The sequence below is a fragment of the Numenius arquata genome, chromosome 3 (assembly GCF_964106895.1).
Source record: "Numenius arquata chromosome 3, bNumArq3.hap1.1, whole genome shotgun sequence".
NCBI lineage: Eukaryota > Metazoa > Chordata > Aves > Charadriiformes > Scolopacidae > Numenius > Numenius arquata.
In genome coordinates, this window is record NC_133578.1 from 23847490 (window position 1) to 23991668 (window position 144179).

General features: G+C 43.1%; 2 protein-coding genes across 3 annotated transcripts; both read left to right on the top strand.

Annotated features, from left to right (window-relative positions):
* The first annotated feature begins 1751 nt into the window (after positions 1 to 1751).
* On the top strand, positions 1752 to 96281 carry MAP3K20 (mitogen-activated protein kinase kinase kinase 20). 2 transcript variants are annotated; one of them, XM_074145813.1, is made up of 20 exons: positions 1752 to 1913; positions 8265 to 8454; positions 34707 to 34794; positions 39189 to 39290; positions 39901 to 39966; positions 40954 to 40982; positions 41098 to 41235; positions 46909 to 46995; positions 50594 to 50668; positions 56086 to 56192; positions 61918 to 62053; positions 73484 to 73528; positions 74473 to 74503; positions 74625 to 74764; positions 75935 to 75997; positions 77011 to 77103; positions 88120 to 88236; positions 89743 to 89817; positions 90883 to 91033; positions 95303 to 96281. In XM_074145813.1, exons 2-20 carry the CDS (start codon positions 8296 to 8298, stop codon positions 95980 to 95982), a joined length of 2382 nt encoding a protein of 793 aa, XP_074001914.1. In that variant the 5' UTR covers positions 1752 to 1913; positions 8265 to 8295; the 3' UTR covers positions 95983 to 96281. The 2 variants fall into 2 exon arrangements, with proteins under 2 accessions (XP_074001914.1, XP_074001915.1); XM_074145814.1 differs by lacking the exons at positions 73484 to 73528; positions 74473 to 74503; positions 74625 to 74764; ... (4 more) ...; positions 90883 to 91033; positions 95303 to 96281 and adding an exon at positions 66414 to 71461.
* Positions 96282 to 110099: 13818 nt separating this feature from the next.
* Positions 110100 to 119761, top strand: CDCA7 (cell division cycle associated 7). The gene is made up of 10 exons (XM_074145413.1): positions 110100 to 110167; positions 111745 to 111870; positions 112273 to 112383; positions 113867 to 114118; positions 114509 to 114586; positions 115325 to 115513; positions 115910 to 116050; positions 116405 to 116554; positions 117148 to 117284; positions 117600 to 119761. The coding sequence occupies exons 1-10, from the start codon at positions 110147 to 110149 to the stop codon at positions 117628 to 117630; spliced, it is 1236 nt and encodes a 411-aa protein (XP_074001514.1). The 5' UTR covers positions 110100 to 110146; the 3' UTR covers positions 117631 to 119761.
* Positions 119762 to 144179: the final 24418 nt, after the last annotated feature.

The window sequence follows — 144179 nt, forward strand, 5'->3', positions numbered from 1 at the left end:
GACACCTGTAGATGGGCATCGAATCTTGCATGATACTGATCCAAAAAATGTACTGTCACAGCCACGTGATGCGTTTGCCTCAGTAGAAAAATTGTTTGCCCCTGAGTCTTTTGAGTCACTTCCTTTAAGCGTGACTGCTTATTTTCAACTTGCAAAAAGTTTTCTGCAATAGCATAGTACCTCACTGCCATTAAAACATCTGGATAAGGAAGGATCTGTGTGGCTTCAGAGGGTGGAAGTGCATCGTCTGTTTTCTTTCTGACCTGACGTGACCATTCTGAGGGCAGCTGGGGAATATGGACAGGGGACCCAGGGGCACTTGCCAGTCAAACCACAGAATCACAGAATGGTCGGGTTTGGAAGGGACCTTCAGAGATCATCTAGTCCAATGCCCCTGCCAAAGCAGGTTCACCTAGAGCAGGCTGGACAGGAACGCATCCAGGTGGGTTTTGAGTATCTCCAGAGAAGGAGACTCCACCACATATCTGGGCAGCCTGTTCCAGTGCTCTGCCACCCTCAAAGTAAAGAAGTTTCTCCTCATGTTGAGATGGAATTTCCTGTGTTCCAGCCTGTGCCCGTTGCCCCTTGTCCTGTCACCAGGCACCACTGAGAAGAGCCTGACCCCATCCTTTTGACACCCACCCTTTAGGTATTTATAAGCATTGATGAGGTCCCCTCTCAGTCTTCTCCAGGCTAAACAGACCCAGGTCTCTCAGCCTTTCCTCATAAGAATGATGGTCCATTCCCTTGATCATCTTTGCAGCTCTCTGCTGGCCTCTGACTTGAACTGGGGACCCCAGAACTGGACACAGTACTCCAGATGTGGCCTCACCAGGGCAGAGTAGAGGGGGAGAATGACATCCCTTGGCCTGCTGGCCATGCTCTTTTTAATGCACCCCAGGAGACCACTGGGCTTCTTGGCCACAAGGCCCAAGTCCTCCTCCTCTTCCACATTCCTAAAAGGAGGACTGGCTATAGCAGCACAACCTTCCCCCTTCCTCCTCCCGGGGAACTCCAGACCCTTACTGACCCACACCACCAGCAGCCAGGCAATCCCAGGTGTCACTTGTGGGCTCCTAGGCCCCTCACGGTCACACCATCCCAGCTCTGGTGGCACAAGAACAATGAAGCAGATTTTTAAAAAATTACTATCACCGGGTCATTTTGGTAATAATTTTAGATAAAATTTAGCTATGTTGCCTGTCACTGAAGAGGCAACCCTGGAAGGAAGGAACTTGTGCTTCCAAAGCGGTGGCCCTGCCAGCGCAGCACCGTGCCAGGACTCTGTCCATCCGCAACTGCAGGGCCGCGCCGGTCAGCCGAAAACACCGGAGCTGGCAGGCCCTGCTCGGTCCAGAAAGCTCTTCCAAAATTTGGCTTCCTGCCCCAGTCGGAGCCCATCCTCTCTGTCCGGCCCGAGCTGACCGCGGAGCGAATGCCCCATCCAGCTCACCCCACGCCAGCCCCACGGTGTGCAGCCCGCCGGGGGCCGGGTACCCCCTTTCTCCTCAACGCGTTGGGGAGCAGGGCGGCGGGCACAGGGCCTTGCTCGCCCACCCTCGGGCGGCAAAGCAGTGCTGTCGCGGGGCCGCGCTCCCGCAGGCCTGAGGCCTGACCGCCCCACACGCCGCCCACCCAGCCCCGGCACCTCGCCCCCTACAGGCGGGGCGGCCGCGCTGCCCGCTCCCCTCAGGCGGCGGCAGCGGCCTCGCCTCCCCCGCGGGGCTCGGCGCAGGGCGCGGGGTGGCGCCGCTGCGAGGCGGCGCGGGGGCGGCGGCGGCTCCGGCTCCTCGGCACCAACCGGAAGCGCGGGGGACGGAGCGGGAGACGCGGTCGCGCCGGTTCCAGCCTCCCTCGGCGGCTGCGGGATCGGCGCCGCTCGGGTCCCGCCAGCCCGGAGTCCTTCGGGGAAGGTGAGGAGGGGCAGGCGCCCGGGCAGGGGGCAGCGCGGGGGGCGCCGGCGCCGTCGGTGCGCGTTTGTCTGGGCGGCCGGCGGGAGAGCGGGGCCGGGCCGTGGGTGTCTCCGCCGGGTTTGACGTTTTCCACCCGCTGAAGCAACTTTGAAAGTCCTTGGGTTTGGGGGGGGGAGAGGCGTTTGGCCGCCCCGGCGGCGCGGCCTGACCTTGCGTCGCCCCGGGGAGCAGCTACCGGCTGGGCCAAATTGCCCCGGGAGGCAGCGGTGGGGCGGGGGTCCCGCCGGGGCAGGGCCGTACCGGGCACGGTGGCGTCCGCCGAGCGGCAGCCGGGACGGTGCGGGGACGGCCCAGGCGGGAAGGGTGCTCTTGCCGGGGGGGTGGCCGGGGGCCGGGGACCCTCGCCCGCTCCTCCGCTCCTCTCACGGCGTTTCGAGCGTGTTCGCTGCGCCTGCACCTGCTGCGTTTTCCTGTTGTTTTGGGCATAAAATCCCAAAGGTTGGGCTTCGAGGTGTGACTTTCCTTCCCCTCCGTTTTTTCCCTTTCCTCCTCGTCTTTTAAGTGAGCTGGCATTCTTTTTCTTTTGCTATGTTCGCTCAAGTTAGTTCCTTTCCACCAGTATTCCTTTTTTTTTTTTTTTTTTTAGCGTGCGTGTGCCATCCCATTACCGCTCTATTCGGTGTGCTTTGCTTTGAGTTTTAGTGATAGAGCCATCGGGAAAGCCGTGGATCATTACTTTTTCTAAATTCCAGAAGCAGAAATAATTTGAAAGCACTGGATTAACTGGGTCACTGCCTGAAAACATCATAGCTTTCCGCTGGAGGCATGCGGTTAGATGTTTTCAGGACTTTGCCCTGAAATTGTAAGTCCTCAGAAGCCTACTTGTTTTATCTAGCAGTAATGTGCTTTGCATACCGGTGGCAGCGTGTGAATGATGGTAACCCTGGAGAGCCCGGCTCACTGACGACAGAGGAGATGACAGAAACGGTGACAAAACCAAGGCCCGGATCCCGCTGTCATCCCTGTGCGGGGACCGAGTAGCTCTGCGGGCCAGGGTGCAGGTGTAGCTGCCTTCTCCTTCGTGTGTGGTGTTGTGTGCGTGCTCCTGGCAGACATCACCGATGAGGTATAAGGTGTAATGTAAGCAAAATGAGCAGTTTAGGGTTTCTCCAAGATAAAATGTTTTCTATTTAAAGTGAAGACTTTAAACCCTTCAGTCCCAGCCATTGACACAGCTCAGGTCAAAAATAGTTCTTTTCCTGATGTACTCAAACTGTTTAGGCTGAGTTGAGCTCTTTTTCCGTAGCATTGATGGTTATATAAATTCAAATAAAATTAGAAATGTTATTAATAGAAGGTATGCAGAATTCTTAGGTTCTGACAAAGGACAGGCTGAAATGTTGTTGCTTCTGTAGCTAAGGTAGGCAGAGCCCTGCCTCCAGCCTCACCGTCTGCAGGGCTGCTGCTTAGTCTGATTATGAAAGTTTAGGAAATTGTAGGGGTTGTTGACTTTATTTTAAGTTACTGGGAGATTAGAAGATTAGGATATATTTAATTTGGAGGTGTGCTTGGAGTTTGTTTGCATCTTATCCATCAGCAGTTCGTGATATGATTAGAGGATCTTTAATTTATAAAAACTAATTTCCACGGTATCTCTCGTAGCTCAGTATCATTGTAACTCTTCATCTGTTTTCTGTTTAGACGAGACAGCGGTTAACCATGTTTTGGGGTTTCAATGGTTTTTTTTGCTGTTGCTTTTTTTTTCTAAAAATGCTAGATAAATATGGTGCTGCAAAAATCCAGGTTGATATGCTCAAGGACTGTAGGCCATGTTGGATACAAAGGATGATTTGGGTCTAAAAATGGATGGTCAAAGATCCTGAAAGCAAATGGGCTGTTTTGCCAAATAAGGAAACTTGGCACATTCTGCTGTGTATTTTAAGATAGCACAAGTGTAGTGTGCTACTACTTTATTGGCAATATGTTGGCAGCATGCCTTCCTGAAAGAAGCACTGGATCCTGCTTCGTGGAACCACACAGTGAAGTGAGGGCAGCGAGTTGCGTGGTTGTTCCCTTCAATAAAGTACAAAGGGTTTTCCTGAAGTCATCAAATATTTAAGCAGCGTCAGGTGCCACCTGCAAGATGAGGGATGCAGTTTTCAGTTCTGCAGCCACACACTAAGCAAAATATGAGTTGTAGTTACTGTGCAGTTTGTGCTAAATGCTTTCCTGCCTCCTGTCTCTAACTTGCAAGTCCCTGAGTGGAAGCTCTCTATACTCTGGGAGCAGCAGCTGAATGACCAGTAGTAGGATTTTCTGGCTTGCACATGGAGTAAAGCAGAGAGTTGGGCGAGGCAGCACTTCCCCTGTGGCGCAGGCTGTTTTGGGGGGAGCTGGGATGTAGGAGTGAACGTGTCGGGTTCTTCCAGTGTCACCGTGCCGGGATGCAGGGCAGGGCAGCCTGCAGCGGGTTCGGTTTGCACCTCGGGGATTCCCTCCTCTTAAGAGGGTTTGGGGGGAGCAGCAGGCGTGGGACCCCCGCAGGGTCCTGGGGAGGGACCCCCCCACTGGTTACTCCCACAATGCTGGAATCACAACAAGCCAGTGATGGTGGATGGTTTCCTACACTGAGCACTTATTACTGTACTTGTTACTTGTGGCTTAAGAGCTTGCTGCAAAGTGACTCTGCATAATAGAGACCTGACATGTAGTACTAATGTTAAATAATATTAAATAGTAACCCAAAATGTAAAATACTGCCAATTGGGGCTCAGATTTGTTTTTTCAGTGTGAAATGAACAGCTTTTCATATCATGCTCAAATAAGTTATTATGAAGAAAAAAAACCCCACACAGAAGAAGAAGTTCTTGCATGATTACAAGCTCATATTAATCCTTAAGTAAAACAGAAGAAGGAGAAAGTTCCCCCGCCCCAAGATCCCATAGGAATAATTGAAACATCCAGCAGTTGAATTATTTTTTCAAATACCTGTCATTCACTGTTTCTGAACTGTCACATTGTCATTTCACGGACAAGAAGCAACAAAGTCAGTCGATGTAGTGTTGCCCGCTCCTACACGATGATAATGGTTAAACACTCACAACTGTTAGTGGGGAAGGAGGGTGCTGAAGCCAAACCTTCATTATGCCGCGTGGGGGGAATTGCTGTAATGCCTCTGGCCCCTGGCTGGAGACCCTGTTGCAGAGGACTGCTCCCTTGGCCGCAGAAGCCTACCATGTGAAGAGGTGCCACACATTGTTGGAATGATGCACTTGTTTCAGATGCACATGTAATGCCATGGAGTTTAATGAAATATCTGATTATTTTTTTTCTCCCCTTAACCAATGGTGTAAACTCAGATTGTTGAGTATCTTTTAAAACAGGCTGACAAGTTAATAACTGTGTGTGGATTTGTCACATGCAGTTGTTACTCTAAACAGTTGTTTTCGCAAACATAACAAAGGGATTGATCTGTCTAATTGAGGATTAACTACCTTGCATCCGAAAACATACAGTAATATTTAAACAGGTCTGTTCTTTCATCTAGAAGGAGAAAACTGTATACCTAACTTAGGCTGTCATTAATTACAGATCTCTAAATAAAGAGTGCCCCATGTAAATCTCTTCTGTTTTCTCTGGGAAAAAACATCTGGAAGAACCTGATACAAACCAATGAATCATTCTTTAAATTATATTACTTTATTGTAGGCTGGTGCCTATAGCATCTGCAGCTGATTGATGTATATAAATCTGAAATTAGGAAAGTGTTAAAAGAATGAACAGTAGCTTCTGCAAATACTTGTGTGCTGGGCACTGCATTGATATTGTGTAAATGTTTAGGTAAAATTTTAACCAGCAAGGAGGACACATCAGAAGAGTACTCACTTGTTACCACGTGTCTGGTGTGCATGTTATACCATCTTGAGGTATGTTTTCTGTGGAATCTTGGAATAACATCTTGTTCTATGTTAGCGTAACTTTCAGAAGTCAAATAATTTACTTGTTTATATGGATGATTTGGTTCTTCTGGGTGAGCAATAGTTTAAAACAGTTTGACAGCTCTTCAGAACTATTGAATTCAGATAGTGAAGGCCAGAGATGTTTGTTTCTTCTGTTGTATTTCTCTTTTTGCTCGGTTCCTTCTGCCATCCCAAATGCAACCATCGGTTATCAGCTTTCATGTTTTCCTGTTAAATTTATGGTCCAGTCGGTGCATATGCTTTTGCCTATGAGTAACATTATTCTTCTGAATAATTCTTTTGTCAGTAACGAGATTATTCACCGGAGCATAATTATCCATGTGCATAAATGTGTGCAGGGCCATGGCTTTCAGTTGTGAAGTCTCTGGGCTGGGAAACTGACCTGTATTATTTGTCTACGAAATGTCACATAAGCTTGAGACTCTGTGTACACAGCATTAACTTGGAGCAACTGCTGGAGTAAATGAGGCAAATGAGCTTTTGTGTCCGAAGACCTGCTAATTAAGCAGCACTGGCAGAGAAGCAAAAAGTTAAAAGTGCCTTCGCTACGCTCCTGATTTGCCCGAGTAGCCAATGTCCTTTCACTTGAGCTTTCTCTAAAGAAAATGCGTGCAGGGCAGAGCAAAAGATGATTCTGAGATGGCAGGAAACCTAACGACAACAGCGACAAGGTTAAAACAAGAACAAAAAGTCAGCGGAAGAGTTCAGGGACTCGTATCACGGAAGGAGCCGGCAGGGTACTGGATGAATGGACTTTATTTTGCGTCCCACGGGTAACTCCTGCTCTGACTCGCAGAGCTGGGGAAAGAGCATTCATGTTCTCTCACCGAGAGCTTTGCAGGCTGGCTGTGAGCGAAAGGTGTGCTTGAAGCCTGCTCCCTCCTAAACAGGTTGCCTTCTGTAAACATAATAAAGTTGTCATGGTCTGGTCAGTGCTTGCCTATACTCTTATGGGTGGTGAAGTGATGTAAAATGAAGCAGGCAGTTTCAGAAAAGGTTGCATGTTATCTTGCATACTATGTAGGGAAAAGTGTTGGTATCTTCATCTCTCAGTTGGAGAGTAGCTGCAACCAAATAGTGCCAGAAATTTCTGGTCAAATGATACCTCTAAATTTTAATCAGATTAGCTGCATGATCAGGAGAGCTGGGGGGGGAATTACATCTTTGTGTCTGTTACAGGAGGGACTGGGGTGAAGGGAGGTTGGCAGTGCTAGGTGTATTACAGGTGTGTTTCCCAGCCCTGGACAGCACATGATGTGTGGATTCCATCTCAAAAACCCCTATGGATTGGAGGCTCCCAGAAGACACAGAATGTTTTGGTACTATAGTTTGATCAGTATAACTGGAGGTGTGATTTTAACCAGCAACCCAAAATCTCTGTGTCTTTTTTTTGGCTTGTTTTATTCAAACCCATCTCTTTCACTTTATGCTGTTAAGTTTACTTTCATTAATTGCAAGTATAGTAACTTTTGCTGGTAATTAAAACTACTTTGTCTAAACTGATGCCTCTGAACCGATCCTGCAGCAGGCTTGCCAATGGTTCTGGAGGATGCCATGTGCTGCAGTCCCTCCTGCTAGGGACCTGAGGCTTCTGGATCTTACACCATTAAAAAAAGAAACCTAAAATTAGCCATTGTTCGTGCATTTAGGTGATAATGTTTCTTGAAATTCACTATGGGCATAAGCTTTATCGCTGTGAAATCTCGGAGAAGGACGTTCTGTTCCCCTGGCAGCCGACGTGGGATCATCTCTTGAAACTGCCGACACCAACCCTGGCACAGGCTGCAGAATTTCACGTATTGTGGCCCAGATGAATTACCCTGTCCTTGTGTTTTGTTACAACATGCGAACAGAACTGAGTCACTCGGGCAGAGACGTTGGCTGTGGCCAGGTTTTCCCACATCCTTGCGCCGAGGACTCCTGCCTCCTCGCCCCGAGCACCGGCGGCCGGCGCGGTGCGTGCCGGGGGGCGGCGGTGGTGGCGGCAGAGCCGGCGGCATGCCTGGCGTGCCTCAGCTCCCAGGCGAGCTCCGAGCGGAGAATGCGCTTCGCTCGCCTCGGGGAAGGCAGCGGCGTGCCTGCCTTTCGCAGAGCCGCTTCCAAGGTGTTCAGGGAAACGTCAGTATTGCTCTGAGGAATATTTTTAGTCGTTTCTGTCTCTCAGCTGCTCCTAATAGCTCGTGCAAATTATGCAAACATTTGCACAGCCTGTTGGAGTGCGAGTTCCCAGGCTCTTCTCCTCCTGTGCCCTGCGGATTTTATTGTAGTGTGTTTATAGCAACTGGTTCTAGTCTTGGGGTGTCTGAGTGTGGGTAAGAAAGTCTGTAAGTCCGCAGAGCATAAGTGTTAATGAAAGCTTTTCTCTTCACAGGTTTTGCTGGGGTATATTTTGTCATTATGAGATGTCGTCTACCAGTGCTTCATTTGTGCAAATTAGATTTGATGACTTGCAGTTTTTCGAGAACTGCGGTGGAGGGAGTTTCGGGAGTGTCTACCGAGCCCGATGGATTTCTCAGGACAAGGAGGTGGCTGTAAAGAAGCTGCTCAAAATAGAAAAAGAGGTAAGAGTTTACTTTTCTTTCACTTTGCTGTGGAAACAAAGAAATTCTTTTGTGGTGTCTTCTATCCTCCAGCTAATTGAGGCAAACTACTTTGAGCTTTTTGTTCGTTTAATTGCAAAGCGCGTAACTGGATGATGTTACAGTAAAGATGCACTGAGAGGGCCCCAGCCAAGGATGTCTCTGATTTAAAGCATCATTGTTTTACTGTTTACTGTCCTCTCCCACTTCTCTTGTTTAGCAGCTCCTCTCTGCCCTGGCCCTGAGGAGGAGGAGGAGAGCTAGCTGCACCTGTGGAGCTAGTAATTTCCCTTTGATACCACTGGGCATGTGGCTAGTTAGGAAGAGGTGGTGTTCACTGTCTTTGCCTGGTTCTGTTTTCTCCTCTTTACATCTGGTCTCTTAAGCGCTATGGTTTGCGTCTGTATGTTCGCTATAGGCGTAGCATATGTTGGCAGGCATTGTCTCTTCCCTGCCTGCTGCGGGTTTTGATCCTCCGCTCCACTAGCTCTGAGTTAGTCACAGCCACACTTTAGATTGGTCTCATCTTGCAGGGAGGTTTAAGCCTAACGAGTCACCTTCCCTCATGGCATCCTGTGCACCTGGAAAGGCAGACAGGTCCTTGGTAGTGGGAAAAAGCAGAATTGACGTACTGCACCTTTACCAACAAATCCTTTTGATCCTCAGCTCTGTACACTCCCAGCAGAGAGAGCATGTATGTGGTCGTCGCAGCGCTCCAGTCTGCCTGCTGGTCACTCCTTGCTGCTGCCTGAGTGGTGCACACTAGTGTAGGTATGGACAGCACAGTTATTGGACTGCTGTTGCAGCACAGCTATGTCTAACTTGTATACGGTATCGTTAGAGTATTTTAGGAAGATGGTTATAAGCTGGAGGACAGTAGAGCAGTGCTGGGGATCATACACTTGGTAAACAGTCAGGCACCAAAGTTCATCCACTGCTGCAGCAACCGAGTTAGCATCATGACATCATGCTTAGTGATGTGATAAGCATGTTTGATCATGATTAAGCAAGTTGCTACCTAAAATAATGTGGATCTCCTGATTTTTTCATGATGGTGGGAGATGTGCACTTTCTGTCCAATGTCAGTTTGTACTGTTCTCTTTATTTCTACTATTTGTTAATATCAAAAGATATACAAAGACAAGTAAAATGGGCGCTATGTGGTATCAGTAGTACGCTCCTTAAAAATCAGCTGGTTGGTGGTTCTCAGTAGTGGTCAGTGAAGTATCTATTGAATAGGTGTGTTTCTGGTGGGTTTACACAGGAGTCTGTGCCAGACCTGTTGCTGGGTACTTCAAGCATTTTTGAAAGAAAATTTAAAAACAATATTACTGTATGATGTGATGGCGTAAACCTTAGTGGAATGGGAAATGATGGAGAAAGTAAGACAGTCATATGTATTGCTTGGCACACTTGGACCATTTGACAAAAATATTTTTTTTTTAAACTAGCCAAATACAATGTTCAGCTTATAGTAACAAGGAACAGAGGTTGCACCCTAGGAAAAGGAAACTGTGTGCTGGAAAAAAAATTTAGTATGATTTAAGGGTTTATTTAGGGATTAATGAGGACTTGCAACTCATTAAGAGCTCGTATCATGGTGTTGTTTGGCAAATTAAGTTAATGCTCTTGCATATCCAAATGAGGATCAAGTCATTTGTAAGAACCAGGTGTGCTTTATCTTGGTATGTGGCACTGGGGAAATGGGTGTTAGGCAGTAGGTGCAGACCTGGTTCTGTTGTGCTTGAAAGAATGTAAACAAACTGGCGGGGCAGCCCAAGGGGGACTGCAAAACACACTCAAAGAGTGAAAGGTAGGGGGACTGTGGCAGACTGTGTGTCAGAAGGGGGTGATGGACACCATCCATCAGGATGAGTTGAAAGAAGGGGAGGAGGTGCCTTCCAGCACAAAATTGTTTATTTTCCTTCAGACTGGTCATCATTTGCAGCTTAAACTAACAAGATGGGTTATAGTTGGGAGCAGCTTGGTGTGGGCACCTTCTCTTGAAAGTTTTCTGGGGAGGCAGCAGAGAGGCAAATGGTGATGCCTTAAATAAGTTTAGTGAGTTTTGCCATAACTTGTTTGTCAAAAACCCTAGAGAATTAAAAAATGAGAGCTTGTTTACAAAAAGTGCATTTTCATGTGGAGAAAATGCTGGGCTCGTTTAATCTATTGCAAAAAGTTATTACAAGAACTAATGGTTGCGATCTGAAACCAGACAAATTAGAATGGGAAATAAAGCACAAATTATAAGGAGTGAGGATGAGTAACACTTGGAGCAGACTACAAAGGGAAGGAGCAAAGATGGAGAATCCTTTCCATCTCCTCATGACTTCACATTGAGATGTCTTTGTGGACAATTGTTTTTGTCAAGTTGTTAAGCTCAACACAAGAGCAGCTTGCTGATGTATAGTAGTGGCCTGCAATGTACTGGAGGCCAGCCTTGGTGGCCTAAAGGTCTCTCCTGACCCTAAAGGCTGTCAGTCTGTTTACATACATAGTATGCAGCATGTTTGTCTGCAGTGATGACAATAATGAACATCTGTGACTAAACTGTGCTGAAAGTCAATGGTGGGTCAATGACTTCTCTGATAGCAATAGAAAAATAGCTTGCCGTAAGTGTAATGTATCTGTGTAGTAGGTGTTTGGATGGTTTGCGTTTAGTCCACAAAACTAATTGTTACCCTTTCTGGTTTGTTTGAAAGGAAGTGTCCTTTTAACTTCATGACTGATTGTCTTGTATTTCTGTTAACTGCTGCCAGTAATCCATAACAACTGATTAAAAAGAAAACAGAGGAGAGTTGGGAAAAGCTTGCTCAGAGGAATTTCGTGCTAGCCGAATCCAAGGGCGCAAGCCAAGTCAATAGAGCTGTGGTATCATTCTGCAAATATGTTGTATCTGTGTTTCATTTTATTAAACAAGCCAATCAAAACCAAGCAAAGATCTTGAAGGCTTTGTATTAGCCAACTGGCTAACAAGTTCTAACGTGTGAAACAAAGCAATTTTTGTTCCAGTATATAGCAGCGTATCGTACTAAAATATGTCCTTAGAAAAACTTACAAGTGCATGGAACGGTGTTGCTCAGGCAGATTTCTTCAAAATTCTTTAAAATTTGAGAAGTGGGAAGACCTCCACAAGACATTAACTTGTTACAGACAGGCAGTAAAATGTGACTGTACAAGAAGAGGTGTGTGTTTATTTGAATAAAATGTGGCTAAATACAGCTAAATAGGTGTGCTGAGGAAAATAAATATGTTGCAAGGCCTTGATTAGAGTATCAATTTTAAAACTCTGGACAAGACTTCTGCTGATTAAGTAAACCATAGGAGCGTGTCTCGGGTGATTAAGTAACAGCAAAAACAAAATTAAATTGCCATTTTACTATCTAGACCAAGCACTTCAGCAGTTCTAGTTTTTAAGCAAGGAGTTCCTTGTGAATTGTTTTATGGAAAATCAAACTATCAGCGTGATGTTTACGACGCACATGGGGGAGTAGAGATGCCTGCTGCAGTAGGATGTGCTCTTGCTCCTTTTGCCCTAAGTGGTAATTATGTGCAGTCATTGAAGAAAGTCAGTTATTTGATATTTTTATGAATGATTTATATGAATTGTTGGATAAACCCATAATTTGGCTCCCACTGAAATGGATGGGAGAGATCAGGCCCAAAGGCCTTATTCTGCAAATTGCTAGCAGTTCTTTGGATTCCTTTGTCTTGAGCAGGTAACTGCTGGAGAGAAATGTTACAACCTGTTGTTTTATTCCTTGCCACATTAGCTTTTCATGCAATAGCACTCGCCTCCTTTGGTTGTCTTGTGTATCTCTGACATTCCCCTGTTATTTGTCACTGCTTTTGAAGGCTGTGCTTTTGGTGGCTGGTTTTGGGTAGTTGGCATCTGATCTGGAGTATGGTTCTGCACCGGGAGTTTTATTACTGCTGAAATTTTACCTGAAATTTGAATTTAATTTTAATGTCAGTGTTCTTTGGAAGTACTCCGCGGTCCATGAACTTGTCACTGTGCTATTGAGGGACAGCAGTATTGTATCTGATTTGCTTGCTTCAGCTGTTGCAACCACCGTACTTAGGTACAAGATTGTTTGGTTTCATGCTGTACAGCTGTTCCCTGGATTCCTTCAAAATGCTGGCCCTGGTCGGTGCAAACTGCAGCAGAGTGATGGAAAAAAACCCGAGCAAAATGTAACTGTAATCTTATTGGGAAATACTTCTGGTGAGCTAACAGAGCTAAGTTGTGGATAAAAGATGTTAAATTGAGTGGGATTAACTGTGCATGCTTTGTTCAGTCATGTCTGTGCAATGCATTTGAGTTTTATGAGGCTCAAAAATAAAAACATGTTTTTACTAGTTTCGATGCTGTATTGCTGGAATTCTGACTACCATGGAAATCAATTTTGTATGGTCGGGTTTTCTTGTATGTAATACATGTGCAATAAGCTTTAGGGGATCTTCTAATGCTCCGTAAAACTTTTCATATGGAATATAATGCAGCTTGTTCACTTTTTTGATTTTTATTACCCACTTCTGGAAGGGACTGTCCAAAAACATGGTTTGTGCCTGTAGCTTCTGAAGGGGATGAGTTAAGTATAACCACATGCGTGTCACTGGACTTACCTCACTCATGTTTGTAGTCCTAAAGAGAACATGTGGTAATTTTAATGTGGGTCATGAGAGTAAGGACTGGGAATGACTTTAAAGAGTAACAAGAGAAAAACAACAGAGTTAAATAGAGTAAAACAAACCAAACCAAACCGAAATTGATACTTAGCCGTGACAGGACTAAAAATAGTAGATGTACTTTTTGCTTGCAGTTTATAGCTGTTATGGGTGCTTGGGTGCCAGCCTTGAATGACTCTCCACGCTGGGACCTGGCTGAAATGAAGGGCAATTTTGAATGCTTTTTTATTATTTTGTTAGCTCTTTCTAGGAGCTCCTACTCCTTTATCCCTCTCATGTCTGAGTCAGCAAGTATTGAGAGTGATTCAAGGTAACATCTGCCAGGAAAAGTCTGGATTTACCTGGTTCCAACTCAGAGCAGGGACAAACCCCGTGTTTCCAACCCATGGTCCTTTGGTGCACGTGCTATTGCTAATGAAGGGTGGGAGTGTGTGCTGTATAAAGGTACGTAAGGTGTAGGAGTCAAACATATGAACTTTCCAGAGATATCTGTGCCTGTACTGGAAAATTACAGACTTCACAAAAAAAACCAAAGGTGGTATATCCCTGGAGTAAGTGACCTCATGGGATCCCTTCCAGCCCCATATTCATTTAAAGAAATAATGCTGTTACCTTATTAACAGATAAAAGGAAATAAAACTGTACTTATTATACCAGAAGGGTGTCTTAAAATATCTTTGTGTTTTACCGAGTGGTTATTTTGCTGGGTTTTCTGGGTTTTTTTATATTTTGATATAGGAAATGGCTTAGAGCACTCCTCTTGGTGCTGACTAGGGTATTCCCAAAAGGTATCAAGAAGATACTTGGTACCCTTTCTAGAATGTGCAGTTTTTCACATGGGTTCAGATGCTCCAGCTGTTGTATATTCTGTATCTTGCAGAATAAATCAGTTTGGATAGGAGGGACTTCTGCAATAAATCTGACTGCTTGAGTTTGCCCGACTCTTGACTTTCATTCAAGGGATATTTTCTGGGGGACTTTATTTTGTAAATGAATATCATGTTTTCAGGTGTAAAGAAAGTCACTGCATTAGATTTTCTTGGTGGGTGCTTTGGATAGGACTGTATCTTAAGTGTCGAGTGGCATATGTGTTGCAACCAAAGTGATACCAAGATCCCATTGGTATTTGGGAGATAACAGTATAATGAAAGATGATGTAGCATTGCCAGAATACCATTATTCTTGGGAAGAATAGGCTTTGGTTTCATTTTGCCTATCTTAGGAAGAAACTTCATTCCTTTTCCTTTCAGCTCCCCAAAACCATCTCAAAAATGTAGCAACCCAGGCAAAGAAACATATTTGTATTTTGCTACATTTTATTGTAGTAGATTTTTTAAATTTTGTATTTAAACTTTTTTATACCAAGTTTTTCATTAGATGAGTAACGACTTTCAGAGTTGCTTCATGTAAATAATGATTATTTGTAATACAAGTTGCGTGGCTTGCTGGTGTTTTTTGACCCAGCTTAATTTGAGCTTTCCCCTTACACAGGCTTGTGTACACACTCTTAATTCTTTTAAATCAAGCCAATTATGGCTTAATTTGATTTAGACATCAGTTTCAATGAAACTGGCACGTCAGGGCCCACACTGGTAATCTGTGGCTTTAGAAGTTATTTTGGGTCTGTTGAGACATAGTGACTGTCAGCGTTGTCATCTTAGCTTGCCCTGAATGAAGAGCAATTTCACAAGTGCTGGGAATCTTGCTGTAGCCATATTTAAGAAGTTACCCTGTCCATTTTTTACCAGCTAAACCACCAGATTTTGTACTGAAATTATAAAGGGTTAAGTGCCCCTGTCCTTCTGTTGACTGGTGGGCAGCTTTGAACAGTTACTACATAAACAAAATTGATTTGCCTGTTACTTCCTTTCACTTGACCCTCTTGAATTGCCCTAAACTTTGTCAGTGTGGAGCAAAATTACCTTGCATGTGCTGCTGGTCAAGAATATGTGTGCAGTTGCCATAGCTTGGTTGAGGCACAGGAGCTTACCATGTGCCTGATCCCTGGGTTAGGAACATCTCTGTGAGGTTTGGTCCCTTTTACCTCAATTATCTTTAATTTTGTTTTTTTAGAAGGTGCAACATCTACAGGTGAACAAGTTTTTATGCTAGTTTCCTACAAATGATGAATAAATGTTGTTTAGAATAGGGAGAAAATCTGTCTCTGGTTATTTAGAAAGTGCTCTTTCTTATCCTTTTTGCTATCCACAATATGCAGCCTGTTAGCATATTATTAAATATTCTTCAGTTTCATAATTAATTTAATTCCATTTTATATTGTCTTAAAAATTATTCTGTCAATCTGCTGCAAATTTTTGTTTGATGGTGGGTTGCCCAGGTTGCCAGTAGACACTTGGCTGCAATTCAGGGTATTTTTCCTCATTTTATTTTTTTTTATTTTGCTCTCTTAGGTTTCTCTCTTTTCCATTTTCTTTTTGCAAAGGCTCAGTTATTATTTATAGTTTGGAGTAGAGGTTGTGTTGCTTATTTCTCCGTGCTGGCAACCCTTGACATCAAATGGCAGCTCTTTTGTTTCCCCTCCCACGACATTCTCTGACCCCGAGCTTCTGTTGAAGTGATCAACTGCAAAATGGTATTTTTGGATGTCTAAGCTGTCCTGAAGCTTTGCAGTAGGAATCTCATGGATACGGAAGAGTTCCTTTTCTTTCGAGGTGGTGTTTTAGGCTGTTGCAGGCTCAAGCAATCGAGTGTTGGTTTAAGTTAGTCTTATCTCTACATTTATCTAACTATATAGTGTTCTTAAAACATGGTTACTGTACAAAATCACATGGCAGGTGAGATCTAGTGGTAACTTTAGCGTGCAATGATTAAATGTTTGAGTCTCAAATGCTTTGAGGGACAGCTGTCAATTTAAATGTCTGTGACCGGCATTGTGGTCTGTTGGTGTTGCAGTCTCTGGGGACTCTAATTAAATAATTTACACTCACTGCAGCATACGGAATGACAAATTATTGTTTCTGGTAATACCAAAGATGCTGTTGAGGTGTATGGAGGTACTGTTTGACTCCAGCGCACTTTCTGGCGTGTTGTATGCCTGTGTGATGGTTCAGATGAAGTCAGGGATCTGTGCTGGAGTTGATGTGATCTGAATCTGGGACCATCAGTGTCCTGGAGGCTGTTTTTCACAGTTGTATTCAAATCTGAGCACAGGGACCACAGTCTTTGGTTGGGGACCCCAAACTACCTGCCGCACATGTGGTAGCAATGGAATTTTGAACATGTTTTGTCCTGCTAAGAGGGCAGGAAAACACTCTATAGACTAGGCATGCCCTCCTTCACTTGCCTTGGTTTTTTTTTTTTTTTCTCAATTTTTGACTGGCTGCACATGAGTTGTATAGGGGCCTGGGGCACAAGATTTCATTGAAAACAAAGTTGAAGAAAAAAAAATATATAAAAATATATCCAAACTTTAAGGGAAGCATCAAAATCAATCTTTTAAATTGTAACGATGCAACTAAGACTGCAGAAGTTATTTCACATTTACCTATTGCCACTTACTAAGGTGCTGATAGAGAAAGCTTCCTTTTTAAGAGAACAATATAAACAATCAGGAGGAAACATTCAGACCTGTTTATGTTAGCTGGAGGCTGCAGAGGGGCCCAGAGAACAGCTTCAGCGTTAACTCTTACTCTCAAGCTCAATTGTGCTGACATGCTGGGGAGACCAGTAAGGGCAGATTCGGAGCTGCTCTTCTGATCTAGCTTTCTCCAAACTACCCTTTTCAAATGTGTTTCATCTGTTACAATTCAGCTGCAGGGGAAGAATCCTATTTGCAAATACATGTTCGTTTATTAGATTAATGTTCAGTCAATCTGCATTCTGCGTAATTTCTGTTTAAGACAGCCAGCTCCACTGGGAAGCTGGGTGACTCTGCTCACTTACTTTACTCCAAATCTTCTGAAAATTGAGGTTCTTTATGGCTAAACCTCGTAAGCATGGGAGAGAGTAAATCATGTCATGATATACACCTGACCAAACAGCTATGGGGTTTGTCCATCAGGCATGTGAGTTCCCAGTAGCTGCATCAGAAATAAGCATGGTTTGTAAAAACCCTTGAGCTGCTGTAGGAGAAGTGAGGAAGCTCTTGGTAGGCACAAGAAGACAGCATGCAGTTGCTTCGTACAAATTCATCTTTGGAAGATATAAAAGCGGAAAGGCAGGCAGGCCGGCTGGGCGGGTGTCGGCTTTTCATTGAAAGCTGAGGCTCTCTACAAATTTTTGTCTGGCATAGGCAGAATAGGAAAGGCGAGTAGGCTGTTGTTCTGGAAACTTGTTAAAAGAATGTAATTGCTGCACCCTTGAGTGAGTGAGTGACATTTTCCAAGAGGGTATCTTTTCCTCTTCCTTGGATGAAGTGCAGAGCAGAGAAAATGCAGCACATGCCCATATGCAGCTAGAAGAGGAAAAGCACAGAAATCACTTTTTGCCTAATCATATAATAACCTTAATTTTAGTCATATGCATTTGAAGCAGCCCTGTCGATCATGGCTTTTAAGCAGTGATTGGTGGTTTTCCTTTTTGGTGAACATCGTACTTTCAATCTCTTAAATTGACAAAAAGACATCTTCCTTTGACCTCTGTGATGTGTCTGTGTATTCTGAGGTGCTGCCTGTGATCTAAGTATGTAGCAACAGACGGGTAAAATTCAGGGCTGTTGAATTGCTCCTCCTTTTGGAAGTTGCCTTGCTAGTACCCCCTGTAAGAGTTTGCAAGGGCCCTAAAGGCAAGTACAAGATCCAGAACCCCACTTGTTAGGACCATACATTTTGGAGTTCTGCTCTTAACTTTTGCTTGTTCAGTTGTTTATGTATTAGTACCAAAGTCATCTTTGGCAAAGCCATCTCTCCAAGCCAGTGGCTCATCTGTCCTGTGCAGAAGTTGGCAGTAATGTGGTTTCTGGCGCTGTGTTCCAAGTGGTTTGCTCTGTTCCCATTGCAAACCACTTCCCTGTTAGCGCCACAGTTCTGGAAGGAGTCCTGCGATTTTTCACCCACTGGGAATAAAGCTCGGTCCTCCCAGGGTAAACAAGCGTTCTGTTATTACTTAATAAATTTGAAATCTGCAGTACGAAACCTCCTGCCTTTTCATTACTGTGTTTCTGTGCTATACTGTGAGAAGGGAGAGATTCCCTGCTCGTTATGGCTGTTACCAAGATGAATATGGAGCAACAGCACTGATGGGGTGCCTGGCTCAAGAAATTCAGGGCAAGTGACACTTGATTCTGTAATGACACTGGCATCGGCTGTTAGCTCTAGTGACATGGTTGTTGCCTTGAAACTGTGACCTGAGTTCCCTTTTTGGGAAAGAAAAAACCCGCAGCCCCATTTCAAAGACCAGGGCAGCTGCTTTGTTTGTCTTTTAAAATCTGTATGTCTGCCTTTTTGCTTGGTCAATGTTTAGAACCATTAAAAAAGTAAACGTGACATGGGGACTGAGATCCTGCAGCTAGAGCTCCTTTATAATTACATATGCAGCTACAACTGTACAAAGGAAAATGAGAGTCCCTTTTCCTTTATGTACCATATTTCAGTTTTCCCTTAGGTTTAAATTGGCATTTTGGACTATGTTCGCTGGAGCCACTGAAGAGCTTATCAGAAAAGGAAGGAAACAGAGGGAGGGAAAGAAAGATAGATTTCCAAATGGCAACCTTTTGAATAGTCCAAGTTCAATCCCTAAAACAAAAAGTGGAATCTTTTTTTTTTCTAAATAATGTGCTCTACAGTCTCACCTCTCATCTTGAGAAACATGAAAGAGCAAGTAAAAGAGATGACCCAAATCACAGAGTTCCTTTGAAAGAAGAAATTCAGCTGTTTTGAACACTTACAATCAAAGGAAGTGGTTTCCCTAATTACATGAACTATGTGAAAGCTCTCAGAATAGCTCTTCCACCCCAGGATTCCTTGCACTTTAGAAGTTTGCATAAAAGCTCACATGGAGAATCAGATGCAAAGTGTTTGATTCAAATTTTATTAGGCAGAAGTGAGCATACATTCGTATCTCTAGGTTTGACAGCTGGTTGGGTTTGGACCACAATCCTGGGTTTGATGGATTTCAGTCCTATACTTTAAAATCTTTCACTCTTCAGGTTCTCTGGTGAGACACCCCTTTCAAGAGAAAAGTGGAAATGAAAAAATGCAGAAGGTATAGAGGGGTCCCTTTGTGAGCTTTCAGTTAAGGATTCTTCACCCCGATTAGGCTGTTCATCGCTGTGAAAATCCATCGCTATACATGGCTTTTAAAAGAATGAGGAATTTTACTTCCTCTCATTTTAAAGAAGCTATTGGGGTCTGAATTCTACAATTTCAGTATTATTCTAGTGCTACCGTATACTTCAACCCATCAAAATTCTGAATTCAGTAGAGGCTTTGGACAAAAAAAAAGGCAACAGTTTCAGAAGGCTGTTACACCTTGTGCTTTCTTTTTGTACATACACAATAATCATGGAATCATGGAATTGTCAGAGTTGGAAGGGACCTCCAGAGATCACCTAGTCCAACTTCCCTGCTACAGCAGGTTTGCCTATAGCACATTACTCAGGACTGCATCCAGGTGGGTCTTGAAATCTCCAGAGCAGGGGACTCCACGACCTCCCTGGGCAGCCTGTTCCAGTGCTCTGTCACCCTCACCGTAAAGAAGTTTCTCCTCGTATTTGAATGGAACTTCCTATGTTCCAGCTTGTGCCCGTTGCCCCTCGTCCTATCACTGGGAACCGCTGAAAAGAGTCCAGCTCTATCATCCTTCAACCCACCCTTTAGGTGCTTGTAAACATAGATAAGGTCTCCCCTCAGCCTTCTCTTCTCCAGGCTAAAGAGCCCCAGCTCTTTGAACCTTTCCTCGTAAGGGAGGTGCTCTAATCCCTTAATCATCTTAGTTGCCCTATGTTGGACTCTCTCCAGTAGTTCCCTGTCTCTCTTGAACTGGGGAGCCCAGAACTAGACACAGTATGCCAGTCATGGCCTCACCAGTGCAGAGTAGAGGGGGAGAATGACCTCCCTTGACCTACTGGCCACACTCGTCCCTATGCAGCCCAGGATTCCATTGGCCCTCTTGGCAACAAGGGCGCATTGCTGGCTCATGGAAAGTTTGCTATCTACCAGGACTCCCAGATCCTTCTCCTCAGTAGTGCTTTCCAGAAGATCCACCCCTAACCTATATTGGTGCCTGGGGTTCTTCCTCCCCAGGTGCAGGACCCTGCACTTGCCCTTGTTGAACCTCTTCTCTGTTGTTCTTCTCTGCCCAGCTCTCCAGCCTGTCCAGGTCACGCTGGATGGCAACACAGCCTTCTGGAGCGTCGGCCAGCCCTCCCAGTTTGGTATCATCAGCAAACTTGCTGAGGATACACTCTGTCCCCTCGTCCAGGTCATTGATGAATATGTTGAACAGGACTGGGCCGAGTATTGACCCTTGGGGGACACTGCTGGTTACAGGCTGCCAACTTGACCCTGCTCCATTAATTACAACCCTCTGAGTTCTGTCACACAGCCAGCTCTCAATCCACCTCACTGCCCTCTCATCTAGCCCACACTTCCTTAATTTTCTCATGAGGATGTTATGGGAGACAGTGTCAAAAGCCTTGCTGAAGTCAAGGTAGGTGACATCTGCTGCTCTCCCCTCATCCAGCCATCCAGTTATAATGTCAGAGAAGGCTATCAGATTGGTCAAGTATGATTTACCCTTGGTAAATCTGTGTTGACCACTTCCAATAACTTTTTGATCTTCACTGTGTTTGGAGATGACATCCAGAATGAGTCTCTCCATTATTTTCCCAGGGACAGAGGTGAGGCTAATTGGCTTGTAGTTCCCTGGGTCCTCCTTCTTGCCCTTTTTGTAGACTGGTGTGATATTTGCCTTCCTCCAGTCCTCAGGCACTTCTCCAGTTCTCCAAGACCTCTCAAAAATGATGGAGAGTGGCTCAGCAATAACACCTGCCAGTTCTCTCAGCACTCATGGGTGCATCCCATCAGGGCCTATGGACTTATGGATGTCTCGTTTCGCCAAGTGGTCTCTAACCCAGTCCTCCCCAAGAGAGGGAAAGTCTTCCTCTCTCCAGACCTTCCCCCTTGTCTCCAGGATCTGGGATTCATGAGGGGCAGCTTTGGCAGTGAAGACCGAAGCAAAGGTGGCATTCAGCAACTCTGAATAATAAATGTGTGTTAATCTAAACTAAACAATGAGGACATAGGAAAAGATACAGGTCACTTCTAAAGGCTTAAGATCTCTGTTCCTCAAGGTTTCCTTTTCCAAAAAAAAAGTTTTGCTTTTTTTGGTGTTTGGGAGTAATGGGAGCAAGCAATGGAGAACTTGAAGCAATATCATTTTCAAATGTAGGCACCTAAAGTTAGGTGCATCATTGACCCAATGAAATGCCCAGTTTTCTCCAAATTTTGGCAGAGTGTAATTTTATTTTTGATCTGTAGGAACTGTCTTTATTTCTTAAACAGTTTATTAGCTAAAAATGTAGTTAGATTTTTAGCAAGAGTTATGAGCATTCATCACTGATGTGTCTGTCAGACATCATGTCTGTCCCAAAAGTGCTAAAGATAGTCTTTACGAGCTAAAATTAAAAATTACTTTTCCTTTCCAAACCATTTCTGAAGCTAAAACCAAGGTGCTTTCACTGATGATACAATATGGTTGAAATATTAATAAATAATATTTACAAGATTTGCTATCATATGCAAGACCATCACACTTGCTCTGCACAAGAGTGATCTCCAAGTTGTCTATTGTTCTCCACTCAGAGCCAACTACAGTAATTATATCCAGATTTGATAAAAACAGAGATAGTCGATTAAATTGGCCTTGAGGAGAAGTCTTGAAGCCCTCCAAACTCCAACAATTCAAACTTAAGAAGGAAAAAAGGCATAAGACTGCCTTCTGGGTATATAGGATCAGGCAACCCCTCTTGGGAGTTAATGCTGAATACTAATAACAAGGTATCGCTAACTCTACTTGAAGAGAAGAAGAAGTGTTTCTCTGGGTTCTTTTTTCCTGCTAATACCGCATCTTTCTTATAAGAGTTAGCCTTCCGAAGCTCCATTTCTTTTTTTTCCAGGCAGAAGGACTTTCCCTGGAGTCAGGGAGTTGTCTCCTAGAAGTGAACACCCTCAGTCAGTGGTGTGGCAAGTAAAGTGCACAGCAGCAGCACAGGAGGGAAGGGAGAGGAAATGTCATGTAGCTGTACAGCACTCCGACAGGGTGGAAAAGAGATCTGGCTGTGCCCTCCAGAGAGATGTGTCTCAGGCAGTGAAGCTTTGTGATCAGTGCTGCTAGAGGACAGTTTTGCCTGGATGAAGAATGCTTAAAGTCATCCCAACCTTGCTTGACCTGAAGGTGGCATGGAAAATTACATTTGCTCGTCTCTGATCCTTGATGGGAGTTAATATCTCCCTATATGTAAATTAGAATAGTCCTCAGATGAGTTTTTGCATACCTCTGGCATTGGAAACTGTATGTGGTGATGCTGTTACTCTTTCACACCAAAGGAGACGTTGCAGTTTTCATTGTGCTCTGTGCCATCAAAACAGCACGGAGCTGCTGGGCCCTGGATCCAGCTTGTGAGCTCATTGTGAATTCATTGTAGCAAACTTCACCAATTTAATACTTGTCGTGCTTGGAGCAGAAACCAAACAGTTAGTAATCATGCGAGGGCTATGGGCATTGCTAGAACAGGAAGAGAAATGCCAATTCTTCTTGCTGTGCTCAGTCTCAGTTTCAGACTGGAATTGTCGTTTGCATGTTGCCTTCTCTCCGGCTTTTCAGGTACAGGCCGTGGGAAAGAGGTTTCCCTGGTACGCTGCACAATGTGACCCCGGTCCTGAAGTCCTGTGGGCTCATATGATGCAGCGTTCCTGCTTCCTCTTTGCTGTTCCGCTTATTGCAGGTCCTCGGGAAGCAGAGTGGAGGGTGATGGAGGAAGTAGTGCAAGTAGTGCAATTTTGTAATCACAAAACAGACTATATCCATTTTCTAACTGGCGTTTTAAACGTTCTTAATCCCCCGTTGGGGTATATATGTGGTATTCCTCTCATACTGATTTTTGATGTGTCTGGAATTTTTCTAATAAAATGATGAAAGAGAAAATTCAAATGAATTCTGAAGGTCCAGATTACTGGTGTGAAAGTAGAAACTCTCAAATGGAGAAATGCCAAAGCTGAATGTGGTTGCAAGATGTTCTTTCCCTTTACATATTTACCCTAAAATATACTGTGGTTACATTGTGGAGTATTATTGCAGTACTGTTATTTTTGCACTCAACTGTCTTCTATTTACTACTTTTTTCTACATCTGTATTCTTTTAGAAATTTTGGTCTGTTCATGTGTGTGTTAGAGCAGTTCTCAGAAACATTTTGTACATGTTAGAGAATGAGAATTAATGGCACAGCTGATGCTGTGGTTTTTCCACATTTCCAACTCTCCTTAGAGGAAATGCTCCTGCCTTGCATGTGCTTTGTTCCACCAAACCATCCCAAGGGAGTTGGACCAAGTCTCCGGCTTCATGTTCTCAGTTTGGCTTATTGTTCAGTTTTGCTCTTTGTGGTGGGTTCAAACTGCAGAGCTGAGGTTGCGGCAGAGACACGCGTAGAGGTTACGGTGCCTCTGGTCGTTCTGTCGTAACTTTGGGGAAGGAACTGGCTCGGGATATTGCTGTTTGCTTGAAGAAGAGCAATGAGAAAGTCAGACTTTAAGCTTAATTTGGTATTCTGTGGTGGTACAAAGACTCTGTGAATTCTCTGCATCTTCTAAGTCTGCTGTTCATGAAACTCACAGGATACCAGGTCACTCTGTAATTAGTCTCTACCACTCTTCTACGTAGGTTGTTCTAGATTTTCACTTTCTACAGAGTTTAGACGTACTGGTATTCAGGCTATTGCCTTTTTAAACAATTTATATCTTATATAGTTATGATGTTAACATAGTTTAAAAAAAGGGTTTTCTTTTCTGAAAACAGTTTTCTTATGAGAAGGATTAGAAATAAAATAGTTGTTATTGACATATCTATGTAAGCTGATAGCTATAAAGAAGTCTAGGTAAGGACTTAGGTGTACAAGAAATTAATCAAAGGGGAGTAGAGGAAAATCCAAAGTTATATGTTAGAAATATAGAGTACAGTAATACTAATAACTGTGGGTTTATGACACTAAACCCAAATTTTAAATATTGCTAGTTTTCCTGTAAGGTTTTTATCTTTGGCATTGTTTTATTCGAAAAGTTTTAGTCTTACTGGAAAAAAGATTGAGCTACGAATCCCAAGAAGAAATAAACAGTGGATCTACTTTGCATGAAGGTAAAAGCTTGAAATTTCAGGAGTTTTGTCTAGTTTCATTTTTTGACCATTGCTACCCAGTAGGGGTAGCATTCGAGCCAAGTTTCTAAGTAAAATACAGTTTTCAATCCTACGCAAAGAAGAGTAACATTTCTGAAAAGCAGGTAAGGAATTTAAGTCTGGAAACTTCAGTTTTGTTGGGAATGGAGAGTCTGATCCAGAATGGTCTAGGTGGTAGTGCGGACACAGCCAGAGAGCTGCTGTGAAGTATGCTGTTCTGGCTGTTGTTTGGTGGCACGGTCCTGGCTGAAGGGCAGTCATACTTAGTTGGAGAAGGTACAAGTCAGATTTTGGTGGTGTTGGGAGTCCTGTGTTCCCAGAGGCTGTTTTTGCTTATGTTCTTATCAATCTCAGTAAGGTTAAACGGAGATGTGGCTGTAACCTGGGGAAGGATGCTTACTGCTTAAGTCATGGTAAAGAGAAAGAAGACTTGGTAAGTCTCAGAGACAGTTCGCTGCTCTGGATTCATGAAGGAAGGTAATCAGTTGCTAATTGATGGTAAAGCCAAAACTGGAAGCAGATTCACCATGGAAGCAGAAGATACTTATTTCTGATAATAAATAAGAAGATTCACTGGAAGCAGAAGTCTTCACCGCGATTCATGGTGGATTATTTGTACAGTTGCACATAAAACCATGATGTGTGTCATTCAGATAATGCACAGCAGTCAGAGGTTCAGATATGGTGACAACTCATTTTCTTGAAAACCCCCATATTTTGTGAGCTTGTGTTACGGCATAAGTAAATGTAGCATGAAAAATGTTTCTTGTCCATGGAGGATTCTCAGACACTTCAGCAGAAAAACATCTGTAGTTGGCAACTACTTTATCTCCTTTCTCTTACAGCAGCTAGTCACAGCCAGAATTTCTGTGCTGAATGTTTTGTGTCTTTTTAAAGTAGGTGATCTCTGGGTAGGGAGCGATTCTTTGCTTTTCTGCAGGAGCAGGTAATTTTTGAGTGATAACAGAGGAGAGCCTTCTACACAGCTCTGGTAGCTCATGTGGAAAGCAAACCCCCATATGGTTCCCCAGCAGTTGCTGTTAACCTATAACAGGGAGGTAGCGCATCTTGTGATGTGCTGTTTTCATGAGGGGAGGCTCAGTCTGTCTGGTTGAGGAACATTTATTGGAATCCCAGTGATTGTTATAATTCCAGAAAGAGGGATCAAGTGCTGTCTATCATTAGCTGCAGTGGGTTGGGTTTATCTATTCTAAGACAGGTTTAAAGTGAGTTCTCATCAAGAACATGATATTTTTTTTCTTTCGTTAAATTACAGTTTTCATGATCAAGTTTGAGAAAATACTTTAGTGGAAAGGTCAAAGCTGCTTTAGAGGGGAGGATCAGGATCCATGAGCACAGCTGCTGTCTCTGTTGGAGTCTGTGCTAATTGTTCAGCAGAAGCCACTGTATAAAGAGATTAGACTTGTTCTTCTAAGTTATCTTATCCAGATTCCTTATTAATACTCTGCAGACCTCAGAAGAATCACTGCTCTAGCTGGATATGTATGGACATGCCCTTTCTCCAGATACCATTTCTTTGTCATTATTTTCCTCTTCTGTTGCTCCTAAACACTAGAAGAGACTCCTTCAGAGGGGATTGGGTTTGCCCATTACTGTCGTATCAGAACATCTTTCCACCAAGGCACTCATGAGACCTATAGTGACTTTGATCTCAGAAGGAATTTCCTTGGATATTTTTCCATTTGTTGGGTTTGGAAAGATTCAGGTGTTGCATATTAGCGATGATACCTCCTCCCTGTGGAGTGAGCAGGGAGACAGAAAGTTTCACATTTTGTTATTCCCTCGTATTTTAGAGATGCCATGGGTTTTGTTGCTGTACTCTATAGTCAAAGCAGTTTTGTGTTCAAAATGATTGCGGGTAAATGGGAAAATTTCCCAACATTGAGAAAATAAATGATGATTGCTGAAAACTGCTCTATGGGAGCTCAGGTATTTCAAACCCGTTGTTTAGTCCCCTCGTCTGTTGTTTCTGTTCAGTTGCTGGTATTGCTTTGCAGCTGGAGGCAGCTTCTTACTCTAAATCTGCCTGATTGAAATACTTATAATATTGCAGGACATTGCTCATTTCTAAACTCTCACACCATTACAAATACATAGTTTATGCATGTTTTGAAGGGTTTTACTACCTGTGAATAACACTAGTGAAATCCAAACTACTCTTCATGTTCTTGGCAGATCTCCCTTTATCAGGTACCTTAATATTAAATGCTGGTAAAATCTCAAGGTGTATGCTGCAAAATGTAACGCTCTTGTGGGATATGTTTGGATGTTGTGGATTTCTAACTGAAATCTGTGTGAAAATGAGTTACTTGTCTGTGATATTTGTGCTTTTTTGTTGTTGGTTTTGGTAAATGGCAGTGTAGCTGTAACTCAAAAGGTCATTTTCAAGCTTACTAAACCTTCTATAACAATTTTCTGCAGAAAGTGCCCTTGCTTAGTTTCATCCTGAATGTGGCAGCTCCTGTCACCAGCCTCTTCTCTCACTGATAGCAAGTTTTTAGCCCCCATCGTGAGGAAGACCGACACCATGATCCTGCAATTGCTCGGTTACCGCTGGGTGGGCTCCATGTGGGTGTCGTGCTGGGCTGATGTACCTCAGCAGCGGGATCTTGGTCTGACTCCTTTCTGCATAAGGCAGGAGGTCCACTGCCCCATCGCAAGGACAGATCTCCCTGTGATTTTTGGAGGGACCAACCTACTTTCCATGAGCTGAGCAAACCTTTGCAGTGTTTTGACAAGGATGTTCAGAATTCACTGGATAGCACACCTAATCCCATAGCCTTCAAATTATCCTTAAAACTGCCAAGTTATGCACAAAGGTTGCTGTAAAAAGTTATAGGAGATTATAAAACTCAGTTTTCTTTTCAAATGGTCAATATATATATTTTACTACTATCATGTCCTACGGTGTTCCTTGCCTTCAAAAATGCTCATATGCATTCGCTAATGGTGCAAATGAAATATTTTAAAATACATTACATATGATGGGGTGAACATGTAGCAGCACATAATAAATTTATGTCCCTATTCCTTCAGCGCAGTACATTATGACAGTTTAATACCTCAGAATTGAGGTATTTTGGTAATGTGATTTTTTTTTTCTCAAGATTGCAATATAAAAGTCACTACAAGGTATTTCTGTGTTTTTACCACAGTATTTCCAAAAATGAGAATTGTGTGGTGATATAAAATAATGGATTTAAAATAATGATAAGATGATTATATAGCAATGGGAATTTATCATTATCCTTTATATTTCCACTTTTAATCTCTGGGATTTATAACGCTGTAGGACATAATTTTGGATGCAAATTTGATGCTTTGAAACATTTGCTCAATCAAAATGCTTTTAAATAAATGTTTTGTATGTCATTGTAGATATACTCCCGAGAATTAAGTTCTGTTGTTTACAGAAGTGCTGGAGGCACCTCTCTGAGAATGTAATTTAACCCTTCTTTTCTGTGTGGTTTGTGAAACTGTATCCCTATAGCACGGAATATGGCTGTCTTCTAAAACATAACAAACGCTGACAGAGTTTTAACTTGTTAATGGGCTATAGAAAATAGGTTTATTTTGGATAAGTTATCCTCTGAATGAATTCTAAAAAAGAACCCCAAACTCACACAGCTTTAAGTGGTATGCAACTATAGTTTTAAGAACTGTGACTGCCTTTTGGAAGGGTTGGTAATGCATTTGTGTTGGGAGGGTGCCCACAGCACTCATCAAAGCATGTGGTAACTCCACTTAGTTGCAGTTAAAAATCTCACTGAGGATTCTTCAGCTTTGCCATGTTCGCATGGTTTTTCTCTTTCTTTGTTAATATCAAAAACAGTTTAATAGGTTTAACAAACATACTCTTAACTGTATAATCAGTGCGCTTTGCTTATTAGTAGCTTTCTTCTTGGAGACCCTAAAGCACAAAACCTTCATATATTTTTTTTCTTACAAAAATTTATGAGAACAGACAAAACATTAGGGAAAGTCCTAAATTTTTGTTTTGTATCTGCTTGATTTCCTTTTTAATGTTAAAAACTGTAGTAATTGCATAACATCCCTGCTGTAAAATTCTTCTTAGTAGTTTCATATTTCTAAAATTCTTTATGTATCCCTTTATTTTTTGCATATTGAAAGGAACATTTGTGAGCAATGATGGAACATTAGTTGTCTAAGACTATGGCATGATAATAATCCAGAAAGAGCTAAATTGCATTAACTGTTTCTATATCCTGCTCTTTAAGAATTGTATACTTAACTTTGTTAGGACAGCTTAACTTTCAAACGGACAGAAACAATGAAGTAATAAAAATTATCTGCTGTGGGTAATTTCTGGCTTCTATCAAAACCTTAACGTGATTTAAAAAGAATCATCATGAGGCTGTATAATATGTATGTTCAAACATATAAAACAGAAATCTCTTGTGAAAAAGTATGCAATTTTTTTTTGGCTTAATGAATTATCAGCATTACATTAAAAAAAAAGTCATAAGCCTCTAAGATTCTAAGATGCATATTTGATTAGTGTTTTGTAGCTGAACTGTAGCTTTAGATGCTGATTGTCTTAGTATTGAGTCTGTAAAATGATGTTTTGGGCTTATTCACGCAGAGAAACTAGTGTATTATAATAGACAACATCCTATACTAGACATCAGTGAATTTACAGGAGAGCATTTTTGAGATACTGGAAATGGACAAAGACTGAATGTATTTTTGAGCAGGAATCTGGAAATAAAGGTTTGGGATTGATTTGTGTTAGCATTTCATATCTTTTTTTGTATGTGGTTGTCAGTAAATGGAACAATTTTAGTAAAACATCAGCTGGCCTCTTCCAGCTGCCCTTTTATTGGACTGTAAAACCCCCTGAGAGTGGCTAAGATGCAACTCTCCCAAGCACACGACAAAGGTCAAAGCCTTTAAAATGCTGCAGGACTTAGGAAAAAATATCTTTTCAAAGCTGCTTTAAGTGTGTCTAAATATCTCCTTAATAAACACAGCAAATATTTATTTGGAAAAGTAAATAACCAAATATTAGAAGGCAGTTAAGGAAGTTGTATTAATCAGATTCCTTAAGCAGCTAACTGTGTCTAACCCTGTAGTTCTGCGTGTAGCGAAGGTGCCTCTTGCTGTGCCATTAACTGGTTTATTGACAGGAGAGTTGGTTGGCTGTGGCTGACGGGATGGTCTCGCACGGGGCTGCAGCAATTTCCTGTGTTAATAGTCAACCAGCCTGCTCGGACCAGGGTGGGAGGATGCTGTACTTTGCCCTCTCCGGCCAGCAGCTCCAAAGGGATCTGGAAGAAATGGTGATTAAGTTGCAGTGGGCCCAGTTTGCCCAGACCCAAGCAAAAAAGCCTTTTTTGATACTGAAAAAACTCTGTGGACAGATGTTCTTTTGCAGATCCAGCTGTGCTGCTGGAATAGGCTGCTAGCCCAAACCATTGATTGCTTCTCTTGACTACAAGTGTGAGTGCAACAATTTTCTAATATATTTCCAAGGAGGACCAGAGTGACTAAAATACGCTGAGTCGACTGGTTTTTGCTAACTTTAGCTGCCTTGGGATAGGGAGCTCTAACAAGAGCAGCTGGGGCTGGTACGAGTAGCTGGCAGGCGACAGCCCAGCTGTACGCAAAGTGCCTCCGTCCACATCCTTACTGCCTTTGCGGCGGCAATTAAAGACCTGACGATAGGGCCTTGTCTGCGTTCTCCACTAATGCCAGCTCAGCATCAGGTGGCCGCTGCCCACATCTGTGGTCGGCGCCGACCTTGAAGATCTCGTCCGAGCTAAGCTGTGTTTGCTGCTCTTGCTGCTCTGGCACTGGGCAGAGCAGAAGCAAGGTAGGACTTGTGTCATCCCAGTGAGCTCAGGCTTGTGCTGCCCGTAACGAGACCGTGCTGCCCAGGTAGCTTGCTTTGTCCCCTCATCTGCTGCTGGCCACACTCAAAATCTTACATTGATAGTTTCTGTTCAGCAGTTGCTGACCACAAACAAGACCTAAAGGAGGACCCTGTTCTTGCCTGCTGAAAATACTGAGGATATGAGTATTCATGCGTAGTGGTTTGTACTAGAAGGTTAAGAGCAGAACTAGCAGGTCTGGAGGCAGCTGTAGGGTGATGTCAGTCATAGGTGATGTAATATGTCAATAAGCAGAGATTTAACCAGCATAAAAATAAATTAGTCGTTAAGCACTGTGATCTAGACCATGGTTCATAGGACACAATTAGTTTGTACACTGAGGGATTACCTGAGTTCCTAAGTCTTATAGTGTAATTGTCTTGAGAATTGGGTTTGATTTACAGTAGCACTACAGGAGCCAGTGGGAATTAAATGAAAATGTTTTTAGTGTAATTTGCTCTGACCTTGGATTTCATGATAGTGGTTGAATTACATAAACAGTGGATTAGGTTTGTTTAGATTTCTGAATCCCTCTGCCTTCAGGAAATGGCATCTAGTCTGTAATTCCCTTCAGCAGGACTCAAGAGAGGGACGTAATTTCACCTATACCTGTGGTGTAAGTACAGGGTGAATGGTTTTAGCGTTGTTTGATGATCAGTACTGGGCTGTGACTAAGCTTATCATGGGACTAAGCGTAATATTTGATTCCATTGCAGTCACCTTGCGTGTCTGACTGTCTGTATGTTATATCCAAGGCGTTTGTATTTATGTGTTTGAGTTGAGCCTTTCCTTCGGCTGAGCTCCTTCTAGTTCTGCTTCGATCCATCATTTAAAACAAAACAAATATGAATCTGTCTTTTACACAAAAAAAAGTAATGCAATCAAATAACTGAAGACTTGTTACTTATAATCACCACGGCTTTAGGAAGGAAATCGATGTTCATTCAAGTTGGGTAAGATAGCAGCTTTACCGAGGGAAGTGAGTGTGTCATGCCTAAACCAGTGAGGGCTGGCCGCTTCAGTGGCCTTTAGGCAGACAGATGCATGGCAGGATTTTCTTCCAAGCATTCAGGAATTTTGGATTTGAGTATGAGTTTGATACTTAAAGGTGATTCTAAATATTCTTATAAGTGCCTAAGAGACCTTTGAAATATCGGTCTTTAACCACTGCTTTCTAATTTGCTGAATCTAATCTGAAAGTCAGTCTTTCATTGAAATATGGCACCTTCTTGTCAAAAAAAGTACAAAAGCTTCAAAGGCGTGGATTGACTTGCATCTGGTTCTCACTGTAAGGAATAAGTGTCTTTAAATTGGCTAATAGAGTTCATAGCTGACCTACAGCAACTGAAAAGAACAAAACATGAAAGGAATAGTCTAGAATTGCTAGTGCTAACAACAGCAGAGTGATTAAAAGTGTTTGGAAAGGATTTCTTTCAGAAGTAATGGGCCTTAGAAGGTCTTGGCAATCCTCCCCCCCTCCAGTTCTTAATTTGGGATATCTGTGGGAAATTAGTAGGTGCCTTTCCTTGTTCCTAGGTGGAAGCTTGCTTTGGTGTCTGTTAAATCCAAGGTTTAGAATGTGAACATCAATGTGAAGATTATGGTATTAGCCATGGTCGACACAGCATATCTTCATGCTCCTGGAAGATGATCTTAGTGTGTAATATACTGTAAATAGGATAATCTTACAAAATAATTGTTTTTGAATCTCCAAATAATAGAAGCACTGTGTGTCAGTATGCCTGCAGCAGTGAAGGACTCATCCTCTTAGCCAAGTGCTCCTGTCTTGCTTGTTGTCCATTTCATGGTAGCACTGGGCGATTGGTAGGCCTGGGATTTGCTGGTGGTGTGGCTGAAGTGCAGCCCCTCCTGTTGTCCAGTGACTCTGGTGGGCTTTTACTGGATCCAGCAGCATCTTGTTCAAGTCAGAGGACAGTCACTGCGTTCTGCACGTTGCTGCGATGGAATAGGGAGCTATGGCCCCATTATGTGGCATTTTTAATCATTCTCTAGGAATATTCATCTAGTACTACTTCTGTAGCCAGAATCTAAATACATTATGTCATGGGAAAGTTAAATGCAAGACCAGTCGATTTAATTCTAATGACCTATTGAGGTATATGTATTGTAAACACCAGCAGGTGGTGTGCACAGTGCTTTGAAGACATGGATTTTTAAGTACTGTACAATAAGGTAGTTTTATTCCTCTTTTCTTGACCAAGATGTTCAGGAAAATATGGTCTAGATAGTTTGTGTAATGTTGTTTGTGGCCTGTGTTTCTGTCTCATTTCTAACAATATTCAGTTAGGCAGTCAAGGAGTATTAGATCTCCTGGTTATCCGTTAGTAACGCTGATAGGAATTAGAGGACATTTCCCAATGTAATATTTCCTAAAGAAGATAAAAACATCATGCAAAAGTTTTTGAAGTATAGGGGTCATGCATTTGCTAGCCCATGGAGATGGAGTTTTGAATGACTAGGCTATCATCTGCATCCTCCAGGCTACTGAAGGAGGTTGGAGATACAGCTTGTGGAACAGGCAGTGCTGCTGGCTGGAGTCCCCTGCCCTGGGAGGCTGGTGGGGCTGCAGCTGGAGGGCAGAGCTCCTTCTGCCAACAGATCCCTTGCTGATCTGACAGATCCCTTCTTGTATCCATTGACTGGCTGGAGGAGTGACGCTGTTAACCTGCAGGTGAGTCTTTCCATATTTGCTTAGATAGCTGCCAGTGAAATTATTTTGTGGACTTGTAGGTGAGTCAGTCTGCAGTATGATTTTCTGAAAAGAGCATACATTTTAAAAATTACTTTTCCGGTATTGCAAAAAAATATGACTCACTTCACAGTAACACTGTTTCCCTTGCTGAGCAGGCTAAGCAGCATGATGAACTGGTTGCAACCCAAGTTAAATTCAAAGCTATAGTTAAAGATTTAATTGAATATGTATAAATGTCGGTGCGTTAGCTAGAGATAAAGGTCTTAATTCACAACGGTGTTGAAGTTACTCAGAAAAGTCTTTAAACAACAACAGTGAAAAATTGAACCATCTGATGCCTTTATCTGTAATCATGCACATGTACCATGGTACAAGCTATAAAACATAGGCCAAAAAAATACTGGTTTGCTATGTCTATACATTTATTACAGTAGCACTAGCTGGTGTACCATGGTTTTCTGCATCAAAGTAGCTATAGTCTTCATGTTTTCAGTGACTCTACAAGGCCACAGAGTAATTTAATTGGCAGCTATCTAAGCCAATGTGGGAAGGCTCACCTGCAGGTAAACAGCAACACTACTATAGCCAGTCAATGGATTTGAGAAGGGATCTGTCAGATCAGATACTTCTGGTAAGTTCAGAGGAATTAATTGTGATTTTGTGCTTGTTAGAAGCTCTTGACTGGTATAGAATTAACATAATCTCAAAGTACTGCATTACTATAGAGAAAATAATAGTATATATCTGTATTTGAATAATACATACATTTATGTAAAAACTTGTGTCTAAAATCTCTTGAGTATTTATTTTAATATACTACGGAGGCAAAACTGTTGAGAGACCTTGAAGGAGACATCTGGCCTTCTTTTCTCTCAAAACCCACAAGGCCTTTATGTCTTAATTTCTGTGGATACGTTCTTACTCTCTTGCAGTCTCTTTCTCTAACCTTAGAAGCATTGTTCAAGTGGAATCTGAAGGTTTTGTATATTTATCCAGAATTTCCAAACATCTGCAGCCTGCTCTGAGGAGCAGTTTCAGTTGCACTGCTGGCTATCTGGCAATCTCAAGCGTGCTTGCTGGGAGTATTCAATCAGACTGTACAGCGCATGCCTGGAAACTCCATGTTTCCAGTAAACATTGGATGGAGCTGTGTGTGCATGGTATGCTCTAACAGCCTGAAGCGCTGGACTCGCTGAACCCGTAGTACTTTGTGCATAAACACAAATTCTGGATAGGACTGCTGCAACTCTGCCAAAAATCCCAGATCTTTCTTTGAACAAAGTTTTCCAAGGCCTTCAGTTTTTCCAAGGACTTAGCTTCTACATCTGTGCCTTGGCCGTGGAAGAATAGTCTGAAAATTTTATTTTTTTTCCCCAAGCATACTAAGCATTCATCTGCCAAACTCCATCATGAGGTTTTCAAATGCCAAGCATTTTTGGACTGTCTTTCCTAGATACCTGTGTGTTTATATATATGTGTGTATACCCGCTTGGGTATAAAATGACCTATTATAGCCCATGCCCCATTTTTAGTTGTTGAACTCTTCTGTTTGTTTGTTTATTTTCAACAGGCAGAAATACTCAGCATGCTCAGTCACAAAAACATCATTCAGTTCTACGGAGCTGTCATTGAACCTCCAAATTATGGCATAGTTACAGGTAAGGATTTTTTTTTTCTGACCTTTGTCTTGATTCTGTAAAACTCCAGTGTTATAAGGTATTAACTTTACCCAATTTCAGTGTTTTTCTAATTGTTCTGGCCGCCTTTGAATGTTAGAGTGCTCGGCACCACCTGCCTCAACCTAAATGGGAGTACTAGAGGTAGGAACAAGGCTGGGAGCGTGGCTGGGAGCAGCACAGAGGCAGTTGGAGCCTGAGGCATTCTTAATGCACAAACTTAGCACTCCTTTAAATAGAAACTTTCATTCTGTTCTGTGAATTGCTTTTCCATTTTAACAGACGTGTGACAGAAGCAGAGGTTTTCATAATATGAAATTCTGGCAAGTTCTGTGAAAAGGGAAGGCTGAGAGTCTGCACCATGAATCGTGCCTGTATTGAAAATAGGAGAATCTGCATTGGGAAATTCCCAGCCGTGGGAAAAGCTTGAAATAGAGTCAAGGGTTTATTAGACACCATAAGACAACTCCCTTTATTCAGTGGAACCTATGTTTCATTCCTTCTGGCATTCCTAGAATTATGCAGAGGTTGGGTTTTGTGTTGATTTTTTTTTTTCCATCATCACTTTAAGCTTCCTTCCTTCATCTTGGGAGTTGGTCCAGATATAAAATTACAGTAATGTCTCCCATTCCTGTATGGGAGCAACTAGGTAAGATAGCAGTAGAAAACAAACTCAAAGCAAAGAAATCTACAGTCTGCTGAAACAATGTCTGGAGAGCTAAAAACCATGAAAGCGTGGATTAGGAGGCATGTTTTGGCATATCTGTAATGCTTCAAAGAGTTTGAGGCAAAGAGTAGTCTTGCATGTGGCACAGTCTAATACCAGTTTGAAACACTGCCATTCAGGTTTTTATTGGTTCTCAGATGGTGGGCAAAACCTGTGAAAATTCAGTTATTTCTACCTGTCTCTTAGACATCCGATTATCACAGTAGATGGCAGTGTAATCTGGTGGGAGCACATCTGATATACAGCACTGTTCAGAGCATGGGGAGCTTTATTACAGGAGTATCAGCCTACTGGAGGTCACGGTGTTGCAACCAGTACTCCAGAGGTGCGTGGGGGTGACCACAGTCTACGCTACTCAGAAGATGCTCTGACCATAGCATTAGGAACTAGACAGGAACTTGAATACCTTCTGGAAGCAATAAAAATATTAGAAAGCTAATAAATCAAGTAATGTAATTTTAGTATAATTTATAACATAAGCATAGTAAGTGTAAACCAGCAAGTGGAGTAACAAAGGAGATGTGTAACCAACAGCTCAGGATGATGTTTGGATCAGAGAGTCCTCGGTTTGATCTCACAAAAGGTCAGCGTTCGAAGGACATTTGACCTGCTTGCCAGTCACAGGACAGACAGCAGCTGAAGTAGTTCATTATGTCATTGGGAATGGGTACTCTTTAACCATCTGTGAGAAAGAGACTGTGCTCTGTAGTCCAACCACTTTGTTACTTGGGGAGCTCCGATTCCACCCTGGCTAAAGAAAAAAAGCTTTTTTTAACAAATGGCATTGGTTCTCCCTGCAGCTTCCAATGAGACTGGAGTCCTGTGGGTTGAAAGGGAAGCAAGGCTCTATTTCCCCACACCATTTTCAAATGAGAGAATGGCTACTGAGAAAAGAAATGTTAATTGCACTTGAAATATCTCTTAGAGGGATTTTCACTCTGTGATCTTCTGGATGGCCTTCAGTGTTGCAGACTTAATCCTGTCTTTAGTCAGAGTTCCATTTCTTATGAGGGAAAATCCCAAACAAGAAGAAATTCTGAGAAACTAACGTTTCTTCAGAGTGATGGAGATGAGGGCATTCAGCCAACCATTGGCATGTTGGGAGCATTAGCTGCACTTAACATTTTATGTGGGATTGTCAAAGAGTTCTCTGAGAAAGGCTACATCTGCAGGCAAAACACGTTTCCCTGCTGGGATGTTTGTCAGTGTTGTAACTGATCATCCTGCCCGGCAAGCTGCTAACATGGATCACATCATTCTAGATGTCACTGGCTGTCTCTGTCAACAGCGGTCTCTACGCCTAGCTTTCAGATCTGGTTTTTGGCCACAGCTGCCTCCTTCCAAAAAGTTCTCAGAGCTTGTGCCCCTTGGCTGCACAAAAATATGGTGTATCCCGCAGCCCATCACAGGGTCCATCCAGTCAGGCATCCAGTGTTTTTCTTTCTAAACAGATACCTCTTTTCCATTATTGACAGAAAATGATCCTTGCGATATGATTTCCAAATCCATAAGCTCCTGGTAAAAACCTGTGGCACAATAAATATGTAGAAGAAATACTAAAGGATCGAGCCTTGTTGGTTGATGCTTGCTTGCCTCCATTCACACAGAGCGGCAAAGGGCTCGGGGAGCTGAGTTGTCCCTGACCCTGGTGGATCAAATTATGCATTGTAAAGGCATGCAAAGCGTGCAGCCAACCTATTCCTGAAGAATCCATTTATAAGACAGATGATGACATCACGGGTAAAAAAAGCTTATGTTTTAATTGAGGAAATGTGCAGGTCAGCAGCTTATTCCTCTTTCGGTGACATCAGAAGCAATGCTTCTGTCTCCAGCAGAGGCTCCTTTCAGCAGGAGGTCCTGCAGTAATGATCCAAAAGTAACTTGCCATTGGAGTGTTTACTTTCAAGGGACTTCCTATTTTCTCCCTCTTTCCTTTCATTTAGCCCTGGAATCTTTTCATATGGCTATCACGTTCTAGGCTGCAGATTCAGTCTCATCTCAGAGTTTCCTTCCCCACTCAGCAATCTCCCTGTGGTTTTGATTTACTTGATGAGGAGCAGTGTTTACTTTTTATGCATTTAGCCTATCATGAATCATTCGCTAATTAATATTATTATTAACAACAATTCAGATATATTTGATGTAGTCTTAGAGGGAATGATTTTGTGGCTGCCTTGACATGGCTGAAATTAAGCATTTCAGTTGCGTACCAGCTGGTTTGCCACCTTAAGTATGGAGATTTTGGGCGTCTTGTAAGTACGTTTTAAATTCTGCCCGAAAAGCACACTGAATAGCCTTGGGAGAGAGGGATAGAAGGCTTGAAGTTGCTGCTTGCATCCCTCTGGTCTTTGTGCTACTTGGGCTACACTAGGTGGCATGTGCCCACTCTGTCCTGGCAACCAGATAGAAGAAAATGTATCAGCTGCTTCAACTCACGAACCTCCTGTTGTGTTTTTGGTGAAGTATGAATGAGTACAAAATAAGCATAAAACTTATTTAATAAATACTTAGCAGAGGAGCTGCAGCCTTTAGACTGCTGAACGTGACCTGCAGCACATGGAAATCTGGCCTGCTTACCTTAGGGTTAGACCTCTAGTTTCGTCCTTCCATTTTTTCATGAACAAATGATTTGATCTGCTACTAGAAAATTTTCATTTCCCTTTCTACTTGCAAACCCTTTCTTTCTAACAGAACATTTTATATTTAACATCTGGTTTTACTTTAAAAAAATTTAAAATAAATATCCTTTGTTACTGGGCAACGTGTTCTGGTGGTGAGACACTGGAACAGGTTGCCCAGAGAAGCTGTGGATGCTCCTTCCCTGGAAGCGTTGAAGGCCAGGCTGGATGGGGCTTTGAGCAACCTGGTCTAGTGGGAGGTGTCCCTGCCCATGGCAGGGGGGTTGGAACTCAATGAGCTTTAAGGTCACTTCCAACTCTAACCATTCTATGATTCTATGATCATTTATACTAAGTACTGCTCACTAGTGGGGAATATCCTCTGTCTTTGGAAACAGTACCACCAAACTCATCTGTTAACTGCTCTTCTGATCAGGAGCGTCAAATTCACTGTTTAAATATGTAAGAATTACAAGTTATATAAAAACGGCACTGTGGAGGTTTCAGTTGTCTCCAGTTTCACACCTAAATGTGTGTTGGTGTAACTAACTTGTTATTCCAGCTCTCAGCCCCGTGAGCTCTGACAGTCGGACTGGATTCCATCTGCCACACTTGCAAACACCAGCGGGCCAAAAAAGTTCATGTTTGTATCTGTATAATCCTGCTGTGGATTTCTGCAGGTGTAGTTGGGAGAAGTTAAGAAAAAGGTCTGTTGATCCTGAATAAGGAGCATCCAGAATCTTTTGCTCTGGAATTTGAACTACTTTGCCTGAGCTTTCTTGATACCAGACCTTTCTAATGTCTTTCCATTTTAATGCCTGTTGTTATGTTTGATTTTACTTACAGATTGAACTACCATTCTTCTACTACACTACTAATAATATTAGCTGCTGAACCCAAATTCTTTGTCATTAAGCCAGAGGCTGCATGCTTTCTGGAACTGGCAGAGTTTCCACATTCAAATGTTCTTTCAGTTTAGGTGCAGTGTTCAAAAATGTCATATGAGTGAGTTTGTTGTTGTTTTTTAACAGAGTATGCTTCTGCTGGCTCACTGTTTGATTACATTAATAGTAACAAAAGTGAAGAGATGGATATGGATCATATCATGACCTGGGCAACTGACATAGCTAAAGGTAAGCAAGACGAGTGGTGCATTAGTATCCTACACAGCCAGCAAAGTGTACAGCTGGAAATGCTTTCCCTATGAAGTCAGGAAAGCCTTCCTATACTTCCTTATTCAAATTGTGAACACCACCCCCACCCCACCCCAAAAACCCAAACAAAAACTCCCAAACATAAAAAAAAAGTAAACCCCATTCACTGTGCTTTTTAATAGGTTCCTTGCTTGTTATGAATCCAAAATAATTTCTGGAGTGAAAATGGCTTCTGTGAGCCAGTTTTACTTTGGGTTTGCCCCTAAGTCCCCAGAAAATAATTTTGCTGATGTAGAGTAATTATGAGGTAAAGTGCATAATTATCCTTACATTTGATTTGAATTGGGACATTTAAGGAAGCTAAGGGCTTATTCTCAGCAAACATACTGAAATTCTTCATATAATAATGCAGAACAATCTGTTTTGTCCTCTGTGTTCTCTGTAACCACACAAGAATAGTATAAACTAATGAATGAACAGTATGCCAGCTCATAATGAGGACAATTAATGGGAACGAGAAAACATGACTGCTGATAGGCGATGATCATGCTCAGCCTGCCTAACTAGATTGTTCCCTTGTTTTGTGTAGGAATGCACTATTTACACATGGAAGCTCCAGTCAAAGTAATCCACAGGGATCTGAAATCCAGGAATGGTAAAGTAGCAAAACACTGAAATGCTCTGCATTTGCTGTTACCTGTTAATTTAGCCTTTAAATCTGTACTTGAGCTTTGTGAACGCGCAGAACTAACCGACACCTTGGCTGTCATCAAGCTGTGCTAGGAGCTGTTGAAGCACAGAAGAGCCTGTTCCCTCCTCCCCATCCTGAGCCTGTCTGAGCTTTGTTACGGCCCCTGGCACCATTTAGAGCACTGTGAAGCTCTCTTTCAAGTTGTGTCTTGCTAACCATGACTGTACCCATCTTATCGTGTCAGACGTTGCCTGGACACTCCTCGCTTCCTTTTTCTGTTTGGAAAGGTTGAGTACCAGGAAAGGCTGGCAGACACCAGACACAATAGACTGGATGAGGCCTATTATTTCTTATCTGAAAATCTTGTCTTTACTGTGGCCTGTTTTGAGGTTTGACAGATATTCATGCTTTTGAGTAATGTGCACTCAGTATTGAGCTGCACTGGTTCGTCTGTGCTTGGTAGTTGACGACGATTTACAAAATTTGCTGAACATTGCCTTTTAACTGGAACTTTTACTACTAGTAGTGGGATAGGAGGGACACAGATTTTAATAATGTGCACAGGGAGATAATAGTCAAGAAAAGTCTAGATGTCACCACAGTTGTAAGTTTTCTCTTTTTTTTTTAATGAATCTTTCAGAGGACTTCTTGTTAAGCCTAACTACATTGGGGAGAATGGAGTTTATCTGTATTTTAGCTATAGTTGTGTTGCTGTCTTTGAACTCAGTAAGGCCTGAAAGGTTTTGCATTTGTTCAGAGGCTTGTAGGTATTCAACAGATGTTCTCTAAAGCTTCACAAAGAAACCAGGACAATCGTGCGTGTATGCATGTTCAGGCGCTGGCTCACTGTAGGATCATTTTTCTTGATAAAATGCAAAGCCTTTTGCTGTGAAAATGTATTGTGTTTATTTTTAATAGCATTCTTGTAACCTATTGCTTTTTCATTTTCAGTTGTTATAGCTGCTGATGGTGTGTTAAAGGTATGAACACTTTTATTATTTGTAGAGAGCTGCTGCTGCTTGAGTTGATGTTTTGATGCCTAATGAATGAGGCTGATAGTCTAAAATCTGTTTATTTTTTATTTATTTTTGTCAGATCTGTGATTTTGGTGCCTCAAGGTTTCACTCCCATACAACACACATGTCATTAGTGGGCACTTTTCCATGGATGGCCCCAGAAGTTATCCAGAGTCTCCCAGTGTCTGAAACATGTGACACGTACTCATACGGAGTGGTGAGTGCCTCTCATTTCCCTATGTGTAGTAGCAGATCTCTAGTGTGACAGAACTCACGTGATGAAAGAACAATTCTAAATAAGGACAACAAAAAAATCACACTTTATTTCAAGACTGACCCATAATTTATAATTACATGCTTGAAAATGGTAGGAAGAACAGTGTCTTGCATGTTTAGTAAGATCCTTATCTGATTAGATTAGCAGCATGCCAGTGTGGGAAGTGCATGCTTTACCACAAGTATTCAGTGTATGTCCAAAGGCTTGCAGGAGCCACTGAACAATCTGCCTCATGAATCTCTGCTTGTGTTTTTTAGCAGAACAGAAGAGAAAAAGGTTGCGTTACAATAGGTGTGTAACAGGATGAATTAATTAGGATTCCACTTTCCATAAAATGGAGTGTCACTGATTATATATTAAAAAGTAAGCCACTTCTCCATCCTTAATTGTTTCAAAGACGCTGCTATCGTTAGCTGTGAGAACAGAGACTGTACCTCTTGTGGTGGTAGAGCCCCCATCTGAAAATATAGCAAAGGCCAGTATGGTTTTTCCGTTTTTCTGAAGGGGGAGCAATGAATTATAGTTCATCACAATGTCAGGTTTGCAGGTACCATGATGTGAATTATTTCATTCTGTCCACATTTAAACTCTACTTTGGTTTTGCTCTTCAGTACAGAATAGGCTAGAAATAGCTAATTGTCTGCCTAGCCCCGTAGCCTTTCTCTGACAGAGAACAGTAATTGAATACTTTGGGGGAAAAAGGAAAGGAAGTGGGGTTGTAGTTTCCATGCATATCTGTGTATTAATAATTTTTGGTTTTGAATTCAATGGTGGGTGGCAGAATGAGGAATTTCTTCAGTATCTGTCAAGTACTGCCTCTTTCTCTTTGAGGGATGGGAAGAGATAGGTGTGAGGAAGGCACTGTGGTTTTAAGCTAGCACCTATGGCAATACTAAGCTGATGTCCCAGTGGAAGATGACTTAAACTTTTTGCCAAACAGTTGTTTATAGTGGAAATAATATATGAGATGATGTGGCGTCGCTTACAAATTAAAGGTTGAAGTTTTGCAAGGAGGGAAAAAAGCCTATATTGGCAGACTCAAAATCCTTGCTTGCTTAACTGAACTAGGTCACAAACAGTAAGAGAACATAAGCTAACAAATGTAAATGTTAATGTAAACTGTTACTGGAAGGAATCACATATTATCCACTGAAGGGAAACATTCCAGTTTCAAAACAAAGAAAAAATGTCAGAGGAGAAATTCCAAACATGGTCTTATAGCTCAAACTGCTCACATAGTCATCTTGGTGTGAATTGACTTAAGTAATGTTCTAGAAGTGGGAGAAGGTAAGAAATTACTTAATATCTTATGTCAACTATTACCAGAGCCTTGGGAACAGCATGTCACATGTAGTTTATTTTTCCTCGTCCAAAAAGTAAAGCTCCTTTGACAGTTTGTGTTTGGAGGTAAAACTCTACCCTCTGAATGAAAAGAGGTCAGTGTTACTAGAATATTTAATGTGGTTACGGGTGTATACTGCTACTTTAGTATGCCTAAGAATATTTGATCCACATTTTTTAATATATATTTTTTGAACTAATGTGTCCTACTATGGGTAGAAGCTTATGAATTCATAAGCACTTAGGAATGAATCTGTCTTTTTTGTAACTCCGGTCTTGGAAAACCATCATTTTCAGAGGAGATGCAGGGGTAGAAATGAAGAATGGCAGTGGCCCAAGTTATCTGTTGATGAAATTACTGACATAATGGGGTTATACCAGCAAGAAATTGTCCGAATATAACATTGAAGGTTGGAGTCCCCGTGTAATAAGTGTTAGACTATCAGAGAATTAGCTAGGAGGCTGAAAACAAAAAATCTTAGAAAGGGTATTTTTGTCTTTTCAAATGATTATCATCTATAAAAACAAAATTTGAAGAATCCCTTTTCAAAGTGTAACACTTGCCAGCAGCTTTTGTGCTAGAGAGGCAAATCTGCTTTTCTTCAGTTAAAGTCCTGTTAACAAAGAACAGAATCCTTTCAAATGTAAACTAGCAAGATGCTAGGAATAGATATTGTTTGATTCTGTTTGCAATATTTGTCGTCTTCCCCATGGTTTTCTTTAATTTCTTTTATGCTATTTTTTTTCTGCCAACCAGTCTGTGATTTTAAATATTCTGCTTAAGGTGTGCGAGAGCTTTTTTTTCGACAAAGTGTCAAAGTCTTTTTGCAACCTTACAGGTCTGAGCTGCTCCTCAGCTGAAATGAATTTTCCTCTTTGTGACCAGTTGCATGCATGTAAAGCTAACGTTCAGATCAGTTTGTCCTGCTCTTCGTGGATGGTTAAACAGATCTGTATATATTCTTTGAGATATATGGTAAATAATTTATAATACTGCCATGAAATGCCAAAGCTAAATGTTCCAGGAGACTTATTAAAACACAAAGACAGATCTTGCACTTTCCTTCATCCATGCTGTGATTCTCTTTTCTAATCCATTTCCAAATCTATACTCTAAAAAAACAGATACCAAGTTACAAGTGATCAACCCAGAAATTGACTTGTATGTCATAGTGTGTATTGCTCAAAAATGATTCCTTGCTTCTCTTCCAGCTATGATAGTGTATGTGGAATGACAATGTTCAGTCTAAAAGCTGTTTTGAAGTCATGAAGATATATGCTTGGAATATCTTATCATGTCTGTAGTGCACTGCAGTGCGTGTGTATCAGTATAAATGTTTTCAATTGTACAAAGCTTATGTGATTTGGCTGAATTATTTTAACACAAGAACAAAAAAGTAAAACCATTAATTGGCTATTGGTAGCATAGAGACTCCCGTTAAATGTAGCAGCTGTTACGCTCCTAGCAATAATTCATACATTGCTTTAGCTATGAGAACATACGTTATTTATAGAGGGAATGTTGGCCAGCTCCAGGGGTTATCCCTTGCTCTTTTTGAAAAAAATTATGAGATCTTTTAACTTGCACTTGGATCAATGCAGAGAAGACTGACCTAATTTTCATGCCTAATGGCAATACCTCTAAGAGTGCACCATTTTCTGCTCATGCTGGACTACTGCTAATCGTGGCTCCTGACCCGCATCTGTGAACACTTCCCTACCAAGAGAAAACACTTCTTTTTTTCAGTGAAAGATGTTCAGTGTTTGCTTTTTCTCAAATTACTCATTTGGATGTTCCCTATCCTATATGGCACTTTGAATCTTTGTTGGCTTTGCACTGGTATGGGAATGTGGGGGTTTTGTTTTTTTTCCTTTTGGTTGTTGTCACATAGTTGAGAGGATAAGAATTGAAACGCACAGCTGAGCTGACAGAAGTGTGTGAGCTTTTTCTGGAGACCATATAGTTCTTATTCTCAGCTTCATGCATAGGATGAACATTCGTACATTTGTCTCTCCTTTCTGTTTCTCTATGTGCAAAAAAGAGCTCAACATCTTCAGAGGCCACAGCTTACAAACCACTACATTAAATGATCTTGCTTTGTTTTCCATCATTGTGTCTAGCTGGGCTGTCTCTGTGAGCATCCGCTGTCCGTCATCACAGGGATGTGAGGTGATCGGGAAAGCAGGTGATCCTCACCATCAGAGATGGGAGGGGAAGTGAACCGTGTCAGTATCAATTAAATTACAGCAGAAATGGAAGATAGATTGATTTCTATATGAGGTGAGCTGGGGAGCCAGTTCTGAAAATGAACGTAGTGTACCTTGCAATAAAGAGGTCCGAGTAAGTCAGGTTGAGGTGCTTTTTCTGGTGCTGAGTGACCCTGGAGACAGGAAGAGACAAATGGGAATGTAGAAGATACCCATTTGCTGCTTTTTAAAAGACTGATAATCATTTACCTTAGCTGATGACTCAGGGTAGCTAATTCATGAGATGGGGTTGAAGCTCCTATAAAACTGAAGACAGACATGTCACCATTGGAAGGAAAGTCTTCATCTACGCCATTGGCCTGAATATGAAATTTGCATTTTGTTAGAACATTTTCTAAACCTGTGTAAATAAATACAAGGATTTCTGATAACCCACTTTTGCATCTTTTACTTTCTTCTACTATTAGTAAAAAATAAGTAATTAAGAAAAATTGAAACTTGAGTTTCTTCTCTGTGTTTTCCTGGTGCAGCTGTACAGATGAGGTGGTTCTACAAGGCTGTTCAACTGCATGTTTGATTTGGTCCAGGAGCTTTTGTTTACAACTGGCTGTTTTGTACGCTGCTTTGTTCTCTGAAGTACATGGAGCTGCTAAATCATTTCCTTATCTCACAGTTAAATTTCTTTCTCTACCAGTGGAGAGGTGATAATTGGAATTACAGATTGAGGTGCCTTTTTTTTTTCTCTTCTAAAAGGAATGAATTGAAGCAAACAGGAGAGTTGAATACCTCTATGATAGCTTTCCCCATATATTTCTTATTGTCAGGAAAACCATCCTTCTACTTATTTTTCCAAGATACCCATACCTTTTACTAATCAGTCTTCTGACTCAAGCAGAATTATTCAAATAGGTCTATTGATGGAGTACCCTGTTCACTTGATTAAAGGCCCAACTCTGCTTCAATGCATTTTTTTTCTGCTTGAGCAGCATCTGCCAATATTCTCGCATTTTCTATCTAATTACCTTCATAGCTGGCCAGAATCCATTCAAAATGATGTAGCTGGAATAAGCCTGGGTACTAACTCAGATAGTGAGGGTGTGGAGACTTGCATAAGGATCTTAATGCATTTGGTCAGATCCTACATAAATGATGTCTTTTTTGTTGATATGCTGGGTATATGAGCAGAAGGAAAAGTTTGTATGTATATATTTTTAACAAGATATGTATATGAAGGTTCTGATTAAAAAAAAAAAAAGAGAGACACATACAAAGATACAAAAGGGTCTGTTAATTTGGTTGAACTCCCATATGTAGTCCCAATAGCAGAAAAGCAGGTTGGATTCATTGACTTGAGGCCTTTCGGTGATGCCGTACTCTTTTCTACAGAGTAGCTTAGATTCTTGAGTATTGTTACCAGAACGCTAAAAGCACACAAAATTAGGAGCTCTTTCTATATAGAAGGACAGTACATCTGTAAGATATTGAGGAGAACAGAGTAATTTTCTATATGCTGTATAGTGTTTAGTTTAACATAATCACATACTTGGAGATAAACAATTACAGTTTTGCTTGAAAAATTGTACTTAATATTTTCATAGGCATATCATAGGAGCAAAATAGCTTTTGGATCATATTCTGACTACTGGGAAGCATGAGTTGCAATCACATAGAAATATTTTTAAATGCAAAATGACTACAAAGCAAAGACGTGTCTAGTTGGGGCTGAGGAGAGGAGTTCATTGTCTTCCCAAGTCTCTACTGCCAAACGTGAACTTTATAGTGTACAAAGAAAGTAAAAAGCATTTTCCATGGCTCTCACAAAATTGCAGGCATTAGAGCCCACACAACGCAGTTTTTCATCTGGGCTTTTCTGTAGAGGAAAAAGCAGAAACATTCAAATTAATTTAGTGAGAGGATCTTGCACACAAACACTGGTCCAAGTTCCTGCAAATGGAAACTGGTTGCCTGATAATTGGATACAGAATAGGGCTGTATCAAGGTTTAATAATGTATTTAAAATACAAAGTACAGAAATAAAAATTCTTTTCTTTTTTTCTGTTCCAGGTTCTCTGGGAGATGCTAACAAGGGAGGTCCCCTTTAAAGGCTTGGAAGGATTACAAGTAGCTTGGCTTGTAGTGGAAAAAAACGAGGTAAGACTACGTTTCTACATTCAGGTACATAGATCAGAAAACAGTATTGGGGTTTTGCAAAAGACTTTTTCATCTTCTTCAAATTGAAAGTAAGTTCACGCGTATGGAAAGATTAGCAGTAGGAGCTAACACAAAGGGTCAAAGTGATGTTATTCCTCATGAATGGACCCTTTACATCTAATTGTTGCAGCTTCACGTCGTGATGCTGTAGATCAAAAATTGTACAAGTACTGTACTAGTTTCTCAGTCTCAATTGTAAAACCTAGGGGTTTGTTCTTAGTGATGAAAGAAGCCATTGCGTCCAAGGTAGGGGAACAGTTTAACTCCATCTCCTGCGTTTAGGACATCTTTTTACTGGCCGGGAGTTGATATATCTGTAAGAGACCTTCAGCTACTTCAACTTAACTCTCCCAGCAGGAGTCACTATAGTACAAGAAACTGCCGCTTAGATGAAAATTTCAAAAATAAAAGAAGAAAAAATAGTTTTAAAAAAAGAGAGAAATTACAGTTTTGCCACCTACGTTCAACACTACATTGAAGATGAGCTCCTCACTGGTATCGGCAAGGCTGTGGCATAGCTGCAAGCCTCCTCATGCAGAGTCTTTCCATTTCAAAAGCACTTCAGTGGTGTAAACACCGTTTGTACAGTGTCCCCAGCCTCGCTTTTCTTCTTCTCACAAATTGAGGCTTTCAGTTAGTTGGACATGTGAGCGTATATCTGAACGCATAGTCCCTTGATATCAAAGACAGTAACTACATTTAAAAAACATTTAAAGTTGTGACTGTACCACACACAGACAAGCATGGAAATCCTCCACAAAGATGAAACCTCCTCTATCTAGACACAGTGGAAGCTTGGGAAACATTACAATGGCAAGGCAGTGACTGTACAATACAGATTCCTATTATTCTACATAAACTGTTTCTCAAAATGTTTCAGAGTTAAACAGAGGAGTTAGGTTTCCTCCTCTTAGTTTAATATTTTTTGTTGGTGGTTTTTTTTTCCCTTTCTTTTTTTTCTTCTATTTGAGGACTGGATTAATTCCAGTAAATGATACTGTGATATACAAATTAGCTGGAAATGCCACGCTAACAGTGTAAAGATTATGAATGTGGTGTTCTACAGTGTTTATCAGAGCAGGAGGCACAAAGAGACTCTTTCTCCTAGTTTAGGAAAAACCTCATACATCATTTTGAAGGACTGAACCAAAAAGCCTTCCATCAACAGTATTTCTTTCCTATGCTTACGACGTGCTGTTTTATGTAAGGGCTACAGAGTGGCATTGAGAATGTTGTAAAGAGATGTAGTCATACAATGAAAGACGGCAGAGGGTACAGCACACGTTTCTCTACAGTTTTCCAGAGCAAGGAACTGTGTAAAATGCAGTATGAACAAAATGTGGACATGACGACTATTTTACTCATGGCTGAAGAAACCTCAGGGGTGACATTTTCAGAGCCAGCTGTTTGTGTGCCAGGTATCAGTAGCCTGTTGCTACCATCTTCTTTGGAAGGGTGCTAGGGAGCTTAGAGGGCATTAACACTTGCTTACATGGATTTTATTTTTTCTGGCCATGACTTAGGGAACATGCCCAGCATAAACCTTGTAAAAGTCAGCTTGTGCTACTTTTCTTCATAGTTTCTGTCCCAAAGCAAGTGTGAGGGTCAGGTTCTGCTCTCAGTTCAATCTGTTGACATCAATGGGGTTGCCTGGTTCCAGTTCACAACAGAGTTGAATCTCTGTTGAGCCAGTCCTTCATTTTTTGCACTCCAAGTCTCTTGTTAAAATCAGTGTGGGACTGAAGCCAAAGCATAATTACGTAGGGTGAAAAATCCCCCTTTGCAAAGCCTGAGCCCAACAAATGAAGTGGATTTTAATGATTTTGTAGGGGTCTTTTTCAACTCTTTGCATAATTTCACAGTGTTATTTTTATTCTGGTAGAGTTTCTATGTAATTATATATTTTTTTAATTGAGAAAAGAAAAACATGAGAGTTCAGATTATGTGAGGCATGATCTCATAATAAATTACCACTGAGAAACGTCATCTTTATTATAATATGACACTTCTGGAACCTGCTCTCTCTCTATTACAGGACAGATAACATTCGGCACAAGTGAGACATATAAATGGTGATTGCAACTGATTTTCCACCTCCTGGAACAGTGAGGGTTACGGGCAAATACTGTAGCAAGACCAGCCAGTGTATTTTTAGGCTAATGACTCAACCAGAGATCAAGCACCAGTACAGTTTGTTTATGCATTGTACAAATTTCTGTGTATTTCTTGCACAGAAAGCTTTGCACCTTAAGGTATTACATTATTTTAATAATCATACTCCTGCAGTGCCCTGGCTCTGTATCTCCTTTTTCCAGTTTTCATGGTGTTCAAATGCTTGTGCAGCAGAATTTGTTAACTCTTACAAATGCTGTAAGGCTTGGCAGGTCATGTTGCAGTAATATAATGGTACAATTCGACATAACTTGCTCCGTTTTGCTTCTGAAATGCCAGAAGTAGGACAGATCAAAGGGTCTTCCTGGCAGGTTGATCTAAACAGGACTGTAATATCTGGTTCTCACCTGTTACAAGACAGGGAACCCTTTTTCCAGCTTGACCTCTCTTTGGACCCATTTTTACTGAGGAACTGGTTTGTATGTACATTTTTTTTTAAAATTAGTATGAAACATCTGAAGTCAGTTAGCTGCCTTAGTGAGAGCAGAGGCATCTCCTTATATGTGTAGTGTTTTTGGGATGCACAACATTAATCTTAACTGGAAAGGCTTCAGTATCCGGGGGTGTGTATATGAGAATGGATTTGCTTTTAGGCTTTCCAGTGTGTAGGCAGAGTCTTCAAACTGAAAGTTCTCTAAAACTGGGAATTAAGGGAATCTTTTCATGATTTAAAACTCTCAGCAAAGGAAACCAAACAAGCTTCAAACTAATTCTCTGTAGTTAGTGGTCCTGGCTATAACCAGCAACTCCTTGTCTTCAGTCATCAGGAAATATTTATATGAGTTCACTGTGCTCCATGAGTGCTTTCTGAGATCTGCATGTCCTCATTAATCCTTCTGACCACAGGCTCATGAAATGTCTCTTGTGTCATGTAGAGCTTCACTTAACTCTTTTTAACTCACTTAATGTATTCTATATTTCAGCCATTTGTTATATCAAAAGTAGTATTGTAGTATTTTATAGGTGGATCATCTGTGTGGAAGAAAGGTATAACGTACAGCCTGCCTTAATTCCTATCTTGACAAGCATCTTAGAATACCATGCAGTGCAGTAACCTCCATAGACTATTACGGTTTAGTATTAAAAGTTGTTTGCCTCATTTTCACTTCCTTGTCTCCAAGCTTTGTTAAGCAACTCCATTTGTGCATTTGTTCTATTCCTATTTTCATAGGTCTATTAATTTGTACATCTTGCTAGTGTTAGTGATTTTGATTTTTCTTTTGTCAATACTTAGTTTTTACACTGCAATTAAAAGAAAGAAGAGTGTGTTTTACTTCTTTTAATTTGTATTACTCTTATAGGAAATCTGTTAGTAGCAGCTTAAAGGGAAGTGCTTCCAATAACCAGTACATTCTCTCTCCTTCAGAGATTAACCATTCCAAGCAGTTGTCCCACAAGTTTTGCAGAACTGATGCACCAATGTTGGGATGCTGATTCAAAGGTAATTTAATTTGTGTTTGATTTCCACACCACCACTAGCCACTTTGGCTAACTGTGTTAGTGTTTCTTTGGGGTGCAAGATCCAGCTAACACCATTGCTGCATGCATGTAGACACATTTCTTCACAAAGATAGCCGAGGCTGTCTTTTTTTAATGTGTTTACGTATTTATACTTAAGTGTCTGTCTCTCCATTTTAATCAAGAGTTGCTATACTACTAACTTATCTGTCCACTAAAGACAATGCCCGTAAATAGGGTGAGGTGGCAAGAATGTAGCCATTTTGGAGCAAGTGAAAAATTGTTCTTGTCTATTTTCTTTCAGTAGTTAATCTTTCTTTGATGTATGTGAGCATCACATGTGAAATATCTTATTTCAGGGTCCAGCTTTGATGCCTCCCTTGTGTTGAAAACATGTAAAGAATAAGTTAATCCCTAAAATGTGGGTAGGAACGGCAGCAACATGTTCTAAATTAACATTAAACCTTTCCTGATCTTTTCTCTTAGGACTTTGAATGATGAGCTTTATAATTATTATATTGTAATAATATAATAATAGAAGTACTGCAATATGCCATTTAACCGTGAAAACAGAATAAAAATGCAAGTTAGAGTTGTCACTGTTACTCTGTCCCTGTGAGAATAAACTAAAAGGAAAATTAAAGAGAGCGTTTACTCGGTGAAAGGTTTTCTAAGACTGCAGGTGTTGCCTTTGAATTGACTCTGCTACCATCATGTTGTACGTAAAACTGGCTGGAAAGAGCCTGTTGGGATACTAGCTTTATTACCAACTATTACCAGCCATTTCCTTTGCCTATGAAGGTATTTGAGAGAGGGAAGGGTAGGTGAGGAAAGGAAATCATGCACTGATTCTCACGCCAAGGCACCAGCAAGAACTCCGTTCCTTTAAACTCAGAAGAAGGTTAGCTACTACTTAAGAGAGACTAAGATTAATCGCAAGGCGAATTATAGCGCTTAGGTGCTCTAAAGCTAGGGCTTGTTATCACCAGAGAGTAGCCATAGAAGAGCAATATGAGAAAGGAGATTTCCCTTCTTAGTTTTCTTTTTTTTAAGCAAGGAGTTGCTTTCCTACAGAATGGATCTGGAGGCCTGAGATCCGTCATCAGTGTGTGGTTTCCACATGAACACTGATTTAAATGCCATTGCCAATATCTCTCTCTTTATCATCCCCACAGAAGGGAGGGGAGAAAAATGCTCTGAGGCTTTGAATATACAAGTAGACTGTTAAGTTCTAGGTCAGTAATTATTGAAGAGCGCTTTCCAGTGGTAATTACGTATCTTTTATTGCTACTCGCGAGCATTAGCATCACTACTAAATGCCACAGAGTAAGAATTATTGGAGCTTCTTTTCTGTAATTGCAGCACATACTAGCTCAGCTCTCTTTCTGGCTGTGTGAGTGTCCAGAAGGCTGTTGCTGTTTTTCAAGGAGAGGGAGGGATTTGCATGCCGTAAAAGAAGGATGCCCAACCATCAGGCTGAGTTCTGTCTGCATGAGCAATTCACCTGGGTTTGGGCTGGTACCTGGGAGCCTTGTTGCCAGGGGCATCTCTGATCTGTGCAAAAAGTGTATCTCTGGTTAGATGGGTTTTTCTGACAGTCTGCTCTTTGCTACTTTTTTCATGCAGCTTCTCTTCCATTAAGCAATTATAAATGCTTTGTTCACATGACTGAAACAGAGTAATCTCTGGTCACAGTTTGGGCATGTGACTGGCTTACTCAGTCACGTGTTGGAAAAGGATCGCTACTTACAGCTCTCAAAATGCCTTGATAAAAGGCTGTGTGGCCTGCATGAGCCAAAAGATGGAGCACACTCCTCTAAAATACTGCTCTGTGTAACGTTCGCTTTTCGCCAAGAGATTAGCTTTAGAAAATCAGATAGTGGATGCATGAACAAGTTACTGAAGGTCAAGTGGGGGTGAGCATGAGGATGTTGGCTGCTCAAAAGCAATTGCTAATGTGCATACTTTCAGCCCACAGAAAGCACGAAGTATCCTTATGTGGCTTACCCCTGAGAAAAGAGGGATGTGCATTTACTGTGGGGCTAAGGAATACACTTGGAGAGCTGCTGCACGGGAGCTGGAGTGTCAGACACTGCTCACACCATAACTTCCTCATGGGAATGGACAGTTATTAACTTTGCTTAGAATTCTTAAGAATTTCTTCATACATGGAGAAAAATGTCTGTAGTGCATTGCTCCACGTGGTATTTGTAATGGTAGTCTTTATAAAGTTTAAGCTGTGCTAGCTGAAACAAACAGTCCCTACTGGGTTCAAAGCATTTTACTAAAATGTTCATTACTAGTTATTTTAAGTTAGTAATTATGAAAGAACAGTATGTGTGGTAACTAAGTCTCTTAAATAACTACTTCCACATGTTAAAATCCCTACCAAACAAGCTGCTTTTGCTTGGGTACTGAATAATTTTACAAACACAAGGGTGCTCGTCACTGATGCTTTTGTTTACTGGGGATACTTGCTTTGGAAACACAGGTGAGTTTCTTTCATCTTTTTCATCTGTTCCTTCAGTTTATCCCCACTTTAACATCAAAGATACTTAAAAATTACTGGATATTTTAGTGGAAATCAGAAACCTGGGAACAGAGAAGCAGCAAAAAAGAAAAGCCATATGGATTAAATATCCTGTTTTTATCCATACCTGTTTAGTAAGAAATACTGAGTGGAAGGAAACAGTAAAAACATTAGCCAGAATTATTTCTAGAGGGGCATATATTTTAAAGATTTTTGTATGAGACATCACAGATAAAAAGGGAAACAATTTTCAAAGGCGACTCATGCCTTGATATTTTAAGAATCTTTTATGAGGAATGACTTGAGATGCTTGACTTTCTAGAAAGTGCTAAGCAGTCATCCACTGAAAATAAGACTTTTTTTAAAAAAAGCTTCTCAGCTTGGGCTCCAGTTTCTTCAATCACTTATTGCCAATTTTAACCAAGGTATCAGTCTGCACTTAGAGTGCATTTATTAAATCTCAAATTATACTTGTCTAGAGGGAAGAAACCCAAAAACCCCACATGGCAGTGTAGGCTCGTGTCTTCCTGTCAGCTTTGCCTCCAGGGAAAGCTGGTGCCTGTAAGTCTGGCAGGATAGCTGGTGGCTGGTCACAGAAATTGCACAGCCAGAGATGTACAGGCTTTGTCACTACTGTGTGTATTTGTTCCGGCTCTAGTTGTGCAACGTGACAGGTCCTTTGCCTGTAGTGTAAGACCCAAAGAGTGTGTGTTGCTGCTCCTCCCAAATCAGTTGGTGCTTTCACCCACCCTTAGTAAAATCCCTGTCCTCTGTCATAGTCTCCACTCCAGTTACTCCAGGCAGGCCTGATAGCAGTGTTGACTGTGCTCACTGAGTGTCAGCCCTGCCCTGTACTTCCCAGTATATCCCCGAGAAAGAAGAACCAAGCAAAACTCATGGAAATGTTTTGTAAAAGAATCCCATATGAGCCATAAAATATTGTAATTAATGCAGCATGGGGATGTTTGCCCTTTGTCTCTTCCTGAAAGCAGAATTAGTTTAGTTAAGGCACATTAGACACCTGCCAGTCCATTGGACTGTACGTAGCAGTGGAGTGTATTGGTGGGTACCTGGTGTATTGGTGGGGAGCCACGATCTCCTGTCTGGCAGCTTCCTCACCATTTGGGAGGCTCTTGAATCCCCTCAACAGTTCACACCCACTGGGGTGGTTACAAGAGATGCAGCTGTAGCACTAGGAAGGGTGTGAGGGCTGTTAGAAGGTTCTCCTTCCCCAAAACTGGACCAGAGTTGTCTCTCCAGGTTGGTGTCAGTGATGAGTTTTTTGCTCTGTACCCCCTCGTGCGACACACACCCTGACCGGGGACCTTTGAGCTCCTCCCAGGTCTGTTCAGAGGGTCTGCTCAGCCACGGCAGGTCCAGCAGCATCATGCGTGTAGGGAGATGACTGCTGCCTCCCCCAACCCCCTGTGCATGCGGGAGGACCCATTGGGCTTCCACACTGGGACTAGATCAACAAGTGCAAGCGCTGTGCCGGTGGGTAGGCCCCTGCTGCCATGCTGCTCGGCACCTCCAGGTTGCCGCTCCATGGACGCTGGGCTGGGGGCCAACCTGCAGAAGCACGTGGTGGCGGGGGCAAGCGCTGTCTGCTGCAAAGAAAATCTGCATCGCTCTTCCAACTGCCCGCTGCCTGTGAAATCATGGAGATGGACCAAAAATGACAGACAAAGCCTCCAGTCACAGCCGAATAGCGCAGCGTTACAGTATAAGAGAGCTTGTCTTTTTTTTTGTTATGCATTTGACACTTTTTCATGCTGTTTGACATTTAAAATAAAGAAATTGTCTTTCTTTTATAATGTGGAAATCACTTGGATCTTCCTGGGAGAGACACCTCAGCATTGTTCCTAATTGTTTTTGTGCTCCCAAATTAAAATGCACGTTTTAATTGCGGCATCTGTAATTTTAGCAGAAATGGTATAATTACAGGCGCGATAGAGAGAGAATGTGCATCATCCCCTTATTATGTATCTACATTTTGTTTCAACCTTTTGTCTCAACCTTGTCTGGGGTCTGTCAAACAGACTAACAGAGTCAGCGCTCTTTCAAGAAACACATTTAACTGTGGCTTTTTCAGTTTTCAGTTATTATTCTACTTCATAGCTTCCTTTTGGGACTAAGGGGAAGGTAGAAAATACAGAGAAGTTTTAACTGCTCTCCATGACTAGTCAGCACAGCGGGTGCTGGATGGAGAGCCCAGGAACAGAGAGTTTGGTAAATGAGCCCGGGACAGAAGAGGACAAGCACCACTGCCATGAGCTCAGCTGCCAGCCGAGAGACATCCTCATCTAGCCTCAGCCTTCCCTGGCTGCTCCTGAGGTAGCTAACGGAGAGGTTTTCTGGAAAGTCTGTCCTTCTCTGCAAGAGGGGAACTGCAGCCAGATACCTATTCTTGATGGGCAGCTAAATAGCTTGTTCACACATTAAAGAGTTTGGGTTACTACCTGTAAAAGGCCATCTGTTTAATTACCAGTTGCTAATGGGTCCGGCCTTCTCTCTTTGGCAGTATTTTCCTTCTTAGCTTGAGGAAAACTTTAGAATTAAGAATCTTCGTGGTTATTGATGTTGCTGCTGTTGTTTAATGCTCTTACTGAGTTCCAGATGGTTTTACTGGTAGATATGGGACTAAGCTAAGGATTGAGTCCTGCTAGTTCATGTGACTCTTCCCAAAATGACCTTTTCTTCAATGGGAAGAACAAATCAAACCTCACAAATTTACAGTCTTCTTGTAGGATGCTTTGTTCAGAAAGCAGCATCCCAATTTCTATTGCTTGCTAAATATTCAAATAATTTTACACTGTAGTAGTTGTATATGAATACAAATGCTGTGTTTTGGGGTTTTTTTTTGTCTTCAGAAAAGGCCATCTTTCAAGCAGATCATTTCAATCCTGGAATCTATGTCAAATGACAGCAACCTTCCAGACCAGTGTAACTCATTCCTGCATAACAAGGCGGAGTGGAGGTAAGTTTCCTTCGTCCCAAAATGAAATAATGTGGTTTTCTTTTGAAATGGTGTGAGTCCATATTCTTCAGAAAGACATCAGACTCCGATGATGTATTGGTAGAAAATATCTGTGCTTGAGGTATTTTTAGAACGTAACTTACCTTGTTGTTTTTCAGGAATGCCCAGAATGTTGTGAAACTTGTATTAGGAGCCAATACACTTAGCTGTACCCTATATTTATTATTACACTGGTTGAGGTATCAAGGTATTTATGGTTTTGTGATTCACATCTTAAAACCAGTTACGCACTTTCAGTCAATAATGTGAGGGCAAAACAACTCAAATACACATATGTTTGATGCAGTTTTCATACAAAGTATATAGGCATATGTTTGTGTTTAAAAAAAAAAATAAATTAAAGGGCATAAAAGAATACATTTTCAACTCATGCCTCCATCTGTCTTCACTTGTTTGTGTCCTGCCACTTCTTCTGCATTCTCTCCTTTGTATTGACTTTGTGTCCACGCATTCAGCGTATGCCCAGGCCAGCCCCATTTTTGCATAGTGCCCCAGCATTGCTTGAGCGTATGATTTTACCTATTCCCGATTGTAATTTTAATTCATAAGTGATTATAAACGGAGATGGTAAGAGAAAATTTTATTACCTGACACAGTTTTACAATAAAAGGTTCAGCCTATTTTCTGTACGTGCCAAAACGTTAAAAAAAACCCCAAAACCCATCCCCGAAGCTTATTTGTCAGTTAGAAAGCTTGCTGCTTCACAGTACATCCTTCTGTTTGGAAAAGAAAATTGGAAACAGATCTGCACAGGCAGGAGATTTTTACCAGACGATGGTGCCTCAGTCTATATTAAGCAGCGCTGGCCCCGCTCCAGGTGAGCTGGGAGCAGAAACATTAAAAAAGATTCCCTGCCTGCAGTCGGGGCGGGGATGGAAGAAACCTGGAGCGGGGGTGGGAGGAGGACGGGGGACAGCACTGGGGAAGGGGGCTTGCCTCAAAACCAGCATCCCAAATTTCCTCCGCGGGCTTCCAAGGAAAATCGAGACGTATCGTTTTAATCGGGCGAGTGGAAAAAGTGAGCTGGCGGTCACATGGTGGCAGTTTATATAAATAGCCCGGGCCGGGGCCGGGGCCGGGGCCGGGGCCGGGGCCGCTCCTGCCCTGACTCAGCAGCGCGCCGGCGGCAGCCCCTCCGCCTCGGGCACCGGCGGCCGCGGCGGCGGCGCGCCACCTCCTGGCGACAGCCGCGACCTGCGCCTCCCCGCCACCGGCAGCGGGGCGGCGGCGTGCTGGGGCGCCCGGGCCCGCTCTGCCCCGCCGCCGCGCTCCCCTGCGGAGGGGGCTGGGAGGTCCCCGGCCCCGAGCGGCCCCTTGCACTATGTTGAGTGTTACCTCTGATACTTGTCAATGATTTTTTGTAATATTTGTCACTGATTTTATCTGCGGCGTTGCTTTTACAATAGATCGGGATGCCCTCTCGCCCTCCACCCCCTCCCCGCCCCCGATCTGTATTCTAAGGCTTGGGACCAGTGTTGGGTATTTAAAGTATAAAAACGTATTTCTTGGCTGCCGTTGTTTATGCGGACTGGACATCATCCTATGGTATTGGTCGCAGAAAGAATACAAGGGGGGTTGGAAGAAAAATATCGCCCGGCGAGGGGTTTCTTATACACTCCTGTATAGTAAAAGTAGTCATTTAAAAGGTGAGCAAGTACTCAAATTCCTTTACGAAAAACAAATAACTACTTAAATTTTGCTAATATAGGAGAATGAAAGCTGTGCTAGTTGACATTTGGTAATATTAAACTTCTATTCTCTTACTAAATTGATTCGTTTCTTGGACTGTGACTCTAGTAGCCCAACTATTTCTTGCAAATTTATTTTGATGTGTGTAAATTGTTCAGATGAGGAATGGCTAACAAGGTGCTAATGAAAAGCAATGGAGAAGCAGTTGGCCCTATTGAGTCACTGGAAAACTTCTTACCATGGAGACTTGTTTTAAAGGCATATTTGGCATTTTTTTTGGAAGAATAAGTAACTTGAGAGACAAGGAACTATGAGAGAAAAAAAAAACAAATTTGTGATGGTGCATGATGTGCCTGAAAGCAAAGTTGATTTCTGAATTAAGCCAAAGTGAAACACAAAGTGCAGAAAGAGCACAAGTTGTGTGGGGACTTGCTCAGAAGCAGGGTAAGAAGGGCCCTGTCTTACCTGGGTTCTTGTAACGGCTGTCTTCCCTGATGCAAAAGCCATGTCTATATGGAGACACTCATGAAGGTTAAGCCAGTTCAGCAGAAAGTATGAAAAAAATATGCAAGTTAAGGTAGGTGAAAGACTTGCATACATAAAGTGATCCCAAGGGATAAACTAAAACAGACACAGACCATTTTGGAGAACGGCTGCACAGAAGTTTAGTGTGTTTTGACTTCTGCATTGAAAAATCTTTGCTTTTACTCATTGCTTTTTTTTTTTTTTAATTTTTTTTTTTCAATCCCATAGTGATTTGTCAAGAGATAGTTGGACCAGCAATAGGGAAAAAATGAGATGTGTTACCAAGAAATAGGGAATTTTAATGAAGCCTCGCTATCAGAGCCCTGGAGAAGGGTGGGCTTGGGAAAAGCGAAGGTTATGCTTGTTCTTTGAGGGACCTCCAAATTAGTGATCCAGATACTGCACTTTCACAGGGATACTGCTCTTATCAAACAAAATCAAAGCTCAGACAAACGGGATTAAATTTTTTTTGCACTCCTAAAAAAAGGCAGGGTGAGATTCTTTTTGTATAGAGACATGCAAAAAATGCATCTGTAACAGCAAGTAACCAGTTTTCAACCTCTCTGGCTGGCTGGCGTGGAAGCTGAGAGTGGGCTGAGGCGATGCATGACTGACAGAGATGATAAGATAAATGACACTTTGACCTATCTTTAATGCGGTCTTATTTGCAGTATTTACTGGTCTTGATGCTTATATTAATAATACATTTTAATCTGCTGGTGCTATCATTTTAGTATTTTTTTTTAACTGTTCTACCCTTCACATTTTTATTATTTAATCGAATAGGGGCACTGTTTTACGACTAAGTTGCACAGGTCTGCCTTTATATTTTGGGGCTGTTTCTCAAGTCACTTTTATTACAGTAGGAAAAAATTACTACTGAAGTAATGATGTTCCAATTCAGTGAGACATCACATTTGTCTGCATTTAGTCATATAAACTAACAGCATTTCTTCTTCCACCCTCTCCCCACGAGTGACTGTTCTAATGATTAAAATAGTCTATTAGTGATACTTATATTAGTGTATCAGTAGCAATTCAAGACATGTAAACAAATGCCAGTCATTGTTTTTAATCTGTGACTGTTTATCATTATCATTTCTAATAGTACAGTACTCATTCCTCAGAGTCACAGAATGAGATTATTCTAGAAAAGCCAGTACGCTCAGGCTGCAGAACTACAGAAGCAAACAAACCCACATGCCCTACCATGTATAATGTTTCAAGCTGCTTCATTTATGAAGTAAGACTCATTAACTGGGCAATGTACAGTAGCTTTCTCTTTAATTACACAGTTTTATTATACAGTGGAATTATTTTTCAGAATGCAACTGTTTTCACAGACTGACCTTTTATTATAAGAGAAGTTTCTGTCTAATGAAGAGAGATAATTACCACACAAAATAGACTTTTGACATATAGAAAGCTATTGTTACCAGGACTTCCCTAGTGCAGAATGTTATTTAAAAGAGAACCTTAATTTACATATTTTAAAAATTACAGAGTTGCGTATAAGTAGCAGTGATGTTGAGAGACAAACTAAGAAAAGCAGCACTTGGAACTATCTTCCCCCACAGTAGATTGCATAGTATATGTTGCACCTGACAGAAAGGATTTATGATAGCGAAATGAATGTTTGAAGTCACTTTCTGACCTTTTATGCAGTGCTTTTTAGTTTTGTTCCTTTATTAGGATGGATATTTTTTTCTTTATTAGGATGTGTGACCACTTTCCACCCAGCACTGTGATCAGCCCTGACCTTTGCTTGCCTAAATATGAGAGAGAATTTTGCTTGAAATCTGAAGCATAATAATTGTGAGGGGCATTTGTTCTGACCACCACATTGAACAGCTCACTCAGCAGGATTTAAGTGTGATAAATGCCCTTGCCCCAGGTGGCTGATTTTTGCAGTAGAATTAAGCATGGTAGTAGAGTTTGCTAGTTCTCCCAGCTCTGAATCCTTTCACTGTACTTTGTAAGTAGACTTTAGTAAGACACAAATGTCTTACTAAAATAAGTCATCTATAAGATTTGGAATATTTCAGTTATTTCATTTACTTAAATAGGCTATTTGGGTATGCATTTTTCCACACTGGGAGCCTGAACTCCTTTAGGTTGATACTGGAGAAGAGCTTAATCGTTCCATGCTAGGACAGGAGATTTATAGGAAGAAATACTCTCTTTTTTTCTCCCCCCCCGCCCCCCCAGTAGAAATTACAACTAACTCTGTTAGTCCTTTTATTTTCTTTTTGAAAGCATCAGAAGGAGCAGATTTTGTTTGCAGCATATTTATGAAGGGAAAAAGTTGTGAAAGTTTGAGCAGAAGATTTGGCATTGCAGAGTCTCAGTAGCTATCTTCAGAGCTCTCTTTAGGATCTCTGTCTCCTTAGGAGCACGCTCTCTCTAGGAGGAAAATGAAACGCTGTTATTGACTATTCCCACAATGTGAACAGGAAGCAGTTGAAGTACTAGTCAGGACACAGGTGGCTGTCAGTGCACAGGCTCCCAGTCACACAAACGGTTCGTTAAATGCAAATGCAACCTCTGATACACATCGGAGGGTTTTTTCGGTTATCCCACAAGCAAAAAATAGGGCTGAATTTAGTGACAGAATGTATATACCCCTGCATTTGTAGCACAAAACTTGTTAAACTCTTTTCCAGGAGCACTTCATTTCATGTGTTTAAAATACACTGTCCATTAGAAAGCCTGTCAAAGGAAACCACTTTGTTAAGGGCTGAGATACATGCAGTGCAACCCAATAAAGACAGTGTCTGATTAGAGTTCTGCCTTCACTTCCTGCATTTCTTATTTTTCACATCTTTGCATGTATGGTGAGAAGCAGAGAAAAGTCCACCAAATCCTTTTATTAACTATCCCTGCCTTGAGAAGCTTATATTTGTAACCAGTTGCAGGGCTGGGTCATATCATGGTTTATATTCTTGTTCTTATATTTTCAACTAGAGAAAAAGGAAGGTAAGCGGGAAGAACATCCCAGTGCTGCTTCTGTGTATTTTGAGAATTAAGTCCAAATAATACTTATAGCCAAGTTATAAACCCAGGCAAATGGGCTTCTTAGACTGCCCGTGTTGTGTTGCTAATGACTGACCTGTTGTCCGTTCCTAATGCAGTTTCTTTATGTATAAGATCATGTTTCATGATGTTGAGGGAAAAGACGGCATTTTAGTTTTTAAAATGTTGTTATTATATGGCATTTTACCCTTTTAAATATTATTTTTCTTCAACTCAAGGTATTATGGTTATTCTCAAGTACAAACATTGCCAGTTGTTCTTAAAGCTCTGAAAGGCTTTGCAGTTGGTAATTAAATGAACTGCTTGAGTTAGTATTGTACTTTTCAGCCTTTCACATTTAATTAACATTCAAGTGGGAATTATGAACAATTTATATCTGTCAGGAAAAGACAAGATGTAACAAATTGTCTCTGTGCAGATGTGAAATTGAGGCAACCTTAGAGAGGCTAAAGAAACTGGAGCGTGATCTGAGCTTTAAAGAGCAGGAACTAAAGGAACGGGAGCGACGTTTGAGGATGTGGGAGCAGAAGTTAACCGAACAGTCCAATACTCCTGTAAGTAAACAATAATTCAGCCTTTCATCTTTCTTCAGAAAGTAATTGGAACTTTGTCTATGTAAATGTAAGGACACCCCAAGGAAATAGTGCCCCTGTTTTCTTTAGTTGTTCCTTTGGGCCAATTAAAGTCTATTTATTGCATCATTGCAAATAACTATGCTATTTTTTAAAATTTCATCTATACATTAGATATCAGATATTGCTGATAGTTCATATTGTGCCATGGGCACTTCAGTATTTTCACATTGATTTAATTACAGTTCTCAGCTTTAAAGGTTGATTGCATTCAATAAATTCATTTTTCAACTAGAAAGTTGTTGACTGTAATGGATGCAGGATTTCATCTTAAATGTAAGACTCATTTGTTTCTTGCAGAAGAAGGCTTGAGAAACCTATGTAGATTGTTTTGTTTTGTTGTGTTCTTTTTCTTGGAGAAGAAGCAAATTCCATTCTGTGAAAAAGGAGGTCAAAATTTAAAGTGCTAATTTAGGGCTTTGTTCATAATTATAGTTAACATACTTGTACTGGCCAGTTATTAGCTGTTAGGTTTGCCACGCTTCTATTAATAAATTGAACAAAAAACCTTCCTTGGATTATCTTGACTTTCTTAACAAAATATGATGCTTTTGACTACTGATTGGCAGAGGGAGGACCACAGGGTTGGTGCATGGCTAGACATATTACAACAGAATCGTTGTTAAGAAAAGTACTGCATTACCTACTTGTTTTTAAAGCACTAGCCAAAACAAATACCAAAATTGAGATTGCAGTAACATATGATTTCCTTATGCCCAATTTTATCCTACTTACAACCTTGATTCCAGCCAGACCCATTTACATACAACTTACGTACAATGTACTACGTTTTTAAGCTTATTGCTATTGTTTGAATTAAGTTGCATTCATGTTCCAGCTGTGAACATGCAGTAATGAAACCATGAAGAATGAGTGTTTTCTTATGTGCAGATACTGTATGTTCTCAGTAGATACCTGTATGCCTGCTTTAACGCTTGCAAACTTCCAGTAACTGAGCTGTGGGCCGTCATCTATCCTGAGCACAGCATGAGACACAGCCTTAATGAGCAAATCTTTTCACGAGCAGGGCCCTAGGGTTTTTTATGCTGTACTTGCTTATGACTTCTACTTTTCACTTAGAGCTGGCATTGCTGGAAGAATAAAGCATTGTGCTAAGGCCTATTGTGCTAAGCATGAACTATCTTTCTGCATAACATTAACCCAACTCTCCTATTGCATTTAAATGCAATTTCTTCTAATAGAGAAATATAGATTTGTTTTTTCTATAGATCTTCAGTGAACTGTTACACGGAACGGCTTTAAAAAAAGCCCTTTTGTTGGAAAAAATTGACCTACTGGCAAAAATTGGCTTGTTCAAACAAGATTGTTTTTTTCATAGCAAATGAAGTTCTACAAGGCGCTGGTTGCAAATACAACTATATTTTAAATTCATAGCTGTAAACCATTTGCAAAATATCCCTGGGCATTCTGCTTGCAAGCTGTAATCCTTGGAGTCAAGTGTCTCCCTCCCTGCCTTGGTTCAGGGTATGTCTGCTCAGCAGTGTCAAACTGGAGGATTGCAACAGGGAGGTGCTCTGCTCGATTTTAAGCTACCTTGGCTGTAAAAACAGTAGTAAAGATACGGCAACCAGAGCTATTAACACAGCTTAGGGTGCCAACTAGGCTTATACCTGGTTCTTAACCAACACTAGGCCCTGTTGTGTCTCAGCTGGTACTGTCATCCCTGCTTTACACTCCACCGTCACTTCCTCGTTTTGCTCTGCAGCAAAGACCAGAGGCCAGCAGCCTCTATTAAAGCGGTGTGCAGGAGGAGAAACAAACCAAGCGAAAGGAGACCAGGGAAGCGGTCTCTGCCGCTCGTTTCTCCAGTGTTTCAGGGTTGGTAGAAGCTTCATCCTGCATGGTAGGTAGCTATGAGTGGCAGGCTGCTCCTACTCCAAAGAATAATGTATAGCTTTGCACACATCAGCATGAGAGGAGGATGAGGCCAATCTTTAGAAACGCTCTATGAAAGTAGTGGTTCTCCCTGCTCTTGTTTTGACCCTGTTTCGGCCGTGTCTTGTACAACAGACACCTTTGAGTCTGATCTTTGCAAATTCCCTTTGTGCAGATCTCCAAGAGCCTCTTGCACAAGGGGATCTGGAGCCTATTGGGGGAGTAAAATATATCCACATCCACAGCTGTAGTGAAATGGGGGGCTTCTTTTGAAAGAGGGCCTGACTTTAAGAAAGGAGCGTATGTAGCAAAGCTGAAGTTAATATTTAGGGGAAGACAGTGAGTAAAACGTGAAATCCAGATACTCGCCTGTGGTGCCATGCACCTGCAGGTGGTAATTTAAGAAGAACAGTGGCTTGTACAGAGGTTGAGGATCCCAGCCATCTATAAAAGTCTCTTCATGATAGTTGTCATATGCAATGTGACACCAAAGGCAGGTCCAGTCACAAACGCTCTGCTCTCCGGATAATGAGACGGCAAAAGGTGGGGGAAGTAAGGTGATTATAACTCACAAAATGAGCCACAGCTATGGCCCATTCACAGCTTACCCACTGCCAGGCATTGCACAAACCCCGAAACATGTTTTAGGGGAAAGCCGTTTTGGAGCTTTGTTGATTTTTATAGGGAATTCTTCCCAGGGAATGGTTTTCCATGGATCTAAAGCGACTGGAACTCCAGTAGCTGACAGAAGAACTACCTGGCACTGAGTCACGTGTGCTGGGCATCTCGTTTCTGTGGCCAGATCTTGTTTTTAAAATATTCCTTCTCTATCAGTAGGAGCTTTTGGTGTCCATGTTCCAAGTAGAGCTCTGGTGATGGCGTGGTTTTTTTCTATACAGCCAGGTGTACAGAAGCTTAGCTGCAGGTTCTTTTGTTGCTTAACCATAAGCCACATGAGGAGCATTTAGGGCACCCCATCTCCCTAACTTCTTAATTTTATTTTTGTTTCTTAAACCCTGATCACTAACTTTTGTTAACCACAACACAAATAGAAAGCCTATAGTATAGTATCCCTACTATATAATATAAGTAGGGAACACTCGAGAGGAACAAAAGACAGATACTGCCCTTTGTAATGACAGACAATTTGTCAACGTAAGTGGTTTTGACAAGAAATGGGCACTCTTTGAGCAGCCTGGCCATGAACCTTCCTATGTTACAGACAGGGCATCACCATAATCACCCTGTAATTCGTGACCAACTGCCTTTGACTCTTCAGTCAGATTTCTGATTAGGTTAAAAAAGATGTGGAAAACAATGCATTTTGGGCAGGTAGTTTTGCAAACCGCTTTGGAAAGAAAGGCCAGTTAGGTGTTCGCACAGAGCTCCTTTGCTGTTGCTTTGGTAGGTAGTTTAATTTGGGATGAAACTCATGAATTTTTACTCCCTGTGGAGAACAGGCAAGCATGTTACAGAGGTTACTAGCCCGGCCACTCTGAATAGGCATTAGTCATTATTTAGCTGGAGAGGGCACGTTCCATTTGTTATTACAAACAGACTGGGTCAGGAAAACGCCAGTATCTGTAGGCAAAGATTAAATCAGTAGGGATTTAATATGATGTACAACCAAAAGGCAGATACCTATTCATACCATTAAAAAAAAAAAAAAAAGGAAAAAAAAGAAAAGTCAACCAAGCTGAAGAAGCTGACCAGCCAACCAAACAGCCCCTCTTCCCCTGCCTGCTCCTCCCTGGGACAGCTTCCAGAAGCAAGGTGCTGGTGAGGGCTGGAGGCCGGTTCCTGTGTCCTTTGCACTGGTGAGAGGCTCATTTCTGATTGCGGCCGTCGCAGGGTGACCCCTTCCTCTCCTTTTGAGCATACGCTCCAAACCAGTCTTTGCACAAATAATCCTGCTGCTGTTGTTTCTGATATTTAGAGGGCTGCTACTTCTGCACCAAACTTTGGGAGCTTGTTTGGATTTTCTGATCTTAACATGATTTATTCTTCAATCCTGAAAAGTTCAATTAAGCAACTCGCTCAGACTTCTGTTGTACCCACATTGCCCTGGGAGCCAGTCCACCTGGCTGGGAAGTGTCACATGCTGTTTTACACTGTACAAAATGAAGGATTGAAGAGTTTGAATCTTCTTTTGTCATGAAAGCTCTGCTACCTGTGGTTCTTGCCATGCGACTCAGTGATTTTGCACTTTTGTTTGAGAACAATGACCCCAGAATGAAGCTGTCTGGTTAAATGAGTTCTCTGTGTTTAGATTCACTAATCGTTGTGCTTTCTGTTGATTGCCAACTAATCTGGTGGTGTCTTTTTCCTCGATTTTTAAATTGGTTCTAACTTTCACTTTTGCTCTGTCCTTTCCTCCTCTAAATAGTTTTTCTTACCTCTTGCTGCAAGAATGTCTGAGGAGTCTTACTTTGAATCTAAAACAGAGGAGTCAAACAGTGCAGAGATGTCATGTCAGATCACAGCAACAAGTAACGGGGAGGTAGCTGGCATGAACCAAAGTCTGAAGGCCTTGATGATGACGGGCTTTGGGGATATCTTCTCTCTGAACCAAGCAGGATCTGTCCTGCATTCTGGAATGCAGATAAACATGCAAGCCAAAAAGAATTCTTCTAAAACCACCTCTATGAGAAAAGGAAAGAAAATCAACATGGCTTTGGGTTTCAGTGAATTCGACTGGTCAGATGACGATGATGATGATGATTATTTTGATGACACAGATGATAGCAGCGAATGAAATCAGTTACAGAATTAACCCTGAAATTGGTTTTAGTAAAGCAAAGCAATAAAAGTTTTAGAACAAGAATCCTGTCAGTTTGGTCTGTTTAAATCCTGTAAAAGAAAAAAAAAAAAAATCGAGGCGTTTTCCAGGCTGAGCGTGTTTGTGTGTAGACAGACATGTTGTTTTTGTTTAGATTGTGCTGACTTATTTCTGCTTTGATGAAATTTGGAACTAAACTTTCCAAACTAATTGAGTTTATTATTATTTTAAGAACTGTGATTATATCTATAATTCTTGATGCCTGATTACAGAAACTATGGCTTGATAAACTTAAGATCTGAAAACATTAGGGGGAACTTCAATGCCTTTAATGCCATTAATGTACTTCAAATTTTTCTTTTGTGTTTTTTGTCATTTCCCTTACCCCTTTAATTGTCAATCATATGAATATACTTGTACTTCCAGATTTGCTATTCTCTACAATCCATTCTTTCTTACTGTTGCAGTGACGGGGTTTGCTGTGTTTCTAATTTAAAGCCTTTTTCAAAGCATCATCGTGGGAAGTCACAAATAGGTTTCTAGGAAGAGAGAAGCTTGGTTGAGGGGAAGAGAGGGGTTAGTGAAATGCACAGTTTAAAAACTGAATAGCAGCAGAATCCAGATAATCCCTTTTAGCAGATGATTTTTTCCCCCTCACGTGTATGTGCATGTGTATATAATTCACTCCAGCAAAGCAAACTGCAATCAGACCTCTGCATCTATTATCAGATATTGTGATCTAGAAGCTAATTTTCAGGTATGTTGATGTAAATCCAGGAAGCCTCATTAACTTTGATGGACTTATTCTTGAACCTGAGAGTAAAAATTGGTGTTAGTAAATTTTGATTCTGTTGCATCTCCTAAAGCGGGTGTGCTGCCTTTATGAGAGGACAAAGAGAAGTCACAATGATGTTTCAGCTTGGGCCCCTACTGCTGTGGCTTATGTGAAATTCTTCGTGACGGCAGTAACGTGAGGAGTATTTACTAGTCTCTGCATACCTGTTTTTTGCAGCTAAATCACTTTTAAAGTATTGCCACTGCTGTTATGACTTCCCATAAAACTCAGTGTGTAACAATCTGCTGCAATAATTGCCTGCCAGGCACTTATGTTGAGAGCAGTGAGTAATGTTTCTTCTGATGACCCCTTTAGTGGTGATGCAGAAGGAGGGAGGGAAGCCAGAGCTAACACAAATGCAGGTTAGAAAGGAAGATGATGTAAAATATTTGCCCAAGGAAGAAGGGCAGCATTTCAAAAGAAAAACATTACTGTCTAGTTCAGCTGTAGTGGGAATAAGCCATCAAAATTCCATTCTCAATTACTGGAGGGGTTTCTTTTATGAAAACTTCTGTTTTTGAGTGGCTTCTTTAATTATAGACTTGCCTGTTACATAGCTCTAACCTACATATTATGGTGAGTGTTTTTGTAGATAGCTTAGAGAAAAATGGATACATTAGATAACAGCAGGCCTGAAATCATTACATGTTCACCCAAGAAAAGAGAAAGTTCTTTGAAGGCATTTTTCTAGAGTGATGAGCGGGCACGTCTTCAGGTTGTGAGAGAGAATTGTTTTATCCTTAAGCATCAGCACTGGTCTGGTAACCTGCAAAGACAGCGAGTGCTGCGCTTCGAGCTAGCCTACTCCACTCAGTTTGCAAGGGATTAGAAGCCTCCAAGATGCTGGATTTCTGCAGGTTGTGGTTCCACATTCCACCTTCTTCCTTCCATTGGCTTGAAGTTAACCCTCTTGTATCAGGAAGCTTTTCTCATGAGCGAATTGTAATTTAAATGATGTAATAAGTTTATGGAGTATCCCTAGGAGAATCTTGCTCCTTCGGCACAGGTAGGGATGGCTTCTTAGGTCCATCTAAGCAACCCGATTTTAGGGAGAAAAAGGGACATTGAAGGGCAAGCAATTAAATGGAAATAAGAGCAAATAGGCTGCTTCCCATGCAGATTTGTACTATTTTTGTAAGTCTACGTCTGCTAACACCCACAGCAATGATACTATTTTTGTAACTGCCACTTTGCACCCAGGAAAATTTGATGGATTTGTGTAATCTAATACGTGCACTTTAGTTCTTAAGATGTGTGTCATTGTGCATAAATTACTGTACCACATAAGTAGTGTTGGGTTGTACAGCTTTAACTGAAAATGAAATTTGGTTCAGTGCCTTTAGCATTCAAAAAAATCCCAAAAATTTGCCCCTAGCATTGATCTTTTGCACTTTTTTAGCCTCTGACAATCTCAGCACTTCGTGCACATTTATATTTGAATGGGTTTTAACTCAATTTGTAAATCTACTCCTTCATCTTTACAGAAGTAAAAATAGTCCTTAAGTAGTATGACACAGGGTTTCATAGTTGCAAAATCACAAGATTTAAGTCTGTCTTCAAGGTTTGGTGCTTACCCAGGTGTGTAACTTATTTCACCTTCATCAGAATTTGGTAGCATGCTCATAGGAATTTCTGCTAAGTAGATACTTAGATCCAGTATTTTTTAATGAAACAAATACGGATTTTTTTCCCCTTCCCTTTTCTTTCCCCGTATATTATTTGTCAAAACAAATTAAGTCATATTAAGGAAAAATTTAAATTCTTGTAAAACTTACCTGTGTGTTCAAAGCAACAATGGTCTCTGAATTATAGAGAAGGTGATAACATGACAAACTCTTCTGGTGCAGTTCCCTTGAGATAGTGTTATACTTAAGATATTAGCTATGCTTATTAAAAAAAATAATGGTATTGATTGCATTTTTACTTTCCTGTGATGACTTTCATACCAAATGTCTCCAGTTCACAAGCCAAAAATCATGTGAGAATCAAGCTGTGTTGTTTCTGCCTCTGATATTGTTCTCATTAGATAAAGGTTTTGAAAGTGGCTCTGGTGGGCAGGTATGTTGGTTGGAGGAGGTCGGAGTATTTCATCTTCCACACCTGATTTTGCTCTGCAGTGCAACCCAGTCTGTCTTCTACCTGTATCATTAGCAGGGTATCTACATCTCCACAGCCATGTCGTGTGTCAGCTTATGAAAGCATTAACCAAACCCAGAAGGTGTTTCTCTGGCTGCTCTGGGCTGTGGGCAAAGCCACCAAAAGGCTTCCCATGCCTCGTACACCTCTCAGCACGCTAGTCCACACCAGGCCTTTTGGGATCCCAGTTTTCTCTACTTTCCGTATCGCCCTGGAAGTATCTGCAGTAAAATATTGCTGCATTTGACAGAGGGGAAAGGTAAGATCCAGGCCTGAACTGCTCATTTTTACCAGGCTGTTGTATTGCCAACAGTTAACTCAGATGCATAAATAGCCTGAGAGAAGAATGGTGAGGATCGGCTTTTGGCTTGCTTAAAGTCACAGGGTGAGCTGGGACCAAGACAGGATGCCCAACTCCATTTCTTTTCCTTCAGCAGTGGAGAAAAAATGGAGAGGGGAATTAATGGAGTAAAACTTTTGATCTAGTCATTTTTGTGATGATCACACCACTAATTCCTTGGAGTAGCGAGTGTCTTAAGGTACTGTGTGTAGGTAGGTGTGCCTGCATCCTCAGCCGGTTGCGTGCTGCTTGGCGTGGAGCTTGTCCCCTCTGGATGTGAAGGGCTTCCAGGAGGTGAGGCCTGGAGCAGCTCCTTGTCATACAGTCATGTTCTTGACTTGCCATTTGTTTATCGTTCCAGTGGTTTTGTTAGATGTTGATTCCCTTTCCTTCTGGATTTTAAAGTGGTTATTCTAAGTTAAATATTTGATGCAATAACGATTTATATTGCCGTCAGCAGTAGCAGTAAATCCATAGTGTGCATATAGCTGTTAAGTATTCAGCAGCATTACTGTGTGTCTTTAGTACTGTAGTTCCTTTTTCTGTAATCAGGCAGCTTTTACAGGTTTTTAATAAGACCTCTAACTTGACAGAAGTTTTAACTACAGTCCTAGGTAGAATGTTCAGGTAGAAAATAAGTTCATTTAGTAATTTTCACAGCCCTTAAAATGCACTGGTAGGAATCTGGAGGAGACACTTTTCCCTTTTCCCCCAGACTTCGACTTAGTGTACACTGTAAAATCTGCACAGAGATTTCTGATGTGTGAAGATTTAAGTTTAAAACTGTAGAACCAGCAGCCTTCTTTAAACATTTTATATTGTGTGCTAAATATTCTTATGCCTTTTAAAGTCAGATATAGTCCACTGCATTTCTTGCTTTTGCACTACTGAAAAAGTTTTGTACTGAATACTAGGAGTCAATGCTACTTACACTTCCGAGTGTGAACTGATGCAATTTGAATAGAAAATATTTTCACAGAATAGAAAATTTCATGCTCCCTTCTGAAAAAACCAATGCTGAGCGCAGCGCCTGTGCCAAAACTCTTGTGCTGTAAAATGAATATATCATTTGTGTGGAACATGCGATGTTACACTTCTGTGTGGTAAAACCTTGCAGCGTCAGTTATTCTCTTTATTGCACTTGACATATGATGTCTTGTTTTATTCACACTGTGGATTTGATTTTTCCAGTGTAAAACCAAAGCAAACAAGCAAAAAGAAGTCATGCAATGTATTCAATTTTCTCAATTGGTGTCATAAACTTTCTTTTGATGTGAACTTTTTCCTTTGCTTCTCTTTGTTCCAAACTTCTATTTTGCAATAAACATTTTGACAGTAAATTTTATGCATCTGTGTCCCTGTGTAAAATGCTGGTGTTTCAAGAGATTCCTTATTGTCTGCTGGTTTAAGTCACTTTTTGTATTACTCACTGTGTGACATTTTTCCTTTATTCTCCCATCTTTAAAAAAAAAAAAATTAATAATACAGAACATATTCTGCCACTGGTTATATTTAAACATGGAAAAAGCTGAAAAAATCCATTGTGCAACTAATAATGCAGTAGTGGACTTCTGCAGTAAATGATTCAGTTGTACAAATTATCGTTCCAGGCTCCTTCTTCAGCACCAGCCGCTTTGACTATAAGTGCCTATGAAAGGCATGACCCTCTGCCTTCCTAAGGATGGTTACGGTTGACTTCCCTTGTGCTCAGGTGTTGCCCCCAGCACTACTTTTGCCCCACAGTGTCCTCCCCAGGCTGTGGGTAACTGCTAGCATAGGGAATGCTTAACTTAACAGCAGGTAGACTGAGAATATTGGCTGGAGGTATGGTGTAGTAGAGAGAAAAAGTCAGGAAGGTCTTTTTTTCTCTGGCAGACACATCTTCCCATCTGTTACTTCACCCTGATGCCTTTGGCTCTGTCCCTTTTGGGGAAGCAGTGGGCAAAGGGGTGGGTTTGAGGGTCCACTAGGTCCTCCTCACAAAGGTGGCTTCAGCTGGTCACATGGATGCTTTGTGCCCAGCAAGGTTTGGCTGAGACATTGGTGGAGGAGGAGGGAGAAGGTCTGAAGTCCTCAAAATGGGGTGAGCAGCAAAATGTCATAGATATGGAGGCAGAAGCCAAAGGGCAGTCACAAGACCTTCAATGGGAGCTTCACATGGATGCTGCAAAGGCTGAAAGTTGTGGGTGGATTACACTAGACCCTGGTCTTGTGCCTGGAGAGCCAGGGAAGTGCTCAGGCTGGCACATAACAGGCAACTCAGTCCTGTGGATCGGTGTCCCAAGTGGACGCAGGCAGGGCTGAGCGCCTGCCAGGGGGGCACATGCTTGGCCTGGGGTGGCACAGCTGGAGAGCTTGTGGGTGGCAAGGCTCTCTGGAGGTCACAAAGCCTTGGAGGCTGGTGGGTAGCTGAGCTGAGTCTCTCATGAGTCAATGTTATGTACATCGAATAAGTTTGCAACTACACCATGGTACTGAGCCTGTGGGAGACACTGACAGTCCAAATACATACACACCAATCAATGCTAACCCTGTAGCAGGATAAAAATGCCCAGAAGGTGAAGCGTGGGATACCATATGCTTGAATGAGTAAAGTGGCAATCAGTGCTTACAGTCACAATTTCTCCTGTGCCAGTTTTCAAACCATCCCAGAATTTCACGTAACGCAGCCACCCTCCTGTGCATCCTCTGTAGTATCCTTGTGCTTCGAGAGCTAACACCGTCTCGCATCCAACAAAGCATGCCCCGTGCGGGATCCAGCCCTGGGGAGGCTGGGAAGCGCTGCACTGCCCCAGCCTCCGGGGGGGTGCAGTCACCAAGCACTGGCAGAAAGCGAAAGAGACTTGTCTGTACAGGAAGACTAGCCACAGTGGCCTGACTCCAAATTCTGCTTTCACGGCTGTCTAGTGACAGTTTTCCTTCCTTTTGCAGAAAATATCCATCACTCGGGAGAGAGTCGTAATCACAGCGTTATTCTCACTGCAGAAATCAGGTGCTACCAAAGCCATAGCAAAAGCAAAAACCTTGCCATAGTGTCAGAGCCGAGAGGACAGGCAGCTAGAGAGTCCCTCGCCATTGGACAGTTTACTTTTGCTTCCTAAATTGTTTCTATCGGAGATCTGCTGATAATTTTGTCTACATAAAGCGATGGGATCAATCTAGCACTGCCACCGTGCTGTTGGAGACAGCCTGTGGTCAGTGTTTGGATACCAAGGGTTTAGTATGTCAGTATGAGAGTCTCAGCCTGAAGTCCTGCCCTCTGCAGGGGAAAAGGAACCGAATAAAATTGGCCACCAGAGTAAAGTTTGGGTGAAGGGGAGAAAAATGGTCAGACGGTTTTCTTTTCAATTCGTATCTCTCACACAGTTGCTGCCCTCCTTTGATATTTGTGCATGGACCGAAGAAGATGTGGTGAGTATTTGGTGTTAATGTGGCCAGTGTTGCGCTGCTGGAGCTCTCTAACAGATTACAGTGGGTACAGAGGGAGGGAGGGAGGGAAAACCGGATCAGAATACTTAGGTGAGATTTTACTGATATTTGTTGGGTGAAACTTGTGTCCTGGAAAGGCTTTAAAATGACCATGAGTAAGTTCAGGACTCGAGTGACCTTCATAAAACAGCCACGTTCTCCAATGTCCAGAAAATAACTTGTGCTGGGAGCTTTCGGCAGCCAGGAGGGCATTTGCAGTGAACATCTAAGGGATGTGGAAGTGCCCCAAGACCTGCCAAAGCAAGGCCTGTCCTGGACAGGATGAAATAGGTTCAAAGGTTTTATACCACTGTGTGCCACCAGGATGGCAATTAACCGAAAGAAAGCTGATGGGTTTGTAAGGGCTGTGGAATCTCTCTTTCATACAAAATACTGGCATTGAGTCTTTTATTTATTCAGTTAAAAGGCTAAACAAGAAACATCAGTGATTTATCTCTAGTGTAGTGATGTATCATAGTGATTTTAACCTCCCAGGTAGCACCCTCCTTGTTTGTGGTGCATGGTGGGGTTGTTTAGCTAATCTTTACTGAAGGCTGGCTGGAAAGCCAGTGCAAAAGCCATGATAGCCCTGGCTCCTCAACTTGAGCCCTTTTAGCATGTGACAGATCGCCAAGCTGCCGATTCTGTCATTTCTGTTGTTCTTCGTAACGATAAAATGAGGAAGGTGGCTGCAAAATAGAAGGCAGTTTTTAAAAGCTGAATAAAAGTAATCAGTTGCATTGGTGAACCTTGAGTCCTTGAACCCAAAGTTAGAAGTATTTTTAAATTTTGTTCTAAACAAAAATGATTACTTGCAAACTCCAAATAAGTGTAATATAAAATGTTGATAATGTGAACTTCAAGACTGATTCCTCTTTTTTTTGCAGTTTTTCTGGATGCAACAACTTACTAGGAAAGGTAAAAGCTGTTCATGTGTACCTTCATATTCACATTATGAATATATATACACATTTGCTTATATTTTTCTTCCTCCAGTAAAGCACCTTATGAATTTCGGAATAACCTCTCTTATCTTAAGGCGATACTTCTGGTGAAATGAGTGTATATGCTAGCTTGTTTAAGGATCATCATATCACTGGGAAACGATTGCTTCTTCTAGAAGAGGAGGATTTAAAAGACATGGGAATTGTTTCCAGAGGACACATAATCCATTTAAAGGTATTTAACAGCATATGTTGAATGTTGCAATAGGTTGTAGTGTGAATACGAAGGAGTCTGTATTGGTTTTCAGTAATATTAACAACAAAAGAAGTTATAAAGCTAAATAGAGAAAATATTTGATATAAAAAACCCCGGAGTTACAGGTTCATATGGATCTAGAACCCAAAGCAACCTGAGCATTTCATGAGGCATGGAAATTGTGCTGTGGTCTTTATACTCCTCTGCAGTTCTTGGTTTTCTTGTGGGCTGGACTGTCAGCACTGCTAAAGATTCACCTAAGAGGTCCATTTTCCTGGCAGAAAGCTTTGGATATCTTCAGAGAGAGTTCTCCCTGAAAATTTCTCCTTTGCTGAGGGAGGAGCAGATATGAAAACAGTTATTTGAACTGAAATCTCTGAAATTCTCAACTTTCACAGCTCTTGAGTAACAAAACTCCATTAGACAACTTTAAAGCTGGCTGATTGATGGCCAGGTTGCTTCGCTCTTACAGCTTTGTTGCACAGTGTTTTAAATATCTAATGTTTGTAATGAGTTAAGAAAATCACGGTCTGCAAAACGCAATCACCACAGCAATAATAGTATTAATACTGTAGCCACGGGAGAGAGTTCAGTTTCCTGACAGCTTTGGAAAAGGATTTCTCTAAAAGCAGCATCTATAATTCTGTTGGGTCTCAATGATTTTATACCACAATTTACTAGTAAAGAGATACTTGTATCTTAATTGCTAGTCCTGCAAATTTAGCTTCATAAATCACACAGATTTATTCCCCTTTTGCTCATCAGCCATTTTTTCCATGCCACACACCATTACTGATATATTTAATTTACATTTCCTACAGGGAAAATTATTGAAACTTAATAAAGTCAATAATGCCCAAAATGAAAGATTTCAGCTTCCTGGGTTGATTGAGCGTAAATAAAAACAACCAAAACAACCCCCCAAACATCTCCTTCTCTGATTAAGCAGGTCTGATTCTGAATGCGAAATGGGGCTGATCTACTGCCACAGTTACCAGAACAGAGCTGTATTTTAAACTCCTCTCACATGCCCTAATGTATCCACAATGGGGAACAGCGCACATGGGGTTGCGCTGTTTTTCATGCTGGTATTTGCAGTATGAGATACTGAATAATCTCATGTGATTTTGTTGATATGTTTTTTTGTAGACTGCTATTGAGAAGTTAACCCATGACTACCTAAATCTGTTTCATTTTCCACCATTAATTAAGGCAAGTCTCATTGTTTATATAAGAAGTGCTTCTCGCGTTGGTATGAATATTTTACTGTTCTCGTGTCTCAATGTCCCTACCGTTCGCGGGAGGGCGAAGCAGCCGCTCCTGCAGAGGGTTGTGACAAATGCAGTGGGTCGACAGCAGCAATGGGTCACATCAGAACAAGTAATAGGATAATAAAAGTTGTTTTCAAGAAGACTCTTAGGATTTTATCATGGAACCAGTAGTATTAAATTAAAAGACTACTGGTTGTGATTCCTTTGCTCTCATTAATCAGAAATTACTCTTAAGAGCCATTCCTGTGAACTAGCACCACTGACTGCTCGCCGCTGGAGAACGGCAGACCCCTGGCCCAGATGAGCCCATCATTCCTCCGCTTGTTAATGTGACAGGAGAGAAGGATGATTTATAATGTCTGGTCACCCTTGTGTTAACCTGTTGGTTTTCTGATATCAGTAACAAGAGCCACGCAAAAGGGAGAGAGTGTTAGGGAACCTCGGGGCTGCCAGAGCAGATATTTGCCTGATTTAATTCGGTGAGCTAATCAAGCAATTCTAGACCCCAAAGCCTGAAGTAGCTTTTTTAGTCATAATTTACTGCACAGCTCTAGAGTGAAATCCACTTAAAGTGAATTTATGTGCAGTGAAACTCTGTTCCCTGAAGGGGAAAATGAAAGTCGGGACTTCGCCACCGCGCCGTGCCAGCTGCAATTCCAATGGCAGCGCCTGCCATGATGCTTGCAGCGGCACCGTGCTGCGCCGGAGCAGCTTGGCCAGGAGCAGGAATCACTCAGCATCTCCCAGGTGCCACCCACTGCCTGCTGTAAACCCATGCAGGAGCCCCGGCTCCTCTTGGAGCAGTGTGATCAGGGCAGTGATGGCCCCTTCCCGCTGCCTGCCAGACCTGTAGCATCTGAAAGGTGCATCCTTACTGCCACCAAAGGCCTTGCTCCTGCCTGCCAGGAGGTTGTGGTAGATGTGAAGTCTCACCTTGCCTTTTTTTTTTGGCAGGATTCTGCAGGTGGACCTGAAGAAAACATAGAGAAAGTAGTGAATCTCGAACTCGTTTTTGGTTATCACTTGAAGCCGGGAAATGGTCCAAAGGTAAGCTGGGAGCGCTGGATGGGTTGGTTTGGGTACCTTTTTAGACACTATCCGGAGGGTCCAGTACCTTCTGGACACAAAAAGACAATTTGCTGCAAGAGTCCGCTTTTGGAAATTAATGACCAAATGTCAAGGTGGCACAGGGGGCTGCATCAGTGATGGGGAGCTGCAGGTGAGGAAGAAAAGAGTGGTGCAGAGAGCTTTGACTGAAAGCTTTTTTTCCCTTGTGATCAATTTTTCTAACCATAATTTTTGTAATTCAGGCTTTTGCTTTGTTCCTTTTATCCCAATGGGTGTGAAATAACAATCCATGTATGCAGAAAACCCCATTCAAAGGGAGGTCTTTGATTCCAAGGGGCAGTCGAGCAGTGATGTGCACCAAATGTTAGCGGACAGACTATTGCTTTTGCCTTGGCAGAAAAGTGGTGTCTCTTTTTGCAGCCAAGAGGAGTTTGGAAAATATGTGGCATGCGTGGCTGCAGGCTGGGAAGGATGGGACTCATCCTGGTGGTGATTGTGTTGCCTCACAGTACTGGGGAAGGAGGGAGGGGTAGGTGCAGCACATTGCAGATGGCAAAACTACTGTGCTGCGGCTGGTAAAAGGCAATTACCAGCATGCCACATCCTAATCAAACCGCAGCTCCAAGCCGAGCTGGTTCAAGGATCTCTCGTTACGCCCTGAGTAACAGGAGCATTGACGACTCCAGATGTTCCAGCAAAGCATTTCCACCAGGTTGTCTTTTCTCGAGAGTGAGGTTTGTCCCATGCTTTTTGTTTTCTTTATCCAGCCTGCCATGGACTCTGAGTTCAAGGGTTTTAGAATTAATTATCTATGTGGAAATGGTGTGCAAAGCATTTCTGAGTTAAGAGTCAGAGGTTGTGACAGCAGGATTTGTTTCCTTTTGTGTTTGACAAATCTGCATTGTGTGTCCACCCTAAACTTGTGGGTGGCTGACTTTCATCTTGTGTTATCTGGCTGCTTTGCTTTCAGGGCATATTGTTTGCAGAAGTCTCTTGATTTCTGTACTTGGTGGTGCTTGCAGAGAAAGCATTTAGATTTGTACTTAGTAGGAACTTGGACTCGTACTGAAATCATTTCATCAATTTGAAAAAGCTTTTTGCTTTTTGTCTGGAGATTTCCTTTTTTTTGTTTGTTTCTTTTATCCTAAGCACTTTTTTCCCTATGAAAATCTTCTTTATCACTATGTGAATTACTTAGACTGTCTCAGTGTTCTTGAATGCATGTAGCTTATGATGCTGTACAGCTGCTTTTTTGTGTGTGCATCTTTCCTCCCCATGTGCAATTCCACAAGGAACTAAAAGTCCATGAAATAACTCATATCTCCCTTCCATTTCCACTATGGGTTGTGAGCCCTAGTGCAAGGAGGTGGGCAGTCTCCCCCGGGAAGGAGCAAGAGATGGAGCGAATGAACCTCTGAGTGTTGGAAGGAAATTCAGGTTGCACTAATGCCTGCTAAGTTTGAGGACAAGTAGATGTTTTAGCCACGATGGCAAAATTTGCAAATGAGAGAGTGTCCCCAAAGTCTGTGTCACAGAAGCTGAATTGTTACAGGAGGATGGGGCTAGTTCAGTGGGCCTGCCTAGTGCTGGCATAACCTTTGCAGGTTTCTGACATACCAGCTGAGAACTCCTTGGTTTTTTATGGTCCTTCCTTCCCCGTGACCTCCTAATTGGTCCTCTCTGCTCTGTGTGCTGTTGGACTCCTTCCTAAGGAAGCCATTCCCTCTGCAGCTGGGGCATGTGCCAGGTGTGCCTGCCCTGGCATCCATCATGCCGCAGCGCCCATGTCCCTGATGCCATTCCAGGGAATGTGTCATTCGTCACCTGAGTCTGTCTGGGCTGGAAACTTCTGTCCGAGGCCTGCTTAATAACTCATACCTGCCTTTTAAGATGTTGTGGCTAAGCCAGTTTTAAAAAGTGGACTGGAAGGAGTGGATGGACTGACCTTTAGGGCAGGATGAGCAAGATAATTTGCATTAAACATAACACTAACAAAGGCTGGTGTGGCACAAACAGTACAGAAAATTTGGCTAGCTTGCTTCTTTGAAAATCCCTGGATACAATCTTCTAGCTCCCCTAGAGGCTGCTTTAAGCCAACTGCTGCCGCCATCCAGATTTGTTCCAAAATGAACTGGAGATACTGGGCAAACCAGGATCGAAGGGTGTAAGCTTCTTTTACTATCCCAATTTTTGTAAAAGGGTGGTGCCTGTTCTTGTAAAACTGGGTCAGCAAAAACACTTGGGATCGTGCCTTCCACCATCTTTATAGCTAAAAGGCTGGCCTACATCAGTTTAAAAATAAATTTCTCAAAGGAACTTTACCCTAAGCAGTCCCTATAACGGGTTGCCTGCCTAAGAAGCATTTCTCCTGTTTTAGCCATGAGGAAAAAGAGGCAGTAAGCTCAAATCTGGGTTAGGAGTTGAGAGCGTGTGTTCCCCAGGTGATGTGTAGACTGCTAGATCTGTGTACATCAAGGGAGGTCATTGGGCTCAGCTGGGAGCTGGTTCAGCGCCACAGGAAGGGCTGGCTACAGGGGAACAGTTCATGCCAGGGGGTTTTACCCCAGGCTGGCTCTGCACTGGTCTCCTGGGCTGCTGCACCTACAAGCAAGCTGATCCATGTGCTCAGAGGTGGCTCTGCCAAAGCATGGGACAGGACGGACAGGTAGGACAAACGGACGCCCCTGATCCGAACTAAAGCTCTGGTGTGGATGCAGCCTCGGTGGGCAGCGTGACATACCACAGTGCCACAGGGCGTAACAGTGCTGGACGAGCTGGTCCAGCACCCAGAAGCTGTTTGAAGGGTTCAGGTTAACTGAGATGATTTGGCTGGCCAGAGCACAGCAGCCTCTCAGGTGTGAAGATGGTTCTTCGGGGCACAGACGTCCTCTCCCTGGCACTGCACCGAGCCCCCGTCGGCACAGCCAGTGCACCTTCTCCATAAGCAGGCAGAAACTGAAGGGCCTTGGGAATGGCAGTGCCTTTTAGCAAGGATCCTGATAAATACACTTCAGGATGGCATTTGAATGTTTAGCCTTCTCTGTACACTGAAGGAAACATTGACTTCCCAGTACGCGACTTTACTGGCCTCAGGTTTGTTATCTAATTTAAACTGCATCTTCTAGTGGGATTATGTTGGTTTCCACCAGCTGATAGATGCAGTCATTTCATTACAGTTTCCTTCCCTTTTTAGCTGCATCTTTGGAGGTGATGAAAGCTCAGTTGACCTTTGTGCTCTCCGAATGCATCAGGAGTGAGCGCTGCAAAGCTAACCTGGTTTATAGAGGTTTCTTTTCTAACTCTTGCAGTTTGAGTTATGTGGTTACTTCCATTCACTTCCTTTTAATGACCTTTCTGTACACAATTCCCACTGAGCTGAAAGGTGATAGATTTAGACATTTAATATTATTTTTTCCCACAAATTAAAAAAAGGGGGGGGACACACCAATTAACTCCAAGATACCAAAGAGGGTAAAAAAACAAACCCTGGCAATTGTGGCTTGAGCTGATTTGCAGAACTGCAGAGGGAACGTTCAATGGCTTTCTCATCCTAGGTGGCTCATTAAAATTTCCCAATCAGGGAAAGATGTCTGAGCTGTGTCGGCTCCACACTGATGAATCATCCAACCCCTTAAGAAGGATGGTTCACAGTCTTTTTGTCTCCTGTTGATGCATTCTTTAGTTTTGGTCCTCAAAAGGGCAGATTTCACCATGCCTTTGAATGTTTTCATTTTTTACCAAGTGTGGCACATTCTGACCTATATCCAAACACAAAGCCTTGAAGTTGGCTCGCCATTTTGCCTTATTTTTCCCCAGTTACCTCTCCTTCCATTTGACAAGGTAAGGAGCAGACCCTCTTCAAAACCGGCTACTAACTGTGTGAACTATTTTCTAACCTCGAATATCCAAACTGGGATATATTTTAATGCCATTATTTAAATGTGTAGTGCAAAAGTGAATATAATATTAATGCTACTTTAGAGAGACATTGTGACCAACTCTTCATGTGGGGAAACGCAGGCTGGCAAAATGCAGGCAGTACCAGACAAAACAGTACTGAAATACTTGTAACTGGAATGCAGTTTCACAAGTGCTTGGACCATTTCTGTTGCTCCTTCCTCTCTACCCTCCCACTACATCAACACTGATAAAACCTTTCTTTACTGTCTTAAAAACGATTCCTGGTTCTGACAGATGTGATATAACATCACTGGTTTAATGTGTCTTATAAGGTACTCCTCATGTTAGAAATGTGGCAAAAAATAAAGCAAGGGCCGAGGTCTAAAATTTAAAATTCCAATTTTGTAGTTTTTCAGTTGTACATATTCCCTATGCTCTGTAGGTATTTTAACCCACTTCAGTAAGTAAAGCTGGCAGAGAAATTGGTTTTATCTGACCCTTCCTTTACAAGATACTTGCAAGTCCCTTGACTTTGTAATGTGGGGTTATTTAACCTTATCTCAAAACTTCATCGTCTAAAGCCTGTCTCTTTAATTACATCTCAAAGCACAGTGCTTTCACTACTAAAGGCCAATAGTTAACGCAAGTGGCTGTGTTTGTGTGCCATTTTCATAGATTTGCTCCTATTCTAGTAAGTAGTCAGTAAAGGGGTAAACACTGTGAAGGAAAAAAAAACACCTAAGCTGTAAAATAAAACCACAGCCACCTTTAAATATAACCAGCACCATTAAGAACTGGTTAATGTAGTCTGCTGAGGAGGTGGATCAGTAGTAAGGTAGAAGGAAGTTTAGTGCAGGTGATCTGAGCTCCTTGTATTTTCTTTCAAAGAGGCTTTTCTGGAGTGTGTATTGTTTTTACTCAAGGTGGAGCTGGTATAACTCCTTCACCTCTACTGGGATTGCTCCAGCTGTAGTGTCCATCTGTAACTGAGGTCAAACTCAAGCCAACACCTTTTAAAGTCCTTGTGTCAGCAGTGCTGAGCCAGGGATTCCCATCAGAAATGATCGACTTTCCCACAATCCTGAAGAGGCATATAGAGTTTTCAGCTAGGTAATTTGCTCACTTGACTTTCTAGACTTTTTAATCTCAAGCTTTATTTTTATGCCCTGGCCACTCCAAATTAACTTGCTGCCTTCCACATGTTGTCTCTCACGTGTACAGCCTTTGTCACGGATATGTCTGCAGAAGCACAGACAGGTTCCCAGTCGACTGTAGGCTTGGCACATGTCCTCTCCAGACAAATGCCTGGAAGAGGAGCCTCTGTCCCCTGCCTGTGCAGGACATGTCCAGCGGCACTGCTATACCTTGCCTGAGCTCCCATGCACCCTTGTCCCTGTGGCCTATGCCCCGCAGGGCTGATAGCCCCCGTGTGTGAGCTGTAACCTCCCTGTGCTGCTCTGCCATCAGTGGGGACATGGTGCCTGCATGGCTCCAGCCTGTAGTTCCCATGAGTGGTCCACCAGAGGACAGGGCTGTCTCGGACAGCAGGAAGGGCACCTGTGCAGTCCTCAGGGAAGGGGCCCGTGTTTTCCACCCTTCCACCTTCACAGTCCCGCTGTCACAAGCAGGATGCTCGTGTGGATGATGATGTCTGTGACCGCAGCAATCCCCAATTGTTTCTGATCACGTGGCAAGGGCAGCTTTTGGTAAATGCTACGGCAAGGCTCCAGACCGCTGTTATGGCAGAGCTCTCCGTCTCGGCTGCTGCAGCCCACTCTTCTCGGGGCACCAGCCCCCAGCACGTAGGGGTGACCAGTACTTACCATTACGTTCCCCTCCGTGGCGGCACAGAGCTTCACAGCGCTGGATGTTAAAGAAGGGCACTCTCAGGGGACAGATATTTTTGGTGCTGCCGGGTGGTCTGTGTAGGTGTTAAAAAGGCCTCGTGGTTCTCCAGGTGAAGCTCCAGCCAGCCAGTGCCTGCTGCCTCGCGGAGGAGTAAGGGCTCCGGCTTTCGGAGGAGGCACCCAGGCAACTGATAACATAAATATATCTTTCACTTGCTTTGTTTCTGTACGTTTTAAGACCATCTCCCTCGGAAGGCCTCCCATCCGCCCCTGTTTTTTTCTGCCTGCACAGCTGAAACAAAACCGGCGGTGGAGCCACCTTCTCTAGCTGGAGCCTGGCTGGCAACAGCCTGCCCTGACCTGAGACACCAGCCATTGTTAAGGGTATAACACATTTACATATTTTGCAATAAAACATCAGTTATTTGCATTACTGTGTCAAGTTTTATTTGATTCTTTCACCTAAAAATGACTCATTTTCCTTTCTTGTATTTTAAAAACCAACTACTCTAAGCTTGTTTGAGAATAATCAAAAATTGCCCATTTAGCTAGAAGTCATTTTCTTTTCAAAAGGCAAATGTTATTTAATCTTTCAGCTGTTCATTGTGCCATCATAAATACTTTCTTTTCAGCACAGTTGTGGGGACTGAAATGAGCCCACTAATTGCCTCCCATTTCGACTGACATGTGGTGGTTTAGTGGAAAGAGAACACAGCGGGGAGAAGGAAATAGGAGGCTGAGAAAATGAGAGCTAATTATTTTCACTGCCTCATGTCAGGCTCTGTGTCAGCCTTGTTTTTACAAACTGGAAGGTTTAGCACTAAATAAAACAAACTGGCGTCATGTTTTTATATACTGGCAGTGTCATGGAAGCAGCTGCACATCTCAAAGACAATATAATGCCTGCATTCGCATGGACACCATCTGACAGCCACTGTGAGCCACTGCTAATGAGGATATCACAGTGGTGCCAAGTGAAAGGTGCTGAATTATGTATGATTCTTCATCAGTGCAGCAATAGTCCTGTACATCATTATGAGACATTGTTTTGCTGAAGAGATTAAAACATTCTTAGTTCCAGACCCTGCAACCTATACACGCTACAAGAGGTTATTAATGGAATTTTTAGGGAGAGTTTCTTGTGGATTTCTTTTTGGTTAAAAATATCTCATGGGACAAAGCCGTGGTGGGTCATGACACTATATATATAAAGAAGAGAAGCAAATTAACCATAATTGTGTTATCTTCCTTTAAATCCAGAATAATAAAATATAGTGTAGCAGGGTGATATATAATGATAAATAACCCAAGTGCTGTCACTAGATGTTCAACTCTAATGCCTTTAAAACAGCAGGTTTCAGCAGCTGAGATAGATAATAGCTAAGAATGTAAAGGAGCTTCTGGGGAACTAAATCATCAACATGCTACTACTTTTAGTACCAGCATGACCAACATTTTTTTTGTATTTGTTTCATCTTGCGTTACATCTTACTTTTCTTCTAATATCCAGTTGCCTGCTACAATGCCGTTTCCAATTTTTCTTCAATCTTAAAAAAAAAAAGTTTATTGCAACCGCTGATTTTAAAACGAATCCTGGCTTTGGGCCTCCTTGAAAAATGAGGTGTCTCCCCACCAAGAGTTTTAAGCTGTTGTGGCAGGAGACAAGTTTGTTGTTTAAAGCCTGTGCCTGATCTTTTTCATTTCCCTTTCGTTTTTTGTTGCAGACGTTAGTGCATATGGGGTTAAAGGAGTATTGTCACCACAGTAAGCGGGAGACTTAATTTTTAGAGTGTTCTTATTTTCTGTTTTGAAGTCGAGGAGAAGTGGCTCAAAATACATGTGTGATTTGCTTTTCCTTTCTACAATCATTTGCAGAGGCTGCTGATTTATTTGCTTTGTCAAAGTGTTATTTGTGTTTTTCACACAAAGTTTTACTAGTTGTGCCTCTCAGTTCTGAAACTAGATTTAAAAAAAAAAAAAAACCAACCACAAAACCAAACAACAACAAAAATATGGAATTCTTTATTTAAATCAAAATCAAGCAGATGGATATTGGGAGGTATTTTAATGCTTGAATTACAAGATGTCCAGGGAAATCTCTTTGAAGAACTTGTGTAAGTATATTTATCAACCAGACATTTGGAACAAGCTATTTCCAAGTTATTTTCTCACATACGTCTGGCACTAAATGTAGTCTTGATCCAAGAAATTTTATGGCTCCAATTCATCAAAGAATTGACATACATGTTCTAGCCAAATTTTTGTTTAAGTGGCTGAGCATCGGTCTCCATTCGTTGCTAAATAAGAACCTTAAACTCTATTAAAAAACAGGGAAATAAGTCCCTTTTTGCAGCATACAAATCTCACATTATTTACTGTGTGGCTGAACAAAATGGTTACCAAGTTTGTAAGACAAGTAGTCATCTACTTATCTTGGATATTTCCCAAATGCCTTGATTCAAAAGTCACCTGGATGCTATCTTTTTTCCTTCCTTTTCCTTCCTTCCTTCTCTGCTTCTGTCTTTTCTCTTTTTCTCCCAGCCTCTCCTTCCCTTTCTTTCCTCTATTTATTTCCCTGTCTTTCTCTCTCTCTTTCCCCTTTCCACTGATGATTTTACAATAACACAAAATGAAAATATTTCCAAATAAAATTAGACATGTGATTTTGAGTGACCTGAGAGGGTACATTTAGTGTGGCAATTTGCCCTTTTGGTATCTGTGTGGTGTGGCTGGAGAGGACTCCAAGGAGGACCGAAGGTTTGGGGGCTGGATTTGAAGGATGGGAGAGTGTATCTCTTTTTCGGAAGCTGCAGTTCGGAGCCGGGGAAGGCGGTGTTTGTGCAGGGCTCATGCATCCACAGCTGCGTGGGGCAGCCTGATTCGTTACCGCTCGGAGAGGGCTCCAGCGGATCCGGCGAGGGGCTGGGCGCTGGCAGGTGCCCACCGCCTGCCAGACCCTGGGTGTGCACAGCTTGTCAGCCTTGTCTTTAGAGACAGTCATTTGATTTACGTTGTTTATTACAACGAGCTCACGCTTGTCGGATCTGGTCTGTAGGGAGATGTGAGCCAACGGCATAAAATCCTGAGTCGTGGAGGCACAGGAGCCCTGGCACAAGGTGCAGCTCTGGCTTTTGGGTGCTTGGCACTGGTCTCGCAGCAGGAGATGCGCTGAATTAACCGGAAGATAGTATTTTATGTCAATCTTTTGTTCATTCCTTGTCTCAGGTGTTTTTATAAAACTTAAAAACGTCATCAAGCACCTTGTCTCTAACCTCAGGTTTGATCTGCAATAGGGAATCCAGGTAGCCTGAACTTAGGAAGGTAGAATTTAGGAAGTCCTGCAAAAAACTCTGGCAACAAGGCCTGTGTGGGCAGGGAGAGGAGCGCAGTTTGAGAGGCGAGGAGGAGTCAAAGACAACCCGCTTTGCTGCTGCTGTTCGGTTACATCGCACGTACGGTCCCCAGCCGACGTCAGGGCTGATGCATCGCGCTGTACCTACCTGGGAAGACACAGGCGTAACCCCGGGTTAGCTGACAACCCAAAAAAGCGGGACAGGAAAAGGACGTGCAAAGAGATACAGTCCAGGATTAGGAAACGGAGGCACAGGGTGACTTCACCACCTTATCAGGTTGCGCAGGAAGCCAATGGCAGAATTGGAAACTGAACTCGGTGCCCCCGTGCCCCGGTGCGGTGCCCTGACTGCTGGACTGTGGTTCCCATGGCTCAAGCTCGCACCGGGGAAAATCAACTCGCATGTCCACTCTGCTCATAAATCGCAGAAGCTTTCAATGGGGACAGATGGACACACAGGGCCAAATGCTTTCCTAAGCATAATTTGTTGTTGCGGTTCGGAAATGATTATACTCCAGTTTTCTTTTATCTTGGAATTGCCAATTCAATGCCTGATTGAAAGCTTTGAGACTTCTGAGGGCTGAGCTCCTACGTTACATTTATGAGAGATGCACGTGCAAACACTAGCAGATAATCGCATTTGCGAACGGATACTTTCTAGGCTGCTGTACATTTGTGTGTGCAAATAACTGTTTACGCAAGCCCTTGGCCCTAAGCGGCCATCTGCATCCACATGGAAAGTTTTTGTATTTTCTGAGCAGAATTGAGGAGCAGACTGCCTCCCGCAAATGCTGAGACCACACCTGCCCAGCCAGCAGCGTGTGGTGGACACAGCCCCTCCTGAACCCCTGACGTGTCTGGAGGAGCTCCTGTCTCTGAAGCGCTGATACCCTCCTGCCTGCCTAGAGATGCAGACACTCTGCTTCACTGCAGCCCTGTTGTCCCTCAGGAGACGGATTTTTGGAGGAGCTCAGTGCGCTAGGCAGTATCGAACCCCCAAAGCACCTGCCAGGCACACCAGCAAATGTTGGCTGGTTTGCACCATGGACAAGCAGTCCCTGGTCTCCAGTGGAAGCCTCCCTGGCCACAGGCACAGACCCTGGTCCCAGCACTCAGCCCATGTGGGATGTCCTGCAGGGTGCTGCCTCTTACAGGCATACACCTCTGTAAAGTGTTAGATGTTGGCCCCATGTCCAGCTCATGGGATTTTAGGATTTAAGGATGTGTTTCATTGCTTTGGTCTATTAGACTCACGATGATTGTTTTCTAAGCTGAACTTGCTTATAATTAATAGCGCAATTGGAGGTGAGCGGGAGTTGAGGATGCTCAGTGCCTCACTGGGCATTCAGTATCTGCAATAATTGATCTGTAATAACCAGCTCAACCTCTTACCCATTATCTGAGCGACTGTCTTAATGATGTTTCACAGACCCTCTGTGAAACCTGTGAGACCAGGATGATGTTCCTGGGGCTGGCTGTGACCCCAGGTGATGGTTCCCACCGCTGTCCTGTCCCTCTGCCACCACGCAGGTGTGCAGAGGTCCCGCACCAGCCCGGATGGGCTGTCTGCCCCGGTGGGTGAAGCCACCATCCTCCTGGGGCCCATCAGGGGGACCCACACCTCTGAAGACATCCAGACCCGTCAATGTGGCAACTGTCTCTCAGGGTGAGCTAACAAGAGAACCCAAGGGTTTTCCATTATCAACACCTTTAGTGGAATACATGCATATCCTAAAAAATGTATATGTTCCTTATCTTTGTCGTTGGGTTATTTCCCCGCCCCCCCCATATATTGAGGATTAGGTTCTGGGTTGTTTTGGCTTTCAGTTTAGTTTCATTTTGGGCTTTTTTTATTTGTATTCTAACAATCCAGCATTCTTTTTTTATTATTCATAGGATTGTAAATGGAAAATGTACATGGAGATGGACGGGGATGAAATTGCAATAACCTACATAAAAGATGTGACATTCAACACTAACCTACCTGATGTAGAGATTTTAAAGATGACAAAGGTATTTACAGCCTTAAGGCTTTCACGAATTCACAGATCTCAAACAAAGACATTAAAATACCACAGCAGTCGACTTTTGTGCTTGCAGAAGCTCAGTCTCTTGACAGCTTTTAAATAAAATGCACATTTTAAACAGATTTGTATCATAATAGGAGTTAGGTATTTTCATTCTCTTTTAAGCTGACAATAATGTTAACAATAGAAAAATAAGAGAAGGAACTAATTTATATTTTCTTGTTTTAATTCCATGTTATATCCTCTGAATTTATTACCCCTTTTAAAGAAAAGAACGTTCAAAAAATTACTTTCCTTTTCAAGAGAAGAAAGTGATTTAAATGTTCCAGTTTGAAACTTCATGTGATTTGTCTGGGGTTTTTTTTTCCTCTCTTTTTCTCTTTTTTTTTTTTTTTTGACATGGTTTTAGAACTTTTACAGGTTTGTAAAGCTCCTCTTTCATGCAACGATGGGTTGCAAAGACTGAAACCCATCAACAGACAGGACAGCACTGAACATCTGCAATTCAGTGTCACTGGGCATTTTACCGTATTTCAGAACCTCCCTGTAAATATTTACCAGCCAGTATTTAGACCGCTTTTACCACAAGCAAGAGAAGCTTTGTTAATGCAGAGGGCATTCTGTTTGCCGTTATTTTAATTGTTTGATTTTATTAATATGCTCCACTTGATAATAGCTAAGAAAATCAATGTCTAAATGAAAAAATATACAGCTTGATTACCAATTAGAATGCTGCTTGAATGTGCACTGACAAAAACCCCCAAACTTCTGAATGCTTTTAACTGTGAATTTTTTTGGACAAAAATAACCTTTGGTTATTCTTTCTAAAACAAAAACTGAAAATCAGATTCTCAACAGTCAGAATTTTAAGGAAAATGTGAAAATATAAGTATTTGACAAAAAGGATTCTCATATTTAATTCACAGTAATACTATTTTTATAGCTAGTGATTTCTGGAACACCACTTGTGATTTTTAAAATAATAATAATAATTATTTCATTGCAAAATAGTTTTCTGTTTGATTTTCATCTTGGACATTTTAATTTTTTCCTTTAAAAAAAAAGAGGCTTAAAGTTAAATAAACTAATAACCAGGGACAATAACATTAACTTTGCACATAAGTCAACATTTTTATGTCTGTCAGGGAATATCTCTGAGAATCTCTAGATGTTTGTTCTTGCTGGCCTCTGTAAGTTTAGCAGAAAAAAACTGTACATGCACAAAAATTAAAAAGGTTTATGCCCCAATAAAAACATTCCATGTTGCCTTACCTACTGTCTGTTATTTATAGAAATCTCTTCTCAGTTTCCTTTTGTAAACAAGGAAGTAAATAATTCCAAAATATATTGTTTTGTCTCATAAGATTTTATTGTTGTTAACAATATGGAAACAGATGAAAAAAGGCAAATGTTGAAAATATCTTTAGGGTGTTTCAGAAACAAGTCAGGAAATGACGAGCACCTTATAAAGCTCCCACCATGTTTTTTTCAGCCACCGTTTGTAATGGAAAAATGGATTGTGGGTATAGAAGAACATCAGTCTGTAGAATGTATTGTTACATATGAGGTAAGCTCTAAGAAACAAATAAAAAAATTGTTTATCCAAGATAAAGCGTACATGGGAGGTGTGGAAATAGCATCCTCTGGCTTTGTTATATCCTATAATCAAGTCTCAGCAGCCTGTAATTAATTATAAAATCTAAAGTTCAGAGCAAAAGCTGAATGAGGTTTACAGACACAATGTCCTCAGACTGCTGCCTGGGACAGCCCTTTTTCTCAAGGATGAAAACTCCTTTTGCTTGAAGGGTAATGGTCAGTGTTGTTTGCATTACTTGAAGAGACTGTGTTTTTTACCTTGTCAATGAAGGGGCTAATTAGGAGAGCTGGGAAGCAACAGGAGAAGAAAAAAAAAAGAGAAATCAAGAGTAAAATAAAATAAAATAAAACCTGGAAGAAAATGTAATGCGACAGAAATTAGCCTTTGTAAAAAGAGTTTGCAATTACTTACAAAAGTGTTTTTATAAAGACCAATGCTGTGCATCACAAGGAGGCTAATAATTGAGATTCCTTCACTGTACTGAGCAAGGATTCAGGCAGTGATGGAGAGACAGGGAAATCCTGCACCTTGCTTGCCTGTCTCAGAAATGAAGAACAGTGGTTTCTTTCAGCCTGAAGTTTCTCACAGGAGTCATAGGGCCTTAAGAGTAAATGGAAGAGCTTGATACTTCAGGGAAGTTTCATGGAGGGTCCCCCCTACAAAAATACCTGCTTAGACCTAGATCTTTTAGCAGAAAGCATTGCTCATTTGATGCTCACATTAATATAACTAGTAAAATATATTTTTATGTTTGTAGAGGAAGGCCTTCAGATCTTTCCTCCACATGGTACATGAATTGAAACAGTTACTCACTACCACATTTTTAGCATAATCACAGAATACCAGCCAGAATTATCCAGAGTCTAAAAATACTTGAGAACTGGCTAAGTGGTTTTGCAAAACAGACTCTGTATTGAAAAGGCCGCTGCCGCCCAGGCACTAGTGGAAGTTCTCTCCTAGGAGAGCTTAGCGGATTGTGTGGTGTTATGTTCTGATGTGCATTATGTCCTCGTGTGTTGTGTCCTTCCCGAGCAGAGTGATGTTAGAGCTCCCAAAACCACCAGGCACATCCAATCTATCTGCTGGAGCAAGGTGAAAGCGCAGGACGAGGTCGAGACAGTGCAGCTCATGATACAGACCTCACTCCCCAACTCGGAGGGGAATTCACGGAGGAGATCCGACTCAAGTAAGTCAGTACAGGTGAACTTTATTGCTGTTGTGGGCAAGCCGTATACAGGGAGAACAGCAAACAGTCGATGCCATTATTGTGTTCCAACAACAGAGCAGCACCATCTTGCAGCGTCAGCTGGCATTGTGGTCCCTGGGATGTCTTTGTAGGTGTATGCAGGAGCACTCTGGCATGTCTGACTTCGCTTAAAAGCTAAACTTTGGGTAGTAACATGTTCTATATCACAATATGACTTAAGGAGGATGTCATGGTTTAATCCCAGCCAAAAACTAGGACCACACAGCCACCTGCTCACCTCCCCCCCTGCAAAGAGGGTAGGGAGAAAAAGGGGGGAAAGGAAAAAAACCCAACCTTGTGGGTTGAGATAAAGACAATTTAATAGAACAATAACAGAAAAGGAAAATAATAATAACAAAAATAATACTAATGATAAAAGAATATACAAAGTAAACTAATACAACACAAGTCGCTCTCACCACCCAGTGATTGGTTGCCCAGCCCATCCCGAGCAGTGATCGCAGATCCCTGCCCCCCCGGCCAGCCCCCATGTATATACTGAGCATGATGTCTATGGTATGGAATATTCCATTGGCCAGCTTTTTCTGTCTGTGCTCCCTTTCATCTTCTACGGGAAGCTGAAAAAGTCCTTGACTAATGTAAACATCACCTGGCAACAACTAAAACAATATGCATTATCAGCGTCATTGTCATGCCAAACCCAAAACACAACAGTTACTAGAAAGAAAATGAACTCTATCCCAGCTGAAACCAGGAGAGGGGGATGACCTGTATGCTCCAATAGGACGCATGCTGGAACCAGTCCATGACGATTAGCTACAAGTCCTTGGTCTACTGTAGTCACTTGCAGTTGCACGTCAACAGGAGACATAGAGCTCAGATCCTTCTGCTCCAAAGCCTTGAATGGTTCACACCTTCCAGTAGGAAGCAGCCTTAAATACAGACACTTTTTCAACCCTGCCATTGTTTCAGCTGGGACGGAGTTCATTTTCTTGCTAGCAGCTGGTGTGGAGCTGTGTTTTGGATTCAGGATGAGAGCTGTGTTGATAGTGCACTGATGTTTTTTGGTTGTTGATAAGCAGTCAAAGCCTTTTCTGCTCCTCTGTAGCCTCAGAAGCAGCATGTGGGGTGGCAAAGAGTCCCGTGTGGACCATACGCTGTTTTGACAAGTGCATGCTGCCAGTCTAGCAGACCCCATAGGCACTCCTGACAGCCTGCTCTGCTGTGGGGAGGAGTGGAAATCTTCCCACTGCACTCTTGTTCTGCAGCTCAGCCTGCCCCTTTGGGCCAGCCGTGGTTCATCCTTACCTGACTGCTGGAATAGTGTTTGTTATGGCTTCTAGGGCTTGACTTGTTCAGTGAGATACATTTAATAATACAGTGGACTCCACACTGCAGTCTTCATTTCCTTGCTAAAGTATGCCACTGACATAGTCAAACTCAACTCAGCTGACTCAAGCACAGTTCTGCCTTGAAGCTCTGTTGTTCTTTTAGTAAAGGTGTTTGTCAGCCAGAGCTGTTTTCCTGATTGAGTTCACAGTAGAGCTGCAGAAATGCTTGGGTTGGGACAGCTGAGGGGCAGCACAGGAGCTGGAACCAGATACCAGTCAGCGGAGGGTGAATTTCTCCAAGTAGCTAGCACTACTGCCAAACGTAGAAGAGTGGCCTCATGAATTGAGAGGAGCTGGGTTTAGACTACAGACACATCTAAAATGGGTGCTCTTATTCCTAAGCATTTGTGATCCATTTGCAATACAGCTGTGATTTGTAACCTAGAGCATGTCCTAAAAGAGTCATCTTCACTGCAGAATAGCTCTGCTGATGGAGGTTGCCCTTGTTTCGGGATGATGAGCCATACAGCCATACCAAAGTGTGGTGTTGTATCTTCACAGGTTGGCTCTGCTGCAGTAAGCCGAGCTGCTTTCATTTTTTTGCGGTGAGCGGTGGGAGAGCTTGTCTGTCCCTCTGGCACATGGAGGAGTTACACGAAGGCACTAATGTATTGTCAGCACCCAAGTGAATAGGCACAGTTCAGAGGAGGTGGGTTACCAGCCAGCGTGAAAGCTGCGCCTCAGCTCTAGCAAACCTTCTGGCCTGTCTTCTTTACCAGACCACCTACCCCAGGTTTAAAACACCACCAAATCCAAGCACAAAGGTAAGGGTAATACCTGTCTAAAGGCTCAAATAACCAGCAGTGAAGGTACTACCTCTGTGGGCTGCCACATAGATGATTTAATTCAGTGTACAGAGTTGGTGGCTCAGAGACTATATGAGGGAGAAGCCCCCCAGCCCATGAGAGGTGAGAGGCAGCCCCACAGGGCGCACTGGGAGGTCCCCACTGGGCAGCTGGTCCCTGGACTGGTGACCATGGCTGGCCATAAGGAGCAGGGACTAAACAGCCTGAAGGCACTGAAGGGAGCCTCTTCTTCAGGACAGCATTGGCAGTGGCCCCACAGGGCATGTGGTGGCCACCTGAGAGCTGATAACAAAAAAAGACCCAAACTCAAGTCCTGAGCCTGCTTGCTTTCAGATTTACGAGGTCTATGTTTTACAGCCACAGCCTTGGTAGGAGGGCTTGGGAGAATGGCAGAGGAGATGGTGTCTAGCAAGTACATTTCAGCATGCATGTTTATTATGAAACTGTGACTTTCAAGGAGGTTAAGAAGCAGAGAAGGCAATTCCCATCTCTCTTTCTGTGAAAGCAGGTTCATCTCTCAGTGCAGCTGGAGCTATCTGCTGTGGCACTCGCACTTTCACAGGAAAGACAGTTTCCTTTTGACATATTTGATATTAAGTTGAAGTGATTTAAATCTCTTGGGATTCAAGCAAAGTCTGGGGAAAGGAAGAATGGAAGAGACCATCCATTACATCTTAACAGCAGCAATCCTAATGAGTACAGGGCTGCTACCCAGCTCCCACAAAACTCCCCATGGCCGATGCGGCATTGCAGCAAGAGGCAGAGGCCCAGGGCATAGGGACTCTTTCCCTGGAAAACCAGCGAAAGGCCAGAGAGGAGCTGGGGTCCTCTGCTGAAGATAATAACATTTCAGTCACGTTTATGCTGCTTCAAGCTGGCGGGGTTATGCTTTCCTGTTGGAATTATATTGGCAATCTTTAAGGACAAATAATTCAAATCTCTCTAGAGCAAAATTATTTAAGCTGCTTCCCATGGGCTTTTGGCCAGAGCTGCGGCCTCAGATAAGAGGAATTCCTGGTCTCTGCTCTACCTATAAAGTAGCAAACCAGGCAGCCCTCACAGTTCAAATGGAAAATTTACAACTATTGTATTTGCTATAGGCTTTCATGCAAACCACAAGACTGACTTTCAAAAGTGCTTCAGTCTGATCTCTGGGAGCTTCAACTTCTGTGAACAACCCTGGGGCTGTGACAGTAGGTGTAAGGGAACTGTGATACCTGGAGTCGCTCAGAGTTAAGCGCTGTCTGAGTTCTCCAGGCTGAAGTTCATCGGCTTTTCCACATACAAAGTTGATTTTCTGCATGAAGCCGGATGGAGCGGTTCAGGTGGGGCTTAGACTCAGTATCTGGAGCGTGCAAAGTGCATTGGCATCTGAATTTGTAGGGATAATAACAACTGAATTGGCTCTGGTTGTTGTGGTGTGTAGCAGTTTGAAGAGAAAATGGAGCAAGAGGAGAGGAGACTGGCTGCCGCAGCAGGGATTTGCACTGGGGTCTGCACTGACTTCGTCTCTGTGCTCAGCTGCGAACAGTGTGACTGTGCCAGCTGGGACAGATGCAGGTGGAGCGTGATGCTCCAGCAGTGTTGGCACCTTGAGGTGCCCACTCCATGGCCTCTCTGGAGTTCTCCAGGCTCTTTTGCAATGAAAGCTGTGGAGAAATCTGCCGATTTCTCCAAGAGCATCACAGGAAATGTTTAAAACCAGGTTGGGTTAAAAACACTGGGAGGCACTTGGGAGTGGGAACCCACCTGAACAGCCAAATGGATAGTTCAGTAAGTGTCTTCTAGTCTAACCTCCATAATCTGCCCTGGCATCAGAAATATTTGCACCACTCGCTATTTTAGAAGTCCAACATTGTGTTTACCCATAACAGTGAACATACTCATACCTAGAACTATTTACTGCAAGGCTGGGAGGGAAAGGGTGGTTCGAGATATGTTGAGGTTCTTCCAAGAGAAACCCTGGTACCTAACCTCGCACCTTTGGTAAACCAGAGAGCTATTTTCCACCGATTCACAGAAAGCTGACTCCTTTCCCATTTCCCTGCCAGGCATCGACAGCCAGTGGATGCAGACTCTGCGGATGCACCAAATAGCAAAAGCCATTTCTCTCCAGCATGGCCATCCCCACAGCCCGACCACCGTCACCCACTATCTGCCCTACCTTCGCAGCCAGGACTCCTACGCTGCTGCCGTGAGGAGGACACGGGGTCCCGTCAGTTACCAGTTCATGTCCATCAGCCACTCCAGAAACTCCTCTCCCCTCTCCCACAGCTTGATGAGGAACCTCTCCAACCTGCACATCAACTCGAAGGGCAGCAGCACCTCCAGCACAGCCTCGGACACCCCTTCAGAGAGGGACAGGTCTGCTGGCAAAGGCAGGAACGCCTCGCACAGCGGTAACTCCCGCAGCTCCTCGGACGGGCGCCGCAGCGGGACCAGCTCCCCGGTGCCCCCCCGGCACTCCGGAAGAGCCTACAGGACTTCCCCGTCAGTGGCCCCCCCCGCCTCCCAGCACCGCAGGTACCCCCGCAGCCCACCCCCGCCCAAGGCCATCCCGGGCATGCCCCCGCAGGGCGAGAGCGAGCCCCGGAGGGGAGAAGGGGAGAGCAGGGTCAGCGAGGGGGGGTGGATAAAGGTGCAGCATGCGAAGAAGCCCCACAGGCAGACCGGCAGCAAGCCCGGGAAGGAGAGGCCCAGGGGGAGCTGGCGTGGCCGGAGGACGTTCTGAGGGAGTAACTATCTGCCCCTTTATTTAACTGAACATTCAACCTAGAGAAGATGCACCCGCTGCTAGTTAATTCGCCGCCCAGAAGCTGGGACACCACCTCCCTCGCTGGCCAGCATGGCCTGCGGCCTGGCACTGGAAGGGGAGAGCTGGCCACCTCTCTTCCTGTCATGGTCGGCGCCGAGGGATTCCATTTGATTTTCTCTCCTCCGTTTGGCTGCTTGTGTCCTCAGCTGACTGGATATCCACTGATTTGTTTAATATTTCAATAATAAAATCAGTAAGGCACAGCTGGGTGCCATAAGAAATGGTTCTCCGTTTCATCCTTAGGGAAGGAGTTGTGCTGCTACATCATCCCTCACCTCGCTTATGTCTCCAGACACCGAGTCCAGCTCTGAGTGGGATCTCCTCACCCCTTGTTCAATCTGCTTCTGCCAGGGCCATAGGAAGAGGTAATATTTTTATCAGACCAGCGTAGTCTGAAAAAGTAGGAACACAGGGAGATTGTGCTTCAGGTCCGCTTCAGTAGCTTCACTTCTCCACTTCCAGCTTCCATCCCCCCTCAGGAATTTCTCACCTTGCTTTTAGTGATGGTCTCACCTCTGTTCCTTACTAGTGGATGGCTGGTAAGAGAATCTGCAGCACAGGTTATTTTTTCCTCTCTCCTTCCAGTTGTGGGCAGTGACACTGGAAGAAACAAATGGGCCCAGTCTATTAATATATGGCTCTGTGGTTGGTGTCACTGATACAGTTTTGGGGTTTTCAATAATGGGATGGCCTACACGGCACCAGGGTTGCTGGTGTCAGATGGGGTTCACCTTTCTGAATGAGGGAAGAGGATCTTTGCTCACAAGCTATTGGGGTTCATTGACTGAGCTTTAAACTAGGCTTGAAGGGCAACAATATCAGGCTTGCCTGTGACAAGCTGTGGGATGACATGCCAAGGTTAGAGGGACAAGATACAGACAGTGTCTGCAGCCTGTTGTTCTGAGACATGCTGGGTACACTGCAGCTCACTTGAAGTCTTATGGAGATGAGCCAGGGGCTCCTGAGGTAACAGGAGCCAAGAGGGAAACACCAGTGAAATACCTTAAAGGAATTAAGGGGTGTGTCTCTAAGAAGGTGACATGGCCAACAGCCCAGCTGAAGTGCCTCTACACCAATGCACGCAGCATGGGCAACAAACAGGAGGAGCTGGAAGCCACCGTGCTGCTAGAAAGCTACAACCTAGTTGCCATTACTGAAACTTGGTGGGACAAATCCCATGACTGGAGTGTGGCTATCGATGGCTACAGGCTGTTCAGGAGGGACAGGTGAGGAAGAAGGGGCGGAGGCGTTGCCCTCTACATCAAGAGTGTGAAGAGCTGTCTCTGAAGAACAGTCACGAGCAGGTTGAAAGCTTATGGGTAAGAATTAGAGACCAAGGAAACAAAGGGAGCCTTGTGGTTGGTGTTTACTACAGGACGGCTGATCAAGGGGAGCCTATTGATGAAGTCTTCTTACCCCAGCTACAGGAGGCATCACACTTGCAGGCTCTCATCCTGCTGGGGGACTTCAAGCATGCCAGCATCTGCTGGAAAAGTAGCATGGCAAGCTGCAGGCAATCCAGGAGACTCCTGGAGTGCATTGAGGATAACTTCTTAAGCCAGGTAATAGCTCTACCAGAGGGGATGCGATACTGGACCTGTCAGTCACCAACACAAGTGAGCTAATTGGTGACGTCAAGATTGGAGGCAGCCTGGGCTGCAGTGGTCATGCACTGGTGGAGTTCTCAGTCCTCAGGGATATGGGTCAGGGAAGAGTAAAGTCAGGACACTGAATTTTTAGGAAAGCAAACTTCTAGTTCTTCAAGGAGTTAGTCAATAGGACCCTCTGGGAAACTGCCCTCAGGGGCAAGGGAGCAGAACAGAGCTGGCAGATCTTTAAGGATACTTTCCATAGAGCACAAGAGCTCTCGATCCCCAGGTGTAAGAAGTCAGGAAAAGAGGGCAAGAGACCAGCATGGCTGAGTTGAGACCGCTGGTCAAACTATAGGGCGAGAAGGAAATGCACAGGCAGTGGAAGCAGGGACAGGTATCCTGGGAAGAGCATAGGGATGCTGCCTGGTTGTGTAGGGATGTGGTCAGGAAGGCCAAGGTGCAGCTGAAGCTGAACTTGGCAATGGATGCAAAGAATAATAAGAAGGGCTTCTATAGGTATGTCAGCCGGAAAAGGAAGGTGAAAGAAAGCATATTCCTCCATGATGAGCAAGACTGGCAAACTGGTAACAACGGATGAGGAGAAGCCTGAGGTATTCAACAATTTTTTTGCTTCAGTCTTCATTGGCAACCTCTGTCCCCACACCTCTCGACCACAAGGCAGGGACTGGGGGAGCAAAGTCCCTCCCACTGTAAGAGAAGATCAGGTTCATGACCACCTGAGGAACCTGAACATGCAGAAACCTATGGGACCTGATGAGATGCATCCCAAAGTCCTGAGGGAATGGGCTGATGTAGTTGCCAAGCCACTCTCCATGATATTTGAAAAGTCACAGCAGTCAGGTGAAGTCCCCAGTGACTGGAAAAGGGAAAACATTGCACCCATTTTAAAAAAGGGTAGAAAGGAGGACCCTGGGAGCTACCGACCTGTCAGCCTCATCTCTCTGCCTGGGAAGGTCATGGAACAGATCCTCCTGGAAGCTGTGCTCAGGCACATGGAGGACAGGGAGGTGATTTGAGACAGCCAGCAGGGCTTCACTGAGGGCAGATCCTGCCCAACCAACCTAGTGGCCTTCCACGATGGAGTTACTACACCAGTGGGCACGGGAAAAGCTACGGATGTCGTCTATCTGGACTTCTCTAAGGCCTTTGACGCGGTCCCCCACAACATCCTTCTCTCTAAATTGGAGAGGTATGGCTTTGCTGGGTAGACTGTTCAGTGGATGAGGAATTGGTTGGATTGTCACATCCATAGTGTAGTGGTCAACGACTCAATGTCTAGATGGAGATCAGTGATAAGTGGTGTCCCTCAGGGGTCTGTATTGGAACCAGTACCATTTAATATCTCCATCGATGACATAGACAGTGGGATTGAGTGCACCCTCAGCAAGTTTGTGGATGACAGCAAGCTGAGTGACATGACTGACACACCTGAGGGACAGGATGCCATCCAGAAGGACCTGGACAAGCTCGAGAAGTGGGCCCATGTGAACCTCATTAGGTTCAACAAGGCCAAGTGCATGGTCTGTACCTGGGTTGAGGCAACCCCTCATATCAATACAGGCTGGGGGATTAAGGGATTGAGAGCAGCCCTGCCAAGAAGGACTTGGGGGTGTTGGTGGATGAAAAGCCAGACATGAGCTGGCAATATGCACTCGCAGCCCAGAAAGCCAACCATATCCTGGGCTGCATCAAAAGCAGTGTGGCCAGCAGGGTGAGGGAGGTGATTCTGCCCATCTACTCTGCTCTGGTGAGACCCCACCTGGAGTACTACATCCAGCTCTGGAGTCCTCAGCACAGGTAAGACATGGACCCGATGGAGCAGGTCCAGAGGAGGGACACAAAGATGATCAGAGGGCTGGAGCAGCTCTCCTATGAGGACAGGCTGAGAGAGTTGGGGTTGTTCAGCCTGGAGAAGAGAAGGCTCTGGGGAGACCTTATAGCAGCCTTTCAGTACTTAAAAAGGGCTTATAAGAAAGATGGGGACAAACTTTTTAGCAGATCCTGTTGTGATACGACAAGGGGTAATGGTTTTAAACTAAAAGAGCGTCGATTTAGACTAGATATAAGGAAGAATTTTTTTATGCTGAGAGTGATGAGACACTGGCAGAGGTTGCCCAGAGAAGTGGTAGATGCCCCATCCTTGGAAACATTCAAGGTCAGGTTGGATGGGACTCTGAGCAACCTGATCTAGCTGAAGATGTCCCTGCTCATTGCAGGGGGGTTAGACTAGATGACCTTTAAAGGTCCCTTCCAACCCAAACTATTCTATGATTCTTTACTAAAACCCCCGACACCAGCTACCTGACACCACTGAGCACACTCTGTCACATACACAGAGTCATAATCAGAAGGAGAAACAAAAACTAGGCTTTATTCTTTTGGGAAAAAAAATAAAAATAGTGGGAGAAAAAGGCATTGCCTTTATCATAGTTACATTTAACCTCACTGAGGTCTATGATAATGTTTATCCCTGGGCAGTGGGCATTTTTTAATTGAATTTTTGAACGTGGCCAGACTGTGTCGCTTTTGTCTTTCAGTTGTCAGGTAGTATAGACAAGGTCAGCAAAGTTTCTGATTAATGTGGTCTTTAGTTCCACTGAGAACAAAGACACAGCTGTAGACTCACTCATTGTCAGAAAGTTTCTTCTTGGCCTTTTCACTCCAAGTTGATTTAACACAATTAAAAAGGAGGAAAAAAAAAAAAAAATTTAGGGTTTTCCAAGATGCAAGAGGGGAAAAAAAGGAAGAAACAGATAAAGGAAGCTGAACCCAAACCAACGCATGGTAGCTGTAAATTAGAGTGCTACATGCCATCCATGCCAAGCAGTGCTCACTGGCATGCAGTTGTGAGCGATGCTAGAGGAGCTGCTGGTGGGTTACGCCCTTGATGACCCCCATCACCACAGCTCCGTCACTGGATGTTCAAGAGGACATGTAAATTCCCAGGCTGAGCCCTGTGGTGCATTTCCCGATACCTACCAGAGTGACCTGGGACTCACGTTTTATGAATTTGGGACAGGGTCCACCAAAACCAATGGAGCAGGACACAACTGATACCAGGTGGCAGGGACTGGATGTCTGTCATTTAAGCACCTTTTCCTCTGACAACAGTTAAGAGCAGAAAAAGTAGTAAGAAGCTTTACCCGGAAGTGAGGGAACCTGCATGTGAAGCTCTGTGATAACAAGGCTTACTGCTTTCTTGTGGCTTCAAACTGCTTGAAAGCTAGTTAGTAACCCAGCTTCTGATCCTGGTTTACTGAACCTGACAACTAATGTGGGAGACATGGACAATCCACCACTGGATGTTTCTCTGTCACAATGTAGCAGGAGGCTGGCATTTTGTCTAGGTTGGGGATCCTTCCCTAACATCCCTTGCCATGACCAAAATGGGCTGAAGGATACCAGCTGATAGTAACCGCACCTGAGAGCACTCGCTAGAAATGGGCTTGTACTATTAAAATTTGGATATGTATCTCAGGAAGTGAGATCTTGTTTCACGATTGGTCTTGCACGAATTCTAGAAAAAAATCTGCAAGATTTTGGAAGGGTATATTTCTCTTCAAGGGTGATGAGGATGGCAGTGTAGTTCTACAAGCCTGAAAACAAGGCTCTACCCAGCAGACACTGTGGGCTGGTGGTGGCAATTCGAGATTTATCAGCTGCCTGCAGTTGATTATCAAGATGTCCAGAAGGATCCCTCTGCTGTTTGTAAGCAAGTTAATGTTGTGCCTAATTTTAATCTGCAATGTACTGTCTGTCCACATCTGTTGTATTAAAGTGTTAATTAGCATTTAAAGGAGGAGCGGATGGTATTGATCACGCCTATTAAAATTAAACAATCAGGCAATAGTGACTGATTAGAAATCCTCTTGCTGCACCAGCATTGCTGGTTAAAGCAACAGTGAGTGAACTTGTCAAAAAGAAAAAAAAGATAAAGTCTCAGCAAGATCTAGTTTTCGATCTCTTTTTTATCAATCTTAATGTGGCTACTCCCTGTCTTGGTAATTACTCATGTGCTTACAGTTTCACCCCCCAGTACTTTACGAAGCCGAGAAATTTACTTCCATGTTTTACCAACACACAGCCACCACTGGTTAGAAGACTGTGCACAGCGACGTGGAAAATCGAACTGCCGTGGCCAACTACACCACAGAAAATGTCTGCTCTTTGGAAAGGAGCCGTGCTGTGTTTTCTTGGGGGTTTCTTACAAGTCTGTTAAAGCCAATCATATTTAAGTACCAGTATGTCTAGATTTGCACACTAGGAGCTGGACACGCTGCCCTCCATCCATGCAAATATCCTCGGCAGTGCTACACTCTCCCTCCATGGCTGACCCTGCATGTGGCACAAAATATCACTGCTGTAGAGCCACCCCTTGTTTTCCTGGCTCTCCTTTCTCTTTCTATCTCCATGCACTGATGTTGCTGTTTCCTTAATCCCCAAAAGGTACCTGTATTTTCCTTTTTCACAGCTTAAAATGCTCTGAATTATAAGAAGCCAGCTCTGGGATGGCTGCTGGAATGGATGATGAACAATAGCAGAGAATTCATGAAGACAAATTCAGAACTGGACATCCAAAGTGAGTGAGTATTTGCACCTATGGGGAGAATGTTTACAAAATCAGATACAAATTTATTTATTTATTTATTAAATTAAAGTGCGAGACTCTGACTGTCAGAGCTTACACAGAATCTGTTTGTTTATTTGGCAACATTTTACTCCGGATCTTGTGGGAATCACAAGAGTTGCCCAGCTCCCTCTGGATGCCAGACATTGGCAGGAAAGGTTTCAGGGTGAACAGCAGCATCTCTCTCCAGCCGTTAGCTCTTAACCCCGCTGATGGGCTGGGAGGGAGGAAGCGGTGCTCAGCTCAGACAGGAAAAGCAGATTAACCTCAGCATTATGGTCCTTGGTTTTCTGAAACCTTACAGGCTTCCCCGTGCAGCTGATGTCCTCATGGCATGAGCAAAAATGATGCTGAGATGTCTTTCTTTTTCTGCCAACAAAATGTGTGGTCCAATTTTTTTAAGCTTTTTTTTTATTTTTTCTGTCTTTCCCACATACCTAAGGATGTCTTTACAAAAAAAAAACCGAAAGAAAATAAAAACAGGTGGATGGAGAACAAGCACTTAACACCAAGGTTAGAAATCATTCTTCTTTAGTTTGGCAAGGTGCCCCAGAGCTGGGTCTGACCCTGGTGGTTACTGGCTTCCCAAGTACACAAACTTGCCCAGCAGCACTGGGGTACCTGCCTCTACCATCAGAGGGATGGGTCGTAAGAGGCAAGTGTCCTGGGGACCCTCTCCGCGGAGGGACCAACAGCCAGCCCAGCAGCCTGCCATGGTGCTGTGTGAGGAAGGGGCCAGGCAACTGTGCTCCTGGAGTGCGTGTTCCCCGTATCCTGCAGGGGCACGTGTGCTGCTGTGCAGCAAACAGCCGGCATCTCCAGTGCCTGTGACACTCTGCTCCTGAGCATAGCAGGCAGCACGTGAATGTAGGACTCCCTGGAGCAGTAACATTGCCTAGTCTGGCAAACACAGACCGCTTTTGTTCACGTGCAGCCAGGGCTAGAGGGGGCTGCCCGCACGCAGCTTGCTCAGCAGAGCGCACAGCACCTCCGAAAGGGGGAGAGCTGCTCAGAGGGTTTTTGTAGCTACTCATCTGCCCAGGTGCAGAGAGGATGAAATGGCAGAGTAACCCGTGTCCCAGCCCAACCCCTCACACAAGCCTTTCCTTTTCCCACAGAGCCTTTGCAAATTCACAGAAGGATGACTGTTGCAGAGCTGACTGCCCACTGAAGAGTCCAGGGGCCCCCAAAATCATAAACAACCCCAGGCTGTTCCTCACCCTAACCCTTTGTGACATGAGTAAACCGTCAATCCATCCCGGGGCAGCGGAGCTGCTGAGGTCACTTTTTATGGCCCGGGCAGGAATTTCACCCAGCTCAGTGATTGATTTGGCAGCGCTGTAATCTCTCTCTTGCAACATTTCTAGTTGTTGCTTTGGCCTCATATTGATTTCAAAGCACATACTGAAACATTACGCCTGCGCTGCGCTCATCAGGAAGATAAACAGAACTAATGGTCAGAGAGGGGAGATGGGGCGGCTGTCTGACCCTGTTCCACTGGGGAACCTGGCTGCCAGGGATTCAGCATGTCCAACCACCGCCACGGTGCGCTGTAAATCTGTGCTGGGGGCATCTGGTCATACTGACCAGGTGGGATGGGATGACCAACGGACCTGGTCACCCTCTGCTGATGCTGCTGCGACCTGCCTGTAGCAGGCGGGACACCAGTGGACCCTCTGTCTCCCCATCTACACCCGCATCTTGGTGATGCCATGCCAGTGGACAAAACACTGCCATGCTCCAGGAACAGTGGTTTTCGGGGCCGGGGTTCATGGGTGTTGTTGCTGCTGACTGATTATTTCTGTTAAATGCTAGAGAAACCAAACCCAGTTCCTGTTCAGCTGGGAGGGAAGAGCATCCGTTTGTGTCTCCCCCCTGGCCCTGCTACTGGCATCAGTGTGAAACAGGGATGGGTGGTTTTGGACACTGTTTATTTTTTAAAGAAAGTAATTTCTTCTGCAGTTTTGTGTTTTCTAACCTGCTCCCACTGATTATTTTCTAGCAATTGGCCATGTCTGACAGCAACACCACCTGCCCTGGGCACATGCCAAAACCCCATATGCTGACCACGATCTGACAACTTGTTGAGCTGATTTAAGGAGCAGAAGTCGCCCAAACTCTCTGTGTCCCCCCTCTCTCCTCATTCAGAGCAACAGCCCCCTGCTGGGGTACCCCTTACCACTGTCCTCCTCTCCAGCTCAGCCGATGCTGCTGAGGATCAAAAGCCAAGGATGTTAAGACTTTCTATAAACTTCCTGCCAAGAATACTGGACCATGCATCAAAGATAAGCACTTGATTTTTTTGATCGTGCTACAGAATACACTTTGACCTTATTATTATTATTATTACTTTAGGCTGGGAAAGACGGGCAGTTGCTTTTGTAATTGTGAAAAAACCCCAAACTGAGAGACCTCCTGACATCTCACGTCACTAAAATGGAACAAAATAGCTGTGCTACCTCTGAAAATTACATCTGGCAGAATTATTTTCTCTATACGTGTCCACCATAGAAGGGTTTTTAAATAATTTTCTTATCTAATGAAGTGCCAAAGCTTAGCAGTTCAAGCCAGTTTGTTGCAAAAAGTTAGAGGTTATGGAGGAGAAGTCTATTACGGCAATAACACTAATAAGGGTCTGCCAAGATCACATTTGAGTACATGTAAATACAGGGCATTTGAGATGAACATCTCGGAGGACAGAGGAACAGCGCTGGGAGGCAGCAGCAGCCCGAGGTGGCTGAGAGCTGGGGGTAAAGTGTGTGACCCTTTACTGCAGCTCCCACCCCAGCATCACCTACACTCCCCCAGCTGCATCCCACTGCTCCCGTCCCGGCCACCCACCTGCCCCGAGGGTCAGTGACTCCTAGAAACTACATGAGGCAGTTTTGCAGGTACCAACGCACTGCAGACACTAACACTGTGCCATTTAGAATGAAGTGGCTTAATATACCTGGGGTTCAGCGTACACATTTATTTTCTTGCCTTTGCAAGCACGGTGAGGGCTCCCTGCAGCAGAGAGAGGGCATTTCCCTCATGCTGTGAAAAAATAAGAAGGGCCTGAAATCTTGTGCTGTGCCCTAGGGACCCCCCGGCAGGAAGTAGTGAGCCCCGGGGGAGGCTTTCTACCTGTCTCCCCTGCCTTCCTCCCTCCCAAGGGAGCTGCCAGGAGAGAGGTCCCTGGGGAGAAGGTTAAGCCATCCCCTGTCCCCCAACTCCCATCCTCTCCCAGCATCCACATCTTGCTGAAGGCTGGTGGAGGCGATGCAAATCAACATTCACAAAGAGGCAGTGGCAAACCTTATAAAAAGGGCAAAAAAACCAGAGTGCAGTAAGCATTTTTTATTATTTTCTGATAGCCTCCTCCTGTTCCCCACAGCTATGCATTTGCAGAACATTTTGTAAGCAATTTCTTTATGATGTGACTTAATCTATTTTGTGTTTTCAAAGGGAAATAAGGGAAATATAAATCAAAGCCCAAGAGTGAAAAGGCTGGGATCTTGAGCTTTTAAAAGTGGCTACTGCATATCAACAACAGCTACTTTTGATCAACATTTTTTGCTATGCATTTTGTGGAATGGCTACAGGACACTCAAATGAGTATTATAATTACACTCCCATAATGTGCATCACAATATTCAGGGCTTCCAATGATCTCCTATGATGTGTACTTGGAATAATCATTAAGATTTCTATCAAAACTGACCACATTTCATTCATTCTCTTAGTGTGCTGATGAATATAGGTTCCTAGAGGCATTTTTCAACTGCACTTTTTCTCTCCCTGGGCTGTATTTATTCCTTTGGTTTTCCTTCTCTCATTCTTTCCCTTTTTATGGTATTGCCAGTTTGTGTCAAAGAAACATGGTATCGAATAGGACCAGATATGACCGCCTTCAATTCCACATGCAGGATGCATTTGCACCCAGCTTTTACTAATAAGGAATTTACAGCAAAGTATAAGGAGATACAAACCTGTTAAATTAAAAGGGGAAAAAATATATTTTTCCTTGGATTAAGAAAAAGGGAAAAAGATACTAATTGCTTTGTGGATCTGGTACAGTTGGTCTTGGCTATAAACTGATTATACATGCTAAGTATTTAAAATTCACATTTATTATACAAATTCTGGATCTACCTATGAGAGCACAATGTTGAAGCACTAGCAGTAAAAAAGTACTTAATAAAAATTAATGTCCAGCAAACATGTAGCCATCTAACTACTTCAGTCTCCCAAAGTGGCTATCCTCCTGCTTCTGTATTAAGAACAAACGTCCTTTCTGGGTTCCTAGCAATAGCAGGTTCCTTGATTATACACCTTATTGTGTCTTCCATAGTAGTGTTAGCCACTGGAGGGTGACGTGAATAAATACATATGCTTGATCAGATCTTTTACAGAAACACACCTTTCAAGAGAGAGAAAAACAATTAGTGTGTGTTATAGGTTACTGATTTACAATTTACATCATAAATCAATGTCTGATTATTTTAATGCAAAATGTTTTTAGCTTAATTTTACTGCACTAACGGTTTCAATAACACACTATAATTTGCTCAGATGAAGAGGTGATTGGACAGCTCTTACAGAAATTTTTAATTACTGTCATTAGTGGCTGCAATCTTATTCTTTTCTATGGAGCTAAGATACGTGTTATTGCATTGTGCTACAGGTACTCTGTGGTCACGAGAGTCCAAACTCTCCCTTTCCACTGAAATACTTGCATCTATAAATCTGCATCACTGTGCAAGTCCCATCTCAATAATTACTAGCATCACACATTAATTAATGTATCCACATGCTATTTTAGGCAAGTAAAAATGCATTGCCCCAATTAAAAAAAAAAAAAAGGGAAACTAGAGCATAAAGTGTGTTGTCCATAGTTAAGATAGGAAGTGTGTAGGAGAGCCAGGGACAAGGCAGGAGGAGTCCTGTCTCCAGAGACAAAAGCTGTGTTGCAATGCCAAAATCTGCGGGGTGACACGGAGGACAGCGCTTGTCCTTTGTCCCAGGGGACTAAAGGTCACATTTACTGTTTCTGACAATGGCACTATTGTTGTTGGAGGTCCATGTTCTTGCTACTGCTTGAAGCTCCTAATTTGTAAACAACTTTGATTCCCCTAGATGGATGCAGAAAGCGTTGCATGCTCAATCTACCACACACCCCTCTGTAATTTCAGTCGATTCCCTAAGTGGGTCTTCCAAGGGCTGCTAGCATCTACTGACAACTCATTTCAAGGAAAGATGAGAATTTAAGAGACTGTTTCATTGGGAACAGCTGACAAAATACTCCATACAATCTTTGCTGAGGCGAGCCCCGAGGTTGCCCAGCAGACAAGCAGCAGGGGAGACAGAGAGGCTGGTCGCATGGGACAGGCTGTGCAGGACCCAGACTGGGGGACCGAACGGGCAGGGATGTTTTCTTCCACTCATGTTAGCCTAATTTGAGTTAAATGGGGCTGAAAATGCAATGCTCACCTGGGTTCAGCTTTGCATGTCCTCAGCTATTGTCAGTAGGATGCAGGACAATGGTGCTCCCTACATCTCCACAAACATTAAGAAACATTTTCCATCATGGTAAAGCCAGCTGGTAAATTTGTTCTGCCCATCGCTGGGGGCATCTGGGCCCTGCAGGGTAGAACAGGGGCACAAAGGGCACGAAGATGAAAATGGGGGAAATGGCAGGGGCGCAGGTCACAATAGCCTTCTCCTGAGTGACAGACCTTCATCTTCCGGTACCCTGCACTCTACCTTAGGAAGGGAAGCCCCTGCCCTTCGCGTACTTCCCATTTCTCTTCTCCCTTACCTGGCCCCTTTTCCCCAATCCTCTGTAAAATATGTGAGCTGACATACACAATTTTCAATAAATTAATTCTTTTTCACATATTAAAAAAAAAGTTCAAAATACAGTTCACAAAATGGCTTTAAAACGTCCTGTCTGGTTTCCCCACAAAGTCCCTGTTCTGGCCTATTAATTTTAAAGGAATTTGACTATATGTGTTATTTGAATGCTGTTTCCATTAAGCATTAAATGGAAAATTAACTGCAGTCTGAAGCATGGATTCAGCTAGCCCCATCAGTACTCCATAACATTTCATACGATGCTTTTAAAAGCTGTGAAGGTTGGCTACTTTTCTAGTAAAATCCTGATAAACATGATTCAAGATGTTTAGGGCTGTTACTGTTGAGAAATTCCTGTGTAAGTAAACTAGTAAATTTTTTTTTTTTTTTTCCGAAAGAAGTAAAACTACATCAAAATTCAAGAAAGATCCCCCCCTTCCCAACTGAGATGTCTTGGTTGGGAACCATTTGGGTGGCAATCCTCCACTAACGCGGATTTAGAGGAATTGAGTGTGGTCTGGTCTCCAGAGAACCAGGTTTAGTTCATCTGCTTTTGTGTGTGCGCTGAGAAGCCAGCCATGCAGGTAAGTATGTAATTATGGGCTTATTTAAAATGGAGATTCTTTTACACGGCATTTTGCAGCACGTGCGGGAAGAATAATGCCCACAGAAAAGAGAAAACCTCCGTGAGGGCTCTTGTACCCTATTGTGCTGCAGCCCATTTACAGGCTTTGGCTTAGGGGTGATTTGTGGTTTGCTTCCCAGGGGCGCGGGGCTGCAGGCGGCCTCTCTCCCTCCCGCCCATCGCAACCCGGACTGGCCGGCTGTCGGGGAGGCACCTGGAAACGCCGAGCAGCTACCGTGGGCTGGTGCTGAGCCCTGCTCTAAGCCTGGCACGAACTGGGATTATAGCAAACGCCCGGGCCACAAATCCCATATGGCTTCTTCAGGGCTTCCCCCGTTACTGCTGCTGCCAAGTGCTGGTGGCACAGCGGCTATTTCCCTCCGTTTAACAGCTGTATTCAGTTTCATGGTTTAATGCAATATTACAAACGTTACACAAAATGGTTTACAATGGCCGACGACCTGTTTTCTTCTGGCCCGCCTTCAAGCGACATTCTGTCTCCCCAGAGCAACGCGGCCGGCTGCTCTGTAGAACCCCGTCGCGCCGCTGGGGTCCCCGGAGGAGCGGCCGCCGCCACCCGCCGCCGGCCCTGCGCCGCCAAGGGACGCCGCGCTCGCCCCGACAGCGCGGGGGGGCCTGCGTGGGCTCCTCATCAACTGCACTTTCACCACCCCGTTAATGAACTGCACTTTCACTACTACGCCGCGCGGCAGCCACTGCTGAACGCGGGGTCCCACGGGGTGCCCCGGGGGTACGCGGGGGCTGCCCCGGCCCGGGCTGGGGGTGCTTCTCCTTCGTGGAGGAACACCCCCCTCTCCCCGCCCCCCCCCCGTCCCTGAAAACCGGCACGTTTTGGGGTTCCACTTCAGAGCGGCGGGACACGAACCCAGGCTCGGCATGTAAAATTAAAAATAAATAAATAAAAGAGTTAGAGACCACATGCGCTACGCCTGGTCGGGGGCCCCCCACCCCTCATCCTGTTCTCCCCCCTTCCCCGACTCCCGCCCCGCGCGAGCACCCCTCCCCTCTGGCACGCGAGCCCCGCGGCGTTCCGACCGGGAGGTTTTCGCGCCACAGGGCCAGGCCCTTGCAGCTCCACAAACCCCGCAACGCGAACAGGGGAGAAAAAAAATAACGGGGCCCCCGCACTAGCCCCTCCGGGGGCGGCATGGGAGAGCGATCGAACTCCTCAGCAGGGGTGGGCGGGCGGGCGAGCGTGGAGCGGGCACGGTGGGTGCCCGGTCCCGCGGGGGTGTCTGTTGCATCTGCCAGGACGCGGGCGCCAACGCGGGAAAGGCGCCGCCGGGCCCCGCCCCCCGCTGTCCCAGCCGCTTTGGCGCGAACCTTCAGTTCCCGCGTTCTCTCCCCGCCGCCGCCAGCATGGGTCCGTCGCGCCCGCAGGTGAGCGCTGCCCGCCGCGGGCGTGGGGTTCCCGGTGGCGCGGCACCCCTGTAGGTCGCCGCTGGCGACCGGGGCGGGTGGCTGCGCTGTCCCGGGGCCCGGCGGGATCTTAGGGCTGGGACAAGCCGTGCTGCGGGGAGGCTGGGGGGGAGGTCGGGCGGGGCGAGTCTTTCGGGCTGGGGCTCGCTGGGCAACCCACGCAGGCCCGCGCCGCCGGGGCTCTCCGCGCCCGCCTGGCTGGGATCGGGGGCTCGGCTTCGGAGCCGCGCTCAGTGGGGGGCCAGGCCGCCTGGCGCCATCCTCGCAGCGCCCCCGCTTTCCGTCTGGCAGCCGCCCCGGCCGCCGTTAGGATGGGAGAGGCGGGGAGGCGCGAGGGCGGCCGTTGGGCTGGGGGGCCGCTGCGGCGGGAAGGTACCTCACGGCCGGGGGATGGCGGCCGTGGAGCCCGCCGTCCCGGGGGAGCGGGGCGGAGGGGGTGGCGGCTGTGGGGCGCGGGGGTGTGTGAGGAGGAGGAGGGCGGCTCTACCTCAGCGGGAGGCGGGGAGAGCGGGCCGCCCCCGAGGGGCGAAGGGGTGTTGGCGTGGCGATGGCGAGCCCGGGTGTCCTGGGTTGGGCCTCCCGGTGCTGGCGGCCCTCCGGCGAGGTTTCTCCGGCCGGGCGCTCCATCAGCCGCGGGCAGAAACAGCCCCTTTTGTGTCTGGGGCCGCGGCCGGGCCGGACCGGGCAGTTTCTTCTGTTCCTCCTCAGCACCAGCAAAGCTGCGAAGCCTGGGCAGGGCCCGGGGTGCCGCTGGGCCTCCCCGGCGGGGAGCGGCGAGCTGAACCGTGCTGGGGGGAGGTCTTCAGACTGCTCTGGCTAGTTGCCGTTCAAACCATATTTGTATAAGATTTGGCCTGGCCCGTGAACCGGTGGTAATGGTTAGAGCGCTCGAGCTGGGCAGTATCTAAGTGTGGGTGCAGCAGGCTTGGCCTCCGCCTCGCCCCGGGGAGGTGAAATGGGTCGTTGCCAGGAGAAACTTTCCCGGGGAAATGAAAACCTGAAGCCCATCGAGAAAGGTAGTTCAACCTGGGAATAAAATTAACAAAGCGGCAAGCTGCTGTGTCTAGAACAGTTGTTTCAAAGCTCCTCTTTTGTGCGGGTATGATCCTTAGTCCCTTCCTTAACAGCTGTGTTGTATTTAGTGTTTGCCTCAAACTAAAAGTAATTAATAAATCCAAGCAGATTTCTAGGTACTATTTGTGTACTTTTACTTTTTCCCAGCGTTGTCTATAATGAGTGGGGAAAGATACGAGGGAAGGATATGTGTATATTTCCACTTGGCTGTTTCCTTAAAACAAATATTTCTAAATACTGAACAAAACTCATATATAACAATGATCAAGTATCAGAACAGAAACTATTCCCATTCCTAACTTTGGGAATTATTTAAAAGCTGATGATAATTCTGTGGCTTGTATTCAAAACTGTTAAACATCGTAAAATGTTCAACCTCCTAAAGTTCAAATTAAGGATGTTCTTAAAACCTAGTGCTACAGTAGGTCTCTTCTGTTAATGGTGTTGCCATTGTTCTTTTGCAGCGCCGAGGTTGTTCAGGAAGGAAAAACTTAACAGCATTCCGAAATACAAAATTGATTCCCATGGAAACATCCTCATCCTCCGATGACAGTTGTGACAGTTTTGGTTCTGATAATTTTGCAAACACAGTAAGTACAGTACAAGAACAAATAAAACCGAATATGCAATGCTAGTAAAGTTTGCAAAAATGTAAAGCTAGTAAATGTTTTGTGCATGATTAAAACTGCTCGCTCTACCTATGTTTCTGTGTAGTAGTTAGGAATCTATGCTATATGCTGTAATTTCATTTCACTCTTCACTTGTGCTTCTAGGTGGTAATTGTTGGAAACAAATTAGCTATTTATTCTAGCCTTTGAAATGTCACCTAACCTAACATGCCTGATAATTTGCAACTGCAGTTCTGAAATCCCTTGTTAAATGCCTTAACTATTTTTTTTTTCTTTATTAAAAAAGCTGTTTGCTTATACTGCAGTTAAAATGTGAATCGTTTTCTGTACAATTTCAGTTAAAGAGTATTTTATTCTTCATAGAAATGCAAGTTTAGGTCGGATATGAGAGAAGAACTGGCAAAAATTTTTCACGAAGCCTCTGATGATGAATCCTTCTGTGGCTTTTCAGAAAATGAGATTCAAGATGCATTGGTAAGACAGCTGATTTTAGTTTGCAATTTTAAGTTTAAATTCTTAGACATTCTTAATTGAAAAATAACGGCAGCTTCAGCTTGGAAGTTGAATGTTGTCAGGAAGAGGCATCATTTTATTTCATTTAATGTACAGTCTGAGTAGCCGTAGTTTCTTTTTCTTTTTATCTCCGTAAAAAACGTCCAAGCTCTTGAGCTTTGCAAGATGAGAATAAAATCTGCCATATGGATTTTGAAATATAATGCCTCCTCAAACTGTCCTTGCTGATATTACTCTGTTAGACTCTAATATGAAATGTTATGGTAGCCTGTGGACTCCAGCAAACCTGAGAAAAATTTCTGTGTATACTGACATACAGTCAGACTTGCACTCTGACAGTGTAACAGGAAATGCTGTACTACTTTAGCAGTAGACAAATAGTGATAGGTGGTGAAATCCACCTTCCTGCTTTTCCTTGACATCAGTGCAAGAGCAATTTTATTGCTTAAAAAGACCAACAGTTTGTATTTAGTAGAGAAGGCAGAAGTAATATTATGTTTGGCATAAAATAGGTTTGTCGTAACTTCCGAACATGCTGAGGAATCACTAGAAAAGAATAATGTCTGATTGGAAGAGGACGTGTCTGAGTTAAATAGTACACAACAGTAAAGAGAATAAGTAAGAGACAAAGCTGGAATAGATATGTAAGAAAAGGAATCAATAACTGCACATAATGGGCAACCAGAACCACATACCTGGTTTGATTAAAAAAATGTGCAAATAGGGATTGTCATTTGAGATCGATGGTCTATGGATATGAAACAGGAAGTCTGTTGTTACCTATGACCAAAATAAAGACTCTCTTGAGTCTAAACCTAAAAGTCATACCTTATTGCAAAATGGGCTTTTAACTGAAGAATTTAACTTCTGTCCTCGCTGAACCCTTGGTTCTTGCAAAAGTTGTTAAGTGAGGCATGGGAATTTAAATATAAGAAAATACTGGAATTTTATTCATAATTATTTCAATGACTGACTAGAAGTTTTCACTTTATATTGTTGATATTGTCTTGACAGCTTACAAATTTGGGTTTGACCCTGTGCTGAGAACTGTGTAGTGGCTTTTTTTACAGCCAAATACAGTATGTTGCAAAATTGAGCCCTTTGAAGGCAATTCTCTTTCTCACGTTCACACGCAAGCTATCTTTGCTATTAGACCTGCAAGTGACAACTGAGACTGCTGCAACTGAAACAAAGCTCCTTTTTCTCATGTGTTGTGGCAATACAGTGCGCCTCTCCCTGAGAGTTTTTTATCCCTGCGCCTCCCTCTCCTACTGCCCCCTTTCCCCTCCACCCCCTTGAAATATACTAGAGCACCAGAGATTCAAATGTCTAGATTTTAGCCAGATAGCCTCTTTAACCACCCCAAACAAAATATTGTCAAACTGTATGTAATTGCAGAGCAATTCACTTGGATTTATGTGCTTCCGTTCTGGTTTGTTGACAGAAATTGGAATCGGATTCAGAGGAGAATGATTCAAGTGCTGAAAGTGAGGCAGCTCAGAGAAGGCGAAAATACCCTATTCCTCTAAAAGTAGCCATGAAGTTTCCACCTCGAAGATCCGAGAGGGGGAAGCATGAGATAGAACCTCTTCCTGAAAAGCTGATGCCTGCTCCAGATTCAGACTCTGACTCTGAAGAAAAGGGTGCCATGTTTTTAGAAAAAAGAGCTTTAAACATAAAGGAAAACAAGGCCATGGCAAGTATCATTGTCTCCCTGGGGGTTCCCCTTTCTTCCCCTTTGTTTCTTAGGGGACCTCTTTGTTGATAAAAATTACCTCTAATGGGAATTATGTGAATGCATTAAGAGGAATTTGCATTCCTAATATTTAAATCTGGTATGTTCCCTGGCATGTAAAAATTGATAGGCTGCAAGTCTAAAGGATAGGACTTCAACATATTAAGTTTGAGCACTTTCAAATTACTTGTAGTCGCTAGAATGTAAATAAGACATAAAAGTAAAAAGTTGAAGAGTGACTGCATTTCCTATAAGTGATTGTACTTCTAGCCATTTGCCCTAATCTAATAGTCTGTAATAGCACATAAACACCCTTTTAAGGCTCTGCTTCCTTTTTCTTTCCCTTGTTAGCTTGCGAAACTAATGGCTGAGTTGCAAAATGTTTCTGGTATCTTTGGTGGGAGAAAATCATTGCCAGCTGTCAGTCATGTAAGTATAAACTTACTATATTTGCCTTCAGATTTCTGAGAGTCAAATTCTGAGATTACAAAACAGGACTCTTAATTAAAAAAACTTAATAAACCATGTGAATCAAAGTCCAGTTCAGAATTTTATTGCTTCCTAAGACAGGCATCCTCATTGTGCAGTTCTCTCTTGAATTTGCCACTGCATAATGCAGAGCAGATTAATTCATAAGTTAGGTGTCTCCTCAGGCCAATAAAACTAAAAAAGACACTGTGTAAATAAAATACGTATTTATACAAAGGCTGGAGATAAGGAGGCAGCTCAGACTTTGAAGCTCAACCCTGAATATTCTGTGAGTTTGGAGCCTTGAAGAAAACCTGACATTTGCCCTAACTATGTCATTTAAGAAAGTTGGGTTGTGAATCGACTAATTTACTTGTTAGCTGTGTGAAGATGGGAACACCACCAGAAGCTGCAACTCCTCATAGACACAGGTTCTGCTGCTGCTTGGGGGAATTACTGTATCTTACATCTGCACACACACAAATGTGCTTTTGAGTATTTCTCCACAGCTAGCAGAATGCCCAAGGTGAATTTGCCTAAGATGCTTTTACCTTGGGTTTTCTGATTTGGGACAGGGGGGAGATCTCATCTTTGGGAAAGACAGAAGGAAGGCATGTCTTTTGGGGAAGAAGTTCTTACTAGGAACTGGAGCTGTCTGGGTTTTTGCCCATTTCATTAGGGGCTTTTAAATTTTACCAGGGACCAAAGCGACTTCCAAGATGTTCGTTGCCCAGAAGTGCTTTGAGAAGAAACCCAGACCGAAGTTCTCGGCCTCACACAAGATCCAGGTCCCTGATTGAAGGTCCTCCTACTCCTTTGCCAGAAGAGGAAGAGGATGACCGTTACATCTTAGTGAGAAGAAGAAAGATATCTGATGAATTCCTGGAGGTATGTTGAGGATCTAGTTCTCCTGTTGCAGGTTGATCATGAAGGTGGTTTTGCATCCTGTCAAGAAAATAGCAATTCATACAGAGTTGATCAAGATTATGAGTCTGCTATGGCCTGGGAAGAAGTACAGAAAATAGCATGTTTGTATGTGTTCTCCATTTCCCCCTACCTTATCCTTGAAAAATCACTTCCTCTTGCACCAGGAATTAAGTAAGATCCAGTAGCATTTCTGCACCTTGAAGGTGACAGATCATATGTCTTTGCAGAAATCTGTATCTCTTGTTTAAATATATGATGGTTATTTGAGGCTTTGGCATTGCTTTGAAGATCCCTACCTTGTTTGTTTGTGTAGTTTTTGCTGAAACTATTACTAAAGGTATTGTCTTCATTATTCAGCATGAAGCCCGAACTCCCAGGAGAGGTCACCGTGGTGCTGTGGCTTTTCCACACATTGTGCGCCCAGTTGAGGAGATAACAGCGGAAGAGCTGAATAATATTTGTGGATCTGCAAGAGATAAAGTATATAACAGGGCCATGGTAAGTATATTCCAAGTTTGTGAAATGCGTACTTTGTGAAGTCATTTTCTTGTTATTCCCTGCTTGTGGTTTAGCATCAAATAGAGCAGACGCCCTCTCACTGACAGGAAGGATGTGATTTTTGGGAGAAGTATGCCTGAGATCTTCAAACATCACCTCTTATCTTTCCCTGACTTTATAGAATGGTCTTTACCAAGCCAGTTAGCTTGCTTTCACCCTGGAGCAACTGTAATACCTAGGTGATACTAGCTGAGGAAAGTGATGGACACTGAAGATGCAATCTTAAAAAAGTCTTGCTAACTAAAGAGCCATCTTGAATGTCTTGTGTCCTGAATTACTTTCCCTGTGTTCTAGGGATCCACCTGTCATCAGTGTCGCCAAAAAACCATAGACACCAAGACAAATTGTCGTAACCCTGATTGTGTAGGAGTACGGGGGCAGTTTTGTGGGCCGTGCCTGCGCAATAGGTATGGGGAAGATGTCAGGACGGCGTTGCTGGATCCGGTAAGACAACTCTGAATATTGCCTTTATTGTGCTTAACTTGGGCAGAGGGGTGCGTTGGTTACTCATAGCAAAAGAGTTTTAGTAGGGGAACTCCTTACAGTGCTGTAGTACATAATGCAAGTCCTGGTTTGATTCAAACTGAGTCACAGAACCTTGTGTAGTGTACAACTCATTGTAGTTACTACTTCTGTAGCTTTATTTGCAAGATTAAACTATGAGAGCAGAACAGCTGCCAAAATATTCCTATATTTGAGCATCAGAATAGTATTCTCTTTTGCCTTGCATTAGTGCTTAATGTCCTATGGAAAGGAACTGTATTGTGGACAGAGTGCTGCTGTTGTGGGCTGTGGAAGCGGTGCAGGAGTTGAGCAGAGTGAAATGCTTCCCGTGGTTATGTGCAAGGCAAGAAAACGAGTTTAATCCCTTACAGAATAATTTGTACTCTTGTACTGATTTAGACAACTTCTGCAGCAGAAGTTGAGTTCGCTGCAGAGTTCGGTGTGAAGCATGGCCCTCTTTTGAGTTGCAGGTGTGAATCATGTCTGGCATTCCAGTTTGGTTAAAAAGGCTTGTTGTCCTGTCTTTCGTCTAGACCTGGAGGTGCCCACCATGTCGTGGAATCTGCAACTGTAGCTTCTGCAGACAGAGAGATGGCCGATGTGCTACAGGTGTCCTGGTCTATCTGGCCAAGTACCACGGCTATGACAATGTCCATGCCTACTTGAAAAGGTAAGTATGCCGTTGTGTCAGTGGCATGGCTTTGCTGTAGGGAGATAAGCAGCTCAAAACTAAGAGACGGGAGCTTTCCACATGCCAGTTTGTCAGGTAAATCTCAAGATCAGTCCATGTTGCCTTTAGAATCAGAGATTTTGCCATGTGATTTCTGCCATGTTGGTTCTTACCCAAAACAAGTGGCATATCCACTCTATCTTTGGCTCTCAACTTCAGCTGTGTTTAATTGTCAGGGCTTCCACTAATTTGTCTAAAGAGTTTCCAAACGGCGTTTTGCTACAAGTCTAACTCATGTTTCTACTTGTCTTTCAGTCTGAAACAAGAACTTGGAATGGAAGACTGAAGCTGTGACTGCCTTGAAATTATGTACTCTTTCACCAATGTAATACTGCCTACAGTGAATTGTTTAATCAAATGAGATTACAAAGCCAGTGCCTTCCTTCTCTCCCCTTTTGGGTAAAAATGGATAAAGAACTTTCACTTATCTCAGTGCAAATCATACTTGGGAAAACTGTTTAATGAAGGTCTTTGCCCACAGATTATTGTTTTCTTTTTAAACGACTTTGCAAATCACATAGCATCAGTCCTTGCTTTCATGCCAGTAACTTTTTTTTTTTCCTTTCCTGAAAGGAGATGGGGCTTTAAGTCATTAGAGTTTTATTCATGCAGTGATCTGTGCTGCAGGTTTATTTATGCTTTGAAGTTGATCGTAAAAAGATTCCGATATTCTGAAAATTCAGGGCACTGTTCCCCACAGAACCAAGTGGGGAAAGGTGTGTGCTTAACTCCAGGCCAACTTCTGCTGTTAATACAGACTCTTATTGAACATAAATGATGAATTAGAAGCTAAGAATTCTCTAAAAAAACAACACATTCTTAAGTTCAAAAAGGAAGCCCTAAAAGTTGCAGCTGAGCAGTCTCCAAGCACTAATATTTGGTTTTATAGAGTACTCAAAGTGCGCATTGGCCATTTTAAGGGAGATTCTCCAAGTGACTTAAAAATTGCAGCAGAAGTAGTTGGAGGTGGCACTTTGTATTTTTCTCAGATGAGAGGAGGCACCAGCATTAGCCACTAGTGATGCCACTGATGTGAAGGTACTGGCATACATTGTAGAGTGACCGCTCTGTCTAGAACAGAATTACGTACCATTTGTTAAATTACTGGGTTTGTGGATTCTCTTCTCCCTGCTTTTGTTGCAACTGCAGAACTGCTTTGCAGAATTGACGCTGGTCCTGGGGAAGAGGGATGCCTCCAGACCAGGGCTTGGTTAAGTAGAGGGGTAGTGGTTCATGTGGCTATTGGCCAACTACAAGTGGATGAAAGATGGTAACTTCCTGAATTTGGTTATCAAGAAAAAGGACAATGACCGTCACTGGAATCAGAAGCCTGAATTTTTTTACTTCTGAAAAAAATCAAAAAGCAAGGACTTTCTAAGCCTCAGTCCAGCTTAAAATGAGTTATTCTTCCAGTTGCATGGAGCAGTATAAATGTAAATAGATAATGTTCTCAAGAGACACACTGGTTGTAGTAACAGATGAGGAAGAACGATTGCCTCATCAGAAAGGCTTTCAAAAATAAATAAAAAGGGAGATGTAATGGGTTGCGTGCAGTTTGTGAGCACTTACAAATGTGGTTAGTGCTGCAGTCTCCTCCTTAACTGCCCAGCCGTTTTTCTGTATCTGGCTCTGCATGATTGTAGAAGGATATTGCTCATGATGCTGTAAATGAAGCATGAATGCAGCAAAAATGGAGCTGAAGAATTCTAATGTGCTGTGTGGACGGGGTCTTGTGTACTCGGTGCTGTAGGAAACAAGGTGCTGTGAAAACTGCATCTGGAGAAGCGAACCACAGAGTGTATAAATGCACTTAGTTTGGTTATGGAAACTACTGTATAGGCTTTGGATAAGGTTTAGAATGCTATGTTATAAATAATGTACAGTTGAATAGTAGAAGAATCAACTTGCTTTTATTGAGCACTGGTATTTTAACGACTTCTCTGCCCAGTATTTGCACTGTGTGTATACATAATGATCCACAGTTTATACCTTTCTGGGAATTACATCAGTGTGTGGGAGGGGAGGAGAGAAGAATTTAGAAACAAAAGATGTTTATGTCTCAGACTTGCAGTTCTGTTTCATAAATCATCTGTCTTACTGAAAATCTCCTGTCCTCTCTTTGTTTTTATAGTGTGAATAGCTGTGCAATCTGAGGTGGTAAGTGTTCTACCCTCTAGGTACATTTCACGAAGAAGGAACTGTAAAAATACATGTTCTGACAGAGAAGAGTGATTTTTAAATTTTTTTAATTTTTTTTTTCAAATTGCTGGGCTTGCCTTTTGATAGCTAGTGTGAAAGGACTGTGGTAACAGCAAACCCTTGTGTCATATCACGGAGACTGCTGTATTATGATTTACTCAGATCTACAATGTTCTGTACCAAGTTTTTATTTTGAAAATAAAAAATTCCTGGGTTAGAATTTTTGCCTCTTAACTGTTTTTTAAAAGCCCGTTATAGTGGTACTTAGACTTTACCACCTTTCAGGTAAACTTTTGTTGTGAGGTAAAGGAGTTGGTTTCTCCCTGGGGGAGCAGTGGGACTTGGACATCTTTTTCTCCCCAGCCATGTGTCCCTGAACCAGGCTTGCCCTGATGTTTATGCTGCTTTCATTGAGTTGCTTGGTACCAGGTGACTAACTTGTGATCGGAGAAGTATTTTGCTTTTGCGTCAGCGTAGCTGGGTTGAGAGAGAGGAGTTAGATGAGACTGTGGCAGAAGAGTACACAAAGCCAACCTGTAGCAAGAAAGGAAATGGGAAAGAAGTGATCAAGCAGAGTGACTGAGCTCTCCCCAGATACGCTTGCTGCTGGTAAAATCCTCAGGTCGTTACTCTCAGCTAAAAGCTTTGCTTAGATACATTACCTTTCATCACGGTGTTGGTGATGGGAGAATAAATTTGTATGTAATTGTGTAGTATGTTAGTGCACGGTTTACATGATGATCTTGAGGTGTCGCAATACACCTTTTTCCCCAAGCCTCTGTACCGCAACTACTTAAGTACTGTTGATACTAACTTTACAAATAGTTAAAGAGTTCATGGTTTATATCTGTGCCATGGTTTGGGCTGTATTGGCCACTAAACAAAATAGCATTGAAGTGGTGCTTCACAGGCTGATGTTCCAGAGCAGCACAGCCGCTTAACCAGTTTTACCAGTGTAGGGAACTGCAATGGAACTTTTAAAAACAGGCATTAGTTTTGGAAATTACCCCCTCTCCCTTCCTAACCTCATGGGCTAATATACCTTTATGTTGTGTGCCAGAAACCTAAAACATATTTTGAAGAGAAAAGCAAGGAGATAACAAAGCATCAGCATCATTTGCGTGTGTAGGCTAACAGGATCAAAAAGGGCAAAATGGTTGCATCTAGTCAAAGAGCAGCTTTCAGCGTGAGGGAATGTAGCTGACATGGAAACGTTATCTGTTCTATACAATGTGCATCCGAAACATTTGGCAAGAGAGTCACCCACTGACCTCTGCTGGCATAAACCAGTTCATTCTTCTACGGCTTTTTGCAAGTGCAGCTCTTGCATGGCTAATGGCATAAGCTACTGTGGAGATTTTGGAAACGCTGCCTGCTGTTCTTCCATGTTCTTGGCTTCACAACTACATGTGAGTGAAATAATACACCTTTCTCTATCAAGTATAGGCTGGCCAGTTGATGGGGTCCTAAACACCAGCACCCACATAATGCTGGCTTGTGTCATAGTCATACATGAGTATATGGCCTCCAAATGTTAGGAGAGGACAGCATCACACTTTCATGCTTGGATCTCGCCCTTCTTCCAAATAATAAGCCTGGGACTCCTAGATGGGTGTCAGAAAAAACACAAACGCTTTGGGCTAAGGGTGGCAGCCGGGAGGGGAATTGTATGTTTGAACCCAAAAATATAATGATCGGTGCTAGTGGTAGGAGTCCTGAAACTGGGAGGTGAGGGGGGAATTAGGAATCCTACTGTGACTGATACTTAGGAGAAGTTGTGGATGTTGAGTTTGTATGAATGTGTCTGGAGCACAGAGCTTCAGTCATATTAAACAAGATCTGCTTGCTGCTGTTTGGTACAGGCTTTCTTCCAGCTAGAATTGATCCAGGTCTGGTTGCAAGGATGGCAGACAGTTCTGTTACGTGAAAAAAATCAACCAGAAGTCATGGTATGGTCAGGATGGGGTAAGAAATCATTGTGTCTGTCTCTTTTATTAGTAGCACTGTAGTGGTGATTGTGCTGATCGCTTGAAGTAGAAAAAAATCAGTTGTTCTGTAGATCCTGCTGTGTTGAGCCCTGCTCATGCAATCTTTCCCCTGGAATACATCTGCAGGTAAAACTTATATCTACTCCTGAAAATGGAAACAAAACTTTACCGAAATTATAGATTTGTGTTTGGGCTCAAGTTAGCTTTATATCCCTACCTGTCTGTTAATATCATTGCAGGCAGGAGGATGAAATTGTGTGCTCGGTTGTGTCAAGAGGTGTAAGTAGCAGAAGCCTATGGCAAGCATCCTCATTTTCTTTTAATCACATACACAATAACACAGTAATCCTACCAGCACTCCTTCTTTTGCCCTTGCTTTACCTCCTTTTAGCTTGAATGTCCATGTAAAAGCGGTATGTTTGTGAATTGCTGCAGAAACTGGGCATTCACAATTGACTGCCACCAGGGCTGAGGGCGAGAGGGCTCCCACAAATATAAAAATTTGTATTGTTCATGTTTTCAGAGAATTAGCAGTTATATTTCCTCTCTGAATATCTAAACAAACTCCTGTTTGAAAATAAAACTACTGGAAAGACTGTGCTGAAAATTTAAACATTTTAGACTTCGGACATATTTGGACGTTTTCTATTTTATTATATAGCTGAAGTAAAACAAAGTTCAATCAGCGTCAACCATTTTGTTTAATACCTTGGAGATTCACCATCTTTAGATGTGCTCTAAAGTTCCAGATCTAGAGGCTTAGCAATGTTACTACTCAAATGTGAATGAGCATAGGCACTCTTATCTTACATGATTCTCTTCTTATATTGCTTATTAGCAGAATTTAGCAGTAGGAAGGAGCCTATTTCTTAGTGCTTTTGTGATATGGGTTTTTTGTTGTTGGGTGTAGGGGGGAGTTGGTTTCGGTTTTGGGTATTTCTTTTTGAGGCTAGTTGTAATGTGAATACAAGTGATAACAGTGAATCATCAGGAAAAAAAACCCTTTGGAAATAAGCCAGAGTCAAATTCTTTTCTCGTGCTCTGTTCAATCTGCTTCCTCTTTAAAAGAAAACTTTCACATTAGCAGAAAAATAAATGCTTAGCCAGAGTTCTTTTTGTGTCCCTTTCAGCAGGGAGAAGGGGATGAGTGTGCCGAGCTCAATGCCCATGCTGGCTTCCTCCTGCCGTGGAGAGTTAACACTCTAAAAGCTTTTTCTTCCCCCTTTATTTCTGTTTCCATTTAATTCTTATGAAAAAGTTGCGACGTTACAATTTTGGTATTGGAAACTAAGCACAGAGTTCTGTTGTGAGGAACTGAACTGCTTTGATATAATCCCAGTTTTCTCTGGGAGAAGTAACTTCTAGTTTTTAAATGGTTGCTGTGGCTAGAAAACAGCATCTGCACTACAAAGCTCTGAAGTACCTCCAGTAAATAAAAATATACCAGTGTATATGGTATCTGTGTGCCAATTACAGCATACAGATACGATGTTCTGGCACAGCCTTCTGGTATGATCTTAAACAAGTTGCTTTTTCTGCAGCTCTAGGACCAAAACCCCATTCACCCACATAGCTAAACCTTGCTTTAGAAAAAATTAACAATTGAATGTTCTTAACATGATTACAATTAATTTTCATCAAGACACGCAGACTTACCCACAGCAAGGAATAATGTTTGTTTGTGTGGTTTTTTTTCCCCCGTGTGCCTTCTAAGCACAGACTGGAGATATACACCCTTTCTGCTTGCAAGCAGTTAGTCTATTTCTTAGATATACTTGTTATTAAGTATATTATACATTAGAGCTGAAACAAAGGAGTTGAGAGTATTGCACTCTATTTGGTACCACTTTTTCTTTCTTCCTACCTGTTTTTCCAGTTTCCAAAAGCTCATGTCTAGCATCCGGGTTTTTTCCAGTTCTGAGGAAAAATTACGGATGAGATGAACAGTTTGGCTGATACCAGGCTCAGCTAACTTGCTAACTAAGCCTGACTGCTGAAATCGAGCTTCTGTTTTTCCCTGTATAGATATCATGTCATACTTCTAACATGTCGGGATCCACAAGGAGGTATAATTCCTGCCAGATCTTAGGTTTCCCTGCTGTCTAGTGAAACAGCCAGCCTCACTGGAGTGCCCTTGCTCCTTCTGGTACACCAGGGCTTGCTGTACAATATGTAACAAGACATAGATTTTTGTAAAAGGGATTCTCAGAAGTCCCTATGATAAATGGCTTAGTTTGTACAAAAGACTCAACTCCCCTCCTGCAGTTGAAACCACCTAAATCTCTTTCTGCTTCAGTTTCTGAGCAATGTTCTCTTGGTGTTTGCCTGGCACCTAAACCATGTTGACTTTATCCCTCAGAAAATAAAGTCAGTGGTGCAGAAGAGAGGGACTGGAGATGTCAGACCACAGTAATGCAGGACACTGTTACTATTACTTTTACCTGTAATTGTACTGAGCTCTGCAGTGCTGTGGTTGGTGTGTTTCTGGGACATGGAGCACCAAAAATACAAAGGAGGAAGAGAAGCTGTCTTGTAGTTGCTCTTTGTGCAAGGATCATTCAGCGAGAGCCACCAAATCCCACCAGTAGTGAGATTAGGCAGGTAATGCTTTGTTCAGCACCCTGTCTGGAAGCATAGATATTCATCAGCCAGTGTTGGTGAGACTGAGGTTCCTCCACATTTGCCACAGCAGAAACTCATGTACTGAAGGGACTTTACAAGAGCAAATGTTAAGTCTCATGAAATACAGATGGTATGGAGTGAAGCAGCAACTAAAGTGGATCTAGTCCTGTGGTCCTTTGTAGAGTTAATTGCCTACTGTTTACTTGGAGGTAATGTGTAAGGGGGAGAAGTTGCATGTTGGTGAAAGTCAGAAAGGCTGTTCTGATGACAGAGTTACAGATCAGTAACTGCACTGTACCCCTTCCAGTGAAATTCGGTGGAGGCCAGTTTGGCCATAGCAAGGAAGACTGACTGGGAGACATGGAGCTAACACCACCAAGACTCCCCAGGTTTCCTTAAACTAAACAACCAAGGGAGAAAATGCAGTTCATTCAAAAAATGTCCGTTAAATGGGAAAAAATACTTTCAGGTCTATGAATTGCCCTCAGTGACCCTGGGTTTACCTGCACACCTTTTAATCTTGCCCTGAATGAAAGACTTGCTGAAACAAAAAACCTGATGGCACAGGCCAGCAGTGCTATTTGTTGATGTAAATAAATTTACTTAAAAATTATTGAAGTAGTGCTTGAGCTATGGAATTGGATCTATCTAATGTGGTACCATATAGCTGGAGTGCAGAAAACATTCTTAGATGACAGAAATGTCAAGGGTTTTCTCCTGATGCTGAGCTCCTCTGATGTATATCCGAAGACATTGCTGATGCATGCCTTTTGTTACAGTTCAAAGAGGTCTTTATGCTAAAGGCTGCAATTGCTGAAAAAGGTGTATATGATGCTGGAAAGTAAATATAATTTGCAGCCTTGGTTTGAACTACAGGTTCACGTTCAGCGTATTTTATTCTATATTTTTCTTAAACCTATTAGAAGAATGTTTCATCTGATCAATTGATCTAAAAGGGAATGAAACATAAGGCATCATCGTTTGTTCACGTGTTAGTTCTCTGAGATAAAATGCTTTGTTGGGTCCTGCTAATACATCCTAAATTTTTTGGTATCATTGACTTACAAATTAGAGACACCGGACTGAAGCAGGCGGCTTTTTTGAGGGCTGGGAGAGAGACTCATTGGAGCACTCCTCCTTGACCTCCAGACAAACCATTTATCTTCACTAACGTACATTATTTTACTTTTTGCAACAGATACCCCGATTTCTGTTTTGCCATCTACTCCATGGCAATTGACACTTCAGAGGGCTGGCTATTTATTACTTACTAGCCATGGATAGGAATACAGTAAATTCTTTACAAAATAAAAATCAATACTCAACTGACATACTGCGTATTGAAGAAAATAATTGTTTATGGCACTCAGCTTAAGCTGTTCTGGTAATCACGTTGAAAAATACAATATTTATTCATTAGATCAAATTTAATGAGGCCTCCTGGCAGTAATTATAAAAATTACTGTAGCAGTAAATTACTAATGAGTTGTGATGTGCTTCCTACCTGTGAGGAAGGACTGGGGGTTGAAAAACCTGATATCCAGACAACACTAGGGAGGGTGAGATCTTGAGGCTAGGAGTCAAGCTCACAGCAGCGCGGAAGTTGTTCACTGCACCTGAATGGTAAAAAAAAAAAAAAAAAATAAAAAGGAAAGAAAAAAATAGCAAGGAAACTCATAACCAGGAGTTTCACTTTAAATAGACTCTCAGTTCATTTCCAAACTAATGCGTATAGGCAAGGGAACGATGTTATCGATGGGAGGAAGAGACTTCTTTGCAGTATGTACATCATTTTGTCTACAAAAGCAGCTGAGGTGACCTAATTTACTGTAGCAGATCTTAGGCTAGGAACAACTTCTTGCTTTCTAGTTATAAAGTTTCATGCAAAACACAGCAAAGAGGACAATGTTTCCTTAGTGCCCTTAAATCGTCAGAACAGTCACCTAAGACATGGAGCTAAGACAAAGGTTGAAAACCCCCACCAGCTCGCTTTGATGCAGGGAGTTTGACCCGGATTTCTTTCTTCTTCTGAGACAAAGCTTTAAGGAATGCAGAGGCTTTTGGTAGCAAATGGTACACAGTATGAATAACACCGAGGCATAAAGGTGTAAAAACGGTGCCACTTCTATCAAAAGTCCAGGTTTCTGCTGAGTACAGGGTGTTGCTGCGATAGCAGAGGCTGGCTAGAGAAAGAGGTTCTACTGCATGCTAAAATTAATGCACAAGTGAATTGGCATATAATTATGTTTCTTTCTGTAGCTTGCAAAGATGTCATAGATTTGACAGGTGGCCTTTGGTATTGTGAAACAGTGAACAGGCTGGCTTTTAGCAAATATTTCCTCAAAAGATTGATCCTGGGTTCAAACATCAAATAGGAAACGGCTGTGAATTTTAATCTCTCACAGCACAGTACTGCCCTTAAATATACTGTTGAGGCTTGAAAAGAAGCGGGAAGCCCAGCACAATTCTCCTTATGCTGGTATGTTGCACTAAAAGGTACTACTGGGCACCAATACTTCCACACACTCATACATGTTTTGAAGCCAAAGGGGAGAGAAATGTGTCCGTCCACCTTGAGTCATCTTCCAAATCCCTTGAAAGAAGCAGAAACGTAGGTCCTTTACACACAACCTACTTCCGTGCAAAGATGCCGTGCAGAGAAGCGGACTTTGGTGGAGCTATGGGTTTCTTAAGCTGAAAGAGCCCCTAAGAGTCAAGCATTGCAGTACTGAGCCCAAGACCCTCTGTGGCTTTAGCCTCGCACCTAAATAAATGTATACACTGAAAAATATATACAATTGGGTCTTACAAAACCTTGGGTGAGCTAATAAATGAACAGCAACAGGTCAGCATGCAGCAGGACTATTTTGCAGTTTCCTTAGTTTCAAGAGAAAGGGTACACCTTTGTGTGTACCCCTCTAAAAAGCAGTGGTTTGCAGTGATTTAGCTAATTCACATTACCTAGCTTCTTGTTATTGAAATAAGGCAAGAAGAGCTTTTGCCATGATGCAATTGCAAAAAGACCAGAAATTACCCTTATCTAACTTCATTGCTACAAAATCCACAGAGTCTGTGCTGTCACGTCACCATGAGAGAGGTAATGCAGTCACGCTGCAGAGAAAAAACATCCATTTTTGGCTGTGAAGATGGTATCTCGGCTGCTCACGTGCTGGGTTCTTCTCCTAGTGCTGGCACGCATTTCCTCAGTGACCTTAGGAAATTCAGTCTCTCCCTGTTTCCCTTTTTAAAGCATGGAAATCCTCTCCAGGCTTTCCCTTGCAGTCTGGTCCTGTCTGGAAGAGAAAATAAGTGTGTTTTTTTTATTATTAGCTAAACTGAATTTGGCAATGGACAGATGTTCACTTTGCATACAGCTGTGCTGGCTGAAGATGCATTTTTCTGTGTTTCTGGAGCTGTTGTGTGGCTAAATTAACACTGATAGAAAATTCTGTGGTCTTCAGATAGAAAACACTTTAGAAATAGGAGTTATTGTGGGCTGGATTTTCAGAACTGCTGTCAGCCACAGCTGAAATCAGTGGAAGCTGTGGGCTGAAAAAGCTGGAGCCCTGAGCTACAACAGTTTACATGAATGTAGAATTAGTTCATGATTGGGACAGGAATTCAGACCAATCTACATTAAAAGCTCTCTGGTAAATAGAAAAGATAGACTTGGTGGAATGATCTTTTTGCTTGGGTTTTTTGTTTGTTTTGTTTTGGGTGTGGTTTGGTTTTTTGTTTTGTTTTGCTTTGCTTTGCTTTTGGTTTGTTTTTTTTTTTTTTTAATGTAACAAGCAGGTCTGAGGACTTGTGCCCAGAAGGCTACAAGCTTTCACCACAGACTGGCTAACTATTGTCTACTGATGCAAAATAGGTTTCTAGTTAGTAGTGTGAATTCTTATGGAATCTTACGGTGGCAAAATGGGAGCAATTTACCTAATGCTGCTTCTTCTGCACCTATGAAATTAATATAATATGTGCGGGGTGGGGGGGGGGGGATACTGTGGAACTAAACCTAAAAACTAAATAATAATGATGAAGCTTTTAAGAGCGAATGTCTCACAATCTGACATAAGTAGTAAGATTGTTGCTGTGCACTATTACTATAATTAAATTACATTATGCTATTGCATTAAACTAATCCGTCAGTAATACTGTACTTAGCAGTAAGATTTTGTCACATAAACATTATGAGCCTTTAAACTTCTGCATTTTGTCTTGAAAAATGCAGGGAAAATACAGAAATTGGAGCAGCAGAATATAACATGAAAAGCGGTAGCAGTGGAAAAAGGCTAGCTGGTTCAACATGCCAGTCCTTTTAAAGCAGGTAAGTTAAGAGTGTTAGAATACATTTACCAAAAGGGTGGAACATGAGATGTATGCATGAGATGCCTGCTATTACTTTGAAAATATTAGGTACTGATCTAAAAATTATCTTTTTAGTATTTTCCTGGACTTCAGAAAATGGAAGGTTAAATCAGAAGCTGCTGAGAGTAAACTGTTAAGAAAAACCATGCAAATAATAACCAAAATGAAGCTGCAATCTTTTCTCTGAACAGACGCAGAAAAAGAAGGAGGCTACAGATCACTTTAGACTATGAAACAGGGCAGCTGATCAGAGGGATGCAGCCTTTAGAGCAATGTTAGCTCTTGCAGACCCAGGAAGCAGAAGAATATTTTTCAAACCGAAGACTTCACTCCCATCATAACAGATCAAACCATCGTTCAGACCAGCAGATCCCATCCTCCCTCAGCTTGGTAAGCTGCTGTACATTTATTCTGGTGCTAGATCATTTCCAAAAAGGTTACTGGAGCTTCTGTCCACATCCCGTTGACAGCTATCTCTTTCTCACCTTTCAAAATACAGACTGTCTTAATTGCTCCTTTTTATTATCATGCACATAAAATTACTTGGATTATAACAAAAAGTATCAAGGAAAATGACAAGCAGATTTCTGTCCCTTTGCTTCCATAGATAGCATACAAACACCCCCTGTAAACTTAGTGTATGCCACACTGCTGTGACTGGAACTACAGCATTTGGTGTGCTTCCTATATTTGCCTCTGCCTTTAAGTGTTCACTGAGCCACCTTGGTCTGCAGTCCTTGTGATCTAATTGTGCATGCAATATGCCGGGACGGCCGTGCTATTCATTTAGGATTCAGAATGTATACAGGGGTCCTCGTCTAGCTCCTGGGGGTACGAATAGGATGAAAACATTATGAGACTTTATTAAGTCTTATAAGACTGCCACCCCTTGCCTCTGGCAGCCTCAGGAGTGGGAATTAGCCTTTACAGGGAGGTTATCATCCATAATGCATATTTATGCTGTGTCCATCGTGTATAAGAATGCTCTCAGTAAAACTTAGGCTAGGCTATAATAATACTTTGCACTTCTTTGTTGCCTTTCATCTGAGGATTTCATTGTGCCTTTAAAAGCTTTCATTAACTAAAATTCACAACCCCGTTGTGCAGTAACTGTGCATTAACACCTCCACCATATGCAAAATACAGTTCAGAGAAGCAAGGACTGGTGTAAGTGGTTTAAAAAGCTGGAAAGAATGGGGGAAAAAAAAAACCCTCTGGAATTGATTATTCCCACATTTATGTGCTAGCCCTCTGTTTTCTACCTAAAATATCTTAGACTTGGATTGATGCTCTGACTGCACTTTGCTGCATTTTTAAAAGCTGATATGTGTCAAATTTAGCATTTTTTCAAAATTCTCAAGACGTTCATTTCCAGGTTCATTTATAATCTGCTGGAAATCTATCCTTTGATAACTGGATGCAGACGTAGCAATGAGAGTGATATAATTGCCCGTGGAGCTAGGTATGCATTTTCACTATTGTTAAGCTACCGGGTCTAGTTTTCCTAGGATGCGTATGACTCTTGTGAATGCCAGTTACACACATTCCCGAGAAGAGAATATGCCCCTAAAGCTACAGTGTCCTTCGTGCATAGCCTCCAATCCTCTACAAAGCTTGCATTTCACAGGATTCAACAGTATTGGTTCTTTTGGGATCAATGAGAAACTCACCACCCATCTCCAGTATCTCTGAATTACAGAGCAGAACCAGATCAAACACAGAAGAGTTCCCTCATTTATCCTGCCTCTGTAATACATCAGAGTGTGTGCTGCATTCATTTTGTGTAGGCGGGCTGGTGTCTAATGTACTCTGTGAACATATTTATAAAGGATTAACCTGTGCCTGGTATTCCTAAAACCTGATTTAGTTAAAATACATATTTTATTCTACTTGTCTCAACCATACATATCATTCCTGTTTAGCTTTGATATTAGTCATTTTTTGCTGGAGCGTAATATACTGCACGTTATCAGTAGTCCTGCTATGTATGACAGGCTTTTTTTTTTCCCCAGCCAATACTTCTCAGCGCATTGTATGATCTGCGTCTGAGAATTTTAGCCTGCAGTGAAAGCGTTTGCTAATAGAATGTACTGCTTAGCAATCGCTGAAACTCTGAGGATTTGAACACGGTGCTTTTGCTTTCAAAGTGTTTGGAAGCAAACCAGGAGTAGGTGGTCAGGAGTCGGAGGTGCTGGGGAGGACCTAGATGCCCTGTACTCCTGGGATGCTGGGTATGAGCACACACGCTCTGACCTGGCTCCTGCCAAGCCAGGAAGGATCCAGTGACGCAATGCTCCTGGACTGCAAATAACTGCAGCCCACCCCTCCCACCAGCCCCAAGTTAAGTATATATGTTTTAAAACATTTACTTTGACACAGACAATCTTTAGATACCTGTTTTGGGTAGCAGAAGGATTAAAAGGAAATACAAATGAATAGCTTAGCAATGGGGAATTCTGATCCTCATCTGCAATATGTGAGGAAAGCGTTAACGGCAATTTGGTAAGTTGCTGACTAGGGAACTTGGGATAAAGCTGAAGAAGGGCAGGCTTCTGATGAAGGATTAGGGGTAATTTACTAAAGATCACAGCCACTGGGAAAATGACCAAAGCAAACACTGGAAAACTTTTACTTCAGATGTGTGACAGCCAGACTTGGGGTTTCTTCCCACCTGGATCTCCAACCTGGGATCCAGGGCTTCGTTTGGTTTTGGTGTTTTGTTTTGTTTTGTTTTTTTTACTTTGTATCAGCCTACACTGGTATAGCAACTGTGTGGAAAAGCTCATAGAGTTTTGTTTTTGATATCTAACATCTTCCGGTAGAAGGGAATGGTGGTAGTTGATTATATTTTTGCTACTTATCTGATTGCCTTGGAGTTCAAGGAGTTCAGCCCATTTTGAATTCTGTTCTTGATACCATGATTTTTGTATTTCTTGTGTGCCGGATATTATTTGTTGTACCATGAGTCCATCTTGTCCAGATATAAGAAAACACGAAAATCAGTGTGTGTAGTGGGGAAGGAGGATTTTTCTCAGCTGCCCATCAAGCAGTTTTTCTAGTTCATTTTCTTTGCCATTGTTTGAATACCAGCTCAGAAGCTTGCAAATGTTTCTTTTTCTTGCCAAGACAGTGATACTTTTGCCCTGGCACACATTAATGTTTTTTTTCCCCTTTTCTTGTGTTTTGAGTGCAGCTGAACAACAAATTCCTCTCTGTTTAACAAGCAACTTCCTCATATTAAGTTCTTTTCCATACCAAAGTATCTTCTTTGATTTCAGCGCAGCTCTGCATTTGTATTTGTTAATTAAGTACTGACAAGCAAACAGCCGCAAGTGCGGCAATGCCGTGTGCTTGTGGGCTTTCAGAACAGCCCCTCTGGAACCTGAGCCCTTCTGTCTCAAGGAGCCAGGGCAGCAGCCACGCTCCGAGAGGTAGCCAGTAAGGCAGCAAGTCGGTGTTCAGGAAGCCAGAGTGGCTCCTTCAAAAAAAATCTAACTGCTTTTCTGCTATTCCATGCACATCAGACAGAATGGTACCCTCAGAAATTTTCACGCAAGTTACAATTTTCATGCAAGTTACACCCAGCAAAAATAATTTGCTGCCTGTTTTCTGACCAATGTAAGAGGCTTTCTTTAAGTGGAAGCTGGCTCATTGGAGGCCATAGGAGGACAGGGACACATGGATGGATGTGTGTGTACATACATCTGGAGTTCTTTTGTTCTCTCCCAGTTAGCTTTGATTGTTAAAACAACCATTTCAGTAATTTCTTGGCTGGCTTTGCAGGGAAAAATATCTTGGTCTTTGCTGCTCCTGGAAAGGAGGTTGTCATAATGTTGCTCCCCCCCTTGACTGACAGGCACCTTTGCGAACACACAGCATGTTTCATCTCAGAGCACTCGATGAATGTCCTTACCCCCCCCTCTGGACCAGCCCACCTCTACTTGCAATGCTCCTTGCTTTTTCTCGCAGGATTGCAATCCCTGCCTTTTGTTCCTCCTTCTCAGGAGTTAATGCCTCCCCACCTTACAAGTCAGCAGCAGATTCTGTCAGTTAAAAAACCCAAATAACAAACCCTCCTACCCTGAAGGCCTTTTCCTTTCAAGCATGTATTTTTCTAGCCTGCAAGGGAGTCAGTGCCATAACCCCAAGCTTTTATGGAAGAGCTTCTAAGCCTGTATCTGTGTATTATGAATATCTTCCAAAGGGGGAACGAACATCCCCTCTTCTGGCAGCTCCTACGTTTTGTGAGTTCCTGCACCCCCCCCACCACCCTCCGCTCCTTACAAGCCCCTGCACTTCATCCCCACTGCACGTACTGTTGCCTTTCCAGTCCTCCCGCACTGCTGCTGTCACCTCAGCCTGCTCCAGCTGTTACCTGCCAATGCAGTCACGGCCCAGAACCCAAACATATTTGCCTCTGTTAAGACATCCCACTGTTGGTCTTTTGCAGATTTCCAGAAAGCTGGATGACCTGTGACACAAGCTTCCAATCTTTCTCTTCCATCCACACTCTTTTTCCTTATCTGTTGGATTTTTCTCTGAATTTCTGTGGCCTGAAAAAGAAAGCATCAGCTTGTTTTTTCCCTTTTACCCCGTTTAACATCACTGGCATCACATCCCCACCTTTCTAGCTGAGGTCCTCTTTTTTTTTTTTGGTGCTATTCAGTGTTGCTTCTTGCTTCCTAACAAGCTGCTATTAAGAAATGCTAGACACATCTTCAGCCCTGGGGATAGTTGACTGTCTCTAACCCAGAGACAGGAGACTGCTGGCTCAGGGGCAAGAGGCGACTCCTACACAGAAATGTGAAACACTAGGTGACATCTAGGGCCAGCTTATAAAGGGAAGCATTAACAGAATTCATGTTCATTTCAGAGATGTAGAAAAGGATCCTGAAGACAAACTGAAGATCTGAGATTATTAGGTGATCTGATATCATCTCCTTCATTTAATTGCTCGCGTTTGCTGTTTCTGGCACATTTGCTGAGCCCACGATGTTTAAACTGTGCATGTATGCAGATTTTTTCCCCTTCACCTCCTCACCCCATCTCGCCTTACTTTGAAATGGCATCTGCTTAGAAATCAAAGGTTCTTATCTGATGTCTCAGCCGGTGGCATGTCAGGTAGGTATAGAAGAGACAGAGGGATTTAAAAAACAGGGAGGATAAAACCATCAGGATGACTGGGGCCTTCTCGTGCTTTGCAGTGTGCAGAACAGGGTGGTACAGAGAGGGCAGACATCCGTCCTTCCCTACAGGAAGCTTGCGGCTCCTGCTACTGACAACAATTACTACAGACTTTTTAGATGCGACAGGGATTCAACTTTTGTTTTCAGTCTCTGTTGTTGTGTGTGTGTTTTTTTTTTTTTTTATCTCCCCAGAGCCAAGGGACTGATGGCCAAGCACAACTGGCCACTCCACTGGTCACGTCCATGCGTAACCTCTCTGTTGCTCATGACAGCCCTCCCTTTCACCATCTCCCTGGTCCCTCCCCAGACACGCTCTGCTCCAGCAGGGAGGCTGTCTCGGAGCCCAGCTGCAACGCACCATCTCCTGGCAATGTTTTTGCTCCCCAGTGACTCACTGCATTTTTGCACCTGATAGCAAAAGATAATCTGTCACCTCAAATTTTACTAGTTCTTCAAGACAGCTTTTATATAATCAGTGGGTAGTTTTACCCTCTTTTCTCCAAACATGAATATAAGGTCCAGCTTGACTCCCCCATACATTTTTTTTAAAGAAAGCAGCTGTGTTGTCCTTCAGGAAAACAGCTTGTAATTTAGCATTACTGTGTTATATCCCCTAGGCAACGCTTTCTGTCTTCAGGACATATATTTATCACAGACATCGCAGTATCTCTATGGTGCTTTAGTTTTCCATCAAGGGAAGCTAAAAGAGCATTTAATTCCATAAAGCTCTGATTGATCTTCACCACAATGTACCTCTGGAGCTTCTCTCAGTGTCTCCTCTGCTGAACAAGATTTCTTCTTCCTCTCTTGATCTCTCAGATGTCTGAACTGATCTCAGAAGCGTGGGCTTGCTTTGCCTTCTAGCGCTACCTGTCTTTGTGCTAGGCAGAGCTTCCCTGTCCTTTGGTCATCTCTCCAGCCGTAGTTAGCTCCATCAGACAGTGGCTCTTTGCCTTACTCAGGAGGTTCCCGAGGAGAGTTGAATATATGTCAGCAAATAAATAATTTGCCAGCATTGGATGGCTTTCTGCTTTTTGTTATTAGTTTCACTTTTGGTATTACAAGACAGACATGGAGAGTAGGCAGATGGACACATCTTAAAGTGAGTTCAATTAAGATGAACAGAAGGATGATGGCCCCACTACTTGCTCTGAAACTTTTCTCTAAGTTCTTAATACAAGCTGCTTTGTTAATTGCTGCTCCTTCTGGTGACCATTTCACCCTTGAGCTCAGAGCAGTAGCCTTCTATTGTTACAAATCCTGATCCCAAAGGACGCAAGAAACCAGTCTTCTGAGTAGGAGGTACTATGTGCTACAGCACTCGCCAGACCTATTTGATCAGCACACACAGCTGGAGAAAAAAAGCAAGCAAGCAAGGAAGAAGTGGGAATGCAAATTTTAGGGAAATCTTTCAAAGTCTGCAGTAATTGGCAAGGTAAATGCAAGGCTCTTTCTGCTTTTCATAACACTGGTAATATCAGTTTATGATAAAAAGCTATTCTGAGTTACACAAGAAGGTAAGATATTTGCCAAAAAATTTCTTTAGTTTCTATTCTTTTTTTTTATGATGGACAAGAAGCGCCATCCATACTGATTGACTGTTGGCATGCGACTTACCACTGAGCAACTGTATGTTGATGGATAAGCCAGTCTCATCCAAGTGTCAGGAAGATTATCAAAAAAAAAGAGCTGTCTGTAGTTGCTCCATCTCTGAGGAGATTGCCAACTCACCCTAACAAAAGAAAACATTAGTGTGCTATTTGCGTCTCACAAAGAGACTGTGATAAGATGACATGATAAATGATAGAGGGCTTTTTTTTCCCCAGTAAAAACACATAAGGTAGCTAAATCGTCAAGTGTAAAGAATATCTTGGCTTTTGCAACTGGGGTGAGTCATTTATTTTTTAAAAAGGGGAAACGGTCAGAAAAACAAGAGTGTAGGTTCTGGGTTTTCTGTATTTCTTAAATTCACTCTAATTGCATTAAGTAATTATATGATATAGTAATTCATATGCATACGTGCAGAAGCACCCACCTACGCATACGTGCAGGGAGAAAATGATAAAGGGCCAAATTACTAACTTGCTTTCAGATATCCCACAGAAAATTGTACACGCAATCAAGCTACCATTCTGCTGGCTTGCTTGCACTAATGGCTATTTGAGTGCCCATGTTTTGTTACTCTGAATTAAAGATCGAAAGGAAGGTAATTCTAGGTGGCGAAAAAGGAGGTCCCTCTAAAAAACTAGCCCTATGAATTAGATTTTCAGTACCTAGGCTCAGAGTGGTATGTATTAACTACAGCTGTGCATGCATATACCACGATTGTCTGTGTAAATTGCTAGTGATGCCTAAGAAGCTACTTGGTTGCCCAATTCCGTGATTTAAACATATATTAGATGTTAGTGCAGCAGGTACATCGCTGTTTGAGATTGCAGGATACTATGAAAATTTGGCCCTGCACGGTTAAGAACGTTGCATGTTGCTGTTCGGCACTTTGTCGGCACTGAGAGACATATTATCATAAAAAAGCACCAAAGATGTGTGAGGAGTTACTCGTGTCCTTTTTACCCACCTTCACTGCACTGACTGGATGTGCAGTAAGATCAGGGCTTGGGTGTTACTGTTGCTGCACCTTTCCTCACAGTTAACGGCCATCTCCTAACGATGGTCAAATGCCACATACCGATGTCTTTGAATGCGTTGATCATTTAACCCGATCTGAACCATGTGCCTTATCCAGTGGGGATCTATATGAAGTAGGGTTCGTTTTCAGCATCAGAGGGTCTCCGAGGTGTCAAACAGCTGCCTCCCTTCTCTCCTGTGGCTTGCCTAAAGCACACACCATAACTAGCAGAGAGATCTGCCACAGTTGTAACAGAGGAGCCAAATTTCTGCAATGGCAGAAGAGAAGAATGTCCCTAGTTTACCTCCGGGTCTGCACTGAAACGGGAGTCAGACCATAATCTGAGGCCTTGCATTACGCTTCCTAATATCGAGAGAGAGAGAGAGGATTTCAATCTCCTGAGCAGTTTGATGGTAATTTTATTCACAAAAATTAAAATAAATAATTTGATATATGGAGGCAAGTTACATATTTGGAGTAGGCAGTTTATGAAAGCACAATTTTTTAATCAATGAAATCAGAGAAAAAAAGCTCCCCAAGTATCACTCATAACTGCCTGTTACTGGCATCCGCGCTGATGCTACGTTTAACCTGATGGTACGTTTAAACCCGTGCATCCCCTGAGATTAGTAAAGCAAAGCACACATATCTTCAGACGTAAATTAAGTTCTTGAAAAGAACACCTTACCTCATGTATCAGCAGATCCAGTCTCTCATATTCTGGAAAACAAATCCGTTTATGTGAGGAACATTCTGCTGGTGTTTGGATAAAATATATGATCTTACTTTCTTCTGAAAGTTTGGGGTTTTTTTTGTATGTCATCTGGCTCTGCCTTCACCTTCAAGAGACACCATGTTGTCATGAGGCGTCTTGTGCACCCACTTCTGCAATAATGTGAAGGAAATGATAAACTTTGTGTATTTTAACTTAATGCAATGAAAGGAGTTCTACTGCCTTCATGTCACAGTATGAGGGATATGGAGGATTTATCCTGTGAAATGGGGAAGGAGTAGAAGAGCTGTGCGGCAGCATTTCAGGCTGTTAGGAAGAAAAGCAAATTCTGCCTTGTAGTTTGCAAATATTTTTGCAACCTGAGAAAGGATCCTAAATCTCCCAAGCCTATTGATATAACACTCCAGCAAGATCTTTTTTTCTGTATGGTGCAAACTAATGCATGTATTTATGTTTCACGTATACTAGAGATCCCTCATTACAAATTTCAGATTAATTCCCTGTAAAAAACAGGTATGAAAATATCTAATTCTATTGAAATTAGTGGCCACAGGAGAAAAAAACCCGAACCATAAAACCAGAGACATCACACAATCTTGTGACAAATTTGCAGCCTGCTCTGTTTTGACTGACCTTGTCTTCCACAGCTTGGGAGACTCCTTCCCCAGTGACTGAGTATTTGAATTGCAGCTCTAATAGCATATGCAGCATGTTGGCTGCAGTTATTATTACAAAAGCAATCTCCACGTTGGGGTGCAGGCCATAACGGATGGGGCTTTGGGGAGGCAGCATTTCATCCATATTTTTATGGTAACCTTCATAATCCAGATTTGAAGAGACTGCAAACCCAGAAGCAAGCACTGACTTCCTATCAAACTGTCAAAGAAATAATAAAAACCCTGTCACCAAGACACTGGTGGCAATCCTCGCTAGACAGAATAAGGAACCTGCTTAGGCATAAATGAAATTGTTCTATTATGGAGTCATTGTTGAAAACAAGACTTTTATAACACTTTTATATCCGTGGAAATTAATCTAATTTCTTCCCCTTTTAATTAGCCTCTTTATGTCACACTCAAGTTCTGATGCTTGCAAGAAAAAAAAATAAATGAATTTTCTAATAATCAGATTATTCTTCAGTTAGAAAACAGCAGAGATAATTTTAATTTAAAAATAAAGAGACAGAAGTATTTTAAAAGAAAAATGTTATTTCTTCCAAATTACAAAGTGCTGCTCTCTGGTGTAACATTATTATTCTGTGTAGCAATTTATTAAATGAAGCAATTTATGGTAGCATCTCTGAAAAACGCCATCCTTTATTGAAATGAAAGCGAGTAATAGCATAAGGACGGTAAAATAAAAAGACAGAATATCTTCTTTTAGACCATTACAAAAATACATGTATTGTCTATTTGACAATCAATATGCTACCATAAAATAAAACGGAGCTGTGGTATTATCATCATAATTTCTATTTCAAACAGTTTGCTGAGAGCCAAATTGTGTCTTTTATGGAAAAGAATGACAAATGGTTTAATTCAATATCACAGGCATGTGTATATATGAGCTGAAATTCTGTTGCAACTCGAAGCTGTTAGGCAAATATTTTAGGATCATCACAAGTTTAAAAACAACAGACATGTGGGAGTACATCCATTTATTTACACTTGTACTGACTTAAAATTCAAAATGTTATTTGATGCTTTTAAAATACTGCTGTGGGATGTTAAATTACTGCTGAATTCTTACTGTTCTGAGATACCTTTCAACCTGCCAAGATGCGTGATGATGATGATGATAATAATAATAACAGCGGTAGTGCAGGGATATTTAAAATAATGCGGGGCTCATTCCTGTAAGATAAATACCACTTTCCCTAACCCCCGTTTTATGATTCAGCATTTCTGATGCAACAAAGTGAAATAATGAAAGTAAAATAACAACAGGTTTGTGTGGGATGGGAAAGGGAAAATGAGCACGTGCATTGTCAGAATATCTTCAGAAATTGTAGGAAAAAAAAGCTCTTATAAATGGCGCTCCCCCCCCCCCCCCGCCCACCCCGGGAAAATTCCTCCTCTTGTTTTTACTGTTCAATACATTTCCTTCTTTTATTCCTTTTTCTGATCTCATCCTTTTGTTCCCTTTCCCTCCTCAGATGCTTTCCTTTCCTCCTCGCAGTGGGAGGCTGCTGGCAGCCGGGGACAGAGAGCCACGGCCGCGGGCTGGCGTGGGGCTTGCCGGCAGGTGAGCTGCTGCTGGCTGGGGACACCGGCACCCGAGGAGGACGAAGACGGGAGCCCACAGTTTGCTGCCATGTACGTACAGGGCCTGTTTCACTCCTGCCTTCCTCCCTCTTCCCCGGGGACAGGGTGGGGACGAAGCCCCTGCATGTGGCAGTGGGAGCTTTCTGCGCCTGCCTTGCTCAGGGCTGGGGGGGAAGGAGGAGGAGGAGGTGAGAAGGCGAATGTGTTCTCAGGTGAGGATGGGGGCTACCAGCCACCCCTCTCGGTCACGCTTGGCGCGGGCTGGGAAGTAGAGACGTAGGTGCTGCCTGCTACCTGCCTGCCATCTCCATCTGACTGAGTGCGGCGAGGGTCCCTCCAGCTGCGGCCGCCGCTGCAGGCAGCGGTAATCACCAATGGACCCCACAGAGATGGGAGAGGGCTTTTTTGCCTCCCTGCTACCCAAATAGTTTTATCGCCCACAGACACATGGGAAGTGTGGCCGCTGGGCCGCAGCCGTGCTGGCACGGCATTACAGGAGACCTGTGTTTTGGTGAGGGATCTGAGGTCACTGCTGCAGGGGATCGGGGGCTGGCTTATTAAACAGCTAAAGATGTTAATTCCTCAAAAGAGTAGCGTACTTGCAACCATCTGAACGAGTAAGAAAGTACGGCCGCTAATGCCTGTATTTACTTTCCCCAGGCACAGACCCTGGCTCAGCGGGCGGACACCAGTGGTGGCAGTCAGCCGCGTCCCCTCCAGCCCCACAGGTCTGTCACTTCTCCAGGACCGGTTTCTGCTCATGTCACAGCCCTGTCCTCCGAATGCGAACCACGGGAGAAAGTGCAGTACGTGCCTTCATTTTGCCGACCTTGCTCCAGCCACCCTCGGTGGCTCCTGTATTGGCGATAACCAGGGCTCGCACCCGAGCCCGAGGGGGGGCTCTGGGGTGCGGAGCGGCTTTGATCCCACGGGAAAGTTTCCCCGCCGGCTCCTGGGTGTGCGGCAGCGGCGGTGCCGGGGGGTGCCACCCGCCGCGGGGCACCTCGTACGCCCCATCTCCGGCCTGCGGGAGGGAAACCCCCCCTCAGGGGTCGCCGCCGCCCCAGCCCCGCGGCCCCGTCCGGGGTCGAAACCGGAGGGCACGCGCCTCTTCCCCCCGGGGCCTCCCTCTCTCCGCGGGGCGGGCTGCCGGGGCCGCCCGGACACCCTTCGTCCGTCCGTCCGTCCGTCCGTCCCCCCGCCGGCAGGGCCCGCAACGGGCGGCGCCCGCCCGCGCCTCGGCCAGGGCGGCGGCGGGGGCAGCGGCCGGCAGGGGGCGCTCTGGCTCCGGGAACGCGCCGCCGCTCCGGCCGCGTCCCGCTCACCGCCGCGTCCCCCCCTCCCGCCGCGCCGCCGCTGCCGCCGCCCCACGGGGGGACGGGGACGGGGACGGGGATGAGGACGGGCGGCTGCCCCGGGCGCCCGGCAGGTACCGCGGGTTCGCCCCGCAGCTCGGGGAGCCAAGAGGTTGCGACCTCCAGGGCAGAGCCGGGACTGAGGGGCCCGGACCGTGGCGGCGCCCCGCCGCAGGTGCTGCCCGTCCTGGCCGGGACACCCCCATCGCACCCGCCACAAGTGTCCCCGGGCGGCGGCGGGGAAGCGCGGCCACCCCGCGGGGCGGTGGGTCTGCCGGCCCCGGCCCCGGCCCCGGTCCGTGGGGGGAGGCGGGCGGCGGCGGGCCCGGCCCGGCCAGTCCCCGGCAGAAGTTGGTGACAAACGCGCTGTCCCTGTCCCCGCGGCTGCAGCCGGCGGTTTCCTTTGTGCGGTCGCCAGCACTTTGGGTGACATCCCCGCCGCTGCGCTGTGGGCCGGCGGCTTTGCCTTTTATATTTCTTATTGCTGGAAGAGATTGTTCTAAACAAGGGGAAAAGAAGAAAAGCCTTTGTAATTTTTACAAAGGTTTTTTAGAACGTTCTGTTTAAATGACAGTCGAAAAGCAGCGGGTTTTGGTGGGGGCTTTTTTGGGTTTGGGTTTTTGGTGGGTTTTTTTTTTTTGGTAATTGGTGAGTTTGTCAGCATCCGGGTTGATGCTCTTTCTTCAGTACAGATGCGTATTCCAAAGAGATACTTGATTTATTTGACTGTATCTTTGATCATAGCTTATAATTGCTGCCTTTATACACTTGTGTTTGTATCTATCTTTTTAGAGTCAATAGCAAAAATTGTTTTTATTAAAAGCCTTCCAAAACAAAGATTAAAAAGACAGAGGAAAATATGATAACCTAGCAGCCAAAGCACCCTTCCCTTCTATGTACGATCCAAACATTTTGGACCAAATCCTTAGCAATATAAATTGACAGCGTGAACCTCACTGATTTACCCTAGTTGAAGACCTAATTCCAGTGCACAACATACTCAGAATACGTAAAAGATATTCTAGAGACACACAAAAAAGCATGGTTTCACATTTCAATAAAAATCAAACTAAGCTGGACTAAAGCAAAATAAATTCTTATTCTGTACTACAGTAATTATCTGTAGTGACTGCAAATTCTTTGTTTCCTGTGCACACAGGCATGTTTTTAACCGGAAGCTGTGTGTGACGCTTTAAAATTAAAATAAGTAATTTCTTGTGTGATTTCTTTTTGGTGATAGATGTGTAGTTATTTCACTCTAAGATACGTGAACAAATCTTTAAGGGGTGAAATGCATTCTGCTTTGTTATTGCCTATCCTGAAAAGGGTGTTAGCGTCTTCACCATTTCAAGTGGCTTTAAAATAAGAAGTTTAATAGTCACGTTTTTTAAAGTTTTATTTCTGTGGTGTTTTACTTGCCTTGTCAAATTTGTCCAGTGCAGCGTGCTGATCAAGCAGCACTTCAGGTAGTGGCTTATCAGCTTTTTTAATAGGAGGTCTCCCAAATGCCCCCTGGAAGGAGATATTCTTTAGGAGAAGGGGCAGGTTCGCTACACTCAAAACTAATCGCCCTGCTGACTTCCTTCCCTGCATTTCTTCAGTAATTTCTCTAATGTGTGAAGCCACTTTGCTACAAAATAAATATTCAGAGATGGGGAGGGAGGAGGGGGGAGAAGGGAGAAAAAAAAATAGGCCTCCCAGTGAGCTATTGATTTGAAATATGAAACATTTTATTGATACAAGAAAAACCCAGACATAAGGAAGCAGTTTGATATTGCACAATATTTGAAAAAAATCATGTGCATCTGTTTAGCACAATATACTGCATAATGACAGCAATCTTCCCTGTTTGTATCTATTCATCTGATTATACGGCGTAACAATTCTTTTTGCTACACATTTATTTACTAAAGGATTTTTTTTAATGGATAATAAATTAGTAAATCAGATATCATGTGCTTGGGAAAATACGTTAGTTGACTCCCTACACACAAGATAGTTGCAATTCATATTTTATGTGATATTCAGTGATACTTGCATATACAGATGAAGTTACGTGCTTCCCTTGTGGCGAAGACAAAGGAAGTTTTAAATCACTATTTAGTACTCTTTCATCTAGGCACATGTTATTTTGAAAAGCTTCAGTTTTTAAGACTGCAATGCAGCACTGATGTAATGAAGAGCTTTGACTTACTTGAAGTATAACCCAGTGGCCTTCTTTTGATGCTTTTTCCATAGCTATTTCTGCTACAGCTTCCTGTCCTTGACCCAATGATACATTGTGAAGTTCTCCTGAGTCAATGGTAAATTCAAACTTGTTCCCTAAACAGAACAATATACTGTACTACTTCGAGCCAAATAATGGAGTGTTCAAACAAGCATGTGTTCTACACACAGTGTTTAAATGGCACCACATCGCATGAGTCACTACAGTAAAAAAAACGGCCCTCAAAAATACAGTTTCAATAACTCAGCTGAACTAGGATATTGTATTGCTTTCTGGCTAGGTATTCTGTATTAGCAAAATACTGCTGTGTCTGAAGAGCGACTCAGAAGTAGAACAATTGATTCCTGCTAATGGAATCCCTACCTATTGCTTATATAAATATTTAAATACACACAGAAGTGGATATTTTAGAAATGTATGGCTGATTCATTTAAAGAAAAAATAAGAAACTAAAGGTGACTAAGGTCTCGCTAAATGTAACGTTGCACACGGGCAATACAAAGGGCTAAGCAGAAGCCCTTGCACTGGCACTGGGGGTGGTTTGGTCAGAGGAGGCTTAGCAAGTTGTCAGCATATCTAGGCAGGGGGGTCAAATCTGTTGCTGAAGTTCACTTATCCAGGGCTGGTGACTTGTGCTAGTAAAAGGCAGAAGAGCAGGCAGCTCCCTCTCATTGCAGAGAGCAGCCGGTGTTCGCCGAGGCAGCTGTCTGAGTCAAGGACTGTAACTCTCAGCAGATAGTGTGTGTTCCAGATGTAATGCCGTCTGTGCCTTAACATGTGACAGCACCCGGCACTAATGGAAAGGCCTCATTTATTTCTCTGGTTGTAACAGAATATCTAAGACCAGTGGTATTGCTAACTCATTTGGGAGAAATTACTTTTATTTCATGGTGCATGCTGTGTTTTCTTATGATTGTTAGTAATAATTATGATTGTCCAGTCCAGACTAATCTAATGGTTCAGAACCGATAAGGGGACCACTCCAGGAGATACACACTACTGGGGAACAGCACTACATTCTTTGAAAGTTTTTGTGAACACTGAACACATTTTGTTCCAAGTCACATTCGGGCAAAGTTCCCATAAATTAAGAACTACAGTTGACAGAGCCTTGGGGAAAACAACAGTTAAGGTGTGAGACCCATCTATGGGGCATAATATTTTATCATGACTTCTATTTGGTAGAGTTCCAAGTACAACACACGTTAGGGTCACTCACAGTGCAAAAATCTGTCCTTCAAAGGGCTGAGGTTGGTAATGCAAACTGACA

Bases quoted from the DNA above. Each gene is read 5' to 3' on its own strand.
- MAP3K20 (XM_074145813.1), top strand. From the start codon at position 8,296: ATGTCGTCTACCAGTGCTTCATTTGTGCAAATTAGATTTGATGACTTG. The intron at 46,996-50,593 runs GTAAGACTACGT...TCTCTCCTTCAG, and splicing joins TTGTAGTGGAAAAAAACGAG to AGATTAACCATTCCAAGCAG. The intron at 74,504-74,624 runs GTAAAAGCTGTT...TCTTATCTTAAG, and splicing joins GCAACAACTTACTAGGAAAG to GCGATACTTCTGGTGAAATG.
- CDCA7 (XM_074145413.1), top strand. From the start codon at position 110,147: ATGGGTCCGTCGCGCCCGCAG. The intron at 112,384-113,866 runs GTAAGACAGCTG...GTTTGTTGACAG, and splicing joins ATGAGATTCAAGATGCATTG to AAATTGGAATCGGATTCAGA. The intron at 116,555-117,147 runs GTAAGACAACTC...TCTTTCGTCTAG, and splicing joins GGACGGCGTTGCTGGATCCG to ACCTGGAGGTGCCCACCATG.